The sequence below is a fragment of the Mytilus trossulus genome, chromosome 11 (assembly GCF_036588685.1).
Source record: "Mytilus trossulus isolate FHL-02 chromosome 11, PNRI_Mtr1.1.1.hap1, whole genome shotgun sequence".
Classification (NCBI taxonomy): domain Eukaryota; kingdom Metazoa; phylum Mollusca; class Bivalvia; order Mytilida; family Mytilidae; genus Mytilus; species Mytilus trossulus.
In genome coordinates, this window is record NC_086383.1 from 55,101,361 (window position 1) to 55,245,539 (window position 144,179).

At 32.2% G+C, this 144,179-nt stretch overlaps 6 protein-coding genes across 6 annotated transcripts in view; 4 read left to right on the plus strand and 2 right to left on the minus strand.

The window, feature by feature from the left end:
• Positions 1–16,264: 16,264 nt before the first annotated feature.
• On the plus strand, positions 16,265–31,766 carry LOC134690173 (solute carrier organic anion transporter family member 2A1-like). Its single transcript, XM_063550151.1, has 10 exons — positions 16,265–16,293; positions 19,727–20,441; positions 21,994–22,080; positions 22,935–23,144; positions 23,790–23,954; positions 25,340–25,523; positions 26,602–26,740; positions 27,819–27,973; positions 31,043–31,107; positions 31,447–31,766. Exons 2-10 carry the CDS (start codon positions 19,736–19,738, stop codon positions 31,764–31,766), a joined length of 2,031 nt encoding a protein of 676 aa, XP_063406221.1. The 5' UTR covers positions 16,265–16,293; positions 19,727–19,735.
• A 10,967-nt stretch (positions 31,767–42,733) lies between these two features.
• LOC134691322 (von Willebrand factor A domain-containing protein 5A-like) lies at positions 42,734–82,394 on the plus strand. The gene is made up of 17 exons (XM_063551775.1): positions 42,734–42,833; positions 46,124–46,326; positions 47,814–48,048; positions 51,014–51,216; positions 53,133–53,244; positions 55,085–55,186; positions 56,994–57,120; positions 58,347–58,488; positions 58,955–59,034; positions 59,953–60,067; positions 63,482–63,655; positions 65,762–65,945; positions 67,309–67,424; positions 70,383–70,976; positions 76,852–76,888; positions 77,571–77,698; positions 79,490–82,394. Exons 1-17 carry the CDS (start codon positions 42,773–42,775, stop codon positions 79,667–79,669), a joined length of 2,793 nt encoding a protein of 930 aa, XP_063407845.1. The 5' UTR covers positions 42,734–42,772; the 3' UTR covers positions 79,670–82,394.
• A 3,464-nt stretch (positions 82,395–85,858) lies between these two features.
• On the plus strand, positions 85,859–86,560 carry LOC134690174 (uncharacterized). Its single transcript, XM_063550152.1, has one exon. It carries the CDS (start codon positions 85,859–85,861, stop codon positions 86,558–86,560), a length of 702 nt encoding a protein of 233 aa, XP_063406222.1.
• Positions 86,561–92,361: 5,801 nt separating this feature from the next.
• On the minus strand, positions 92,362–118,636 carry LOC134691323 (von Willebrand factor D and EGF domain-containing protein-like). Its single transcript, XM_063551776.1, has 20 exons — positions 118,339–118,636; positions 116,208–116,405; positions 113,240–113,422; positions 112,307–112,369; positions 107,885–108,141; positions 107,041–107,127; positions 106,238–106,338; positions 105,233–105,533; positions 104,322–104,407; positions 103,370–103,451; positions 103,030–103,233; positions 102,226–102,458; positions 100,127–100,439; positions 99,331–99,486; positions 98,605–98,854; positions 98,017–98,204; positions 95,486–95,749; positions 94,109–94,142; positions 93,295–93,418; positions 92,362–93,120 (listed from the first exon to the last, which is right to left on the minus strand). The coding sequence occupies exons 1-20, from the start codon at positions 118,430–118,432 to the stop codon at positions 93,006–93,008; spliced, it is 3,333 nt and encodes a 1,110-aa protein (XP_063407846.1). The 5' UTR covers positions 118,433–118,636; the 3' UTR covers positions 92,362–93,005.
• A 7,042-nt stretch (positions 118,637–125,678) lies between these two features.
• LOC134690176 (mucin-2-like) lies at positions 125,679–136,013 on the minus strand. The gene is made up of 7 exons (XM_063550153.1): positions 136,001–136,013; positions 134,442–134,564; positions 133,479–133,601; positions 132,314–132,436; positions 131,145–131,264; positions 129,976–130,335; positions 125,679–129,697 (listed from the first exon to the last, which is right to left on the minus strand). The coding sequence occupies exons 1-7, from the start codon at positions 136,011–136,013 to the stop codon at positions 125,679–125,681; spliced, it is 4,881 nt and encodes a 1,626-aa protein (XP_063406223.1).
• Positions 136,014–141,904: 5,891 nt separating this feature from the next.
• The window catches only part of LOC134691324 (uncharacterized), a 6,447-nt gene continuing 4,172 nt past the window's right edge, over positions 141,905–144,179 (plus strand). Inside the window, exon 1 of the mRNA XM_063551777.1 lies at positions 141,905–142,002. The gene's annotated coding sequence lies outside the window, so the exon portion shown is untranslated. The remainder of the gene's footprint in view (positions 142,003–144,179) is intronic.

Consider the following 144,179-nt stretch of genomic DNA (forward strand, 5'->3'; position numbering starts at 1 on the left):
TTTTTGAAAAGTGCAAATTTAACAAAGACTAATAGGGGGAAATCAATGGTGGTATTACACCTTTATTAAAGCTGTGAAAGATGAAAGAAATTTTTGGAATACCAATTGCCTTTGGGAATATATATAGATCAATTGATTTGAATTTTTGATTTTTAATGTTTAACGCCACTTTTAAGCACCGCATTTAGGCTATTTCGTGACGGGCAGTTTTTATTGTAACAGTTGGAGGAAGCCGGAGTGCCCGGAGAAAACCACCGACCTTTGATAAGAAAACTGACAATTCTAGTCAATTAAGATTGGAGTCAATTGATTCAACTCGACAAATAAGTTGTCGATCTAATAGTTCAGTATTTTAAAGATACCATATTCGGTCAATTTGTTGTTAGAATCAACGTGGTTCTCAACGAATTAGAACTTTTCTCGACTAATGAGACGATGAAGTCGATCCCACAATATTAAATCAGAAATTCAAATGGAGCTTATCAAATTTTATACAAGAAGTACACAATTTGGTTTAGACATTAAAGCAGTTATGTTTAATTCTTTAGAATGTAAAGATTTGGGTGTTTTCGAATGACGTGCAAGACTTTAAACATGATATATGTTACTAAAATTTGAGATAACTTCTGGCCTTTTTGTATAAATCATCAATTAGTTATCATGTACCTACTAAGGATTGGAAATGATATTATTACAAATCTTAAACATTTAAACTGTGCTTGACTTAAAGCATGTTCGAGCTTAGCTAAAACATACAAGAGCATGACTGATATCATGTTATCGTTTGACTTGAAGCATGTTTGCATGAGCATAACCTTGATGTGTAGCATGTTAGACCTAGACTGATATCATGTTAGAGCTTTGCTTGTAGCATGTTAGTGCTTTGCTTGTAGCATGTTAGTGCTTTGCTTGTAGCATGTTAGTGCTTTGCTTGTAGCATGTTAGTGCTTTGCTTGTAACATGTTAGTGATTTGCTTGTAGCATGTTAGTGCTTTGCTTGTAGCATGTTAGAGCTTGTCTTATAACAAGTTAGAGCATAAGTTCAAGCATGTATGAGCTTGATATATAGCATGTTAGAACCTGACGTATATCACGTTAGAGCTTGATTTAAAACATATTGAGCTTGACTTAAGGCATATTGAGCTTGACTAAAGCATATTGAGCTTGACTAAAGCATATTGAGCTTCAATTAAAGCATATCGGGCTTGACTTAAAGCCTATTGAGCTTTACGTATAGCATGATAGAGCTGCAATTATAAAATGAAATAAATTGACTTACATCACGTTACATGTATATATTGACTTATGGCATATTAAAGCTTGACTTAAAGCATGTTATAGCATGTTATATCATAACTGATAGCATGTCAAACTCTGACTTAAAGCATGTTATAGCATGTTATATCATAAATGATAGCATGTCAAACTCTGACTTATAGCATGTTAAAGCATGTTATATCATAACTGATAGCATGTCAAACTCTGACAATTAGCATGTAAGAACTTGACTTATAGCATCTTATAACTTGACTGATAGCATCTTATAACTTGACTGATAGCATCTTAGAACTTGACTAATATCATCTTAAAACTTGACTTAAAGCATCTTAGATCTTGACTTAAAGCATATTAGATCATGACTTATAGCATGTTAGATCATGGCTTATAGCATGTTAGAGATTGACCTATATCTTGTTAGAGCTTGACTAATACCATGTTAGAGCTTGACTTATAGTATGTTAAGAATTGACTTTTAGCGTGTTAGAATTTGTTTTCATAGCAAGTTAGAGCTCGACTCGTAATATATTAGGGCTTGACATTCAGTAAATTAGAGCTGGACTAAAAGTATGTTAGAGCTTGAATTGTAGCATATTAAAGGTTGACTAATAGTATGTTCGATTTTTTTTTTCATAGCATGGTAAAACTTGACTTATAACATTTTAAATCATGACTTGTAGCATATTTGAGGTTGACTTATAGCATGTTTCAGCTTGTTTTTGTAGCAAGTTAGAGCTTGACTTGTAGCATTTTAGAGCTTGACTTATTTCATGTGAGGAATCGACTTATAGTAAGTTGAGGATTGACGTATAACTTGTAAGAGCTTGTTTTATAGCATGTTAGAGCTGGACTTGTATAATGTTAGAGCTAGACTTGTAGCATGTTAGAGCTTTATGTATAGCCGTTCGAGCTTGACTTATACCATGTTAGAGCGTGACTTATAGGTTTGTTTAGGACTTTTATCATGGTAGAATTTGTTTTTATAGCATGTTATAGCTCGACTCCTAGCATAGTCAGGCTTGACTTTCAGTAGATTAGAGCTTGAATCGTAACATGTCAAAGCTTGATTCATTTCATGTGAGAGCTTGACTTAAAGCATGTCAGAGCTTGACTTTTAGCATGTCAGAGCTTGACTCGTAAAAAAATGTTAGAGCTTTACTCCTACCATATCAGAGCTTGACTTATAGCATGCCAGAGGTTGATTCGTATCTTATTAGAGCTTGACTTATAGCATGTCAGAGTTTTACTTATAGCCTGTTAGATCGTGATGCATAGCATGTTAAAGCTTGACTTATACCATGTTAGAGCTTGAAGAAGGGTAATACTATGTTAGAGCTTAACTTAAAGCCTGTAAGAGCTTGACATATAGCAAAGTAGACAATGATTGAATGTTATATCTTAACGTATTCTATATCATGATGTTTACTGATTAGCATGTAAGGAGCTTGACTTATAGCATGATATACTAAAGTTTGGCTATTACACATCATGCTAGAGCTTGACTCGTAGCATGTTAATCTTGATCCTAAGTATGTCAGAACTTGGTTCGAATCATGTTCGAGCTTGGAGTATAGCATGTCAGAGCTTGGTTTCGACTATATAAGAACTTGCCTCAAAGCATGTCATAGCTTGATTCGTAGTATATTAGAGCTTGATTTGTAGCATGTCAGGGCTTGATTCCTAGCATGTTAGAGCTTTACTAGTAGCATGTTAGAGCTTGACTCGTAGCATGTAAGAGCTTGACTCGTAGCATGTCAGAGCTTGATTCGTAGTATGTTAGAGCCTGACTTTAACATGACAGAGCTTGACTTATAGCCTGTTAGAACTTGACTTATAGCAAAGAAGACATTGAATTATAGCATGTTAATTAGTACTTGACGATTTTTGTAGCATGACATATACTGATTTATAGCGTATACGCGGAGCTTGACGTACAGCATGCTAGAGGTTCGTTCGTAGCATGCTATAGCTTGACTTGTGGCATGTTAATCTTGACTCATAACATGTCAGAGTTTGATTCATAGCATGTCAGAGTTTGATTCATAGCATGTCAGAGTTCGACTAGTAGCATGTTATATTAAAGCTTGACTTACAACATGTTAGAGCTTGATTTATATCAAGTAAAATGATGATTTGTAGCATGTCAGAGCTTGATTCATAGCATGTTAGAGCTTAACTTTAATATGTCAGAGCTTGACTCGTGTCATGTTAGAGCTTGACTCGTAGCATGTCAGAGCTTAACTTAAATGTTAGAGCTTGATTTGTATAAAGTAAAAGCTTGAATTACAGCATGATAGAACTTGGCCGATGGCATGCATCTAGGCATTTCCTGCAAGGACAGACGTAGCATTTCTATCAAAACTTTATATGATTCTTTTTAATGAGTCACTTTTCACAACTTGTGTGTGGTTTTGCAATAAATGTCACTTTGTTATGTATTATATATATAAGTATTTGTTTAAGTATTTGTTTACATCTATATCCTCGTTCTGAACCAGGAAGTGACAACATAAACGTGTCGTTACTAAATACATACTGGCGACAATGAGATTGTGATTATATTGAATTAATCAACGATGAACTATTTAATAGATATATAAGAAGATGTGGTATGATTGCCAATGAGACAACTCTTCATCCAAGTCATAGTTCGTAAAAGTAAACCATTACTGGTCAAAGTACGGCCTTCAGCACGGAGTCTTAGGATGTTAAAGTTAAAGCAATTAATATTAATATTATATTCTTAGTACTTATGGTATAAGACATTTAAAAAATAAGGTTACGAGCAAGATAAACTTTTAATTTATCATTTATCATTTTCGATTTAAAATTTTTGAAACAGGCGCATTTTCATTAAGCCTTAGGAAAAAAAAGAACTTGCGTATTACTCGTTCTGCTTTTTAAAACTAGTTATTCCGAGGCCTTTCATATATTATTATGCGATATGATATTTGTTTATTGTTTAAGGCCGTACGATATCTAATTTGTTAACTTCTACGTAATTTGGACTCTGGTGGAAGTTGTTTCTTCGGCAATCGATTCATACCGCTTCTTATTTTTATATTAGGGCCAATAAAAGTCATGTCTAATTAATCATTGAACTTATTGTGGATGATGGTTGTCGGTACAACATGTATGACTAATACACTGAGTAAATGGGTGTCGGTCAACACAGTCAGGTATGGCTCCTGTTCTGCCTGCAAAAGAACTATGCATGCTCACTCACAATAGTCGTTTAAACTTTCCTTACCATTCCAAAAACTTCGTCTTTGCCCCCTTTTTTTTTATATGAATCACGATGATATTTAACTTGTGCATTTCCCCCCAGGTTAATTTTCCAAAATCCTTCAATTATTAAATGGGGAGACTATTTGATTTTTGAGGGAAGGGGGTATTTGGAAAATAATATCCTAACCTGGTAGCAATTAAAAAAAACACAACAGAATTTACTCAAGTTTAGAGGGATATGGATATTAATCACATTAAATGCAGGACATTTCTTTGTATAATTAAAACATGAATAAACCGACCAAGCATAGGGTGAAATAAGAAATAAACAATACCCGGCCGCAATTATGCAAGTTTGATTTCAAAACTTGTCAGGTCATCATTTTAAACTGGTTCCCTAGCTGTTCTCTGTTTTGCTCTGGCAAATCAGATACCCATATGTTATAAGGGAGAAATCCAGCTTAGTCACCGTTTATTCGAAACTCATGCAAAATTTTGACATACCAATACGAAGGACAAGTAAAAACAACAAACAAACAAAGAGAGAGAGCATATCACTCAAATGTTAGGAACATTTATGCATTAAACTGAGAATTATGACATTTTTATGATGTGATTAACAATCTTTAAATCATTATTTATTAAGATCCTTCAATGTAAAGTATATGTCTATTTTATAGGGTTCAGTAACTGTACTTATTTTTTCCTTGCATTAACGCAATAATATATATAATTAATAATTCCTGAAGGCGGTCACTTCACTCCTCTCGCGTGATTTATGGTATTTTTTATTTTTTTTTTACTTTTTTCATTACTATAATGGCCTTGATCATTCTATGCTTTATCGGACATTTTAATGGTCATAACATGACCACAACCCACGACTTGCGTCAGTGTAAAATTTTATACAATGACAACGCGATTTTTTAACATGTTATTATTCCGGAACGGGTCATGGACATCTATAGGAATTTCAATTAGCGACTATTGACATTGTGTTTTACTTTCTTTTCGTGCTTTTAAGTTATTTGTTTTCATTTTTTTTACCTTGCGCATACCAAGCTTTTGACTCATGCATGGCTTTTCGGACACTTGTTTTAAGTTAACGACTATTTGATTTATTAGGGTTGGGTTGGGTAGAACTTTGGAAAATGAATATCCTGTACTGATAATAACTTTTAAAAATAGTCTTTAATGAGTATAACACTTTGCATATTTCGGGTGTCCGAAATGCTTTTTTGGATTGTCCAATATTAACTCAAAATTAAATAATTGACAGTCAATTGTGAATGCATAAAAACTTGCGCAGCTATACTGAAAAGCTGAGCTTGACAAAAACATCGTATTAATCTTAAATCATTGTCTAGTATTAGCTCTTTATATGACGTCACTAGAATGAGAGGTTGTTGGGTCGACTTGTAAATTCTGCTCCACAGTTCAAGACGCAGCATTGAGTACTGCGGGCAAATACTGGTCGGCTTGGAGTCAGACACACGTGTTCGGGTAGGGATACATATTTATCTTCTTGTGCATTGTGACCTTGCACGTGAAATGATAGCACGATATTTAATCAATGAGGAGCATTCATAGTCAATCTAATTAAACTATTGATCTCCGAGTATTATAACGTAATCAGTAGTGTTGTCAAATCTTACACTTTTGACTAACCGGTTACTCGGATAATCGTTCGACCGATTAACCGGTAAACCGGTAGTTTAAGTTGGTTTTTGAAAGACGGATCAATAGTACCCTACACATAGATATAAGTTATGGTATGAGTGTCAATTTTACAACCTTTCATCCAAGTCATAAATTTACGCTTTTAGAATGAAAGTTTGTTCTTTGGTATCATTTAAAGCTTGCCTGTTAGGATTCCTTGTCGAAGTTTGACTTTTTATTATCAATTACACCGTATCAACTATTATAGAGTTTGTACCAACTTCAGATTGAAAAATAAAAAAAAACCTTCTTGATCTCGTAGAATTGAATATGTCTGAAACCGATTATTCATTCCTTTTCTCTTGTTGTCTCCGAAAATAATGTGGAGTGTTTCAATTTGAAATGAATGATTATAAAACGAAGATGTGGTATGATTGCCAATGAGACAAATATCCACAAGAGATCAAAATGACACAGACATTAACAACAATAGATCACCGTACGACCTGTTTCTATGCTTTGTTTGCTTATTTCTTTAAGCATGTTACTCGTACTATCACGTATACACTGAGTACATTCACGTTAGTTTGCATTTCACAAGTTTTGAGTTAGTATTTCATTTAAGTTAAGACTAAGTCTTGCACTACGGAGGTTGAACATTTAGATGTAGGTGTACACCATATTAGATCAACAATGAAATAATGAAGTAATTAGTAAAATTTAATCGCATTACTGATTTTAAGTTACTGTTAAAAAAACATGTCTACTAATTATGTTTCTTTAAGATCTTGACCGAGCTCTAATTAATTTATGTTTTTAGGATTAACAATAACAATCAATAAACTGGACAATTCATCTGTCAAATTAATTACCACGATGACAATTTTCAAATGAAACATAACTATTTGATGATTTCAAGATAAATTTATTTCAAATCTACCAAAATTGAAAAAAGTCCGGTTAACCGGTTAGCGTTTTTGGTATTCGGTATTCGGTCGTTCGACCGGTTAACCGGTTAACCGGTTAACCGTTGACAACACTAGTAATCAGAGATTAGTATCTTAATAAGATTGCATTCATAGTCTTAAATATTCGCATCCTGATATACATATATATATATATGAAAGTAATACTTGCCACTGGACAGTCACGATATGACTCTTAGAACTTGTGGGTTGACATGATATATGGTCTGACTCACTTGTTTTCTCAACAATAAATCAGATTTAGACAGCAATGTCATTATGTCACCCTTGGTAAACATTAGAACTTTTTATTATTTTTTAAGTGCAAATATACCTACATATATTTGGGTCAAGGAAAACAAACAATTTAACTTTGACGAGTACAACAAAAAGTCATGATGTTAACAACATAATCATTTACAAAGTACATATTAGAGAGAACACCATACCCCCCCTTTTTTAAGGGGATTGGTTGCTTCTTAAAATCCATGGTTAAGTTATTCGGGACTGGTAGTTAATCGACTTCAGATATATACCTTATACAAACGTGTATTACAGATTTTAGATATCAGGCCACGTGTTTGTACATATGTATATTACAGATTTAAGATCTGAAGCGTTAAGACACGTGTTTTCATATCTGCAATAGATTTTATCAGGTACTGTTGACACAATGAAATCTAAATACACGTGAGTATCAACCGAGATAAAAGGGGGAATTATAGGTGGTTGAGAAACAATTTCACCCCACACTTGCGCCCGAATACAATGATTTTAATCGACTAGAATGCTCTGAGGGAACAATATACTTTAGTACAAAGAATAAACGGGTTACATGTACATTTGTAAATATGAATATACACCAGGAACATACAATATATGAAAAAAAAGCTAAACAAGTCAAGGTAATATCAATAATATATAATTATATATATATATAATTATATACTAGAAGATAATTGACAAATGTGGACCTTGTTTTCGCAATTCCATGGATTGCTTGATTTAACGTACAACACTAGCATGACTAAACAACATATCTTTATTGGGATCTATAAGAGAGTTTGAATTACAACTGGATAGGTATAGAAAATGCACGTAAAAACAAATACACATAAAATTGAGAATGGAAATGGGGATTGTATCAAAGAGACTACAACCCGACCATAGAAAAAACAACAACAGAAGGTCACCAACAGGTCTTCAATGTAACGAGAAATTCCCTCACCCGGAGGCGTCCTTCAGCTGGCCCCTAAATACATGCATGTTAACAACAGACAAACAGATAAAAGAGGTACCAGTGTAAAAATCAAAAGTATGTCAGTCCAGTGCCTGAAAATTGAGGGCGTAAATCAAACCTATCATCTTTTTAACTAATAAAAAAAATATACAAAGATGTGTAGGAGATAAGTTATGGTTTCAAATCAGACATCTATCCGACAGAGACAGAGGTACACGAATATTTTAATACATAAGGCCGTTTTTATTAAATAAGTTGGTTTACGGATCCGCCGACCCGAATTTTCGCTAATTCAAATAAAAATAAACGCACATTTGTCCTTAAAAATTATTTCCGCCGACCTCATATTTATCGATTTACTAAGAAAATTTTAAACGGAATTTTTGTATTTACGTTTCGTATTCTGGTTCCTATTACTGCATTAAAAAAATCGTAAACCAGTGCACAGGAAACGTGACTGGTTAGCTTTCCCTGACACCCAAAAGCGAAAAAAAGTCGCCCTGTTCTTGACGATACCAGTCGCATCCGTCATCGGACATTTTCAATTTTTAACAAGTTGATGAAACATCATTTTTTTATTGATAATTTAAAAAATTAAGACATAAACGGTTCAATATCTTAAGAAAAGAGGCTGAAGCATTGTATTTGCAGTGTGTAGCAGTTTATTTGATAAAAAATACAACTCAGCACCTCGAACATTTTTGCAAGTTCCGGTGCTTGTCACTCGAAAACGTACATCAACCTAAATTTCGACGGCAAAATAAGTTTGTTACTTCATTTAAACGTGATAAAAGTTGCCTCTAGTAAATTTTTAATCCATTTATTGCATTAAAAACGTCATGTTCCTTTCCAAATAACTTGTCAAACATCGTTTATTTTTGTAAATTTTCTTGCATTCGTCCGCCATTTACCGATTTCTAAACTACGGATCTGAACCGGACCAGCTAAGACCGAAATCCGTACTTTTACAATAATTATTATGGACTCACCGGCGAAACAGCTGACAGAAGAATATTGACCACAAAGGGAAAAATTATGTATGTCACATGCATTAAGAGACTTTTAGTTACATCTAATTGATTGGTGTCTATAATTCCCTATATTTTTTATGGATTAAATTTGTTTCAAACTTGATTAAAGTTGCTTAACTCGGAGACTATCACAGTTAGCTGATATCAATATATTATGGACCAGGTTAATAACTTATATATTTTTTGATGAGAAACACTGAATTTTATACTTAAGATAGTTTTGAATTAAATTGTAATTGATATATTATAATTTCTTTACATTTTTCAAAATAAAAAAAAAACCAATTTAGTGCTAGATATAAAATATTTAGTTGGAAGTTTCTCACAAGAACCTAAGTAAACTTTTGATTTGAAATGTTACTTTAATTGTATACTCAGATATGAATTGAACAATATAAAAAGAACATTATTTACATATGACCCTTTATACTATAGTTAAATCCAAACATTGTAGGGCACCACACGAATGAGCACTTCTCTTTCAAATCTCACCACTTCTCCCTATCAGTTTCAAAAAGAGAAGTCGCTTCTCCCTATAATTCTGAAGAAGTGTGAGCCCTGCAGATATCCGTAAACCAAATAAAAATAAAACTGGAAAGATCTAGTTTAAATTTATTTTTTTTCCCTCCTCCTACCCTAAGTTTTTTGGGCTGATGTCCGTAAACCAACTTATTAAATAAAAACGGCCTAATGTTTCACATCTACATATATTATCAATAGTGTGACCTTCAGCAATGTGAAATATGCCATTTTGTAATTGCAGTACCTGATCTATTAAATCTACATTTGTATAATTTGTAAATTTATAAGTAATAACAGTCGCTTTCACTTTAATTAATTAGGTTATGTAAGATTACGTCATCAAAAGTAGGAAAGAATCCTGTTGCCAAAGCAGACATGTCTGATCATTTCTAAACGTGTTGGTAGATAGCCCATATAATGATTAATTGTTCAAATATGTTCTGATAACATTTTTAAAAGTACATACGATATGTAAGACATTAATTGTATACGACGTTCATGAAAACAATAGAAACGCATGCAAGCGAAAAAAAATGACCTTCTTAACTTGAAAGTTTTTAGATGGAATTTAAGTTGCAAACATATTTTATTAATTGTGACTTGGATGGAGAGTTTAAACTCATACCACATCTTCGTATATCTATATAAGCGAATCTTCGTGTGGTAAATGTAAAATCACAAAAATACTAATCTCCGAGGAAAATTAGAAAAAGGAAGTCCTTAATCTATTTGGCCGAGACTGATCTAACATGTCTAAATAGTTTAACTACTCTAAATTGACAAGGTTCTCTCTGGGAAAACCGGCTCTCGGTCCCCACCACAACGACACAGCCAATAGTCCTAAAAGTAGCGCTAAACATCAATCAATCAATCAATCAATCAATCCATTAATCAATTCATAGACAATAACATTTCTAAATTCGATTACAGTTGAAATTTAAACATACCAAAGTCAGATGAACTCTATATTGTTAAATCCATATTATTATTTATTCATTTACTGCAACTTCATCCATATGAATACGATGGATGGAAACGGGAAACATTTGTTATAACAGGACAACAATCTTTCATCTTTTGCTGACGGTGGTATTTTTATTTAAATCGACAAAATATTTTTATTTGCTTTCAACCCATGCAAAAACAAAATGTTTGTCCACTGATAAACATGATACCGGTATGATATTTTAAATCGAGGTTAATTTTAACTTTTGAACCCATATCCGATACAAGCACACTCTTCTTCCCCATTTCTCTTCATAACAAATATTTTTAAGAGATTTTAAACCAAACAATTTAGTTAGACAAAAACATGACCCTAAGGACGATGGACGGAGCTTTCAACTCATGCAAAAACTAACTGTTTTTCCACTGATAAACCTGATACGAATTTAATTCTACATCAAGATTGTTTTTATTTTTAAACTTATATTCAATACAAACACACTATTTTCCCACTTCCCTTCATAACCGTTGAAATTTTTTTTTTTTAAAGATTTCGAATCAAAAAGTTTTGTTTGACAAAATCATTGAATGGTTCTACACATATCATTTGTTAGGCCCTTAAAGTTTATAGCTTGCTGTTTGGTGTGAGCCATGAAGGCTCCGTGTTGAAGACCGTACTTTGACCGATAATGGTTTACTTTTAGAAATTGTGACTTGGATGATTGAGAGAGTTGTCTCATTTAAAAAGTAAAAACACAAAAATACCAAACTCCGAGGAAAATTCAAAAAGGAAAATCCAAAATCAAAAGGCAAAATCAAAAGTCCAAACACATCAAACGAATGGATAACAACTGTCATATTCCTGACTTGGTACAGACATTTTCTAATGTAGAAAATGGTGGATTGAACCTGGTTTTATAGCTAGCTAAACCTCTCACTTGTATGACAGTCGCATCAAATTCCATTACATTGTCAACGATGTATGAACAAAACAAACATACTCAAAGAGTAAAAATGTCAAAAATAGGGGTATAGCAGTCAATACTGTGTTATCATCTTAATATCACTATAAAAACAACAAATGTAACGAAGAATCACAAAAAGGCATACATTAAATTTAACATACTCAAGTGAATTGGCACTTATACCACATCTTTTTATATCTACGACCCCACACAATATGATCGGTCAGTACATCTTGCTCTCAAACAAGGATTTACAATTCAGAATAATGAATTTGATATGTAATGGTCATAGTTGTAAATTAACTTTAAATTTGACTGAAGTGTAAAAATAAAATTAATTAGTCCTGAAAATGCATGAAATATTTACCACTGGAATTTGAAGAATAAAACCATCTAATTTTACCCTCCAAATCAAGGTGTTTATTTTAAATAAATCTTTCTTAGAGTTAATAACTTCAATTGTATGAAAAATACATATTTATATTATGGACATGTTGGCGTACTATTAGAAAACTAGCGAATTAATTTTCATCTTATGAAAGAAAGACAACCGAAAATGTACAGTTGCTAAAACGAAAATAACCTACAAAACATATATCATTATAGAAAATTAGAAAACAAGAATAGTAAATCAATCTAATTTAATTCTCCTCTGTATCGATCAGACGTTTATTCCTTAAATGTATAATAAAAAATAAAACCTCCTTAACCTAAATGGAGATGGTGTGAAGCATACATTTTTACTAGTAATTTCATTTTTTTGGAAACCGCGTATTACGTACGTTTTCTTCTTATGAAAGAAAGATAACCGAAAATGTACAATCGCTTAAACGAAAAATACGCTTCAAAGAAAACAAATAGACATCAAAATGTTTTGGCTGCTGGACCCAATTGTTGTCATGTTAACATTATTTGTTTTTTTTAGGTTGCTCAGTTACTTTGTTAATTTAACGGAACAACAAAACAAATGTCGTTCAGTTGGGTGTAAAGCTAGCTATAAAACCAGGTTTATGAAGTTTTTACACTAATTCAATTGGATGTTAGGTGTGTACTGATTTTAATTGATTTAGACTCAGCACGATTTTTTCAATTAGTTGTTATTGGCTTTGAACTACAAAAAGTAACTGTCTGTAATTGCAAGTACTTTCAGATCTGTAATGTATGTCTTTGTAGTTGGGATGTACAAGTACCCGGCCACATCCACTCTGTGTGTTAATGTTAGATGTATTTCTGTGTGTATCCATCTGAATAGTTAAGCCCTTTTCAACTCACTTTTATATTTCGTTCTTATGTTGTACTACTGTTACACGACTGTTCAAGGTTAGGGGAAGAGTTTTGGTGCTGCTAGCATTTGTAACCCCGTCAGAATCTGTATATATGTGACTGTCCCAACTCAGGAGCCTGTGATTCAGTGGGTTTTTTTTTTATTCTGTGTTGCATATTTTGTTTTTAGTTCACTTTTTTGTAAATTATTTCGCAGTTGGTTTTCTCGCTTGAATTGTTTTAATATATTTGTCATTTCGGGGCCTTTTATAGCTGACTATGCGGTATGGGCTCGGCTCTTTGTTGAAGGCCGTACAGTGACCTGACGTTGTTAATTTCTGTGTCATTTGGTCTCCTGTGAAGTTTTGTCTCATTGACAATCATACCACATCTTCTTTTTCATGTCCCATTTATGGGCATTATGTTTTCTGGTATGTGCGTCCGTTCGTCTGTTCGTTCTTTGGTTCGTCCATTCATTAGTCCGTCAAAATCTGCCTACGAAAGAAAGCATGCAAGTACTTTTTTTCTGTTGAATTAATAAGAGAAATAAAGTTAATAGAAATGAATAAAAAGAACTGAATTACAGAATTCAAATCGCTTATATTTTACAATTTTCAGTTTAAGATTTAAAGTTTTTTTTTGAAGATAGTGATAAACAATAAAGATCACAGATGAGTTGAAAAGGATACTTCAATTTTAATGCCAAAAAATGGCATCGTTTCAACAAAGGGAGATAATTTGGTGCTTTTTTAATGGTACATCCAAATTTGTCCTCTTTTCCGCTCATTCACTACCACATGCTCAATCATAATGTGAACACACGTTTAAATTCCTACAAATTCCTTCTAGACAAGCATGAAACTCATCTCGAATGCTAAAATATTTTTTAAAGTACATTATGATTTTTTTCTCTAGATTACCTTGGATTTTTTAAAATATCAAAGAGTATTAAAAACAGTAAAACAAATCGTTTTGTTTCTCTGATGTAGAAGTGTAGGGGCATGTTAAGGCGAAAGGTAAGTTTATGCAACTGCTCCTTGAGTTTTAAATCCTAGAGGTTATCACCAGCCCAGTAGTCAGCACTTTTGTTCTGACACGAGTTATCATTGCTATGGTCATATTTATAAATCAACTGTTTACAAAATTTTAGAGTTTTTGAAATAGTTCGAACTTCGGCTTTTCTACCTCAGTATTTTTTTGTTCCTCAATGCTCTTCAAATTCGTACTTTATTTTGGCCTATTTAACTTTTTTTGATTCGAAAATCTCTAATGAGTCTTTTGTAGACGAAACGCGAGTCTGGCGCAACTACAAAATTTAATCCCGGTATCTATGACGATTTTATTTTTTTCAATCCCATTCGCTGTATTAAAATACACGATTAATGGTAATATGAATTTTAAAGAGCCGCATTTTGAACATTACAAAAAATCCATTATATTATATTATGAAAAAAATAGACAGGTTGTTTTATCTTCAGATGAATGTAGATTAGGGAAAAAATACCTTCGAACGTTACACACGTTATATGGGTGGTACCTAACATTACACAGAGATAACTCAGCTAAACGTTAAATCATGTTTTGTTAAGGAAATATTAAAAGCTTCTCAATGATCAAAATTAGTGTTTGTCACACTGCTATATAATTTAATAGCAAATTTACCTGACGATATCGGGATATTGGTATTTAGTCGGATCTCAACACGTACTTGTGATTTGTTTAAAACCGGTTTTGATAAAAATAAACGAAAAAATGTCGAAATGTTTGAACAGGACTTAATTAAATCTGTATTTGGGTAAAATGTTGCAAGCATACGGTTTTTATTGCGTCTTACACTTTGAGAAACGAATAATATTTAACTACTTTATTAAAATATTTTGTAAAAACGTTAATTATGAGCTATGAAAGTCAAGTGGCCTGTTCATTTTTCTGAGGAAGTTTTAAAAAATTGCAAAGAAATATTTTTACAGTGGGTAAGTTTTCAATAGTTTCACTATCCTATAGATTAATAACTTTTGGTTATATCTATGATTAAGAATCATCATTGAAGGTGGAGCCCGAATGCAAAGTTAATTATTTATATTGATGTGCCATTTGTATGCAAGAGTGACATTCCTTTGTATTATGTGCCGATTCGAAAAAGTCATGCGAGTATTGTCTCCCTTTAGCAGATTCATTATTTTATAATTAAGTTTAGGTTTCTGATACAATTTTTTAATAATCACAAAATATATCAATTCAATATCTTTCAGTTTTTGTTATTGGTGTATCAAAAACATTGATGTACGAATATACTTTCATAAATTTGAAACGTTTGAAATGATTACATACCAATATAAAGAACCGTTCTCATCATTTTTGAAAACAACTATAAATGATTATCGAATTAGTTAACTCCGCTTCATGATAGATTGAGATTGATTTGGAAATCAACCAGAGTTATCTAGTACTAATCACTGAGAGGGACTATAGACAGCAATTTTTAAATGTAGCTTATTTAACCTTAAGACAATTTTCCAATATAAACGAATGTTACTTTATAAAAATATAAGGACTTTGTTAGCTAAATCTACAAATTTTATTAGAAATTATGAATTTTTATTACAATAGATTAATATGCTTCTATATAACCAACGAAACTTTTATGATAAAGTGGTTAGTTAAAATTTTTTGAATTTTTTATATTTTTGTCAAAGGTTTAAAGTAATAAATAAACTCATAATAGATACCAGGACTAAATTTAATATACGCCACGGCCAGACGCGCGTTTCGTCTACAAAAGACTCATCAGTATTTTGTCAAAACTTGTGTAAAATTGATATTAATCAAGGTGTTAGGTACCACCTTAACAGAATTTCGGGTTTTCATCAACATTTACATGTTCGAGATTCTAAATATAAGATCGTAAAATTTTTTGAATACAGTTTTCTCCATAATCCAGAAAGTAACCTCTGTTCTACCTTTTAAACTTGTCGTAGCATATTACAGATATTTAATACAAGCAAAAATTTCAAATCCACGCTTAAGACCATCAATAGCCATGATGGGGAATAGGTTACTTATATATTAAGACGATAATTAACATAATTAATCTACATATATGTTTGCATAACTGGACATTGTGTCACGTGATGCTGTACTGGCATATAGCTCGTTGGATTATAGAAAGATCTGATTATAAAACGATCACAGTCAAGGTAATAATTACTTTAAGAATTCAAATAACTTCATAATATTTAATTTTTAGATGCAGATCAAAAATGATGTAAATTGTTTAATGAATTTCGAATACTTGGCACAAGTACTATATCCAATGAAACCTTTCATTTTTTTTTTATTTGATCGGTTTTTAGAGTGACCGATTAATACAAAAATGAGAAAGACAAAAAAAATAAAAGCAAATACTATAAAATTTATCCGTTCGGAGTGCTTTTCTAGATTTACCTTCATCAGGAACACTATCAGCTGAATATTTTAAAGCCACTGTATAAGAATCAAAACGGTTGAAGAGCTATATTATAACAAAACTAGAGGCTCTTAAGAGCCTGTGTCGCTCACCTTGTTCTATGCATGTGCATACATGTATTAAACAAAGGACACAGATGGATTCATGACAAAATTGTGTTTTGATGATGGTGATGTGTTTGTAGATCTGACTTTACTGAACATGCTTGCTACTTACAATTCTCTCTATCTATAAAAAAAACTTAGCCCTTTAGTTACACAGAGGAAAATATTTTGTAAAAATTTACAAAAATTTACAAAATTAATGAAAATTGTAAAAAAAATGACTATAAAGGGCAATAACTCCTTAAGGGGTCAACTGACCATTTTGGTTATGTTGACTTATTTGTAGATCTTACTTTGCTGAACATTATTGCTGTTTACAGTTTATAATAGTCAAGATAATAACCCAAAACAGCAAACTTTCTTTAAAAATTACCAATTGGGGGCAGCAACCCAACAACCCATTGTCCAATTCATCTGAAAATTTCAGGGCAGGTAAACATTGACTTGATAAACAATATAACCCGTTGTCAGATTTGCTCTAAATGCTTTGGTTTCAGAGTAATAAGCCATAAATCTACATTTTACCCCTATGTTCTATTTTTAGCCATGGCGGCCATCTTGGTTGGTTGGCCGGGTCACCGGACACATTTTTTAAACTAGATACTCGAATAATGATTGTGGCTAAGTTTGGTAAAAACTTGGCCCAGTAGTTTCAGAGGAGAAGATTTTTTGTAAAAGATTACCAAAATTTACGAAAAATTGGTAAAAAAAGGCTTTAAAGGGCAAAAACTCCTTAAGAGGTCAAATGACAATTTTGGTCATGTTTGACTTATTTGTAGATCTTACTTTGCTGAACATTATTGCTGTTTACAGTTTATTTCTATCTATAATAGTATTCAAGATAACCAAAAACGGCAAATTTTCATTAAAATTACAAATTCATGGGCAGCAACCCAACAACTGGTTGTCCGATTCATCTGAAAATTTGAGGGCAGATAAATGTAGACCTGATGAGCAATTTTAAACAATGTCAGATTTGCTCTAAATGCTTTGGCTTCAGAGTTATAAGCGAAAATCTACATTTTACCCCCATGTTCTATTTTAGCCATGGCAGCCATCTTGGTTGGTTGGCCGGGTCACCGGACACATTTTTTAAACTAGATACCCCAATGATAATTGTGGCCAAGTTTGGTTAAATTTGGCCCAGCAGTTTCAGAGGAGAAGATTTTAGTAAAAGTTAACGACGACGACGACGGACGACGGACGACAAACGCCGGACGACGGACGCTAAGTGATGAGAAAGCTCACTTGGCCCTCTGGGCCAGGTGAGCTAAAAAGGGCATTGAAAAAAATAGCAAAATCCTTCTATGTACAGCTTTGCCCAAAAACTTAGTTTCTATCTATTTCAAAATTTATTTGATGACAACTTCAGTAAGGTTAGTTATAAATTATGTCAATAAAGAAGACCTGACTACTGCGCTGATTATACCATCGGGGACTTACAGTCTACCAGCAGAGGTTTCAACCCAGACTGAGTGCTGTAAAAATGAGGAAAAAAAACGTCTCGAGCGCTTTAATCTTCATGAGGAAAGATTAAAGTCGAATACTCGGAAGGCATGGATGTAAAAGAACCTAAACACTTGAAGAGACATATTAACAAACTGTACGTACAAAAAAGCCGAATCGTTGTAAGGTCAACTTTGCCTAAGGGAGTTGAAAACCTAGTTTTTAAAATTCATTATCGAAAAAGTTGGTTAATCCTTAGGGATAGAAAGTCCTCAAATAGTTATCAAAGGTACCAGGATTATAATTTTAAATTAGTACGCCAGACGTGCGTTTCGTCTACATAAGACTCATCAGTGACGCTCATATCAAAATAGTTATAAAGCCAAACAAGTACAAAGTTGAAGAGCATTGAGAATTCAAAATTCCAAAAAGTTGTGCCAAATACGGCTAAGGTAATCTATGCCTGGGATAAGAAAATCCTGAGTTTTTCGAAAAATTCAAAGTTTTGTAACAGGAAATTTAATAAAATGACCACATTATCAACACAGAAGTGTTGACTACTGGGTTGGTGATACCCTCGGGGACTCAACAGCGGAACCAACCCAGTGTTGTAAAAAACACTTTATAAATGTCGTACATCTGAAACGCTTTGTGGAATTCCCTTCTTCGAGGACCCAGGACACGAGAGAGTTGAAACCTCAGTTTTGTAAATAATTTATTAACGGAAAATTTTAGAAAGGTATGTTATAAATCAAAACAGAAATGATAGGCCGGCAACATTGCATGTAGGGGAACGTATAGTTTCTTGTCATACAATTTGCTAGTGACATATTATATTTGTGGGAATGATATTACTATATAAATTATATTAATTTCATACATATCAACTGCATACGTACATGTAAAAATGAGAATGGAAACGGGGAATGTGTCATAGAAACAACAACCCGATCATGCAGTCTATTTCCTAAAGTAATACTATATCTTTGGCACTAAAACAAATTGTTAATAATATTAAAAGAAAGTCGTTGATTACGTACTGATTTTCGGAGTTTGTTATTTTGTGCAGATCATTTGACTTTTTGTTTTCAATTAATTGCAACTTTTATGTAAAAAAAAAGAGATCTTAACGTCATATATAGATACCAACAATACCGTGTAGAACGCCACATACAAGTTAGGGACTATGTTTTACACTGGGTAGGAGATTCAAAACGACAAAAAAGTATGAAAGGAATACGAATATGTATCTTGGTTAAACTAGTTTCTGTAGATCACAAACTGTTTCTTTAAAAAAAAAACAATAGGTAAAACAATAATATTCAATAATTGCTTACATCCACTTCATTTGAATTTAGGTGGATAGTTGACTCAGTGGCAATTATACCACATCTCCTTTAACTTAAACCAGTACATATAAATAAACAAAGAAGACGTTACTATTTTGCAAAACTTGTGCGCGATCAATTTGTCATTTTGAACAATAAAACAGATTTAAACTAAACTAAACCAATTATAAAGATATATAACAGCATGGAAAACATTTTTTTTCAGGAATTCACAAACACTTTTATTATTCTCAGGAATTCATGCAAACACTTTTTTTTTTTTTAGGAATTCACAATGGATTGGAAACAAAAAGAAGAGAAGAAACCACAACAGATTAACAATGAAATTGTTGATGACATGAATTACCAGTGTAATTTCTTTGGTCTTCGTTTACCATTCCTACAAATGTTTGGGAACGCCGCTGGATTTACGGCAATATATAGCGTCAGCGCCTTGTTCACACAGACATTGTCTTCATACATAAGCTCACAGATCCCAACCCTTGAAAAACAATTTGGACTAAGTAGCTACGAAAGTGGGATAATTATGACATTTAATGACATTGGTTTTCTTGCTTGTATTCTACTTGTGTCAGCTATACCACGATTAGTGCATATTCCAAGATGGCTCTTCGGAACAATGTTTTTGTTTTCAGTTTCGGCACTTCTTTGCAGTTTGCCGCATTTCTTATTTCCAACTGAAGCCCCAAATTTGGATTCAGCTATGTCGTCAAACAATTTGACAGGAAGTTTAACTGGATCCAAATCGAACTTTATACTTTGTTCAGAGAAACTTGAACTAAACAATAGCTTACCAGGCATGGAGAGAAAGAGCGGAAGTAGAATGTTAAACTCTGTGGATTCGTCAATGAAGAACATTTCTATAGCATTGATTGGTTTAGGAATGATTTTGCAAGGTATTGCCAAGGCACCGCGTGGGCCATTCACAACAGTTTATCTTGATGATGGATGCGATAAAAGAAAAACCGGATTCTATTTTGGTATGTGGTGAGGTACTTAGTATTAAATACAACTTTCATTACTTTTTTTAACAATCATTACGTCTGATATCAATGAGAGGCATGTTAATGAAAAAGAAACGAAAACTACTGAAAGGAGATAATTCTTAGCTGGAATATGTTTTATATATTAATTGCAAATATTTTTTACACAACTATTGTTTTTGCAAGAAATAAATCATCATGTATATCAGGATTTGATTTGTTCCAGACGCCCGTTTCGTCTACAAAAAAAAAAAAAAACTCATCAGTGACGCTCGAATCTTAAAAAAAATAATTAAATAACGAAGTTGAAGAACATTGAGGACACAAAAAGTCATTAAAGTTTTGCCACAAACAGCTTATGTAATCTATACCTGAGATAGAAAAGACTTAGCATTTCCAAAACTGAAAGTTTTATAAAGAGTTAAGTTATTATGACCATATCAATGATCATTCATGTCAACATACAAGTGCTGACTACTGAGCTGATGCTAACCTTGGGGAATAAAAACTCACCCATGCAGCAGTGGCATCGACCCAGTGGTTGTAAATGAACTCATCATAGATACCAGGATTAAAATTTTCTATTTGCATCAAAAGCGCGTTTTGTCTACAAATGGCCCATCAGTGACGCTCGAATATAAAAAAAGTTAAAAAGGATAAATAAAGTTGAAGAGCAATTTGTATCACAAAAATCTCAAAGTTTTGCCAAATACAGTTGAGGTAAACTCTTCATGAGGTAGAAAAGCCTCGAAAAGTATTCTACTATTTTTAAGCTAAGCCTATAATAATACCGGGTACTATTGTTTTTGGTTTTAGGTTATATTTCTTAAAAAAATTAAGGAGGTATGGTTTGATTACAAGTGTTAGTCTTACAATTATCTTTGATGACCGAAGGACGTTAAAGCATTTCAAAGGAAATACTGTGGATTCATTAATTTTCGTAGGTTCCAATTTTCGTGGATTATGGAAAACTTGCAAGTTCGTGGATATTTAATTTCGTGGTTTTGCCAATGTCTGCATACAAGCCTATAGAAAATTTGTTTTTCGTTGAACATTTAATTTCGTGGTTTGCCAGTACCCACGAAAGCCACGAAAATTGGTATCCCACGAATAATAATGAACCCACAGTAATACAACTGTCAACACTTCTGAGTTGATCTGCATTATAATGGATATGGTCATAACTATAAATTACTAGTATATGTTGTTTACAAAACTTTTACTTTTTCGAAATACCTAGGATTATGTATTGTTAAATGTTAAGCTGTATTTGTCAAAATCTTTAGGAATGTTGGGGCCTTGATTCTCTTTAATTTTTTGTTTTGAGCGTCGCTAATGAGTCTTTTGAAGACGAAACGCGAATCTGGCTTACGAATTTAAATTTCAATCTTGGTATTTTAATAATAAATTTAACATAAAGCACCTTCATCATTAGAAAGAATTCTACTATCTCCAATAAAACTGTTCTATTACATATTAGAACTTAAATTTATTTATTAGAATATTCTTGATCATGATTAAAATTGATCATGAAAGATTCATCTTTCAGGAATAATTATTGGTTGTTCTATCTTTGGCCCAGCATTGTCTTTTGGCATAGGAGGTGTTTTTAGCAGGATCTACGTTACTTTGGAAGGTATGTAGTTAACACAGTCATATAGACATACGTCTCAGAATCAGAATGATGTTGTTTTAAAACGACACCATTCCAAACAATAAAACACTGTTTTTGTCGTCACCAACCATCGAGTTATTTGTGGCCTTGTTTCAAAAATTATTTTGCAAAGAAATTTTCAGAACTGCGCGTTTAAACCATCATTTTGGCTTATGAATATTTCTATAAAAAATAAGGCTCAAAGAAAAACTTTCATTTTATATATATTAACAATAACAACGTACACACATGTTGGCGTATGAATATATAACGTCAGAGTGGACGTGTCGCCATAAAAATTGACAACATTGAAAATAAAAGTAATACTTTTAACCAAACAAAAGACAGAAAATACACCAAATTTATTTATAACTTTGTATATTTAGTTTCACCAGTGCCTTTAAGCATTTATGATGAAAAATGTTACAAGCTTACTTGAATATGAAAATAAATGGTTGACATTAACATAACGGTGCTTTTTGATATTCCGGAAAGGGGAGATTCTTTTTTCAATGTATTCTTGAAATTTTAGGGCCACTTTTCCTTATCTTTTTTATTCATTCTGTCCATTATTTATTATCTGTATTTTGCCCTATTTTTCTTTTTTAATGGCCTGTATTCTACATGTTGTAACAGTATTCTCTTTTCTGTAAACCCCAGCTATCTTTTAAAAAAATCACATGTAAATAATCAAACAAAACACTAGTTGCTGTTTCAACTGTATTAATTTCATTTTTAACTACAGATGTAGATATGTCACCTTAAGATCCACGTTGAAAAGTTGCATTGTGGTTAGGGTTTGTTGTGTTCGGTGTGAATTTCATTTTTAATTACAGATGTAGATATGTCTCCTAAAGATCCACGTTGGATAGGTGCATGGTGGTTAGGTTTTGTTGTGTTTGGAATTATGACTTTAGTGTCAGCATTGCCTGTGTTGTGTTTACCAAGATATCTTGCAGACAAGAAAAGCAAAAACTACGAAGACAAAATTAAACACACTGAAAAATCAGAAGATTCAAGTATGACAAAAAGAGAAAAATTCAAAGGTAACCGTCTAGTTGTGGTATGCAAATAGTGCTTTAAACAACGTAGATATATCTAACACGCAATGCCTATTCAGATTTTCAAAGGTTTTTTTTATGGCTTTCAATAGCACCAACATCTAGATATATTCGTTATTTTAAACACTGACATTTCTGGTTTTATGACCAAATGAAGTTTTTAATTTACTTTAATTCGTTACATACAAACATGGTCAGGTAATTACAAAAATCGTTAGCTTAAAAAAGTATAACAAAAATATCGAAATCCAAAGATAATTCAAAACGGCAAGTTCTTATAAAGTCTAGGTTTGTGCAAGCACACAAAATATAACTTTACCGGATAAAATAAAATTTGGAGTTTTTATAATATTCTTGAAGTTCGACTATTGACCAAGCTGCATTAAGTTTGATCAAACGTTGCATATACTACAGAAGGCTTCAACACATTTTTTTTTTCAAATTTAAAGGAACCCAAGGATTTAAGACCACGCGTATCTGATATTCAAAAATATAAGCCTGGTGTCTTTGATGATTTTTCTGAGAACCCATGCAATATCCATATATGGGACTCACATCTGATATTTTGAATGTTTGCATTTTTTTTTTAACAAGCATCATTCATATTCTTTTCTTTCTTTTTAATTTCAGAAAGAGCTACGTCGTATATACGTGTTATAAAAAGTCCAGTTTTCATGTGCACATTGTTAGCTTCTCTTTTTAACTTCTCTGCCATTATTGGAAAGATAGTGTTTCTGTCTAAGTATATAGCAGCACAGTTTGGTGTTCCGTTGTGGCAGGCTAATATAACTGTATGTAAGTATGTTAACACGTATAGTTTTTAGAATAAAAGGCGTTACTTTTATAACTTATAAATATTGAACACCAAAAGACGACGCCACCAGTCTAGTCATCAGCACGCCTATGTTGACAAGAGTTGTCAATGTTATGGTCATTATTTTAAGTTAATTGTCTACAAAACATAGAATTTTGGAAAACAATAAGGCTTTCCTACGCAAGGTGCAGATTACCTTAGCTACATTTGGTCCAACCATTTTTAGATTGTTGGTCTTCAGTGCATATCAACTTTGTACTTCTGTGTTGGCCTTTTTAACGTTTTTGATTTGAGCGCCCCAGATGTATCTTTTGTAGACGAAATACACAAATTTTATCTCGTCTCTCTGTGGAGTTCATTTACAGTAATTGGATACAAAACTTATATGACAGTTCAATCATGGCTGTAATCTCATTTCATTGTGTATGTGTATGAATAATGATATTATTCATAAATTTTAATTTACGCGAAATTTCCAAGTTTACATGAACGTAACATCTTAACTTACATTTCCACACTAAAGTGCCTAGATTATGTTTTAGTATAACATTTAATTTCAGTTCTGGTTGATATCAATACAAATAAAGGATTGAAGCCGATTGTCTTTGTTTAATTTGAGAGGTCCCCTGCTTATGAAATTTATCTAACCACCTCCTTACCATACAGTGTCCTCTATCAATTTTTACTGGTTGTTAGAAAATCTCAGCTGAAGATAACCAACAGGGATTGTTTATGTTAAAACGATGCAGAACAGATTAAGTCGACGGTAGCAGCATATATAACGTAACAGGAGTGAATTTTTGGCTGTCGTTGAATAGGGATAATCAAAACAAAAAAGGCTAAATAAATGTAAACCAACGAAAAGACAAACAAGTTCACAAAAACACTTCATTTCAGAAAACGTAAACTCTATCAAAAACTGAGAGTGATCTCAGATGTTCTAGAAGTTTAGTCAGATCCTGCTCCACAAGTTGCACTCGTGTTATTGGTCACAGTTTAAATTCGATGACTAGTCTAGTAATTAGGTGAGGTCAAGATTTGGAATTGAGACGATTGGAACATCCCTCCGGTCATCTGTGACACATTTGTTCCGAAATGGTGTCCGCAAAATGGAATGTCGGAAACAGGCGAACAAAAAAAAGACAGAAAGGAAAATTCAAAATGGTCAAACAGTCTACAACAGACTCCACAGAACATATTAAAAACACGAACCCGACCATAAAAATAGGGGCAAATGTATTTGTACCGTATGGAATATGAACGTCACGCAGACTGTTTTATAAAAAAACTTGCACCTTTCCTTTGAATACTAGTGTAAATATCATACATTAATCTTAACATAATAATTACAAATTTTTCATTTCAGCGGCTGCAAATCTTATAACAGTGTCCATTGGAACAATTCTGGGTGGTATTATAACAAGGAAAGTGGAAATGACTCCACGTCGATGTTTTCAAATCAATACAGTTCTATTTCTAGTACCATTTCTTTTCTTTATAAGTGAATTATTTCTCGGATGCAAGCAGCCAGAAATCTTTGGATTTAATAGGTAAACAAAGTACTGTAAGTTGCGTAAGAGTGATACCCGTGAATCGTTCAGAGGGCTTGTAAGTGGCGCTAGAACCAAAACTGTTGGAAAGTCAAATCAAATACGATTTCAAAGTGAAGAGCATAAAACAAGACAAATTCTTTAGAGTTGTACTAAATACTTTTAAGACTATCTAAATATAAACCTTGCTTTATGATCATGGGTAGACAAATTATCATTGCTATATATGTCATGAACTGTTAGTCATTGACCCTAATTATTATGTTAAAAGACATAATTAAAGGCCGTACGGTGACCTATAGTTGTTAATTTCTGTGTCATTTTGGTCTCTTGTGGACAATTGTCTCATTGGCAATCATACCACATCTTCTTTTTTAATATAATGATATAAGTAATAATTGTAAGAGACGAAATAACCGAAAGGGACATTCAAACTCATAATTCGAAAATACTCTAGCAATGTCATTGATAGAAAGAAAAAGGACAACTAACTGGAAAAACAATAGGACACAAAACATGACATAGAAAACTAAATATAAAAAACAGCATAGCAAATTAAAGACAAAATATGAAAAACAGAAAAACTGTGAAAACCATGAACTTCAAGGTACAACGCACACCAAAACTCTACACTAAAGGACACAACAAAATCGAGAATGATACAAGAGAGCGCGCAGTTATTACCGAAAAAAAGTTCAAAATTCAATTTCAAATCAGAATATATTAAGTATTTATAATGAATGTTGCAAAAGATATCAAGATACATTCAAACAAAACAAAAATAAATTAATTCACTACGACCGAAAATATATTTACATTTTTTTTGTATATAGTTACCGTCGTATTAACAGTGCATATTTGAAAAACAATATATTGCTGATTCATTTTAATTTGTTTCCATGTATTATATGTATACGTCACATCGACAAATCTGATAATTCATCCAGAATTTATTTATACAAATGTATGTTTATGTCAAAAGTATGTTTACATATTCCAGCGCTATTTTGAAATTACATACATGTATTTGATTTTCTTTAAACATATTGTACTTTAATGTTGATTTATAAAATTTTAGTCACGTGGCCAAAGCTGAAAATATATCCAGCGTTTGTAACTGTAATCCTCAAGAATATTTTCCGGTTTGTGGTTCAAACGATGTCACCTATTACTCCCCATGTTATGCTGGGTGTTCAGATACAGTTCGCAATGGACGGGTTAGTAAATTTTTGTAAAATTTTGTATGGAAATATTATATAGCTTTTTCACACTGTGAAACATGTTTTAGATCTTGATATTACTACTTACATGTACATTACGATATCAATAGGTCAATATAAATCAAGATTTGAAGATGATCATGATGATGAAGATTGAAATAACGATTTGCAACCGACAGACATACTAATAAGCTTTTAACTAAACATCTTGTAGAAAACTAAGAACTAAGTTTCACGAGTTCTCCATTAAAACGATCATGATATTGATTTGGTAATATAGAATGTATGTATCATTTTATTCTAACAATTGACAGGTTATCTACGTAGAATTTACGAATAAGCATGACAATGAACAGAAGATTTTGCATACAGATTAGAGAAAATCGCAATTGAGATTGACAATTCAAAGCAGAATACAACTGAATTGTCTCTCGTATTTCAAATAATTATAGTTAATTAATGAGTCAGCACTAACCAAAAAAAAAACAAAAAACAAAAAAACAAAACACAAAAACCGCAAAAATCTATAACCAAGTTGAACTTATTTGATTTTATTATTTATTTAACTTGTATATTTCCCTAAAAGGAAGGACTGGTTTGAAATGTGTGCTATAACATTACTTTTTTTCAAAACCATATATCCATATCTGAATAAAAAGTAAAAACACAAAAATACCGAACTCCGAGGAAAATTCAAAAAGGAAAATCAAAAAACAAAAGGCAAAATCAAAAGTCCAAACACATCAAACGAATGGGTAACAACTGTCATATTCCTGACTTGGTACAGGCATTTTCTAATGTAGAAAATGGTGGATTGAACCTGGTTTTATAGCTAGCTAAACCTCTCACTTATATGACAGTCGCATCAAATTCCATTAAATTGTCAACGATGCATGAACAAAACAAACATCCTCAAAGAGTAAAAATGTCAAAAATATGGGTACAACAGTCAATATTGTGTTATCATCTTAATATCTCTACATAAACAACAAATGTAACAAAGAAGCACAAAAAGGCATACATTAATTTAATTATAGTACTTCACAAATACTGATGTTAATATTTGTCTTTTTAGTTATTCGTGAATTGTACACAGATCACAAGCGGCCAGGCAACTGCTGGATTATGTCCCTTTGATTGTAACACATTTTATCCATTCATTATTGTTAACGTCATTGGATCTTTTATTGGGGCATTGAGTATTATGCCTATGGTGATAGCAAAGATGAGGTGAGTATTGAAAGGTTATGTCTTGTAAAAAGTAATATCACAAAAATACTGAACTCCGAGAAAAATTGGAAAAGGAAAGTCCCCAATCAAATGTCAAAATCAAAAGTTCGAACACATCAAATGAATGGATAACAACTGTCATATTCATAACTTGCTACAGGCATTTTCTTATGTAGAAAACGGTGGATTGAACCTGGTTTTGTAGCTAGCTAAACGTCTCACTTGTATGACAGTCGCATCAAAATTTCATTATATGGTCAACGATGTGTGAACAAAACAAACAGATACAATAGGTAGAAATGTCAAAAATAGGGGTACAGCAGTCAACATTGTATTATCATCTTAATCACTATAAAAACAACAAATATAACGAAGAAGCACAAAAAGTCATACATCAAATTTAACATCCTCATTTTGCTTATATTATACGATTTTATTTATCTATGTAAAATCCACCCATAAAGGACGGAAGGTTTTAAGTACTGGTGTAAAATTGCGCGTTTGAAATTCGCACAGGTAGACATAAAATACTTTTGTCGTTCATGACGGGATACATAAATACAGAGTCACGTAAAATAGATATAACAAAAAACAGACTTAAAAGTAAATTTTTAAAGTAATAATAATAAATAAAATAATTGTGTGGTTCAAAGTATGACGGGTTACATAAGTACAGAGTCACGTCAAATGTATATCACAAAAAACAGACTTAACAATAAAAGTAATAATAATGAATAAAATAATTTTGTCATTCAAAGTATGACGGGATACATAAGTACAGAGTCACGTCAAATGTATATCACAAAAAACAGACTTAACCGTAAAAGTAATATTAATAAATAAAATAATTTTGTCTTTCAAAGTATGATGGGATACATAAGCACAGAGTCACGTCAAATGGATAGCTAAAAAAAACAGACTTAACAGTAAAAGTATTATTAATAAAGACAAAAAAAAAGAATACTATAACACGTTATTAAGATGATCAACAACGTTAGTACGCAAAATATATACTTCAAGACCATCGTGTATCATTTGTGAAGTTGATACGGAGTATTTATCAACAAGTTCTTGGTACCTTCCAATGAACCTTTTTTTTAGAAAAAGGACGAGACGTTCTTTGACATACCCCTGGTTCATCAACTTTCTGCTCAGACACCGGTGACGTTTTACAAAGTCTGAGTAGGAGCTGCAAGCTCCTGAATACCGAATAAGTTGGGAAATGTATATTTCATATGCAGGTGAAGTTGGTATATTGCTACTAAGGTGGGGGAAATTGATAATTTCAAAATTAAAATCGTCGCGTTTGTCATAGATTCTGGTACTGAGATGACTGTGTATGTCAAATTCGAGGTATAAGTATAAAAATGAGACGGAGGAAGCCGTGTCTGTTGTCTCTTGAATTTTTAGTTCTGGTGGATATATATTAATGGAATCCAACCAGAAAAGTTCGGATTGTCAATGGAGAGAACATCATCAATATATCTGAAAGAGAAATTAAATAACCCGGCTCTTTGATCTTCTTGTTTTTGACAAGTGTCTGAAGGAACTCCGATACATATGAAAATAAGAAGAGGTCTCACTAAGATAGCTGAGTCAGTGGAGTAATTGTTAACAGCGAGCAATGCTGTTGTTGAATAAAAAAAAAGAAAATAAGAAGAGGTCGACAAGGAGAGGCGCACAGTTCGTTCCCATATGAATGCCGACAATTTGTTGAAAAAGTCTTCCTCCAAATTCAACAAATATCTTGTCAATAAGAAACACTTGCATACTGATCACTTGTTCCTCTGTGTAGCATGTTTTACCCTTTTGTTCACTATTAACAAAATATGCCTTATGGTATCCAAAAGTATTAAATAAATTTACAGCGTATGCTACCATTTTTATGATGAAAAGCATTGTGGATTAATTTTTTTTAGACGGTTTTTCAATTTCACATGGGGAATAGTGGTATACGAGGTTGAAAAATCAAAAGTTTTGATAGAACTAATTTCAGAAAAAGACCGAGATTTAAAATTATCCAGAAGTTCTTTAGAGTTTTTAAGAATCCATATAGGATTAATACCAGTACGCGCGTAAACAGTTTCACAGTATTTCTAAAGACCCTATTTCATTGCGGACAGAATTTTAGTCAATCTTATGGACAATTTTTAGTGGAACATGCAGATGAGCCGGCAATGTACCGTTGTTTGTACGGAATTTTGTGAAGTTTATGTATCCAATACAAACAAGGTAAGTCCTCCGATTTGTTGTTCAATGCAATGTTCATTATAAAGGATTCGTTGATAAATGTTTTGTTGGTATCGTGAGTTTGTTACGCGGACTATTTCTTTGCTTAATCGAATTATGACTATTGATTAGCGGTAAATACTACTGTTGCCATAATTATTTGATTACTCGATAGAAACTCTGTAATTAAGGCATTATAATAAATAATGACCAGAGTCATCATTAAAATAATTCTATGGTCACTTCCAAACTATATAACCGGGTTTAATCTACCATTTTCTACATGGTGAAATGTCGGTACTAAGTCAGTAATATGACAGCTGTTTCCATTCGTTTGATTTGTTTGAGCTTTTGATGTTGCTATTTGATAGGGGACTTTTCGTTTTGAATTTCCTTAAAGTTCAGTATTTTTTGATAATTTACTTCAACTGGTTTTTTTCACATTTTGATATTTTTTTGCCATGGCTTTTTTTTATTCTATTCCACTGATAATTATTAAATGCCTATATATTGGTATCAGTTCAACTTGTAATATAAAGTCCTACAGTGTACGTTCAGTTCACCATGGTCATGTTGACACAGAATTTAAAGTTCTGACACGTTTGTTAATTTGACACTTATAGAGCTGTAATTATCTGCATGATCGAATGAAAAGAGATGCATTGATAGCAGGCGATACACTTAGGTTAAACCTTGTGGTTTCACGCCGTATTAAAAAAATCATTCTGAGTGCTGAAACAAAACAAAAGTTAAACTTTATCCCAAATGTAATGTCTTAAGACACTAACAACAGTAATAAATGTGACATATAATATACAATCTAAATGTTTATTTATTTAGGAGTGTAGAAGATCGTGATAAAGCTACAGGAATGGGTTTACAATCAACAGTGGTGTCTCTTCTGGGTACGTGAAAGTATATTCCACAGTTTAGTCAAGCTAAAACCTTTATGGCTGCTTTATTTAAAAGTTTAAAGATATATCAAGAATGAATCAGAGTTGTACTTCGATCTTAACAAAAATCATACACATCATAATGTTAGTGTCGAGAAGGTTTATCTTAGCAACCTGAATATACGAGATGTGTAGGCCTTCAAAGAAAAAAAACTGTCAGATGTGTACGAGGCAGTTACAGTTGGGTTTTAGTGATATACTGAGCAATTCAGTTTTATTATTTTAATATTTTGTTAATAGTATGCCTTTACCGTATTACTGACTAAACTGACAAACTTTGATATTTTTCAGCTGCGATACCAATTCCAATCATTTTTGGTAAAATTATTGATACAACTTGTCTGATATGGAGTTCCGGAAGCAACAAGAAAGGCGCTTGCGCGTTATACAACATTGAGGATTTGAGGTTCCGGATGGTTGGGACTGCAATCTTATACAAATTTGTGGCACTTGGTTTTACATTATTAGCTTTAAAGTTAGTATGGAACATAAATGATTGGGGAGATTTATGGAAAGGAAAATCGAGAAGGAAAAATGAAGATGAGGTCAAGCTTGTTGTTTCAACTAATGGCCAAGATGCAAAAAAAAGACGACAAAACGAGGGAAAATAACCATATAAAAGGTTGAGATTTGAAAAATCAGCTTCGCTCTATCCTAATTTGAGTCATATATGTTCACTTTTCATGTTGAAAATTTAAATATTTACAAATTGACATGACTCTTGATGTGTGCCTCTATGAAGGTGCCTCTCTTAAGGTCTGCCTAGATTGGCAGAAGTAATAAAATACAGATATAATGCATTTTTGTAGGACCAATGTTTAGCAAAACACATCGTGCATATTACAGAAAAACAAAGCAAAAAAAACACGTATTAATAATAAATGTATCAATATTGAATTTCAGCGTGCAATATATGCATAATTAAACGAACATGAATTAATGACGGTTGATTGGGACTGAAGTACACGTATTTAATTTTCCAGCATTAAATGTCTTATCCTAAGGAAAAATCTGTTATTTTGTTATCTCATTTTAGTGTATCTCAATCGCGTCATAGAGCAACCAATCAGAATCTTTATGTGAAAAGTAATTAGTTCAAGACGGCGTGTATGTCGATTAAAACTAATAGCTCCGCAACGTGATGCGAAGCAACTATATTTGACAAACATCAAAATTGTTTCGCATAATTTTTTTAATAAAATAAAGTGTATGTGTTATATGTGTCTAAGGAATCTCACCATATTATATATAACGATTAAAATTATGTATGCGTTTAATGGAATGGTATGCTTGGTGTTGACATGAATATCAATAATGTGGTCATTTTTTTTTTTATAAATTCCCTGTTTACAAAACTTTAAATTTTTCGAAAAACTAAGGACTTTCTTATCCCAGGCATAGATTACCTTATCCGTATTTGGCATAACGTAAAATAACATGAATTAATGACGGTTGATTGGAACTGAAGTGCACATATTTAACTTTCCAGCATTAAATGTCTTATCCTAAGGAAAAATCTGTTATTTTGTTATCTCATTTTAGTCAATAGCTGTTGCTGTATCTCAATCGCGTCATAGAGCAACCAATCAGAATCTTTATGTGAAAAGTTATTAGTTCAAGACGGCGTGTATGTCGATTGAAACTAATAGCTCCGCACCGTGATGCGAAGCAACTATATTTGACAAACATCAAAATTGTTTCGCATAATTTTTTTAATAAAATAAAGTGTATGTGTTATATGTGTCTAAGGAATCTCGCCATATTATATATAATGATTAAAATTATGTATGCGTTTAATGGAATGGTATGCTTGGTGTTGACATGAATATCAATAATGTGGTCATTTTTTTTTTATAAATTCCCTGTTTACAAAACTTTAAATTTTTCGAAAAACTAAGGACTTTCTTATCCCAGGCATAGATTACCTTATCCGTATTTGGCATAACTTTTTGGAATTTTGGATCATCAGGGCTCTTCAACTTTGTACTTGTTTGGCTTTATACATATTTTGATATTAGCGTCACTGGTGAGTCTTATGTAGACGAAACGCGCGTCTGCTTAAAAAATTATAATCCTGGTACCTTTGATAACTATGCGACTGTCATGAAAGTAAGAGGTTTAGTAAGCTATAAAACCAGGTTGACTTTACCATTTTCTATATAAAAAATGTCTGTTCCAACCAAAGAATATGACAGATGTTATCCATTCGTTTGGTGTGTTTGAGTTTTAGAGTTTGCCTTTTAATTAGAGATTTTCCGATTTGAATTTCACTGGGAGTTTGATATTTTTGATTTTTACATTTTTCTCTATAAAAAAAAACCCTTATCTGTGATGTTCAAATGAGTAAAATTAAATTACCGCAACAACATGTTGGGCCGCCTGGAAGCGTTCAGAAGTTTTTAATTGAATTGGACATATACCTTTAACCATCATATACGGTTCTCTAGACTAAAGCCTGGATCAGACAATCAATTATAAGAATCTGCGAGACATCAAGCTTCAAATAATTAGAACACTCTAAGACTTTTAGTTGACTAGTGTGTTCATAGAAAAACAAATGAGTGTGTGTTCTAAATACATAGGAAGACGTACTTAATATGTGGTCTCTGGTTGAGAGTTGTCTCATCAACAATCATACCACATATTCTATTATAGATGCTATTACAAAGAGGTCAAATTCTTTGTTAATTAAAACTTTCACAAAATGTGCTCTAGCCTATATGTTTACAACACGGGATGACAGATTTGCGGATATCGTTTTAACTGCTGAATAAACTCATCATAAATATCAGGATTGAAATTTTGTATTTGCGACAGCATGCGTTTCGTCTGCGCTCGAAATTTTTTGAAAAAGGTCCCAAATAAAGTACGGAGGTGACGATATTGAGGACCAAAAATATCCATTACGTTTTGCCAAATACAGCTAAGGTTAACATATTCCTGAGGTAGAAAAGCCTTCGTATTTCAAATATTCCAAGTTTTGTAAACAGTTAATTTATAATTATTACCATATCAATGATAATTCATGTCAACATAGAAGTGATGACTATACTGGGCGGTGATACCCTCGTGGAATAAAAACTCCACCAGTAGTGGCATCGACTCAGTGGTTGTAAATAAACTCATCAGAGATACCAGGATTAAAATTTTGTATATGCACCAGAAATGTTTGTGATTTCCATATTCATATTTTTGATTTAAAGCTAAATTCAGCAACACATGTGAATCTATTACTGTTTCACGATCATACTTAATATGAACAAACTAAAGTGACCATTTCAGTCCAAACTCCCGAAAGATTTCAATTGCATATATATATATACCTTTGTCTTAGATCTTTTGATACAAGAATAATCGTCTAACCTTACTTTGTGATATAAATTAGATGTATATGAAACAATCGACATGTCAAATTGTGTACACCAGTAGTAGGGTTCACATAAAACTAACGACTAAGATTGCTCGTAGGTATACTAAATTCTTTATCCCTTACGTTCAATCTTAGTCTTGAGTGTTTTTGATGAAACAAACTCCAGCATTCAACAAAAGACTCATCAGATTAGTGGTGCTATTATCAAAGAAAGATTTTAATGCCAAATAAATCACAAAGTTGAAACGCGTTCGAGTCCCTAATTCTGAAAAGGTATTCCAATTACAGGTAAGGTAAATCTATTCGTGTTTCATACAAGTGAGAGGTTAAAAGCTTTAAAACCAGGTTCCTGAGATCACCCCTAGTTTTTGGTGGGGTTCGTGTTGTTTATTCTTTGGTTTTCTATGTTGTGTCATGTGTACTATTGTTTTTCTGTTTGTCTTTTTCATTTTTAGCCATGGCGGTGTCAGTTTGTTTTAGATTTATGAGTTTGACTGTCCCTTTGGTATCTTTCGTCCCTCTTTTTTCAATCCACCATTTTCTACATTTGAAAAGGCCTGTACCAAGTCCGGAATATAACATTTGTTGGATGTGTTTTATCAATTGATTTTGCCATTTGATAAGGGACTTTCCGTTTTGAATTTTCTTCGGAGTTCAGTATGTTTGTGATTTTACTTTTTTTTAGGAAGTATGTATAGTAGTTCGAAAAAGGCAACGTTATATACATGTATGATCCTTTTTGTTTTATCAGCCCCTCAACGTTTGTATAAGGTGTTGGCCTTTTTTAATATATTTTTTAGCCACCAGTGACATTAATTGTCTAAGCATTTAGTGCATTAAAATTGGTACCGATGGTATTACACCTATTGTCATCAACTTTGGAACATTTGCCAAAATTATACTGGGAAAATGAAATTGTATAAACCCAACTTTTAATAATGCACAAATGATTTGTTTATATGTATATTTGATTTCAAAGATTCTAAAATGATTTATCTTAGATCTTATATAAATATAAGAAGATGTGGTATGAGTGCCAATGAGACAACTCTCCATTCACAATTTGTAAAAGTAAACCATTAAAGGTAAAAGTAATGTCGTCAACACGTAGCATTGGTTCGCACCTAACAGCAATCTATAAAGGGCCCCACAAATGACAAGTGTAAAACCAATGAAACGGAAAAACCAACAATCTAAGCTGTATATAAAACACGAAACGAGAAACACTTATGGACCACATTAACAAACGACAACTACTGAACATCAGGACATAGGGCAGGTGCAAATGCAGCGGGTTTAAACGTTTTAATAGTGGCCAACCTTCAATCAACTTGAAACAATAGTGTTACATCACAACATAGAAAAACACACTATAAAATATCAATTGAAATGTCTTACCTCTATTAAAATACATATGAACAAAAACATGTAAACATTCACCGAACGAATAATTTGGTGGACGACACATTTATTTATCCTTTCAAGCACTTTGATTCTCATATAACACCACTTTGAATGATGTATACCACAAAATGAAGTCGGTTTCCCTATCATTATTTTTTAATTTATAGTGCAAGCAACAGAATGGCCGGTTAAATATCAGTCGCATTGATGAACAACAAGGGTCGTTTCTACAGGGACTGTGCGCCTCTCCTTGTAGATCTCTTCTTATTTTCATATGAATCGGAGTTTCTGGAGACACTTGTCAAAAACAAGAAGATCAAAGTTGTCAGGTTTTTTAAATTCTCTTTCAGATATATTGATATGTTCTTTCCATTAACAATCCGAACTTTTCTGAATTGGGTTACATTAATGTATCTCCCATAACTAGAAAATAAAGAAACAACAGACACGGCTTCCTCCGCTCCATTTTGGACGTATACCTTGAATTTGAAATACACAGTCATATCAGTAACAGAATCTATGACAAACGAGACGGTTTTAATTTTGAAATTAACAAGTTCCCCCATCTTAGTAGCAATATACTAACTTTGCCAGCGGCATATGGAATATACATTTCCCAACTTAATCATTCGGGTTTCAAGAGCTTGCAGCTCCTACGCAGATTTTGCAAAACGTCACCAGTGTCTGAGCAGAAAGTTGATGAACCAGGGGTGTGTCAAAAAAAATCTCGTCCTTTTTGTAAAAAGGTTCATTGGAAGGTACCAAAACCTGTGTTGATAAATATTCCGTATCAACTTCACAATTAATACACGATGGTCTTAAAGTATAGATTCTGCGTACTGAAAAGTAAAATCACAATAATACTGAACTCAGAGGAAAATCAATTTGGAAAGTCCATAATCACATGGCAAAATCAAAAAACAAAACGCATCAAAAACGAATGGACAAGAACTGTCATATTCCTGACTTGGTACAGGCATTGACGTTGTTTATCATCTTAAATACTTGTTATAGTGATCTTTTATTTATCTTTATTAATATTATTTAATTTCCTGTTTTGTCTGTTTTTGGTTATATCCATTTGACGTGGCTGTGTACTAATAATATACATCCCATCATTGTGTTGTTTGCATTATCTTTTATGTTGCTTTGTTCGTGTGACTTTTTGTGTGTCTTTGATACATATGACATGGCTCTGTACTTAAACTATTGTGTTATTGTTCTATTATAATTTTTGTATCCTGATCTTTCATATTTCTAATGCTTTGCCTATATATGCCCATTTGTGTTTCTTTTATACATAATAAATAACGCCGCTCTTTATTTAAGAAGAAAAACACAATAATCATATAGACAGGCAGAAGGAATAGTAAACGTCTAATTTACATTCTACAAAGGATATATAGACTATATTATTTTCATACTTTGAACGACAAAATTATTGTATATCTCTACCTTTAAGACGTTTACGTTCTGATGTCAACCTCCCGATCAATGTTAATCTGGCCATTTGGCCACAGTGCTTAAGGTCTTTCTGTCGTTTATAGGTGGATTTTGCATGCCTAAATAAAAATTAAAAATAAAACAGTAATGATGCCTTTTTGCGCTTCTTGGTAAAAACTTTTTTTGGTTTTTATTGTGATTAAGATATTTGTGGTACTTGTACATTATTGTTTATGATATTCTCGTATTTTTGTCTTTCATTTTCGCTGGTGTGCTTTGTCTATAGATATGCCTTTTGGTGTTACATCGATACATATAGCGTGGCTCTGTGCTTGTGCATCCCGTTTTGTGCTATTGTAAAACTTGTTTGTTGATTGTTGTTCATTTTTGCTATGTGCTTTGTCTATATGCATTTTGATGTTTCTTTGTAACATATATGACGTGGCTCTATACTTATACATCCTGTCATTGTGTTATTGTACTGTGGTAAATTGGTGTATTCTTAAGCTTGTCTTTCATGTTTGCTAATATGCTCGGTCTATATGCCATTTTGTGCTTTTAGGTTACATATTTGTTTTGTTTTGTCAGTAATTAAGATTAAATACACAATGTTGACTGGTTTATTTTTGACATTTTCAACTATTATGTGTGTTTGTTTTGTTCACGCATCGTTGTCAATATCACAGGCACTTGTCTCAGAAAAAAAATTTACCTCTATACCTTAATATAGGTATAGAGGTAATTTTTTTTCTGAGACAAGTGCCTGTGGTCAATATAATGGGATTTAATGCGACTATCGAGCATACAAGTGAGAGGTTTAGCTAGCAATAAAACTAAGTTCAATCCACCATTTTTTTACATATAAAAAATGCCTGTACCAAGTCAGGAATATGACAGTTGTTATCCATTCGTTAGATGTGTTTGAACTTTTGATTTTGCCATTTGATTGGGGACTTTCCTTTTTGAATTTTCCTCGGAGTTCAGTATTTTTGTGATTTTACTTTTTACAGGACCTAACCTTTCTATACTCACCTCATTTTTGCTATCATCATAGGCATAATACTCAATGCCCCGATAAAAGATCCTATGACGTTAACAATAATGAATGGATAGAGGTGTTTGAGCTTTTGGTTTTACCATTTGATAGGGACTTTCCGGTTTGAATTTCCCTCGGAGTTCATTATTTTTGTGATTTAACTTTTTTCTAAAGGCTTGCTTTCTAACTGTTGGAATTTGTAAGTTTTGACAATTTATACCTACTGGATTTCAAATGTTGCGGCCCGCGTGTTTCGCATATATTACTGCCACCAAATAACAAGAAACATGGAAGGCCAAAAAGGTTTGACTCAAACTTGCATTGGTCTTCGAAAAAAGCATACCAGAAAAAGCACTGATTGTTTACCATTTCTTAAAAGGTTCAAAATATTAGAATGGTTTGTTGAAAGCGATTCAGCAAAAAATGCTGTTAAGGATGTTCGCTGCTCAGTTTCAAAATAAATAACTTTTCATAAAACTAGTAGTATTGATAGGGAATAAATTGAGGAATCAAAAAAGCAAAACAAATTTAGGGGTCAATGTGCTTGTTTTCGAGATATTAGCCACTGAAATTTTGGCGGGAAAATGTTCTCTCTTGACTTTTTATAGCTTTATCATCGACCAGTTAAAGTTCTAAAATACTATTTAGAAATAAATATAATGTTAACGTTATAAGACTTTTATAAATGACTTATAGTTATACATGTAAAAGATTTATAAAAAGAAAAATGGGGGTTCATGGGGAATTTTTTTTTAAGGCATTCAGATGGATAAAACTAAAGGATTCCGAAAATCTGATAAAAAAATCAAAAACATGACAAGCAGACATCCTTAATGACAACATTTTAATTGATAATCGAGAAAAAAGTTGAAACAAGACCTGAACTTTTAACTGCCTCTTGTTTAGACTCAATTGTAAACATTTGATTTAATTAAAAAGTATTGTCAAAAAGATGCATGGGGAGTTATTCAGAGCCTATTTTAAGAGAAGAAAAAGAATCCGATCTACATATGTAACATATGCACACATGACGCAGATTCAAAGGAAGCCAGTGTAATGTGTAGTACGTTTGGAGTTGCAATGTTTACCTTGTGCTAGACTAAAACAACTTACAAAGGCAAGGAATTGGTTAAGCAACAATTGCAAATCTTAAATCATGTGGCCATTTGAAATCGTAGCAAACAACTTTTGATATTGTATGTTTAATGATTTAGTTTTACATAGCACTATTTTTATCGCATGGCAGGATATTTAAACCATGATAGTTTTTACACAGTTTTGAGAATCAACTTTTTATAAATATTTTATAATTTAAATACAAATGTGTTTTCATGCTTTTAATTAGTATTTTAAAGATATAAATTATTTATTTATGATCATCTATAATATATTCATTTTGATCTGCTGTATTTTTATTGCTTAATATTGGGATGAAATGATTTCAAATTTAATTATTTAGCTTTTTTGTTCTCTGCTAATTACATCAATCAACAGTTTTATTCAGTGCCTGCAAAATAGCATTTTTTTCTATTTTGCCGGTGCCGGTTAAATAGCAAATTTGCAATTTTGCCGGTGCTGGTCAAATAGCCTCTCCCAAAAGTTTATTGACACTTTTTCTAAAGAATCCGTAATTTCTTTTGAACACGGAAACAGGAGAGACAAAACATTGTGAAATTTGTACAGTTTACAATAAGGACTGTGATTTTATGTCGATCAATAAAGGTCTCTTTCCATTTCATTTCTCCAATGGTTGAATTAGTAATTTTAAATCAATGTTGAAATTTCAAATTTCCACCGTGACAGTTTTTAATATCTTGATGACCAATAAATAAAAAAAAGAAGGTCCTTGGTATATTTAAAACAAAATCACAAACTTTAATGAATATTTATATATAGCTTTATTTGAAATTATCATTATTTAGATATTTTAACGCTTAATTTATTGGCAGGTGCTATTTGACCGGCACCGGCAAAATAGCAAATATGCTCTTTAGCCGGCTCTGATTAAATAATATTTCACTGGAATTAAAATGAAGAATAATAATAAAATATCAATTTCTTTTATGACTGTTACTTACATGCATATGTAACAGGAGGGTTGTTTAAGTTGTGTATTTCCCTAATCACAAGGCAAAAACAAATGACCAAACACATCAAAAATGAATGTACAACTTTCATATTCCTGACTTGGTACAGGCATTTTCAAATGTAGAAAATGGTGGATTAAACCTGGTTTAATAGCTTTATAATATTGATTAAAAGAATGAACACACATTTGCATATACATTATTAAATATATTTATTCTAAAATATTTATAAAAAAGTTGATTTTTAAATTTGTGTTAACCCAGTACAAATATTTATATATAAGCAATTATTTAAAAAAATATAAGACAAATATAAAACTCTATAACTAAATAATAAGATGCAAATTCAACAAAATCTGAGAATATATTCAATGAATTATAGCACAATAATGTAACTTCATATATTGACATGTTAAACAACCATTTTTATCAATAATTTATATAAACAATTTAGTAAATAAATGTTAATTTTAAAACAGTCAATTTTAATTTAAAGAGACATAATACTGTTTCAAAACATAGGGTCGCCATTACACATATATAAACACTTAAACTTTTAACTATCAAATTAAATATATTCTAAACATTAAACTCTCCTTTAGAAAAAAAAATAACAAGATAATGGTCTAAAGCTATATAATGGAGAAAACGGGGAAAAAGATAGTGTTGAAAGATCTTCACAACATAAAAGCAGAAATGAAAAAAAATAAGTCTACATCTGGGAGGATGGATTTAGAACAAATTAATGTATGACATTCTATCCACGAGCTGTTCTGAATTTTTATCACATGGCAGGATATTTAAACCATAGATTTTACACAGATTTGAAAATCAACTTTTTTATAAATATTTTAGAAAAAAAATATATTAGATAATGTATACAAATGTGTGTTCATGCTTTTAATCAATATTATAAACATGATAAAGTTATAAATCATTTATTCATGAACATTTTCGATATTTTATTTTTGATTGTACTGTATTTTTATCAAGGAATTGTATATTTAAATATACAATTCCTTGATTTTTATTAATGCTTGATATTGTGATAAAATGATTTAAAATTATTATTAGGCTTATGCTCTACTAATCACATCAATGAACAGATTTATTATGTGCCGGCTAAATAGCAAATTTGCTTTTTTGCCGGTGTCTAACTCGAATAATTACAGCGCCCCCTTACGGTCATTGTCCTCCAGATGAGTGATCGAAGTGATCGTAATATAAAGACTGGATTATTCGGGTTAGTCGGTGTCGGTCAAATAGCAAATTTGCTAATTTGCCTGCAGAGGCGGATTTAAGGGGGGGGGGGGGGCCGAGGGGCCCGGGTCCCCCTTTTTGGCAAAAAAATGTGTTGCTTATATAGGGAATCACTGAAGCGTGACTTGAGCGGGCCCCCTCTTAGGTCAGTCAGTGGGCCCCCACTTATGAAAAATCCTGGATCCGCCACTGGCCTGTGCCGGTCAAATAGCTACTGCCTAATTATTATTAGGCTTATTCTCTACTAATCACATCAATGAACAGATTTATTAAGTGCCGGCTAAATAGCAAATTTGCTATTTTGCCGGTGTCTAACCAGAATAATTTCAGCGCCTCCTTACGGTCATTGTCCTGTTTGTCCTCCAGAGGAGTGATCGAAGTGATCGTAATATAACGACTGGATTATTCGGGTTAGCCGGTGTCGGTCAAATAGCAAATTTGTTAATTTGCCTGTGCCGGTCAAATAGCCACTGCCTAATTTATTTTCTTATCGCTAAATTATTATTTTGTCGCTTCCTGGTGCTTTTTGTCGCTGCTTGTTCCTTTAGCCAGTGAGACCCGTGTTAAGACATTCATCATTCGTCACAACTCGGCCGATTCCGTAGACATTCCCAAGAAAGTATTGTCTGTTGCTTGGTCCGTTTCTGTGTGCTGTTGCGTTTCGGTGTTGTGTCGTTGTTCTCCTCTTATATTTAATGCGTTTCCCTCAGTTTTGGTTTGTTGCCCCGATTTTGTTTTTGTCCATGGATTTATGAGTTTTGAACAGCGGTATACTACTGTTGCCTTTATTTATACAATCGTAACTACTCATCCATTCTCGCTATAAGTACAGTTATTTCTTCGTGCAAGCAAAAAGTCCGAGTAGTTCCGACTGGAAAGTTATAAATATAAATAGAACAGGGATTTCCAATATGGAAACATTCGGATGTTGTTATTGAGTCGTAGAGAACTAAAATATTCATGATGTACACAATGACAACTGTCAAAACATTTGGTTGAAGGCAGTTCTATTAGACAATGTTTAACAATATCTGCACAACCTCATGTGGCTTGGTTTGCCAGGAAAGTGGACAGGAAGGTATCCCCTCGTTATGACAATTCGTAAACAAAAGAGCCAAAAATGTCACTTGATTTGTTGTAGGGTGTAATTACTAGTCCATGACGTCTGGCAAGGCTATTTTTTTTCTGGGACGCCTTCGTCGTCATTATTATTTGGACTATGGTGTAACCATTGCTAATCTTTTAAAACTGTAGTTAATGCATATTTTCATGAGGTAATTCTAAAGAATATACACTTTTTATTGAAGTATTACTGTATATTTGTGCAAATTTGGGCTAAAAAAAGGAAAGAACACAAGGCAAACAACAGTACACAAAACAGGAAAAAAACCCTAAAAACTAAGCAACAGAACCCCCAAAAAACAGAGGGTGATCTTATATGTACTCTGGGAGTGTAAGTAGATCCTGCTCCACATGCAGCATATATGTGCAGATGATGTATGAATTCGAAAAATTGTTAGTCCAAATTGAACACCTTCATTAAGTTCCCACTTCACAGGGGGTCTCTTTGGGGGTTCTAATCCAGGATCCTGCTTAATGTTTTGTCAGATTCCCGTACCCCGCTTATACACCATGTACACTACATTGTATGTCATGTATGTAGGTAATTAATAAGTAATTTTCATTTTTTTTGTAATTTCCCGTGTCCTGCTAGACTGCATTTCCCGTTTTCCTGGCACAAAAATTGGATATGTATGTGTCATGCTTACACAAAAAATTGGCAATCCCACGTCACACTTATCATCTTATAGACCCCAATGAGACCCACTTCACATGCACAAAGTTATTCTGCAAAAATCATTTCATGTATATAATTTTTAAAACTGCATGATTATACTAGAGCTAGAACACTATGTTTGTACCCTGAACCCTGCAAAATCATCTCATGAACTTAGACTTTGTTTCAGAATGGTCAGTAGTTTCTGCTTCACTAGTGAGGCCCCTCATGGGGGGGTCCTAGTAATCACATAATCACCATTTGTTTGCCAATATAATCACATAATCATTAAATATTTGCTTATCTTTAGTAATCAAATAATCATAAACTAAAAATACAGTCCTAGGTAATCAAATAATCATGAAATATTTGGCTTAATAGTCAAATAATCATTAAAAAGACGGCCAAGTAATCACATAATCAAAAACCCCATGAGGGCCCTCACTAGTGACACCCCTATTGTTGCTACTGTTATAGATCAAATCTGATGATATGCATTTATACAAAGCCAATTTTTAAAACCTAACCAATTACAAGTTCTTGAAACATTGTTGAATATATTCATTATAAATAAATCTTTACTAATTTGAAAGTTTGATATGAAAACACTTAAAAAACAAATACATTATAAAAATACAATATTTTTTTAAAGGAGATCTATAACTACATAGATATAGGAAAAAGTACCAATGAGACAACTCTCCATCCAAATAACAATTTTAAAAGTAAACCATTATACATGTTATAGGTCAAGGTACAGCCTTCAAAAAGGAGCCTTGACTCACACCGAACATCAAGCTATAAAGGGCCCCAAAAATTAATAGTGTTAAACCATTCAAACTGGAAAACCAACCATCTAAATAGAAAAACTAGAAACATGAAATTAATATAAGGAACTACATAAACAGACAATAACTTGACTGAACATCAGATTCCAGACTTAGGACAATGTAGGATAGTATGATTGCCAATAAGCATGATATAAAGAAATATCAATCGAAAGATATATTTCAATTTACAATGTAAGTTACATATACAATATATTATATTAATGTACTTAGTAGAAACACCTACATGAAAATAAAACAAAAAAAAGCATATATACATGATAATTATGTACAATTATGACATTGACATCACACACTGATTTAGAATTTGACCTTTGTCATGTGATTAGCAATGATTAGGCCAAAAATAAAATATTGTTTGTTTCCCCTCCCACTACCGACCCAGTAAAATCGGCGCGACTTGTTCAAATTTTTTCTTTTTCTTTGTTCGTTTTGGTGATGCCTTTCTGATGCTGCAGAAAACTGGGGTGTACACTGAATACAGGGAATACCCCACTTTTCTTGACTTATCTTACCTGTTGAATTTTGTAAAAATTCAATATAGAAAAATCATATCAAGAAATAAAATAAAATTATTTGCCTACCTACCTACCCATACCCTGATAACCTCAGTTGGGGAGGGGAAACAAAGATATTTTTAATGTTGGCCTTAGGGAAAGGAGGATCTTTGAAAGAATGTTGACTGTCAGTTTTGTGTAAAAAATTTATCTGAAACTGAGTTTAACTGACAAAGTACATGTATATATGTAGGACTCTAAAGTGCAATGGGGACACTAAAGTAGGATGGTCACGCTAAAGTTCGATGGTCTATGCTAAAGGCCGATGCCTCCATACGCTAAAGTGCGATGGTCCGCGAAAGTAACAGTTAACGTTAACAGTAGTTTATACAAACCAAGCATGAACATGCTGGAAGATGAAGTAAAAAATGGAAGAGAAAAGATGCATATTTATGTTAAATTAAGTTTAAGTTAAAATATATTGTCGATTTTATTGATGAGTATAAACGTTGGTAAAATTAAGGTACATGTTTTCTAGCGTAAATCATAAATTTTCCATTAAAATATCAGTGTGTTCATTGTAGTAAAATACATGTTCTAATACTCGCTTCAAAAAAGGGGAAAGCTTGAACAACCACCCAGTTCTCTCGCATTTAAATTAAATTTTATCTATTCTGACAATGACCAAATTTTGTATTTGAAACTGACAAGGGGATGTGTTTACATTAATAGGCTGTGTAAACAGCAAGCTACATCAATTATACAATACGCCCCTCGTCCTGAACATGCATGAAATATTTGTCACTGGACATTAATCAACCAACAGTCAATCCAATACGAACGAATTGTTTAAAATTCATTTAAAGGAAATATATATAGTATTTTGTGACATCTAACTTACCTTACTAGGTCGTCTTCTAAATTTAGAAACAGTCACATAAGACTACCGGTAAAGTAAAAGCCTATCGCATTATATGTTATATCATAGCAAACTAGATTTTGCAAAAATACTTGTTTTTAGAATAAGTGCCCTTGAATCTTTCTCTTTTGTTCCACCACACTTTAGTGTGCCATACCATTGCACTTTAGCAAACAAACAACCATCTTACTTTAGCGTGACACACCATCATACTTAAGTGTACACCATCGCACTTTAGCGTGACCATGGCACTTTAGAGTACAATCACACTTTAGAGTCCTACATATATATTTTTTAGTATAATTTTCTATTGTATTGTTTTTGTAGTTGCACTGAAGAGTATAACAGTAAATGTTACAGTAGGTCACATGATCAGTCATGTGGAATCAGTCCTGTCATACAAAAATGAAAAACCAAATGCCATTGAGGCTCTATTCAAATTTCCATTGGATGAGGGAAGTGCTATCTACAAAATGGAGGCAGAGATTGATGGCAGAAGAATCGTTGCAGAATGTCAAGAAAAAATTCAGGTATTTGATAGTAAATAAAAATAAGGTGTGGTATGATTGCAAATTGGACAACTCTCCACAAGAAACAATTCATGTATTGGCACAGAAATTAAAATTGTAATAGGTAACTACATAGTCAGCCATAAAATTGAAAGGTCACAAAATGACAAATGTTAAACAATTCACACGAGAAATTTAATAATCTAATTTATGTACAAGAGAATGAACAAAAAATAAACATGTAACACAGCAACAAACAACAACCAACATCTTAATTATAACAACTTATAGGGTCTTTGCATCGGAACTAAACACATTTATTCAAAAAACAGTTGTTGGCATGACACGGGTTATGTTCTTCTCATATATGTTATGATGGTATGATACTAAACCCCTAACGGGAAGGATTGTGCCTGATGTACATATGATGAAATCATAATCTTTCAGTCAATTTAATTGAAGTCTGGAGCTGGCATGTCAGTTAATTGCTAGTAATCTGTTGTTAAATATGTATTATTGTCATTTTGTTTATTTTCTTTGGTTACATCTTCTGACATCAGACTCGGACTTCTCTTGAATTGAATTTTAATGTATGTATTGTTATTTGTTTACTTTTCTACATTTGCTAGATGTATAGGGGGAGGGTTGAGATCTCACAAACATGTTTAACCCCGCCGCATTTTTGCGCCTGTCCCAAGTCAGGAGCCTCTGGCCTTTGTTAGTCTTGTATTATTTTAATTTTAGTTTCTTGTGTACAATTTGGAAATTAGTATGGCTTTCATTATCACTGAACTAGTATATATTTGTTTAAGGGGCCAGCTGAAGGACGCCTCCGGGTGCGGGAATTTCTCGCTACATTGAAGACCTGTTGGTGACCCTCTGCTGTTGTTTTTTTCTATGGTTGGGTTGTTGTCTCTTTGACACATTCCCCATTTCCATTCTAAATTTTAATTTTATTAATAACATGCTCCTGACTTGGGACAGGCACATACAGATTGTTTGATTATTCTTTTTGTCAGGTTAATGTTTTATTTGCATATTCCCAATAACTTTTATTAATATATAATGACTTCACATGCACCAATTCCTTCATAAATCAACCAAAATCAACTTACTGTACAGCCTTTTTAAAAAGTTTGTGTCTGAACTTTAATCTTCATTTGTTTAATAGAAAAACAAAGGAAAAAAAAAATGAATGAAGGATATATATAGTATCATGCATCTTTGACACACAATCAGTTCATGTACTATTAGCAACAAAAAAACAATTACACAATGAAGCAAAGGCACAGTGTTATATTGCTGTTCTTCACCTCAAAGTCAAAGTGAGGCCTTCAACACAGAGCAAAATACTCTCACCTTACTGCAAGTTTGAGACAGTCCCTTGCACCAGCTTGATCAGACTTGCACTACATCTTTCAATTTGGTTAGCCAAAACAAAATTATGAAAATAGTATTATTGCAGTTAACATGATAAAGAATGTTTATTTTTATGTTTGTAATTTTAGGCACAACAAACCTATGATGAAGCAAAAGCCAAAGGAATGACAACTTTTCTTCTTAGAGAAGATGAAAACTCTGGTGATATATTTAAGTGTTTCCTTGGAAACCTTCCATCTCAGAAAGAGGCTAAGCTGACTATTGCATATGTCTCAGAACTACAAAGGGAGATAAATCGAGCAGTTAAGCTTACACTACCAACCGTACTGAATCCAAGATATCATCAAGCTTCTTCAATACAAAGTATGATTTAATCCTTAGATGTCAATGATACTGTACCGTAATTAAACCAGCATATTTTTAAGGATATTTTATTTCACATTTTGCTCTTTTTAGCTCACCTGGCCCGAAGGGCCAAGTGAGCTTTTCTCATCACTTGGCGTCCGTCGTCCGTCGTCCGTCGTCGTCCGTCGTCGTCGTCGTCCGTCGTCGTTAACTTTTACAAAAATCTTCTCCTCTGAAACTACTGGGCCAAATCAAACCAAACTTGGCCACAATCATCATTGGGGTATCTAGTTTAAAAAATGTGTGGCGTGACCCGGTCAACCAACCAAGATGGCCGCCACGGCTAAAAATAGAACATAGGGGTAAAATGCAGTTTTTGGCTTATAACTCAAAAACCAAAGCATTTAGAGCAAATCTGACATGGTGTAAAAATGTTTATCAGGTCAAGATCTATCTGCCCTGAAATTTTCAGATGAATCGGTCAATCGGTTGTTGGGTTGCTGCCCCTGAATTGGTAATTTTGAAGAAATTTTGCTGTTTTTGGTTATTATCTTGAATATTATTATAGTTAGAGATAAACTGTAAACAGCAATAATGTTCAGCAAAGTAAGATCTACAAATAAGTCAACATGACCAAAATGGTCAGTTGACCCGTTTAGGAGTTATTGCCCTTTATAGTCAATTTTTAACCATTTTTCGTAAATTAAAGTAATCTTTTACAAAAATCTTCTCCTCTGAAACTACTTGGCCAAATTAATCCAAACTTGGCCACAATCATCTTTGGGGTATCTAGTTTAAAAAATGTGTGGCATGACCTGGTCAACCAACCAAGATGGCCGCCACGGCTAAAAATAGAACAAAGGGGTAAAATGCAGTTTTTGGCTTATAACTCAAAAACCAAAGCATTTGGAGGAAATCTGACATGCGATAAAAATGTTTATCAGGTCAAGATCTATCTGCCCTAAAGTTTTCAGATGAATCGGTCAATCGGTTGTTGGGTTGCTGCCCCTGAATTGGTAATTTTGAGGAAATTTTGCTGTTTTTGTTTATTATCTTGAATATTATTATAGATAGAGATAAACTATAAACAGCAATAATGTTCAGCAAAGTAAGATCTACAAATAAGTCAACATGACCAAAATGGTCAGTTGACCCGTTTAGGAGTTATTGCCCTTTATAGTCAATTTTTAACCAATTTTCGTAAATTAAAGTAATCTTTTACAAAAATCTTCTCCTCTGAAACTACTTGGCCAAATTAATCCAAACTTGGCCACAATCATCTTTGGGGTATCTAGTTTAAAAAATGTGTGGCGTGACCTGGTCAACCAACCAAGATGGCCGCCACCGCTAAAAATAGAACATAGGGGTAAAATGCAGTTTTTGGCTTATAACTCAAAAACCAAAGCATTTTGAGGAAATCTGACATGGGATAAAAATGTTTATCAGGTCAAGAACTATCTGCCCTGAAATTTTCAGATGAATCGGTCAATCGGTTGTTGGGTTGCTGCCCCTGAATTGGTAATTTTGAGGAAATTTTGCTGTTTTTGGTTATTATCTTGAATATTATTATAGATAGAGATAAATTGTAAACAGCAATAATGTTCAGCAAAGTAAGATCTACAAATAAGTCAACATGACCAAGGAGTTATTGCCCTTTATAGTCAATCTTTAACCATTTTTCATAAATCTAAGTAATCTTTTACAAAATCTCCACTGAAACTACTAGGCCACAATCATCTTTGGGGTATCTAGTTTGAAAAATGTGTCCGATGACCTGGCCATTCAACCAAGATGGCCGCCACGGCTAAAAATAGAACATAGGGGTAAAATGCAGTTTTTTGCTTATAACTATGAAACCAAAGCATCTAGAGCAAATCTGACAAGAAGTTAAATTGTTAATCAAGTCAATATCTATCTGCCCTGAATTTTTCAGATGAATTGGACAACTGGTTGTTGGGTTGCTGCCCTCCAATTGGTAATTTTAAAAGAAATTTTGCCGTTTTTGGTTATCTTGAATACTATTATAGATAGCGATAAACTGTAAACAGCAATAATGTTCAGCAAAGTAAGATCTACAAATAAGTCAACATGACCTAAATGGTCAATTGACCCCTTAAGGAGTTATTGCCCTTTATAGTCAATTTTTAACAATTTTCATTAATTTGGTAAATTTATGTAAATTTTTACCAAATATAGTTCTCTGTTACTAATGGGCATAGTTCATGATAGATATAATTGTAAGAAGCAAAATCGTTCAGTAAAGTAAGAACTTCAAACACATCACCATCACCAAAATACAATTTTGTCATGAATCCATTTGTGTCCTTTGTTTAATATGCACATAGACCAAGGTGAGCGACACAGGCTCTTTAGAGCCTCTAGTTTTTTACCCTGGCCACTATAGATTCACATTTTCAAATTTACTTGATTTAATGAAAGATCCAAGTAAAAATTTTCCCTACAATATATATTCATGTTATTTTTCAACTGGCAAAGGTCCTACAGATAAATTCCTTGCGAAAACTAGTTGGTTTACAGTATGTGTGTCTTAATAAGTGCAGACAATTTTGTACACAAGTGTAAATAAATCTATTGTAAAGTTACACATGGGATGTTTATCACTCTTCAAAATTTAAAAGAGAAGTAATTTAAAAACCATTTTTAAATTCAAATTTTTTTTTTATGAATATAAATGAGTATCGTTAGTGAGCAGTGCATGAGCATGCAGTAATATATCACATACAGTCAACATTGACAAATGATCTGCTTATACTTCCGTAGCATCTTAGATCATCTCAATTCTTATTTGTGTTTGTGTTTAATCTGATTTTCCATGTTATATTTTGTCTAGTGTTTTTTGTGTTTTGGCAGTTTTTCATGTTTCTGTCATATTATTGGCATTAATTGTCAGATTGTCATCAAATTATGATATGTTCTGACTTTCCATGAAATAAGAAAGCTTATTATTTTCTATTCATTTCAGATAGAGATACTGGTTTCTCAAGCTTTGGATTTTCTGCAAATCCACTTCAACAACAACCAGAACAATTTACAGAGTCAGGAAAGGGAAGTTACTCATTCAGCCTCACTATCAGTATCCAATCACAATTCAGAATTGACAAAATTGAATCAGAAACTCCAGAAGTAACAGTATCAATAGAAAAACCAGATAAACTCAGTGCACAGGTACTTATATAGTTAGAAATCCCTCTGTTGATATGGGGTACCTTGCTCCTTTGAGCAAGACATATTGTGTATCCAATTTAAACCATTTAATGATTTTTATAGACCACAAAAAATTTGCGTCTTATCATGCTATCATCTGATTTGCGTCGTCAACTGCGCCGTTGTCCAAGATGCATTTAGTTTCTGGACAATAACTTTAGTTAAAGTGAATGGATCTCTATAAATTTTAACAGAAGGTTCAATACCACTAAAGGAAGGTTGGGATTTATTTTGAGGGTTATGGTCCAAATAGTCAGGGAATTAGGGGCCAAAAAGGGGGCCCAAAGTATGCATTTTTGTAGTTCTCAAACAATAACTTAAGTTTAAGTGTATGAATCTCTCTGAAATTATATTAAAAGTTTCAATACCATGAAGGGATGGTTAGTATTAACTTTGGGGGATTATGGGTTAAAATGTTATGGAATTAGGGGCAAAAAAAAGGGGAAAAACTAGGTTTTTCTGGTCAATGGACAATTAAGACAAAAGCAGTGTAAGGGAGGTAATTCAAAAATATTTAACATACAATGCTGGGTATGTTCGGAATTACCTCCCTTACACTACTTGTAAATTATGTATAAAAAAATGTCAGTTTTTGGACTAATTGCAATAAAAAGCTGGGTGGTAGTAGTTTTCATTTTTTTTTCTCCAAATTTCAAATTTATGAAATGTTTGAAGAAGAAATCTTTAATTGCACAATATTTCAAATAGATTTGTAAGATCTTGACATTTGTGTTGTGTCAGAAACCCATATTATGTCAAAAATGTGATCACAATCCAAATTCAGAGCTGTATCAAGCTTGAATGTTGTGTCCATACTTACCCCAACTATTCAAGGTTTGACCTCTGCAGTCGTATAAAGTGGCGCCCTGCAGAGCACCTGGTTTAAGGTTAATTTTAAATTTTCTTCTGATATGGCATTTAAATCACAATGCATTTTGATATTTTTTTATATTATAAAACTAAAGATTATCTCAGTGGAAAAACAGTTCAGAGTGGGTCTCATTGGGATCAAAGCGTGACGTGTGAAAGTCATATTTTTGTGTCGTGAAAAAGGGAAATGAAATCTAGCGGGACACAGGAAATTACAAAAAAATAAGAATTGCTTAATTCAAACATAGTGTAAGCGTGATATGGGAATCTGGCAAAACAGTAAGCAGGATCCCGGATTAGAACCCCTAATGAAACCCCCTTCAGGCTCATTGTGTGATTTGAGGTAATCATAAATTGTTAAACCTTCATGGAAAGTTTTGAAACTTTGGCCCAAGACTAATTTCCATGTCACTAATTTTTTAAAAAGCATTATTTAAGTAAAAATTTATAATTTTATTGATTATTTCATTATGATTTACTGATAAACAAAATTATAAATGGACTTTATTTTGGTCAGTGAACATTACTTCAAACTTCAACATGGTTAGCAGCAACCACGGGGAAATGGGCATGGTTTGCACAAATATTTTAGAATTTTATATTGCAGTAGTAAAAATGAATTATTAAAACTAGATATATGTATTTTTGTATTAACAGCTATGCCATATTGTACTGATGCGCTCTATTAATGTTGAAATTTTATCTTTAGAAGCAAGATGTGGAATGTTTTTGAGAAGGATTGATGAAGATGGGGGTTGCAAGTTCTATAATCATACCGTCCAATTTCTATTTGACAGAAATTACCCTTAGTACCTTTGATGAGCATTACCACCATTTCCAGTTGATTCTGCATGATTCAGCATCTGTAAAACTAACCCTTTCAAAATCTTCAACGTTTACATTTAGAATTTTAGTTTTGCAGAGTTTTTTAAGAACTATGTTGCTGTATATTGTATTTTTGAAGTACTTAAAAAATTAATTAACTCCCATACAAATTTATCAAACAGGCCTCCTATGCTACTGAAGATTGTAAACTATCCACAGATCTGACATTGTACATACAGTACGAAGATGACAGTCAACCAACAGCTATCATCGAAAGAGGATCAGCAGGTCAAGGTAGGATGACAGTCAACCTACAGCTATCATAAAAAGAGGGTCAGCAGGTCAAGGTAAGATGACCGAAACCAACAGCTATCATAAAAAGAGGGTCAGCAGGTCAAGGTAAGATGACAGTTTTCATAGAAAGGGTCAGCAGGTCAAGGTAAGATGACAGTTTTCATAGAAAGAGGGTCAGCAGGTCAAGGTAAGATGACAGTTTTCATAGAAAGAGGGTCAGCAGTTCAAGGTAAGATGACAGTTTTCATAGAAATAGGGTCAGCAGATCAAGGTCAGATGACAGTCATACTAAAGTTATCATAGAAAGAGGGTCAAGGTAAGATGACAGTCAACCTACAGCCAGCATAGAAAGAGGTTCAATAGGTCAAGGTAAGATGACAGTAAATTTAAACCTACAGCTATCATAGAAAGAAGACCAGGAGGCTTTGACAACTAAAAGCTATTACAGAAAGAGGGGCAACAGGTCAAGGTAAGATGAGATTAAACCTACAGCTATTATAGAAAGAGGGTCAACAGGTCGAGACAAGATGACAGTCAACTTAAAGCTATCATAGAGAGAGGGTCAAAAGGTCAAAGTTAGATGTTTATCAACCTACAGTTATCATAGAAAGAGGATCAGGAGGTCAAATTATGATGACAGTGAACCAACAGCTATCATAGAAAGAGGATCAGGAGGTCAAATTATGCTGACAGTGAACCAACAGCTATCATAGAAAGAGGATCAGGAGGTTAAAATTATGCTGACAGTGAACCAACAGCTATCATAGAAAGAGGATCAGGAGGTCAAATTATGCTGACAGTGAACCAACAGCTATCATAGAAAGAGGATCAGAAGGTCAAGATAGGATGACAGTCATCCTACATCTAACACAGAAATAGGGTTAACAGGTCAAGGTAAGATGACAGTCAACCTACAGCTATAATAGAAAGAGGGTCAGGAGGTCAAGGTAAGATGACAGTCAACCTACAGCTATAATAGAAAGAGGATCAGAAGGTCAAGATAGGATGACAGTCATCCTACATCTAACACAGAAATAGGGTTAACAGGTCAAGGTAAGATGACAGTCAACCTACAGCTATAATAGAAAGAGGGTCAGGAGGTCAAGGTAAGATGACTGTCAATGTATGGCTACCATAGAAAGAGGACTAGCAAGTATAGGTAAGATGACAGTCAACCTACACCTATCACAAAAGGGAGGTCAGCAGGTCAAGATTAGATGACTGCAGTTATCATAAAAGGAGGGTCAACAGGTTGCTTAGACTTGTATTATGCTTAAAAGAGTTATGCCCTTAGAAATACTGTGGTTTCATTATTATTTCTGGATTTCATGGGTGCAGGCCTATGTGAACCACGAAATTAAAGGAATAACAAATTTTCTATTTGATTCATTGTATGCAAACTTCAACAAGACCATGAAAATAAATATCCATGAATATGTAAGTTTTTCTTAATCCTTGAAAAATTGGTACCGACAAAAATAAATTAATCCACAGTATTAAATTTATGAAAATTGGCCTCGTTAGCACTTTAACAGGTACAAGTGAGATTTTATAAAGCTTATTCTTTATTTTTATATCAGTAATATCACGGATGAGTTCTAAACTGGTGGATGATCAATATTTTTTCAAAGAGTTATGTCCCTTAGAAATATAATAAATTTATGGAAAATGGACTCATTAGTGCTCACATGGATTTTTCCAAAACTTATTCTATTAGTTACTATAAGTAATATCTCACAAGTTCTATAAAGTTGAAAGATTGTCTCTATTTAAAGCTTTTGTCCTCTAGAAATTTTGAATAAGTGCACTGTTCTTTTATTTGTTTTATTTTTCTTTGCAGATGGTATAATGAAATCTGACATGTTGCTGCTGAATTTTTACCCAGAATTCCAAGAGATCACCAGTAAATGTGGAGAATTTATATTTGTGATTGACAGGTCTGGTAAGATCTAACAAAAACTATAACACTGAGTTTGGAAATACCATTAACAAATACATATTCAATATTTAAAATCTGTTGTGTAAATATTTTGATAATAGATCATTGAGATTTAAAATGTCAATTTAAATTCCAGTAGCAAATGAAATGCATATTTACGACAAGAATAAAAAATGAGATATGCATATGTCAGCTGTACCTTTAAGGTAGAGTGTAGCTAGACCCACATTACTGAGGCAATTGTATTATACACATTGTAGTGCCTCAAGCAAACACGCACTTCTCTTTCAAATCTCACCACCTCTACCTATCAGTTTCAAAAAGATAATTCACTTCTCCCTATTATTTAGAAGTAGTGTGAGCCCTGAATACATGTGAAATATGTATAAATTACTACAGTTTTTAATATGTGTGCCTCATTTGGTATAGTCGACAAGCAAAGTACATTTTTGAACAAAAGAATAGCATGCACTTATTCAGTTCTAGAAAAAAAACCACTAGTATATATAAGGCATGTCACCAAACCTAGAAACATTGTTCTAGCTCAAACTGAAGCATTCAAATGGTATGTATTTACATCAATTTTCTCTTTCCTTTAGAACTTTGGCTTCTAAGGTTAAAATGTTTTACGTAATTTTCACTTAGACTGATTAGCTTGAAGTCAGAATAACATGTCTCACTTTTTCAGCTATATATGTCATACTTATTTGATGGACAATAGAAACTTGTTGTATTAGCATTGTGGGAAGAGATGTTAAGTCATAAACTTTCAATTGTATATTTTTACTGCCATTTATTTGTTTTATGTAGCAAGAGAAAACTCTCTGTTGTGTGTGCGGAACTTTAATTTGTGATACTGTGAATTTATATAATAGTTCTTGAAAAACTGGTCGTTATCGTGATATATGGACTGCCCACGGGACAGTGGTATTGACTAAGATAGTGATAATGACTGAGCCGAAGGCGAGGTCATTATCGCTGTCGCAGTCAATACCACTGTCCTACAGGCAGTCCATGTTTCACGATAATGACCAGTTTTTCAAGAACTATTATGTTTATTTCATTGAGAAACCATGTTTTAGAAAATTCTTATAAATTCAAAATGCCTACAGCGAACTCCAGTAGTTGTACGATTTCTATGGCAAAGATTGAAGACCAGTCGTAGTAATACTGCCATTCATTTTTTGTGAAATTTTTCAGTATATAGATACTTAGTCTTTAATTTTATAATTAACGAAAACATATAATAAACAATTCAACAACTTAGATATAATATTAAAAACAGGAATATGTTTTATAAAAGGTACATCTCTCTAAATAGATAAACCACGCCCTGTCAGTCATTAACAGAGAAATCACGCCTCAACTGTCATTATCAGACGTAAACCACGCCCCAACGGTCAATATCAGACGGGAACCACGCCTCACCGGTCATTATCATGTAAATGTTCGTTAACGACTGGTTTTCTGGTCCATATTTTCTGTTAATGACTGATTGAATTTATTACTGAATGATAATGAATGTCGTGTGACCCCTTTTAATCCAATAAGATAATCATTATTATTCGTTGGATTTCATGGGAACAGACGAACCAATTAAATTAAATGTTCAACGAATACCAAATTTTTTATAGGCTTGTATGCAGATTTCTCAAAAACCACGAAATTAAATATCCACGAACATATAAGTGTTCCTCAATCCACGGATATTGGTATCCACAAAAATAAATAAATCCACAGTAGTGTTTTGTAGAATTTGAGGTAGGTTCCAATGTTGCTTGTATACTATTTTTGTATTGCACTGTTGTAGGTAGTATGGCAGGTTCCAACATATTGAATGCAGTTCAAACTTTGATGTTACTGGTGAAAAGTTTACGAGTTGGTTGTTATTTTAATATTGTTAGTTTTGGCAGTTCATACAGTACATTGTTTCAAAGGTGAATAAGTAATATACTTGCAAAATCTCATCTCATCTCATCTTTTTATTTAAGCTTTGTAAAATTTCATTCAAAATGTATTTGAATAAACCAGTGGTTTACACAGGTGTTAATTGAGTTTCCTTTATAATGCTTTACTTTTCTTATTATAGAAGTGGTGTACTAGATTTTATTTACATCTTAATGGATCATGATAATTATTGTCACATAAACTGCTGAGAAGAGGCTACTCAAATCATGCTCAGAGCTTCCATGTAATACTAAATCTATGATCCTTTAAATTCTTGCCATACAGTAAGAGTACTTCAATCATCCTGCTAATGACTTTATCCATCTATAACTTTTTGTATACTCAGCTTGTACTTAAGAAATCGCTAACGCTCAGTGTAAAATATCGACAAATATAATGCCTACCCATGTTAAAATGAGCATAGAGCATGAAACGAAGGAATTATTTCGATTCTAATAGGACAAATACAGTATTTTTAAAGGTCAAAGCGTACGAAAATACCGTAAAAATGTTTGGCTTTTCCCGTTTCCTCCCCGAGGAGTCTGTGCATTACATGTCATATTTGATAAGTTTAAAAACTATGAGCAGGGTAAATATATGTTGTTTTATAAAAATATATAATAAATGTTTATGTTAGCTGCTTAAATGTATAGATTTAAAAGGATAACAATGGAAATAACATTTATATACACAGTAAGTTCGTGTGCATGTGTCAAACATATTTTTTATACTCATTAGAACACGGCTTTGTTTACAAAGCGTTATAAGGACATCGTATTACAATATACTGTAAATTTTGAAATTAACTATGACATGCATTTATTATTGTTTTTTTTGTATATTTGTAAACAGTTTGAGCCTTAGTTCTGAACTTTTTTCTCTTTATTCTCCAATCCAGTATTTGTCAAACTGCTGGTATATATCCAATACAAAAATTTGTATAAAGGGAGTCAAGACTTAAAAAAGATATTTTATATTTTTGTCAAAGGGTCAAAGTATATATCCTTTCAAAGGAGTAGGTTTTCTCCTGCACTCAATAAAAACTGACTGCCATGAAATAGCCCAAAAGTGGCATTTAAACACCAACAAACACTCAAACAATCAAAGTCAATATTTTGTCAAAGTTTTAAGAAAATTAAAGAGCCAATTTATTTTGTGTCAAGGTGTTGGGTACCATCTTTATTTTTTGTGATATAATTTAAATTTTGTTTTTCAGGAGTGTTATTTACAACAAAGAGAACATGACATTAGCTGTCAATCATATCAGTTCAATAGAGGCTAATATGGGTGGAACTGAACTAAACAATCCATTGCTGAAAGTCTTTAATGAACCATTAGTCCAAGGACATCCAAGACAGGTATATTTATTATTGCAAGTTTGTCATTTAAGGTGGTATCTAACACTACAGGGAGATAACTCTATAAAGTCAGCTTAACGTTTTAATTACGTTGTGTTGTAAAGGGAATATTAAGCTCCTCAATGACCAAAATTGGTGTTGTCAAACTGCGGTATATAACCATGCAGGGTAATTTTTCTGACAAAACAGTTGGTTCAAAATTTTTTGAATTTTTATATTTTTGTTCAAGGCTCAAAGTAAATATTTTGTCAAAATTTTATGAGAATTAAACTAGACGTCACAAATTAATTTTAGTGAAAGTGTTGGATACCACCTTAACTAAAGGTGATTATGTTTTTTGTGATGACCTGCTTCATTCATATAAAAAATCCAAAATGCGATTTTAAAGTTTTGTGATTACAACACGGTCACATTTTTTGTGTTAATAAAAACATCAAAATAATTTTTAAATAAATATTTTTTTCAGTTATTTGTTATCACTGATGGTGCAATCAAAAATGTTAATCAGACTTTAGAACTTGTGAAGAAGAACTCTAAACAGTCCAGGTAAATAATCATTAAAAGATAATGTCTGAAGCAAAACTTTGAAATAAAATTGAGAAAGGAAATGGTGAATATGTCAAAGCGACAACCACCCGACCATAGAGCATATAACAGCCTAAGGCAACCAATGGGTCTTCAATGTAGCGAGAATTCCCGCACCCGTAGGTGTCCTTCAGCTGGCCCCTAAAATATGCATAATAGTACAGTGATAATGGACGTCATACTAAACTCCGAATTAAACACAAGAAACTAAAATTTAAAATCAAGTATATTTATTTTTAGTTTCAGTATTTTATAGTAGATGAACAAGATAACATACTGTAAAACAATTTGTTTATTGCAGATACTTTACAGTGGCAGATCCAGAACTTTGTGTAAGGGGGCCCGCTACAGTCACGCTTCAGTGATTCCCTTTTTAAGCAACCAAATTTTTCCAACCTGGATTAGCCTATGCTTGATTTCATGTTTCGGCCTTACTAGGCTATTAGGTGGCTATTTAATTTGGCTATTTTTAATTTTAATTGTTGTAGTTAAATGAGGAAAGATACATGCGTTACATATTCATGACAATTGACATCCTAGTTATTTTTCTTCTTACTACAGGAGGGAAAATAAATCATTTGCCAAAATACATTGGTTTTCAGTATACTGATTAACAAGTCTTGGATTAGATATTGTGACACATTAAATTTGTATTTATTCAAGGACTGGAATTATAAAGAAATACTAAATGAAAAGATCTTTATTTATTGCGATGATGTGTATTATAAATTTTAAGACTTTTATATCAACAATGCACAGAAATTTGGTTGAAAAGTTTGAAAACTTGAAGCATAATAATTTTCCTAACTTATCAAAACCTATTCTAAAATAAATTTTGGAAAAACATTACAAGTTAATCTGAATTATACATCTTTGTAGAGTGTTTGCGGTAGGAATAGGACAAGGGGCGTCAACAGCACTAGTGAAAGGTTTAGCTAGAGCAGGACATGGGAGGTATGAGTTTGTGCAGGGGCAAGATAGACTACAGCAAAAGGTATTACAGTATATTATTCTGACTCAAACATTTGTATATTATAAATATAGTGTTCCAAAAATTAAATGTAAAGGGGGTTGAAAGCTTTTTATTTGACCCAACCAAAATTTGATATATTTCTAACTGAACATTTCCTTAACCCTTTCATCCATAATGACGCCTTTTGACGCCACCCCCTTTACCCCATAATGACACCTTTCAACGCATGTGTAGTACCTCAGTTAAAACGCAATGACAACGATTTGTCTGCATCAGACTTAATTAAATTTGTATCCAATATGAAAAGGATATTCACAAGAATATCTGACTCAAATTTATTTGATGAGAAATTTATTTTTCACAATGCATTTTTATACTTTAAAGCATATTTTCAGCATTTTATTGAAAAATCCAATGCGAATCAAGTATTAATTTTTTTATTGCCATTGAGGAAAGGGTTAAAATGAGCTTTTTATACGACCGCAAATTTTGAAAAAAATTTCGTCGTATATTGCTATCACATTGGCGTCGTCGTCTGCGTCGTCGTCTGCGTCGTTGTCGTCATCGTTGTCGTCGGCGTCGTCGTCGTTGTCGTCGTCGTCGTCGTCGTCGTCGTCGTCGTCGTCGTCGTCGTCGTCCAAATACTTTTAGTTTTCGCACTCTAACTTTAGTAAAAGTGAATAGAAATCTATGAAATTTTAACACAAGGTTTATGACCTTAAAAGGAAGGTTGGTATTGATTTTGGGAGTTTTGGTCCTAACATTTTAGGAATTAGGGGCCAAAAAGGGCCCAAATAAGCATTTTCTTGGTTTTCCCACTATAACTTTAGTTTAAGTAAATAGAAATCTATGAAATTTTGACACAAGGTTTATGACCACAAAAGGAAGATTGGGATTGATTTTTGGAGTGTAGGTCCCAACAGTTTAGGAATTAGGGGCCAAAAAGGGACCCAAATAAGCATTTTTTTTGGTTTTTGCACCATAACGTTAGTATAAGTAAATAGAAATCTATGAAATTTAAACACAAGGTTTATGACCATAAAAGGAAGGTTGGTATTGATTTTGGGAGTTTTGGTCCCAACAGTTTAGGAAAAAGGGGCCCAAAGGGTCCAAAATTAAACTTTGTTTGATTTCATCAAAATTGAATAATTGGGGTTCTTTGATATGCCGAATCTAACTGTGTATGTAGATTCTTAACTTTTGGTCCCGTTTTCAAATTGGTCTACATTAAGGTCCAAAGGGTCCAAAATTAAACTTAGTTTGATTTTGACAAAAAATGAATCGGTTGGGTTTTTTGATATGTTGAATCTAAAAATGTACTTAGATTCTTGATTATTGGCCCAGTTTTCAAGTTGGTCCAAATCTGGGTCCAAAATTAAATTTCATCAAAAATTGAATAAATGGGGTTCTTTAATATGCCAAATCTAACTGTGTATGTAGATTCTTCATTTTTGGTCCCGTTTTCAAATTGGCCTACATTAAGGTCCAAAGGGTCCAAAATTAAACTAAGTTTGATTTTAACAAAAATTAAATTCTTGGGCCTCTTTGATATGCTGAATCTAAACATGTACTTAGATTTTTGATTATGGGCCCAGTTTTCAAGTTGGTCCAAATCAGGATCTAAAATTATTATATTAAGTATTGTGCAATAGCAAGTCTTTTCAATTGCACAGTATTGTGCAATGGCAAGAAATATCTAATTTCACAATATTGTGAAATAGCAAATTTTGTTTTAATTAGAGTTATCTTTCTTTGTCCAGAATATTAAGCAAGAAATATCTTATTGCACATTATTGTGCAATAGCAAGATTTTTTTTTAATTGGAGTTATCTTTCTTTGTCCAGAATCAACTTAAATCTTTGTTATATACAATATACAATGTATATTCACTTTTTACTACCAACTGATAAATTTAAATAATCTTTACCATTCAGTGATAACACGCAGTTTTTTTTACATCTTAATATTTTATGATGCATTTAATTGAGTATTTATTGTTGCAAACTCCAATAGAATATTTTAATTGAGATTAGTTTTGGAATAAGGGATAGGGGGATGTGATTAAAGAATTGGGTTCAATTTTTCTCATTTGAAATTTCATAAATAAAAAGAAAATTTCTTCAAACTTTTTTGAGAGGATTAATATTCAACAGCATAGTGAATTGCTCTAAGAGAAAACAAAAAAATTAAGTTCATTAAAACACATTCATTCTGTGTCAGAAACCTATGCTGTGTCAACTTTTTAATCACAATCCAAATTTAGAGCTGAATCCAGCTTGAATGTTGTGTCCATACCTGCCCCAACCGTTCAGGGTTCAACCTCTGCGGTCGTATAAAGCTACGCCCTGCGGAGCATCTGGTTTAATTAACCACCACCATCAAAGTTTAACAAAAGTGCCTTCTGCACCGCCCCTAATACCATTAATTTTGGAAAAGCTCTTATATGGTTCATGGCAATTTCGTATAATTAATTTATTGCACACAGGACAGCCGCAAAGTTTTTACCGGTAATAAAGATAAACACTGTGGAATACTATAACAATAATAATGGACCATACAACTTATGATATACCATGTGACAGCATTAAACCAATAACATGGTAACTTACTTATGCATAAATTATATACACAGATATGAAGTAACTATGGCCAACTTGTGTGAGGGCTGTATATAAAGCCAGTCAAGGTTGTTGAAAACTTCAATCATCAAGGAACTATAGCTAACAGTTAACATTAGAACAACACTTCATTTCATGTCCCAATTTTAAATGAAATTGTATGATTTTGTGTACAAAAAAAAGTTGAAAAAAAACTTAGAAAGATGGTGATGACTGATGGCAATTTAATATCCAGTGGATTTTTTAAACATGAAAATTGAGAATGGAAATGGGAATGTGTCAACAAGACAACAACCTGACCAAAGAGCAGACAACAGCTGAAGTCCACCAATGGGTCTGAAATGAAGTGAGAAAATCAAAACCTGGAGGTGTTCATCATCTGACCCCTAAATAAAATTGTGTACTGCGTGGTTCAGTAAAAATGGACATCACACTAAACTCCAAAACATATAAATGAACAACAGTTAAGACAAATACAAAACTAACAAAGGTCAGAGGATTCTGACTTGGGACAGGTGCAAAAAGGCTACTAAAACTATATTTATGAATTCTACAAAAGGACCGATTGACATGTACAATGTTTTAAATGAAAAAATAACAAATATCACATCTAAGGAAAAGTGGTCCTTTATCCTAAATAGACAAATTATTATTTGGAATAAAATATACAGACTGCCATTTTACATTTCTAAAAATTCAAAATAACAATGGCTCCAATACAGGATTTATCAAAGAATTTTTGGAAGTAATAAATTACTCTAAAAAACAGTTACATACTTTAAAAAAGCTATTCACCAATTTAATTTTAATTTTATAGGTCATGGGGCTGATGAAGTTTTCACTACAACCAGAGTTGACAGATTTGACATTAGGCTGGAATTTCTCACCAAATGAACATGTGTCAGCTGTTACGATACCTGAGAAACTACCTACCGTGTTCGTTGGAGAAATGGTAACTTTGTATGCTATTATTACAGGAGCAGAAAGACAGGTTTGTATTTTAGAATTGAATGCCTCTTTTTTAACTTCATTGGGGTGTAAAAGCATTGACTAAAGTACGTTTTGTATGAAGCTTGGAAGCTCTTTATTCTAAACATGAATTTCATAATTTTTTTTTATTTAATTCACCTGTGCACTTTATTGTGGGACTACGTGTTATCATGAATGATACTTTTTATTGAGTAATGCAATTGCTTAAGGAGTAACATGTGATGTACAGTTAGCCAATCAAAATAAAGTATTATAATGAAACATACATCTAAATTAAATGTAATTATATTGTGTTAATATTTATTTGCCCAGGGATCAATTTTTTGTGGATCAAGGAAAAATTATATAGTCGTGGATATTTGATTTTGTGGTTTTGCTGATGTTTTACAAGCCTTTCGAAAATTTGTCATTCATTAATTAAATTTCATGGTTCACCACTGCCTAGAAAATACAGAAAAAATAGTATTAAACGATTAATAATGAGTCTAAATGTGCAGTAGTTAAAAAATATTACTTTCAGGTATATATATGTTTGAGAGTCGGAATACCCAAACAACGAAAAATAATAATGTAGACCTCTATCTTGAGGATCAACCCAAAGGCTTAAATAATAGACAAAACCTTCCAAAACCATAAAATTTGAAAATTAATTTAACAGAAACAATCAAATATCTGTGATTGATGTTCACAATTTCTTTTCAAATAAAAAAAAAGGAAAAATTTGAAGGTTTTTACAACTTTTTACAAATTAATAAAATTAAGAATGGAAATGGGGAAGGTGTCAAAGAGACAACAACCCAACCATATAAAAAACAACAGCAGAAGGTTCCATGCTTGGAACACTTGTACAGCTAGAGGTGTGCAATTATTGTGTTATCAAGAAGAACAACTTTGGTGTAATAATCCATGTTCTTCATCTTAATATCATTGTGAATCATTCAAAATAAAGCAAAAACCAAGATATCACTATATACATGATATATACATGATATAGCTATAAGATCAAAGGACCCATAGGAACAGTTAAGAGCAGAATCTTTTCCTTTTTGAATATCTCTTTTATTTCCTTGTTTGAGTTAATGGTCATTTTGCAGGTATTTTTTTATTCTAAAGTTGTATGCCCCATTTATTGGCATTATCATATGTTTTCTGGTCTGTGCGTCCGTTTGTTTGTCTGTTAGTCATTCATCCATTCGTTCTTCCATTCGTTATTCCATCTGTCTGTCCCGCTTCAGGTTAAAAATTTTGTTCGAGGTAGTTTTTGATGAAGTTAAAGTCCAAACTACTTGAAACTTAGTACACATGTTTCCTATGATATGATCTTTCAAATTTTAATGCCAAATTAGAGATTTTTCCACATTTTCACGGTCCATTGAACATAAAAAATGATAATGAGGATGGCGCATCTGTGTACTGTGGACATATTTGTTTACATATATTCTAGGTTGTCAAATGGAAAAGTGCAGAGGAAACAGGTTTAATCCCACCACATTTATATATATACTAAAGCAGGTCATCATGTGGTTCATTGATTTTTTTCTTTTGTTTGTATTACTTTTTTTGAAAGAAGTGGGTTTTCAGTGCATTAAGGTTTACCTTTCTCCATTAGTCTGTAAGTTTGTTCCCAAATTGGTTTCCTTATCTTACTTAAATTAATTAAATGATACTGTCATTAAAGTGAGAGGTTTAGCGCTTTAAAACCAGGTTTAATTCACCATTTTCTATATTTGAAAATGCCGGTACCAAGTCAGGAATATGAGAGTTCTTGTCCATTCTTTTTGATGTGTTTTGTCATTTGATTTTGCCATGTGATTATGGACTTTCCCATTAGATTTTCCTCTGAGTTCAGTATTTTTGTGATTTTACTTTTTTGCACAACCAAATGTTATGAAACTTGTACACAATGCTTTATACCACAAAGTACAGATCAATTTGGATTAATGTGGTGTCACTTTTACCTTTCTCTAATTAATCTTCTTTATAACAGTATATCTTATTTGCAAGTGTGGGCATCATTATTTATCAAATATTTAATTAAGAAAAGGTATACACATCTTGACATTAAAATTGATATCATATAAAGGTACATGTATATTTGAATTTCTAGGAAATAGTTGGAGGGACAGTTAAAATGACAGGGAATTTAGGAGAATTACCATTTGAATACATATTAGAATTTGAAGGTCAAGGTCAAGTTAATGAAACAACAGTAGCAGCACCTATACACAGATTAGCAGCAAAGGCTTTTGTTAAAGATCTCGAAATTGAAGAAATGGCAAATGATAGCATAGGTATTAAAAATAATATAAAAGTGAAAGTACAGGTACATGTATAATTGAGGAATAACAGTACTGTAGTTGAAGAGTTGCCACTGTCAATTGGTGAATTGATGGTCGCTAATGCAGTTTTACCAATGTGACAAGGGGAGACATTAAAAGGGACAATTGCATTAGAATAAAGCATTAGAATTGAGACCTAAAGGGAGACAACAGCTAAAATATTTTCCATCATGTATTAATTTTAGATAAAGTTGATTTTTTTTTAAGAACCCCTATTTTTATAGGCTGAAAAGAATTGCTTTTAAATTAAGGAACTTAATTTTGTGGCTTTTACTAAGTCAACCTACAAATTAGGAGGCAATTGGTTAAATAGTTCAAATTTCATCAATCCAATCAGAAGAATCATCAACAATTGGAATCCAATGCTTTGACTTGGGCAGGATTTACAGATGGGCACCCCCTTGAGCTTACAAATATAAAAAAGAAGATGTGGTATAATTACCAATGAGACAACTCTCAGAATGAAACCAAATGACTCAGAAATCAACAGTGATGGGTCTGTGACTGTACTACCTTTGACAATGACCAAAGTTCATAACACAAAGTACGCTATTAAAGGCCTTGTAATCACAAATGTAAAACAATTCAAATGAGAAAACTAGCAGCCTAAGTAATGTACAAAAAAAATGAATGAAAAATGAATATAATTATGTCACACAGTAACAAAAAACAAAGCATAAATAGTAAGTATTAAAGGTGTCAGATCACCAATTAAAAATACTTATCTGGTCAACTAATTTAACTTTGCAATTTTCACAGCTTTCTAAATATTTTACCTCAAGTTTAACTTCAAGGAAACCAGGTATATCCTGAATTGTATATGTATCACCTTTCTACATGCCAATTTTAAACCAATGTTTAAAGTCTTACAATTCAAGAAATTTCTGATCTTGAAAACACAGGTATTACTAAAATAACTCCCGGTTTTCTGGAAATCTTAAATTAGTGTACTATGTAGCGCATTAATCCTGAATTGGTAATATAATGGAAAGTCATAGACAAGTGACTTTTGGCTCAGAATGGTCTAAATATATATCTTTCACCAAAAGTTTCATTTCTGCAAATTTGTTTGTTAGTTTAAGTGAACAATGACATCAAATGCACTATTTTTTGTCCAAGTAGGCCTTAATACAGTAACTTTCACATACTTTCTAAATTTTTAGGGAGTAATTGGTGGTCTGACACCTAAAAAAGACTAGAATTAAAGGAAATGCAGCTGAAGTGTCAGGAGCTTCTTCATGAATGAAGTAGATGAAAATATTTAATCAGAAACAGATTAATATTCAAATTATAGACAAATTCTATGTTCTTTCAGATAAGAAGTCTGACATAGTTTTAGTGAGTGTAGCAGCTAACATTATTAGTAAATACACATCATTTGTGGGAGTGGATAAAGAGTCTAAAGTACCAGTTATTCAGCCAGTACAAATAGTAAGTAAATGATCATATATGAAGGAGGGAGGGGGGGGCATGACCATTTCAGGAGGTTGGGATCAGGTGTTTTTAAACTTAAAATTTCAGGATTTACCCTTTTGGGATCCTGAATTCCTATTTTAGAATTTTGGAATGGCTGGATTTTTTTTTTTTTTAAATTCAGGACCTTGGGATTTCATTTTTTTAAGCCCCAGATTTCGGAATCAGGACCTCTCTGACCCCCCCCCTATATATATATATATGTACAGCAACATTAGTGTATGTAAGGTGGATTTCATTTATTTTTGTGTTTTTTTGGGTAAGGTTGAACCACAAATTGAAATGTATCCCGCTTACACTATGTACGTAAGCAATTCTCATTTTTTCGTCATTTCCCAGGTCCCGCTAGACCTCATTTTCTGTTTTCAGGACACAATAATTTGCCTTTCACGTGTCACGCTTACAAAAAATCGGCGATTGCGCGTCACACTTAGACCCCAATGAGACCCACTCAATATAGAATTATAGACAAAAATTCAAATGAATAGAAAATAATGGATGTTTAGATGTAATGAGTATAAATAATGGGCAAAATAATTAAAGAATATCTAGACCGTCCAGAATAACTCCAACTATCATATTTTGTCAGCCTTAACAGTGATATTTTTGATCAGCTGGTAAAATGAATGCTTTCTTTCGAGAATTCAGTCAATACACAATAAGGATGCAGATAATGCTAGTTGTTAATTTAAAAAAGACCAGCTTAAATTTTGTTTTTGACATAAGACTGCTCAAAGGCATAATAATGCTCCCAAAATCCTATGTTACAAATAAAGGATCATGAAATTTTGTTTTGAAAAAATATTTAATTTGACCCGTTGACAAAAATATAAAAATTTCTAAATATTTGAACCAACCAATTTATCAGAAAATTACACTGGTTATATAGCAGTTTGACAAACACTAATTTTGATCATTGAAAAGCTTGATACTCCATAAACAACACAATATAATTAAAATGTTTAGCTGATTTTAGGGAACATATATTTATTCTAGTGAGCTTCCTCCAGGCATGCTTGGAGGATGCTCCGAGCATTTTAGAGAAGCTAATATTGTTAATACACCATTACACTCCCATTAATGTCAATCAAATAGAAAAGTTAATAGTTAAGGGCTTGTATGAGCTTTTTGTGAGCTTTTGTACGCCTGTATAATAACGTTTTACTATGTTGCCCTAGAAAATTGGTTAATTGACACAAAAGTAGATACATCAAAACTTGAGGTTAAACAGTTTAGGGACATTTCATCAACATGAGAATGAAAAGCTCTAATATAACTAAAACATATTTATCTAAAGCTGATCAAAACAATTGAGAAAGGAAATTGGGAATGTCAAAACGACAACAACCCGACCATAGAGTTTCCTTGTCTATCTGTACATACGTCCATACATACGTACGTTTATACGTTCCAGTTCTCTACCTTTAGTATGCTTCAATTAAATGTTATTACACTTATAATGATAATTACCTCAAAACACAGATCAAGTTTGAATTTTAGTGGAATTACAATAACCTTTCTTGACTAACGCCCCTTTATAAACATAAAAAAATGCTGATTTTTTGTCGAGCCTGCAACTTTTGTTGCAGAAAGCTCCACATAGGGATAGTGATCCGGCGGCTACGGCGGTGGCGGCATTAGCTGACTTCTTAAAAGGTTTATATTTTAAAAGGTGAAATACCTGGATGCCTCATACCTTGTTTATAGATGCCTCATGTTACGAAGTTCCCGTCAGTCACATGTCAAATGTCCTTGACCTTATTTTCATGGTTCAGTGACCACTTGAATAAAAAGTTCAGAATTTTTGTTATGTTGAATTCTCTCTTATTATAGGTAATAGGATAACTATATTTGGTATGTGCGTACCTTGCAAGGTCCTCATGCCTGTCAGACAGTTTTCACTTGACCTCGACCTCATTTCATGGATCAGTGAACAAGGTTAAGTTTTGGTGGTCAAGTCCATACCTCAGATACTATAAGCAATAGGGCTAGTATATTTAGTGTATGGAAGGACTGTAAGGTGTACATGTCTTGCGGGCAGATGTCATCTGACCTTGACCTCATTTTCATGGTTCAGTAGTCAAAGTTAATTTTTTAAGTCTTGGTCTTTTTATCTTATATTATATGCCAAAGGTCAACTGTATTTGGTGTATGGAAATATATTATGATCCATATGTCAGTCCCGCAGGTCTTATTTGACCATGACCTTAATTTCACGGTTCATTGCACAGTGTTAAGTTTTGTGTTTTGGTCTATTTTTCTTAAACTATAAGTAATAGGTCAGCTATATTTGTTGTATGGAAGCATTGTTAGCTGTACATGTCTGCCTGGCATGGTTCATCTGACCTTGACCTCATTGTCATGGTTCATTGGTCTTTATTTAGCTATTTTGATTAATGTTAAGTTTATGTGACAGTTGTAATAAAGCTTTATACTTAGGACTATCAACATAATATCAATGATTAGTAAAGAAGGCAAGACATTTCAGTGTGTGCACTCTTGTTTCATTTCAGTACTCTTATTTTTAGTTTGCCTCAACCAAATGACACAGAAACTTAACATCTAAAGGTTAATTTCAACAATGAGCAAAGCCCATACTGCATAGTCAGCTATAAAAGACCTTGAAATGACAATGTAAAACAATTCAAACCAGAAAACTAACAGCATAATTTATGTAATAAAAATGAGCAAAAAACAAATATGTAACACATCTGTCCCCAACAAACAACAACCACTGAATTCAAGTTCCTGACTTGGGACAGGCACATACATGAATAATGTGGTGGGGTTAAACATGTTAGCGGGATCCTAACCCTCCTCCTAACCTGGGATAGTGGTATAAAAGTACAACATAACAACGAACTATAAGTACTGCTTAAATGTTTATTGCTTCTTATAATTTTTTTTTTAAATTAGGAACCACCAGTTCAAGGTTTTTCTTTTGGAGCAAGTCCATGGCCAGGAACAGCTTGTTTTGGATCTGGTAATTTCAACTCTCAACAAAGAGCACTATTTGGAAGTTCTCAGCCTACTTTTGGAGCAGCACCAGCTTCTACGGGAGGTCTATTTGGAACTGCTGGAGTAGGTTCAACTGGAAGTAATCAATTAATTTATGGAGGTGCACCTCCTGGATTTGGTGGAGGAGGTTTATTTGGAAGTGCTCAATCAGCACCCCCTCCTGGAAGTGCCATACCAATGTTTGGAGGTTCAGCAAATAACAATTTTTTTGGAAACAGTCAACCCCAAGGATCCAGTTTTGGAGTACAAGGGAACTACACTTCTAAATCAGCACCATCTTCTAAAAGTGCTGTACCAACTTTTGGAGGTTCCGCAAATAACAATTTATTTGGAAACAGCCAACACAAAGGATTCAGTTTTGGAGCACAGCATCAGAACATAAACATGATGGCTGGGAGTACCCAAGGCAGTTCTTTGTTTGGTTGTAAACAGGCATCTGCAGGGTTTGGAGGAATTGCACCATCAAGTGGATTGTTTGGAAGTAGTTCTTCAGTAAGTCAAGATAAACAAGAATGCGTCCATAGTACACGGATGCCCCATCAGCACTATTATTTCTATGTTCAGGGGACCATGAAAATGGGGTAAAGGCTCTAATTTGGCATTAAAATTAGAAAGATCATATCATAAGGAATATGTTTACTAAGTTTCAAGTTGATTTGACTTCAATTGCATCAAAAACTACCTCAATCAAAATCTTTAACCTGAAATGGGACAGATGACCAAACCAACAGACAAACATAAGGTCCATAAATGGTGCATAAAACACATTTATGATGAGAGATAAATACTTTTCAGTACCCTAACAATGAAGTGGAAGGGGACTTAAGGTTTGACCTCTGTCTATCTGTCTGTCCAGAAAATCAGTTTTCCATAATTTTTATACGACCGCAAAAATTAAAAAAAATTTGGTTGTATATTGGTATCACGTTGTCGTTGTCAGTGTTGTTGTCAGCAGCGTTGTTCGAAGACTGATGGTTTCCAGATAATAAATTTAGTATGATTTAATGAAATCAATAAAATTTATCATAAGGTTTATAACCACTAAAAGAAGGTTGGGATTGATTTTTAAAGGCAGTGCTTTAAGGCCTGACTTTTAAGTCATGAGGTTCATCTTTTCATACGCAATCTTTGCAGGGGGTCTTTTGGCCAGAAATAGATCCGGAAATGTTCGAATTTCTCCTCTTCTTTTTATGGTATGATATGGTTTTTATTTCTTTCATTTACATTGGGGACTAAAGAAACGATCAGTGTGTTTTGTTTGTTTTATAGAACTTGTTATGAGTGTGTATTTTGCATTATAAGCAGTCAACCTGACTACAAACTATCATTATGTGTATTCCGTGCGGAAAGAGGTCGGGTCAATTTCGAGTGTTATCTGACATCTAAAGATTCTTTAATTAGTTCAGATGTTGATATAACAATGAAAAGTCGACTGAACATGATTAATATTGCATCTTCTATAATTCAAAGCGGAATTCGGTTTATGAACGAGAAACTGTAAAGCGTTTTCAATTTCGGTATTAGTTATGTATGTTGTCTACGTATTATCCTGGTTTCCGGTACTACGTTCCGGGTATTAGCTTTTTGTGTATGTGATGTGTAACATTACGATCGGGTACCAGCCAATCTACGTGTGTATGTGTACATGATTTCCCGCCAAAATGACCGTTTTACAGCTATGGAAAAAATAGTCCATAAACGTTCCGTATAATGATATGCAAATTCATAATTAATCGTAACTTTTTTTATCTTTGTATAATAAATATAACCAAATGGATTCCACAAAATTGAAAATAGCATTATTTTACGAGGATTTCTCATATTTTTCTCACTACCGGGCGCAGTAATACGTATGTTTTGAAGAAGCTCGAAGAATTTGACAAAGTGAATTGAGAAGGAAACGGATAGATATACGTGCTTGCTATCAGGTAAAACAATTTAAATGTACAGAACAAACACATTTACTTCACACAAATAGTACAGGCTTAAGCTTTTTATTGTCTTATACACGACTGTAGTCTAGTCGACGGCGGTGACCCACAAGGTACGGGTCATACTGGGTCAAGTCTAAATATGTAAACATATCCACGTGCTATTAGGTAGAAAGCATCGTAATGCAATATCTACAATTTTTCCTCCTTTATACATCGTTTAACCAGATATATTTCTCCTTTATAAATCGTTTAACCCGATATATTTCTCTCAAATACACTTAAACACAGGTTGTATGTACGTATCTTTTCTAGTGTTTTCTTGTCCTCATTAAAGTTCATTTGTTGATGTTTAAATATTTTTGAACGACTGAACACAGGAGTGAATGAATGCAACAATTATATATACTGAAGACTTGGGCTGTACAGTGATAGTGTACGTATATCATACTGATAATTATTCTAGCAGTAATTATGTTAATTTAGGATGTAATGACAGGAATTCATGAGCTATGCCTCAGGCTTTCTGAAAAAAATATCAATGACAATGTAAACAGGAACAAAACATTGACACGAATGCTGCTCTCTTCTATGTTATAGTTATTTAGGTATGTGTGTTGCACAAGTTTCAAAAAAATTAAGTTATAAAACTTTTTTTCAGGGCACAAACCCACTTTAAAGAGACTTGTCTACTGCCATACCCATCCTAATTTCGTGCACCATTTGCAAGCAAGAGACTGAATGGTTTGCAAAATTAAAAATCAGGACGGTGTCCAATTAAAACAAAAGAACTAAACTGGATGAATATTGTAGGAGAAATCTAGAGGAAAGTTTTGATTTGTGAAATTGGTTTTCCTGAAAAGTCATTCATCCTAGCCTGCAGAAAGGAACTATAACTGTCCATCACCAACTGACGAGCTTATGTTGAGCTTCACATATGGAATTACTCAAATACCATCAATGTCTGTGTTTTCAGCACAGATTTCACAAGTTATGACACAGCCGTGTTTTTTTATACCTGTTTATAGAGTTGTATACTAAATTTTTTTTTTTTTTTATCAATAAATATATATTGTGTCATTTAAGAACTTGTATTTTGCCAAAAGATGCATACTAGTGAATGAAAGTGGTGCAGTTCATTTTGCTTTGGTATATAGAATTGAATTACAATTGTTCATGTTATTGGAATGCTTATAAAAATAAGGAGATGTGGTACAATGCATATGATATTTAGTGAGTTAATCAAGCAAAAGTGAATAAGAAATTGGTATAAGCAGTTACAGGTACATGTACTACTGTACAATCTCAAACAATGAGAAAAACTCATACCGTAAAGAGAATTTCATATTTACAAGTAAGTTTTGTTTTTGCGTTGAATAATTTTCTTCTATTGTTTTAATTGCAAATATTGGAAGTGGTTAAAATGCTAATGAGACAGCTGTTATGGCCACAGAGCCTTAATTGAAAACTTCTTTTTCATTCATACCAGTAGATTTTGCCTGGAGTTAGAAACATATCTGCCAAAATGCACATGGGGGTTTTACATGAAAGATGGTTCATATAGTCATACAAAACCTTCAAGGGGGCCTTCAAATGAAGCAGGACAAGTCGCCCCACTGGCTAATAGCCCCACTTTTTAAAAAAACGCCACAAACTGATTTATCGCCCCACATGTGAAATTGGTTAAATCATGTTTAATATTACTCCTGCCAACTCGCCCTACTTATAAAAAAACGGTAATATTTAGATTAATAATATATATATAATTAAAAATAAAAACTTGCACCACTTTAATGAAAACTAATGTACACAGAATACAAACAAACCGAAAATTAATTTACTTACTATTATTGATATACTGAAATTATAATTCTAAAAAAACCCTGATTGTTGAAGAATAACTAAGTTTTGAAGCTTAGTTATTTGCATAACAATTGAAAAGAAACCTGTTAAATGTATCATAATGCAATATATGGAATTGAACTTATATTCGATGGGATAACATCTTTTTCCATAAGTGGGGTGAGTTGGCATTACTAAATTCATCCTGGTTAATAATATATTTATCTAGATATCACCGATTTCCATTAGGTGGGACCAGTTGGCAGGAGTAATATTAACGGGATTTAACACGGTTCACAAGTGGGGGCGATTTGGTAATCCAGGTTGGGGCAGTTTTTTTGTCGAGCCTGCAACTTTTGTCGCAGAAAGCTCGACATAGGGATAGTGATCCGGGGGCGGCAGCGATGTTAGCTCAGTTCTTAAAAGCTTTATATTTTAGAAGGTGGGAGACCTGGATGCTTCATACTTTGTATATGGTTGCCTCATGTTACGAAGTTTCCGTCAGTCACATGTCCAATGTCCTTGACCTCATTATCATGGTTCAGTGACTACTTGGAAAAAAAGTTAAAATTTTTGTAATGTTAAATTCTCTCTTATTATAAGTTATAGGATAACTATATTTGGTATGTGCGTACCTTGCAAGGTCCTCTTGCCCGTCAGACAGTTTTCACTTGACCTCAACCTCATTTCATGGATCAGCGAACAAGGTTAAGTTTTGGTGGTCAAGTCCATATCTGAGATACTATAAGCAATAGGTCTAGTAAATTCGGTGAATGGAAGCATTGTAAGGTGTACATGTCCAACTGGCAGGTGTCATCTGACCTTGACCTCATTTTCATGGTTTAGTGGTTATAGTTAAGTTTTGTGTTTTGGTCTGTTTTTCTTATACTGTTTGCAATAGGTCTTCTATATTTTGTGTATAGAATGGTTGTAAGGTGTACAGGTCTACCTGGCAGGTGTCATATGACCTTGACCTCATTTTCATGGTTCAGTGGTCAAAGTTAAGTTTTGAGTTTTGGCCTTTTTTTCTAATACTATATGCAATAGGTCAACTATATTTGGTGTATGGAAATATTTCATGATCTACATGTCAGTTGCGCAGGTTTTATTTGACCTTGATCTCATTTTTTACAATTCATTGCTCAGTGTTAAGCTTTTGTGTTTTGGTCTGTTTTTCTTAAACTATAAGCAATAAGTCAATTTTATTTGTTGTATGGAAGAATTGTTAGCTATACATGCCTACCTGGCATGGTTTATCTGACCTTGACCTCATTTTCATGGTTCAATTGTCAATGTTTAGTTTTCTTGGTTTATGTTAAGATTATGTGACAGTTGTAATAAAGCTTTATTATTAGGATTATCAACATAATATCAATGATTAGTAAAGAAGGCGAGACATTTCAGTGTGTGCACTCTTGTTTTTAAAGTGGGACGATTTGTCATGGATTCCCTTCAAATATATTCTAATGTGGTTTTTGGCTTCTTTGTGCATTAACAAGCTCATAGCCATTGTTGAATTAATTGTTTTCTTTAAAATAGTAGACAAAATTGCTCTTACAAAATTTCCATTTGGGAGCCTTGAGCTCGATGTGGGAAATACTCTGCAAATACTGACAGTTGCCAGGTATGGTCATCAAAAAAGTTGACATGTTACTATGTACATTTACCATTATGTTACTTGGTGTTCTTGCTATAAACACAGTACAGAGACTAGTCAATCTTTGTGAACTATTTTTTATGGGAGTCATAGAATATGTGTATACAATCAATAATTAAAAATAGTCTATTTATATTGAAAAGGAAAAGTTCTTATATGTCTAAAGAAGAGGGACGAAAGACACCAAAGGGACAGTCAAACTCATAAATTTAAAGCAAACTGACAAGACCATGGCTAAAAATGCATTTCATGGGAGGCACAGAAAATATACTGTAAACATAGACTATAGATATAGGTGAACTAGGTACAAAAGAACTCTGAATCTTAAATTCTACAAACCACCTCTGTTCTATGGAAGATAATGGTATAACTGGACTAGAAATACCCACAACCTGTAATTAACTGCCTTTACAGCGCTTTCGCGCTTTGATTGGGTTTTTGGTCCCAACAGTTTTTTCAGAAATCACTAAAAATGCATTTCAAACATGGCAAAAGAAGACTTAAAACAAAAAAAATGTGTTAGTGGTTGGTTAGACTGACGTGCTGTCCAATTGTGAGGTCTTGATGGAGTTAAAAGAATAGAAAATAATGGGCAGAATATATGGCAAAAGAATAAAGAATAGAAAATAATGGGCAGAATATATGGCAAAAGAATAAAGAATAGAAAACAATGGGCTGAAAATATGGCAAAAGAATAAAGATAATTATAGAGGATAATAAGACAAAAGAACAAATAATAGAAAATAATAGGCAAAAGTATAAAAGAGAAAAATAAGCTAAAAAACTGAAGACTACAAAAATAAAGGAGCCTCATTTGTATAAAAATGGTTGTTATCTGTGTTATCATGTTTATGTATGTAACATTATTTCTGAATTAATATTTAAGCATTTGAAGCGCCTTACTCGAATAGCAATTGGTTTTATTATTTATTTTTAGGGTGGATTCGGAGTACAGAATCAGTCCAAAATGTCAGGTAAAATATTTTAAAAAGATTTTCTAATTTTCTAAATAAATTTTTGCTTTTTAATTTTTTTTTTAATGTGTTTTAATTTTAGTTACTTGAATGATTATTTTTATTTTCTACTTTTTTTAGATAAAGATGCATAAAATGAAATCAAAAGCCTTAGGTTCTGACAAGGTATCTAAATCACTACCTTTGAGATGCACAAAATACAAAAATGTATAGAGCATTGATGATAACATTCTTAAATTTACACAATATTTATGAACATTTCCAGGAATTAATCAATGACATTCATACTCAGACATTCAGGTCAGAAATTTAAAAAAGGCAAAATAAGAAGTTTTGAGTTAAATTAATACAAAAAAACTGAATAAACAAAAAAGCAGAATGAGCTAATCGGCAAAAAAATTAGGCAAGAGTACAACTTTTGTAAAAATAAAAGTCAGAATGAACTAATAAAAGAAAGTAGGATCTAATAGAGTGAAAAACATAAATGTGCAGGAACGAGATTACTTATAAAGTATAAGCAGAACAGAGATTACAAATAAAAACAAATGCACCCACAATTTTTAGTCCTAGCTCCCCTCGTTTACCCTGCCAAAAGAATCAAATGGTAGCTCCCATATTAATGTTTTAATGTTTAAACACTTATTTAGAGTCAATCAGTACATTGTTCCTGTTGTTATTTCAGCCATGTTTCAAGATGAAATGATTGCTGTTATAAGTCTTCAAGACTTTGAGGGTTCATGGACGTCATCAGACCAGCTTATAGAACTAATTAAGATTCCTCAGGCGTTAACTCAACCACCCGAAGGAATTGTAAGTTGTTTACATCCTCAAAACACCAGTCTCACCAACATTTACCCCAAAAAATCTAAATAGGGGACTTTTTGAGAATTCATCAATAGAAATTTAAAGATGAAAAAGTCTTAAGGTGATACCCAACACTTTCACTAAAATTAATTTGGCTTGTTTAATTTTCATAAAATTTTGACTAAGTATTTACTTTGACCCTTTAACAAAAATATAAAAATTTCAAAAATTTTGAACCAACCGTTTTGTCAGAAAAATTACATTAATTAAATAGCAGTTTGACAAAAAAAACAATTTTGATCATTGAGAAGCTTAATGTTCCCTCTACAACACAACGTTATTTAAACGTTGAATTTACAGAGTTATCTCCCTGTAGTGTTAGGTACCACCTTAAGTTCATACCATTACTGAGCTTCTCTTGTTAGTTAACTGATGTGCAAACTTTTAGCAGGTATACAAAACAATGTACATGTGAATTCCATTTCAATTGACCATTTATTAGCCCCTCTTTAAATAGGGGTATTATGACTTTTGGTTTGTGCTTTCGTTAATTTGTTAGTCTGTCTGATACATTTGTTAGCCTGTCCATCTGTCCTGAGTCATGTTTAAGTTATTGTTTAAAGTTTTTGGTCAAGGTAGTTTTAGATGAAGTTGAAGTCCAATCAACTTGAAACTTAGTACACATTTTACCTATGATATGTTTTTTGTAATATAATGCCAAATTCAAGTTCTGATCTCAAGGTCACAGTCCACTGAACTGAGCATATGTGTACTATGGACAATTCTTGTAAAATTTTATTCTTATAGAATTCTCTATACACTAAGTAGTAAATACGACGTAAGGAGTAAATCATTCTCCTTGAACTTTATAACATTGCCATTTCACTGTGAAAGCAAGAAAAAAAAATGAATCTGACAAAAGAAATAAAATTTCATATTTAATGCAATCAATGACAATAAATCTGTATCAGCCAATCAATATCCTTATAAACTACATCAACCCTAAACCAGTAGAGCTGTCTTTGTTATATATATATTCTACCACTGCATCAAGTGTAATACAATATTTAGTGGATAAATATCGTATTACACCAGATTTGGTGGTGGAATCTGTTTCTCTAATGATTTTCTAACATTATGCAGGCAAACTTATTCCTTCTTTTCAAATGATTTGCAAAAAGATGTGTTCTTTCTGTGTGACTTCATCAGGCATGGTCACCTTTTTTCATGCCGCCACAATAGGAAATTCAGAGGAAAGCAAGAAAATTCGACGTCACAATCGGATTTTAACCAATGAAGTACTGAGATCAAACAAACCACACATTGATTAATTTTTTTTATACAATGGGTACAGAAAGGGATAAATTGACGAAGAATTAGTGAAAGTGGTATATAAGGTTGATGACAAGTGTGATATTGAAAAGCCATATGATATTATAATTTTTATTGTTGTGCATAAGATTTAATTTTGTTCAAATTATTATTTGTACAGGGTTTTTGTACAAGTTATAAGTTTGTTGACACATACCTTTTTGCATCGATATCAGTTGATAAAAGTTTATCTTCTAAAACATATCAGTTTTATGTCTAAAATTCAAATTTAAGTACTTCAACCTAACATTTAGTTATAGTTTCCTTGTCCTCAAACTGGAAATAAGGACACCTAAATGGTTTTAATTCTAATTGTATTTTTTCTCCTTATAACAATTAATGTGAATCATTCTATATCATCAATCCTTTGAGCAGGTATAATATTGAAAAAAAGTCTATTAATTTTCTATGTCTATTTCATTTCAGGATGGAATTTGCTGGATGACATGCCTCGTCTTAGCATGGTTGGAATATAAACAAAGCAACAGGAAAGATGAATGGGAGTTGTTATATAACAAAGCTGCTGATTGGTTAATCTCTGAAATAGGAGCAGAGCCATTGGCTACCCTGAAAACATTAGCATTGGAAGAGATGAAACAATTATAAATATTTACTAAAGCCTAAATATCCATATTGATAGGAGGGGCTACAATAGGGTGTAATGGCAGGTTTAAAGTTTTCTACAGCACTTGGCTAAGCAAAATATATATTAGGTAGTTGTAAATTGATCTGATTCTCAGTTTTAAACATTTATAAAAGTTAAGGTCTTTTTGAATGAGATGTCAAGTCACTAGATGGCAGGCCAAACCTTCAATGTCTCTGGTCAGTTTTGAAATGTAAGATCCACATATTAGATATATTGTAAACGTTGAAAGTTTTGAGAAAGATATCCCGTTGTGTAAATTTTATCTTCAAAAAAGTAGATTGAAATCGGGGATTAGAGGGAATGTCAAACAAAAATCCTAGATAACAGATTTCGTCCAGAAACAGTGAAACAAAAACAGTGTCATGACACTAATTTAGAAATTTGATATTTTACCTCTTTTTCTGATATCAAGGGGAACTAATTTAAGAAAGAGGATTCATAAAAGTAAAAATATATGAAAATTAAAAAAAAAAAGGGATTGTCTTAGAATAATGTTCAAATAAAAATTTGTTATATTGTGGTAATCAAAGAACATTGTTTAATTTTATATTGACAGTTTGATAATCCTTCTTATTCATATATTCAAGGTAAATAGAACATTTTCTCTGAAAATTGACATAAAAACATTTTAAGTAAAATCAAACTTTTAGACATTGTTATACACTGACTTGCCTTGCACACGAAATTCACTTCTTTTGGATTCCTTCATTTCAACTTTTTGATCGAAAATTTATATTTAAATTATCTGCAACGTATACATGTAGTGCATCTAAATTGATAAATAGTTTTAAAAAAATTGCCAAAAAATGTAAATAAATTTGTTTCCTGAATCAGTGTACATAGTTATAGAATTAATATATAATATATTATATGGAGCTTCGTTTTCATTGGTTGTATTCAATTGAATGTATGATTTTTTTGTCGATTTATTTTAAGGAAAATTGACGTTTATAGCATATCAATCTGCAATTATCTCTCAAAAGTATATATGCTTTATATTTTTTTTCTCACTCTGCTCTATTCTTTTTAGATTGGAACGCCATTATTCTCTTTCCTTTATTTACTTTCGCCTATTTCCCTCTTCTTTCTTTCTTTTTTTTTGCTCATTTTATGCTGTAGAGGCTCATTATAATCAATGCTGGAAATTCCATTCAGACCATCTTAAAAGACTATTTTGAAGCATGTATGTTCAATTTTACTTCTTACTTACACATGTACAGTGGGTGATAACATTTGCCTCATACTTTATAATAATCTGTTTTTCTTTTTTATACGACTGTTATTTTTAATTTAACCTAATACTTATATAACACATGTTCCATATGATAAGGCACATCTATATTTGTTTTCAATAATAATTATTTAAACAATTAATTGTTGTAGTTGGATTTTTAATTTATAAGATATGGTGTATAACCTAATTAATCAAGGGAAGTAACCATGGTTCTGTTATGTACATTAATTTGATAATTTTTATTGTTAAGTTAAGAGTTTATATTATATTTTTTTTATTATTTAATTAATTTTAATTAGTGCATGTACAATATATGTCTATCTAATTATAAGTTTTGTTATAACTATTTAGTATATTGTTATGTTGTTATGTTCAAAGGATGTACTTGTGAGGTTTCGAAATAAGTGTTAAATATATGGACTCTTCAGTTTCTTTCCTTACGATACAAGGTAAAATATTTTACCCCATAAAACCTATTTATCTTTTGACATAAGATTTGATAGCTCATAAAAGGGGGGGAGGGGGTTCGTAGTGGTCCTGATCCAGAAATCCTGGGCTTAAAAACATGAAATCATGAGGTCCCTTTTAAAAGGTCATTTAACAAAATGTAAGCAGATTCTTGATTTTTTTTTGTTGATATGAGACCCAAATACTGGTATTACCAATGCAAATATAAGATAAAAGTCTATGCAAGTCAGTCTTTTCCCGCCATATTTTATAAATCAAATATCTCAAAAAGGAGCTCCATGACCTATCAATATTTTAAGCTTACTTTGAACCTTAACTAACATTCTTCCATCTTAAAGTATCAATTTTGAATTCCTGATTTATTTAATTTTACCTTAGATCACCTAAGTACATCCTTAAGTCAAAGGTTGTTTGCACCCTGTTTTTTATGCCCCACCTACGATAGTAGAGGGGCATTATGTTGTCTGGTCTGTGCCTCCGTTCGTTCGTTCGTCCGTTCGTTCGTCCCGCTTCAGGTTAAAGTTTTTGGTTGAGGTAGTTTTTGATGAAGTTGAAGTCCAATCAACTTGAAACTTAGTATACATGTTAACTATGATATGATCTTTCTAGTTTTAATGTCAAATTAAAGTATTGACCCCAATTTCATGGTCCACTGAACAAAGATAGTGTGAAGCTCAGGTTAAAGTTTTTGGTCAAGGTAGTTTTTGATGAAGTTGAAGTCCAATCAACTTGAAACTTAATATACATGTTAACTATGATATGATCTTTCTAATTTTAATGCCAAATTAAAGTATTGACCCCAATTTCACGGTTCAGTGAACATGTAAAATGATAGTGTGAGTGGGGCATCCGTGTACTATGGACACATTCTTGTTTAAACATAAAATGTACATTACATGTCTTATTGTTTAGTTTTGTTATAATTATAAATGTTATTTTATAAGCAAAATAAACCTGAAAAAGATATTGTGTTTGAAGTTTCAGGTCAAAGGTTGTTTGCAGTTAAAACATATAAAATAACCATATATATTTATATATTCATGTATAAAAAAGTATTTTTTAAACAGAAAATGAATATTACATATATGATATGAGGTGCAAAATCAGCCTTATGCATGTACATATATGATTTTGTGACGTTGAAATTCTAAACAAAAGAAGAATTTTTGTCTATTTTGTAAGGTTCTTATATAACAAGTCAACTCTAAACAGACTTTCCATATAGATTTTATAAATAAAAAATCGGTCAACAAATGTATTGATGTTTATTTGCATAAGGTCGATTTCTATCTGAAGCAACTCATATATTATGGAAAATAGAAAAAGGTCTGATCAATAAATATAGAGATAACTGAAGTACATTGGTCAGTACTACATATAAAAAAGAAGATGTGGTATGATTGTCAATGAGACAACTATCCGCAAAAGACCAAAATGACACAGATATTAACAACTATAGGTCACCATATGGCCTTCAACAATGAGCAAAGCCCATACTGCATAGTCAGCTATTAAGGGCCCGATAAGACAATGTAAAACAATTCAAACGTGAAAACTAACGGCCTTATTTATGTAAAAAAATGAACGAAAAACAAATATGTAACACATAAACAAATGACAACCACTGAATTAACAGGCTCCTGACTTGGGACAGGCACATACATAAATAATGTGGCGGGGTTAAACATGTTAGCGGGATCCCCACCCTCCCCTAACCTGGGACAGTGGTATAACAGTACAACATAAGAACGAACTATAAAAATCAGTTGAAAAAGGCTTAACTCATCAGATGGACAAAAATACAAGTGGACCTGGCTGGGTAGTTTAGTTTTACTCTAACTACAGACATCCAACCCCTTGTACAAACAAGGAACAACAAGATATAACTACACATGGTTCAAATGTCATGATTTGGTACAGGTACAAAGTATGCTAGGGTCAAATCAGTTTAACATGTAGGCAAAACTATCTTAGACTTTAGTTTAACCGCTGACAGTTTTTATTAATGAAAAATTACAAGAATAAAATGTTAAAATGTAACAATGTTACATGAAGTTCAAATGTAGGCAACACTAGCTTAGACCTTAGTTTAACCAGTATTTATTAATGAAAAATTACAAGAATAAAATGTAACAATGTTACATGAAGTTCAAATGTAGGCAAAACTAGCTATGACCTTAGTTTAACCAGTATTTATTAATGAAAAATTACAAGAATAAAATTTAACAATGTTACATGAACTTCAAATATACCTAGACCTTATGTCACTTAGTCTATTGTAGATTCATTTATTTTCGTGGGTACCAATTTTCGTGGATTACGGAAAACTTGCATGTTCGTGAATATTTAATTTCGTGGTTTTGACAGTCTGCATATAAGCCTATAGAAATTGTGTTATTCGATGAACATTTAATTTCGTGGTTCACCTGTAACCACGAAAGCCACGAAAATTGGTATCCAATAAATGATAATGAATCCACAGTATCTGCCAACATCATGACAATTTACTTGAACAACGAATGAGAGAAAAGTGTTCACCTTGAAATATCTTACTGCATATTATATTTCTCTTTTCTCAAATGAACTGTTTTACATTTGTTATTTAGGGCCTTTTTATAGCTGATTATGTGGTAGCATGGCCTTTGTCCAGTGTTGAAAGCTATAAGGTGACCTATAGTGGCTAATTTCTGTGACACTTTTTTGTTGTTGGAAGAGTTGTCTCATTAGCAATCATACCACATCTTCTTATTGTATACTAAAATGAAGAGCAACATTGTAATAGATCCGAGCTTTTTCTGTGTTTCTAATTTGGCGCATGCATATAAATATTTTTGCAACATATTTATATAATACACAATATCCGTTCTTTTCTATGAAGTATTAATAACTTTTAGAATTCTATCGGATCAGTTTTAGATTTAATACCGTGTATATATTTTATTTAAACGAAAATCAATAAAATGTATATTAAAATATGAAATAAATCTACAAATAAATAATGAAACACCTATGGACAATTTCAATTATAAAGTCAAGGCACATAACCCGACCAAAACACTGAAAGATAAAAACCTCAATATTAAGCTGGTTTTCTCTATTTTTGAGTATGACTGTTCGCCTCCGCCTTCCCCCTATTTTCGTTGTACTTAAGATTGATATAAATTGTATTATTTCAACATAGACTCCAATCGTTTTAATCTATCAATACGTCAATGAAGTTAAAGTTGACCTTAAAATTTGATATGCTTAACCTTAGTCATATTGCATTTAATTTCTTTAATAATTGAATTATATTATTGCATATGCGTGTATGAGTTTAATTTGAAATTTAAATAACATAATACTTAAACTGCCAAGGAACATTTGATATACGAAAGAAAATATAATCAATACCATTAATTACAATAATATCTTATAAGGCCATAGTTATTATATTTTTAGTTTTTTGACAAAACCAATGGATAGGAGGACGAAAAAAAAAAAAACCTGCTGCTGCTGATTTTTTTTTAATACCAACCGTCAATATCAAAATATTTTTTTTTATTTCACCAGGAGATTTTCTACTAGTGTAACAACTATTTTTTTTTTCTTGACAGGTTTGAATTGAAAATCAATGTGCAACAACTTACTTAATCACCAAGAGCATAAATTTAGATTCTTTCATGCAGTTATGAACTAATTTTTTTTTTTGCATGAAAAACATTGGGTCGGAGGAGAAAAAATAAATAAAAATCAACATTTTTAATTTTTTTCCCCCCTATTTGGCAAAAATTAGGGTAGGAGGGTTCGAAAAACTAAAAATAAAAAAACTACGGCCTAACAATAACAAGAGGAATATATGAGGTCGCATCTTAAATTATATATACTTAAATCAAAACAAATCAATAACATCTACGATTTTAAATATCTGAGCTTGCTCAAAAGAATTCTTCAATATAAAATTACAAATATACCAACTAAATCAACAATTAAAAAAACGTTTAGAAAAATGCGTACACCTCAGAGTTGTCCAACTAAATCTTTTTAATGTGGGCTGAAAAAATCAATTTCATTGTTGTTTAAAATTTCTAATTAGTGAGACCGTTATTTCATCTACTATATGAAATTGAAAATTACGTAGTACTTTTATAGTATCGTTTAAATGTATCTATCATAATCCGTCTGACAGATTTAAGTGGAATTAGATATATCGAGCTGTGAGGGATTTTAATAAGAAACACCAAATCATAAAACGAATTGAATGTTTTAATAATATTAAGGATTAATAACATATGAATCCAAACGTTGTATTCCAAATCGGATAATCTTTGTAAATAGAAACAGTAAAACTATAGTGTGTATTGTTACTAGTGCATCAGAACATTTTTTTTAGTAGATAGGAAAAACCATTGTAAAAACAGTGGCATTTGTTGTGTATCAAGTGACAGTTATCGTTCAATAAAGAAAGATGTCGTGTGCACCAATAGGATGGTCCATCGGGAAGATGAATCTACATTTTAAGCCAGTTCTTCCTACGGATTCAGGGATGTTTTCTATCATGCATAAATCCGCTAAGCGATATAGTCCCAAGGAACTCAGGGAAGACATTAGAAATATCGACATCGCTAGACGGATTTTGCATCGTCAGCGCATGTCTGTGAAACTGTTTGCAGGACACAGACGACCTGCTAAAGACGAGATACTCGACGTTTCTCGGAGACTTTATAAGGACAGTCGTGAATGTCTACTAAGAAAAAGTCTCAACCATCTTCCTCCCGTGACACAAGCACATTATGCAACTGATGACGTCAGGGATGTTGTGGACAGGCTATCTACATACGACCCGGAAAAGATTCCCGAATCGAAAGGTCAAGTTGTTAGGCTTCCAACGCCAATTGTCTATAAGAAGAAATATACAGAAGAAGAAGTCAGAGACATTGTGAAACGACTTGCCCAATATGATCCTAAGAAGTGGCCCGCAGAGTCAAAGGGCGGCGCTCCAAATGTAGTGACACAACTTCCGCGCCAAACCATGGCTCGTGTCAAAAAGTGTTCTGCTGATGAAGTTCAGGAAATAGTGGATAGATTGTATACGTTTGATGATTCGAAAACTGAATGTCGCGGAAAAACTGCTATTTCTCTTCCAGCACGTGGTAACACTTGGATCTAAATTTGTTAATTTGTAATGTTAATGTTTAAATTATTTACAACAAAATGTCTTGTTATTAGCTTAACGTTTATGGTGTTTGCTAAATAGAAGATTTTCTGAAGAATTTCTGTTTTAAACAAAAATCCGAATAACGTTCTTGTATCTTTGATATTCTTTGAAAAAGGGAAACATACAAACTTAATTTATATCGGAGTATTTTCTCAAAATGCCGTAAGTACTATTGGTCAATCAGTTAATCGATATTATGTCTTGTAAGTTTGGAGCCATCGATTAGACAAGTTGGGGAAATTGATTATAAGTAATTTCTATCGAGAATATTTCAGTGAAATTGGGCAAATTGAACAACCATATAAAATAAAATCTACATGTGTAAACAACGATATATACTATAGCATTAAAAAGCCCCCTAAATGTTCAAACATGCTGTTCAATATCCCAGCCATAAGTCTCAGGAAAAAAAGAAGACTAATAATAACTGGGAAAATTTAGAGGCTACCATAAAGTCGAAACGATATAACTCTTAAAGTATATTTGTGTATCCTTATTCATAAGTTAAAACATTAATAGATAGTATGTGAGAATACGTTAGCTAGGCGGTAATTCCAATGAAAAAAGCATAAAGATATCTAAACATATTTTGCCGGAATAAACGGACAACTTTTTTTTAACATTTTAAAATTGTATTTCTTTTGACCACAGACCATCAAAACAAACCAAGAAGGTTTATCAAAGCAAAGAAAACAATTACTTTTAACCGATCAATTAAACACAATAATGTTATTCATACTATTGACGGGTGTTTAGATCTGTTGATCTTATTATTGTATACTTTCAACATCACTATTAAACAAGGCTCAAAAAAATATAATCGGCTTTGATATTTAATGCCAAGTATAAGACGTATACATATTAATACAATTTATGTATATATATCAAAGAAAATCTACTGTATTGTTAGTTAATATACTAGACCACAGTTCGTGTAATTTTAAAAAAGTTTATATTTCGATTGATCCTTTTGATAATGGCTATTGTTACAATTTTAAATGTATTTTCAGGTCATATGATTATAGGGTGGATTGGCGATAACTGTCAAACGTCTGGCTTTAAAGTTATATAACATTTTATTCAAAATATTATTGATATATATTACGATGTGAACTGGATTGGAGAAAAGTGGGGAGATCTTTTTGTATCGTTGATAATAGATTATGTCAGTTTTCTCTGTTTTATTGCTCTTTATTCTCTTTTATTTATTCTTCATTTAAAATTAAGGAACCCATTCTTTACATCTTTTTATTTCATTGCCTTATTTTTCTAATTCTTTATATTTGGGAATTTATTCTACATTCTTTGCTAATTTTTTTCCAAGGTTCCATTCTGGTGCTAAAGCATACTTTAAAATCAATAAAAGCGAGCTTGTAAATTGAGATTGGCGACGGTACCATTCGGAGTGAGTCAAGGCCCCATGTTGGAGGCCGTACCTTGACATATAATTGTCTACTTTTACAAATTGTGACTCGGATTTACAGTTTCCTACTAAGCAATTATGTCACATCGTATTATATCCATCTGACATCACAGATAACAGGTTTGAAATTGTGCACGACATACGCACGTTTCGTATAGAAAAGATTCAACAGGGACGCTCAAATAACAAAAGGTTTCAAGACAAAATAAAGTACGGAAATGAAGAGCATTAATTCGCGTAAGACCCACAATTCGCGAGAGTTTTTATCAATACAGTTGAGATAATGTATTCCTGTGGTAGAATTAAAGATATTCCAAAATATCAAAGTTTGTAATCCGTTAATTCACAAATGCTTAGATGGGGGCGATCTAGAACTTGCAGACTATGCTTAACCCCGCCACATTCTGTATTTATGTGTCTGTCCCAAGTCAGGAAACTGTAATGCAGTGGTTGTCGTTTTTTTCATGTGTTAAATAAAGGCAACAGTAGTATACCGCTGTTCGAAATTCATAAATCGGTTGAGGAAAAAACATATCCGGGTTACAATTTAAAACTGAGGAAAACACCTCAAATATACGAGGAGTACTACGACACAACAGAAACACAACACAAATAGAAACGAACTATAATATAATGGCCGTTTTCCGGACTTGTTACAGGACATTTTAATAAAACAAATGTTGGGTTGGGTTGAACCTAGTTTTGTGGTATTCCGAACCTACCGATTTAATGACAATATTTAATATAACATTAAAATGACAACATTACAATGATAGGACTACAATACAAATAAATGGGAGAACATATAGGACAGAGAAACACACGAATAATAGCTAACAAAAGGTACAAGGTTTAAAATTGTATACGCTAGACACGTGTTTTGTCCACACATGACTAACCAGTGACGCTCTGATAAAAATCAACCAATAAACAATATCTTTTTGAGACATGCTAGGATATTAACATCAACCACAGGTTAGGTCTTTTGACATAAATAAAGCAACATATGTTGAAGACAGGTAATGTGTACTAACCATATTCATTCAAAAATAGGACAGTAATTTGTATTAAAATTGACAAATAAACAGTGTTATTGTAAAACATGTTAGGCGTTTTACTGTCAACCAATTAGCATTGTATTTGAAAGACATGTTAGTTGTATTGACATCAACCAATCACCGTTGTCTCTGTTCGAAAAGTTACTTGTGATGAAATCAACCAATTGACAATGCTGTGTAAACATGTTAGGTGTATTACCATCGACTTACAACATTGTATTTGTTAGACAGGTTAGGTGTATATTGACACCAAACAGAAAACATTGACTTTATAAAGTACCAGGTTAGTTGTATTGACGATTACTAATCAAATTGATTTTTGTAAGACAGCATATGTATTTCCGAAAATGGGGAATACTAGGTAGAGGTATAGAGGAAGCTGGATGAAAAGAGAAAGGAATGAATGGGTCTAATCTAAAACACTCATTTAGCTGTTTAATATTACTTTTATAAATTTATATTGGGATATTGGACAAAAACGTCAATGAGAGACACGAGAAACTCGAAAACAATACGTTTCCCAGGTTGAATGGTTAATAAATGTCAAATATCCAACAAACTTACTACACATCAAGAAAAGATTTTAACCATCGTGCAGATAACAAATGATACATGGGACATTCGTACGCTCAATTAACATACTGGATAAACAGTGAATTAAATCCCAAAAGCAATATCTTCAATCGAACAAAGAGATGTTTTCCGTCTAATTGCTGCTAGATAAATTACAGTGTATAGCCTCAAGTCAAAAACGGAAATTGGATAATAAGGAAAATGAGATGTTTTGTATCTACAAAATAAATATTTAATGTTTCGCCAATGGAATCAATACTTTGCCATGTAGTATCGTTGAAACAGATAATGACCAATCAATTTTTTCAAAGAATTTTACTTTTGATCATATTTGTTTGGTCTATTTACGTCTGCTTTATGGAAATCAAAACTATTAGTAAATGAAATATTCATTAACGTTATTTAAACTTTAAAAATAAAAAGAACTGCTCTGATCAGAAGTCTAATGTAAATTGTGTGTTGTTTTCTAACCAGTCTCGTTATTTTTTTCTACGTGCGTACATATACAAAAGAGACCGACAATTGGGTACAGGCGTCCACTTACAATATATATACGTATACAAACTATATTGTGTTTTTCTATGTTGTGATATTATACTATTGTTTCAGAAAAAGGGAGAAGGTTCTGTACCATTAAAACATTTAATCCCGCTGCAAATGTTTGCACCTGTCCTAAGTCAGGAATCTGATGTACAGTAGTTGCGGTTTGAATGGTTTTACACTAGTAATTTTTGGGCCCTTTATAGCTTGTTGTTCGGTGTGAGCCTAGGCTCCGTGTTGAAGGCCGTACATTGACCTATAATGGTTTAAATTTATAAATTGTTATTTGGATGAAGAGTTGTCTCATTGGCACTCACACCAAATCGTTCTATATCTATATAAAAGAGGGACGAAAGATACCAAAGGGACAGTCAAACTCATAAATCAAAAACAAACTGACAACGCCATGGCTAAAAATGAAAAAGACAAACAGACAAACAATAGTACACATGACACAACATAGAAAACTAAAAGAATAAACAACACGAACTCCATCAAAAACTAGGGGTGATCGCAGGTGCTCCGGAAAGGTAAGCCGATCCTGCTCTACATGTGGCACCCGTCGTGTTGCTTATTTGATAACAAATCCTGTAAATAGTATAATTCGGTTATTCATTCATGAAAGGGAAGGGAATTGTAGTTACGACGTAAGGAACATATCCGTTATCATTTGTGAAACGGTTATTCCATAACGGTCAATCAACTCGTGATGGCATCCGTAAAATTTAAGATGGGATGATTTCAACTTTACCATTTGGAACTCTTGGTTTAATAGCTTCCTTGTGAGCAGCAACCCTCTATCAGGAAAATCATGATAAGAAATGCAAGCACGGGAATATCGTATCAATTGGGATATATATACCCCGTATGCAGGTGCTGCTGGAATGTTGCTACTTAGAAATGGAAAGTTCACAATTGGAAAGCTGAAATCATCTCTTTTGTCGTAAATTTTTGTTTTCAACCGACCCTCATTGTTAATTTCTAGATGTAAGCTGCCCGTGTATATTAACTTTGAAGACTTCTATTAGTTACCCGCGTTCGTTTATTATTTAGACGGACTATTAACTTTCCGCGTAAATTTATAACACTGATCAACTATTAGCAATACAATATACCCGTATGCATGGACAATAGAGATAACTTTTATCTTCAAAACCTACCCGCGTCCACTTTACAAGGAAGCGAACTATTGGCTACTACATTTACAGTGTGATTAATTACAAACAATAAAAGACCAGTGGATATTTACAATCGGAACTGACTATTAGCTATTTTCCTATATTTATGAAGGAGACCGTCTATTTACTTCCCGAGTACATTTACAGTCAAAACTAACTGTTAGCAATGAAAAGCCACAAACCCACGTACATATTCGGCGAACACTAACTATCAAATATAAAATTTACTCAAGTGCATTTGCAAAGAACACCGACTCTACTATTTATTATAGCTTCTTTTTTAGCTTTTCCGGATGAATTTAACTTTCAATTGTGCTGATGCACCATACTTTCTCTTATCATGCTTATGTCGATACACGTACATTGCTCTTTTACTTACACACATAACTCATCTTTTACCTCAACACATAACTTTCTTTAACTTACACACATAACTTCTCTTTTACTTGAACATATAACTTCTCTTTTACTTAAACACTTAACTTCCGTTTTGCTTAAAAACATAACTTCTCTTTAACTTAAACACATAACTTCTCTTTTACTCAAACACTTAACTTCTCTTTTACTCAAACACTTAACTTCTCTTTAACTTACACACATAACTTTTCTTTTACTTAAACACATAACTTCTCTTGAACTCAAACACATAACTTCTCTTTTACCTAAACACATAACTTATCTTTTTTGCAGATACAAATCAATATCGGTTCTACGGATACGCATCACTTTCCGTTTGCCGATGCACCACGTTTTCACTCTTGCCGTTGCACCACGTTATCACATTTGCCGACCGACATCAATTCCTTTTTGCAGAAGCAACTCACATTCTCCTCTGCTATATGTAGATGACTCCACATAATAGTATATAATACTATTCACAATGCTAACACGTGAAAAGTAAAATCAGAAAAATACTGAACTCAGAGGTAAATGTAATCGAAAAGTCCATAATCACATGGCAAAATCAAATGACAAGACACATACACAACGAATAGACAAGAACTGTCATATTCCTGTGAAACCATTTTATCTAAAAAAAAAATCCACAACGATTTAATTGATGTCAAACCAATAAACGAAAAACAAATAGGAAATACAGTAACAAAAAGCATCGACTATGTCGATATGTGTTAAAACATATGCACATTGAGAAACCGTCACTCTTAAACAACTACAAGCAAATGATCGTGTGACGAAAACTGAAGTATTTGTACAATGCAGGATCTAAAAATCTTGTTCAAACCATCCAGCTGTTATTCTGAGAGTTAAGTATATGAATCAAAATGATTAATAGTGTACAATCAATCAAGTTGATAACAATAACATACTTGACTTAGGCAGTACAGACAACTACAATACAGTTATGGGTTGCTTATAACAAAATCTGTAAACTACATGCACAAAACTTAATTTGAAAAACAATTAGAAATACATTGATTTAAAAAAAATGTGTATGCTGGATCCTGGCAACTGTATCAATGTATATGCGCTATGTACAGCAAAGCGTAATCCTAGGCTTTTAACAACAGTTCGTCCCCTTGATTTATCTTAATCTGTCTTTTTATTTATTTCGCTATCAATGACAATAAGGAACGCCTTCTATTTCAATAGTAACATAGTTCATGTCAAGATGTTTGTGATTTTCGAAGTAATGTGATTTCTTCTTCTTCATGTTCTTGTAATTGTTGGTCCTCGTGTGTCTCTGTCATAGGTATGCGTTCCTGTGTGAAATCATACCCTCTGTAAAGAGAAAAATATATGTGTGTCATGATTATATCCAAATTATATAGCAAAATTATATCCAGTAAAGTATGTAGCTTCTATACAACTGCAACATCGAAACACGAATGCATAACAATTGAAAACTGATCTAAGCGTTTTACGTAAACTAAAAAAAATAAAAATATATAATACCTATGGGTTCCTTTAGTTCCTTTTCTGCAGTAAATGAAGATTCCAAGTGCGGCGAGAATGACAATTACTATTCCGACTCCAATACCAACTCCTATGTAAACTGTGTTATCTTCAACCTCCTCAACTGCAATGGATTAACATTGAAAAGTTAAGTAAATTTGCATCAAACAAAACAGAAAAGATCATGGTGGGATGTACTATGATATTCTTTATGTCATACTTGTTTTGAAAATACGAAATAAAAACAATTTTGATACTTATAGTCATATTCTTATCAAAAGTCTTAGTAATGTTCAAACAAGAAAGATGTAAACCAATTTAGTGTTTTTCCCTTTGCATTTTTATTCCACCCAAAGTTCTAAAGTCATTTGTCTGATGCAATCCCAACACTATCGGATCACAACGTGTATGAGTCTGTGTAAAGTATTTTGTTTGAATGAACAATAATAACTGATCATAGTTGATGTACACGTTTAAGCAATATACAAGATTATAAAACTTAAAAAAAAAGATTATAAAACCTTAAGGTTTTAAATAACACTACATGCAGAGAACTCTGAAAAAATCAGTTGAACATTTTAATCAAAATTTATTGTTAAGGAAACATAAGTATCTTAATATCCAATGAAGTTTTTCCAATAAAATGTGTGGTTTAAGTTTTTTGAAATAATTGTATTTCTTTGTCAAAGTGTGAGGTAAAAAATATATAATAAAACGAACCAAATTTATTTTAGTTAATGTGTTCACTACCACCTAAAATGTTTTTTTTATATCTAATTGTAGCCTTTTGGTATATAATTGACTTTGTGTTTACCTTTGATCTTCAGAAAAGGACAGTCAAGTTGATACTGAAACAAAATGTAAAAATTTACAAAAAAACTAGGAATAGAAGAATAACATCATTAGTTATGTACGAAGCCATGTGCAGGTCTGCATTGAAAGAATATATAGAAACTTGAAAAAAAAACACAAAACGTTGTAATTAGTTTTGTCTACAAAAAAGATCATTAGCGGGCATCCAAATCAAATCATTTTTAATGCCACGGCTATCAATACCTTGCGGTAGAATTACACAGAGAGTTTCGAATATGTTTTAAGTTTAACAGTCAAATTAGAAACACAACGCACAAAAATAGAACCAATTTCTTGACAAAGATGAGCTGATACGGCCCCGACGAACACACATCAACCAGCACATTCGACACAGGTGTTGTCAGATCTTAAGAAATATAATCTAGTTTCGGTTATATTTCAAAATATTCGTAACTTGCACTCGAATTATAACAAATGGTAAAATCCTTAAAGGCAAAAGAATACAAAGACGATCAATACATTTTTGATGGCTTACATCACATTCCATTCAGTACTGATTCGTGGTGACCATGTTTTTTTAGAGGTTAAAGCCAACATGGCTGGAGAGAATAGTCAACCTTTTTCAAGAAAAATCGTCAATCATTGTTAAGATGTTCGCTCCTCTGGTTTCTGTATTTTTGCCAGATATTCGGAATTCTCTGAATTAATCCATATAGTGCCATTAAAAATCTTTAACACTTACCCCTTCTTTTCTTTCCAAAATTTTATTACACAAAGTTTAAAAATCTATATTTGTAAGTTCTGTAAAATTCTGGTTATTTTTGTTGGCAGTTATTAGGTGTCGGAAAGTCGATCTAGAGATTATTATAATTTCCCGCCAAATTTTCAATGGCTTATATCTTGATAACAAGCACACGTATTAATATTTTTTTCTGATTCTTTATCATGTTTAGTTCCTTTATCTATATACTACCAATTTATAACAGCAATTCAACAAGCTCGTTATTTTGATACAGAAAAGTGAACATCCTGAATTAAGATAAACAAGTAAAGTACGTGAGCAGATCGAACTTATAATAACATTGTATTGACAAGCTAGTGATACAGAAGATAAACGACTTAAACCACCCGGCCATCGAAGTCTATCAAAAAGGGGAATTGACGTTAATTAAAAAAATACTACATTTCAACAACATTTAAATTCAATGACTTATCTTTTACTTTTACCTCTGGTTCCTTTTCATCTTATCGTACCTGACTGTGTTGTAACCTATTTACATTTTATTAAAATCAAAAAGTATAATGTGTGATAACTGAATGAACCTTTGTATACTTAAATACATTTGTAGACACTAAACAAAAAATAAATTGATATTACCTCTTTGGCGCACCAAAAGTCTGTAACATTACAATTGTAGCACCGTGTGTCGAAAGAAATTACTACCAGTTCTTCAGTAAAATTCAGGCCATCATTTGATATACTGATGAAATAATCATTTGCTATTGTGCTTACATCAGCTGAACGTCGTCTTCGAGATTCAGGAATTTCACAGAACATTAAAAATAAACTTTTATAGATTCCTCGATGTATGAATGATTCTTCGCTCTCTTGAAAGTCAATATGCGTCTCAGTTTCTATGAACTGTAAAAAGAATGAAATGTAGATGGTATTGCAGATGAAAATTATGTATTCGAATATCTTAAACAAAACTACAGTTGTCTAGATGATAAAAAATGTAAGCTAATACAAACAGTATTTCGGCAGATGACTAACCACATCTTATGATGAATTATTTGAACAGCGGTATACTACTGTTGTCTTTATATGGTATGTTAAAACATTGTAAATCTGATGTTCAGTGCCTGTCGATTGTTGATGCGGTTCATAAGTGTTAGTTCTCGTTTTTTATATAGATTAGACCGTTGGTTTTCCCGTTGGAATGGTTTTACACCAGTTATTTGTGAGGATTTGAAAGCTTGTTGTTCGGTGTGACCTATAATGGTTTACTTTTACAAATTGTAACTTGGATGGAGAGTTGTCTCATTGGCACTCATACCACATCTTCTTATATCTATACCGCAGAACATATGATATATTTTACCTCTACCCAATTGTATGATGTGTACGTATCCCTATTGGCATACGTTATGCGAGCACATTTCTTCACTATAGGGATTTTTTAAAAGTGATGTGTCTAAAGTCGGTTGCAGTTATGGAAAACAAACAATGAAATTGACATTAGACAGGTCTAAAGGAAACTATAAGAAATTGGTTGAAAGATACGATTGGTCTGTATTACAACTCATAAAGACATTTTTGGTATCTTACATTTTATTCGTCAAATTGATGCAATTAAACAATCCATTAGTCTGTTCCCAAATTAATAGAAATACTGTTTCTTACAATGTCTTATTCGGAATTGTGAAATACCGACCGATGATAGTATCCTATGGCGGGTATATACAAAGCAGGATACCCTCTTCAGGTGCATGACCTTACTTTGTTTGTGACCAATGCTTTTTATCATTTTTCATTGTGATGTTTTAATGTGCAGAGGTTTAAAGATCGATATATTTACCTTTTTGTGATTCCATCAACTCGAAACAATATGTGTGATTGAATTTTTTAGGATATATTGTCTGCGCACATATTAGATGCATACTTTTCGTATGCCAATTTGGGTCAAAAGATTAAACCTACACACTTGATTAGATAAGTTGAATGCAACGTTATATAGTTTTTTTCTGTATATATTGAAATTTACATCAAATTGTATGTTAATTTCTTGCATTTTAACAGTTTGATTAATACAAGAAACATAAATGATAAATGTTGACAAATGGTCATTCAATCGAAACTTATAACCGATAACACAATCCAGTAGACGTATTTAGCTGTAATTTTAAAATCTTAAACATTTTGTTGAGCTAGATATCAATTATTAGTTTAGAACATTTACAACAAATAAATAATATGATGTTGGTATTTTGCAAAAGTTACTTTTAACATTTTACCCTTGTAAGACGTAAGAGGGAAAAGGTTAAAGTTTTCAGATCTTCATATAATCTAGGTCAACTTTCAACAAAACAGGTCAAACGACTCCTTATTTGGGTTACTTTCCTTGCATTACGATTTTTACAAACCCATATAGATTTTGACTTTCTTTTCACAATTGTGATAGAAAGATAATACTTTCAACACGAATATTATTCGCACACATGATATACAAATAAGTCGATTTGTCAAAATAGATAGAAGTCAAAAGAGACTGTAGTCGTGATGAATACTCTGTTATATGCTGTTAGATAGTGGCCAATCATGAAGATATGTATTTATCAATGTTATAAAGAACACGTGTATTTGTTGTGACATTTGTCACATGACTAGATATACCGGTTTAAGGTATACTCTTGAGTAATAAGTATTTCACGAGCTAACATAAGCGGTAAATATGTGTGTAATTATGTTTCATTCGACGCTTGCATTTCGGACAGTCCAGTCTGGTCATTTGACCCCACCCACCCACCCACTTTAATTTTGTCAATATTGTAAATTGATGTATTCATGCTTATGATTGTTGATGTTTTTTAAGATTATAAATGCTTAAAAAGATTGTTAACAAAGATATTTCTTTTGTCATGTTTGTAGATTGTGTATAATTGGAAAATGATATGTTGCGCAGCGGCTATGGGCTTTCAGACAGATATTCATATTGTAAATAAAAGTAATAAACATGCTTAACTGTACTGTCCAGGCAAGCTGATATCCCAAATAGTGTTTGTTTTTTTATTTATAAATATTTTATGTTCGTTTGAGTTGACGAACTAGAACATAAGGACAATTATCTACTTTAGCGAGACTTGTTCATAGTCATTGGCCCCATCATTGATTCGCTAGATAAAAATTACCTTAAATGGCCTGAATTTACAGGTGAGATTTTTTGGATAAAAGTCGAGCCCTGGAATAATGAACTTTTTACATGGTCTTTCAGAATTATCACATATGCTTTCGAAAGCTGATTTTTCTATCAGAGGTGCCTTGGTTTTTTCAAGAGAACAGTCAACCCCAAAAAAATCAATGTTGCATCTACAAACTCCTGCAATGATATACAATATAAATATATAGAAAATACCATATTATTGTAATGAAATAATAGGTTTGGAAAAAAATATAAGACGTCCAGTACATGTTTGTTGTCAGTTTTTCTTTATTTACACGTCATTTAATGCGAATGGGGAAATACTTCATTACTTTTTTTTTTTAGAGTGTTTAATATTTTATGCATTTTTGTGGCTGTTGCAATGTAGTAGGAGACTTTAATGACAAATTACAGATGCAGAACTTGTGTATCTTTTTATAAAACCAATTGAGTATCTAATACTCTTCCCTATCGATAATTAATTTCTTTCTGAATGCAAAATTTGTTCAACAGTTCTAACCTTTCCAATGACTGGGATCCAGCATATTGACTTGCAAGATCTTTAACTTTTACCTACCGTTTTGACAAACACCATGTCCTGAACAATTATCAGGACACGTGGCCTGTTCTATTTCTTCTAATATCGACATCAATAAAGGTGGCCTAAGATCTGATTCTAGAGCCTCGGTATCGTTTGCAAATTCAGTTCTGTTTGAGGTTTCAGTTCTGTTTGTAACTGTTAGATTTTCCATTTTCTTTGCGTTTCCTAAGCATGAAGATGCAAAGTTTTCAAGTGTTACTTTTAGAAATCTGTCGTCCCCAATGATCTGAAATGATACAATTGTGTAAAACTAATATATCATCAAAAACTATTTTCAATATTTCCATATTAGTCTACATTCTCCGTTTCGTTTATTGAAAAAAAACTAGCATTCGTTATTTGTAAGTGATTTTAATTTTATTTACTGACAGACGTCACTTATTGTCAATTATCTTCTAATTGTACTGTATTTTTATAACGTAAAACATTTGTAAAATGTGTATATTTCTAATTTTAATTTTGAATAATAAAATTCCATTTTCTATTTGGGAACTATCTCTGTGGACATTAAGTGAGCTCGATTAAGACAAGGATTTCATTAACAATGGGCTATTCAACTTTTTGAAAATTATTAATAATTATTTTTTAGGAAAGGTTGGGGTTTTAGAGGGATAGGAGTGTTTAAGGGTTGTGTTTCGGAATAAGTATACAAATGTGTATATGTCTGAAAAGAAAACTTGTGTTATACATAACTTTATATACCTTCATATCCTCAATACACTCTTTAACATAATCTTTTGCATTTACTGAAGGAACATATTTTGTGCAAGCGGAATACGCAAGAGTTTTTGCGAATGCTTCTTGGCATTTATTTCTTGCAATTTCGTCTGTGAATCCATTCTTCCATCCAAAGACAATCTGAAATATAGAAAGAGTTAACACATTCGATGTATTTATAATTTTGATATCTTATATGCTCAAGAACCGAATCGATAGCAGGCGGTAACCTGAATAGTCTGTCTTTTGACTTGATGAGCACAGCTGAAAATAGCAGCTACGTTGTTCTTTCAGTAATAAAACTGCAGATTAAAGACTGTCACATGTCCCTGAAACAAATACACTAAATGAAACCTGAAGACCGGTATACAATACGAAATGAAATATATATATTTATATGTAGAAAAAGCATTGATTAAGGATACAATTATCATCATGATGTAATAAAATTCAATAAATATAACAGACTTTCTGCTAATTCGAGATTAAAAAAATTAAAATTATCATTGATTGCAAAAAGTATTTATCCCTTTGATTACTGTACATTCAGAAATTATAAGTCAGTTTAAGTAAATATGAAAACATGCAAAAGTTCATCTACGCAAATGAAAAATATAAGAATACATTATTTGTTATAGTGTTTTTCCTTCATTGAAGTCGTATATTGACCATACGGACATAGGTTATGCAGGATATTCTGAATTGGGATTCTTTTCTTGTGTCTGTCAATGATAATTTTGAAATTGAGCATTAAAGCTATAACAAATAAATAGTATTGTACCTCACTAGCAACATGATTTTCGTCTGGTTCTATATACATAGGAAACATTGGAGGTTTCTCATCTATATCTTCAATATCTGAAACATCTCGTTTACTACGATAGCTGGACGTTAAACATGAGGCATGATAAACAGATTGATCAGTCTGGGTTTGTCTACAAGTGTTCATTTCACTACTTGATAGACATGTATAGATAGGTGGATTATCCCCTCCATTTTGTGGCGTGTTGCAAGTACAATATTCTTGCAGGAAATATTTTAATGGTGGAAGCTTCCCATTAAGACTAAACAATGACTCATCAGTTCCATCAACCCTAAAGAAAAACATATACTGAAAATCATATGCATTTATTGTTTAAAGATTGGCGGATATATTTAAAAAGATAGAATTTAAAGGTTAGTACATTTCTATTTCATTAATCCAGGCACAAGACACAAAGCGGAAAAGAAACAATTTGACCCAAAAATAGCAGTTCTACATCTAGACATATGTTTGTTCTAATAGTTTAACTTGAATGTTTACATATTCCTTTGTCCTAATACTGATATTGGTTCCCTGATTTTAATATGTTTAAACAATCATTGAGTAAAAAAATCAATTGTAGGTCATTTGGTATGTGGTTGAGAGTTGTCTCATTGGCAATTGTTTTTTATTATTTCTATATAAGTTCTTTTTTTGCATTGAATATTATTGTATTAAACTATTTTTACATGATAAATTTGTAAACATCCATGAATTGTAATACAACTTGTATAGGAGTTATTCTTCAAGATCAAGATAAAGCAGTGTTCCTTTGAATAAATAACGAACTTATTATAATACTGCTTCCATTTGAGAACTAAGGAAAAACCGGCAAGTAGTTTTTGAATATCCCCATATATCCGAATTACTAAGTTTTACTATCTTTTTCTTAATTTTGTCTGTCGTTCCCCTTTTTCATATCAAATAACTATGAACAACAACTTGAACTTTAATTTGAATTTGACTTAATGAACAGCGGTACTCACCCAAAGCGCATTACACAAACGACATATGGAGATCGGTCTAAATATAGAACATATTTTTTTTTCAAAATGGTCACGGGGTTTCACCTCGTAGTGGAAATGGGTTACCACACCAAAGAATAACATGTTCACATCAAATAATGAAACAAACACATCATGTAGTGTAAAATCGTCAAATTTTGATTCATCATAACGTTAAAGCCATTCAAAGAATTGACAAATCATAATTACGGAAAACCAAAACCACTTCATGCAATGAACAACTTTATGACGTTATTTCACATACACATAAAGTAATGTTAAAACTACATTGCCTAATGACATAACCACATAAAATAATGGTGAAACCACATCGAGTAATGACAGAACCATATTAAGTTATGACAAAAGTATATCAAGTCAATACGAAACCATATCATGTGATATCAAAATATCATTATGTAATGACTATTCCATATTGAGTTATATCACGACATCATGACGTAATGTCAAGACCATATTATGTAAAGACAAACTATCATTAAGTAATAATAGAACAACATAACATAATATCAGAATTCTACATGAGACAGCTGTAGACAACCTTATGATATCTTAAGATTTGCATGTCAGCTAAATTGACTCATTTTTCTCGACCGTTGTTAAGTATCTCAATTTAGATTTTTTAATGGCGTCTGATTTATTCTAAATATTAATAATAATAAAAAAACTTATGTTTAGAAAAGTAATATACACATCATTATCCAACAAGAAGCGCCATAAAAATATGCATTTTACATATTTTAATTAAAAGATACGTATACTAGTTTTTACATTTTCACCTACTACGTCTGTTTGTTTTGTTCACACATCGTTGTCAATAGTAATAAAATTTGATGCGACTGTCACACAAGTGAGATGTTAGCTTGATATACAACCAGTTTGATTCTACTATTGTTTACTTAAGAAAATATCTATACCTAGTCAGGGATATGATAGTTGTTGTTCATTCTTTTGAAGTGTTTGAGCGTTTGATTTTGCCATTCGATTAGGGACTTTCCGTTTTAAATTTTCCTCGGAGTTCGGTATTTTCATCTATTTGTACATTTTACTTACTTCCATGACTTTGCGAATCTCCAAATGTCATCTCGAACACCTATATTTATCACGTCTAAGGGTCTGGTCCTGTCGATAAAATCGTCTGCGTTATTATTGTTATATCGTCCACACAATCCGGATGTGAGTTTGAAATCTAACATTGACGGAGTTATTTGAATACTATGCACACCATAAAAATCATATACGGCTCCATGGGAAAATTGAATTTGAGTTCCACTAGGAAGCTGTACCTGGATAGAAATAAAGGATATTTGGTTATGATTGATATTTATATTATAAATTTTATCAGCGTATTCATTAGAGCGTTGAATTGACATAACTGATAAGAAACCTAAATTCTCTGTTGATAAATTCATAAATCATTCAGAAAATAAGCGCCAAACTCTCTCAGGCAAAATTCACCATAAACAAATCTTCCAATTTGAAGGTTGTACGGGTTATGTTATGTTACTGGTATCAAAGGAAAAGGAAAGATATGTTTGGTATAAATAATTAGCATTAACATGCTTATCTTGACTATCAAAACATTTAATAAAAACATAATATTTTCTTCAATTTTGAAATTACCTGGAGTTTCTGTATGTTTTTTTCCCAAATAATATTTCTTTTACTTTTTTCGACCTTTTATAAATAGTAATGGTTGTTATAGATCTTATAGGAATAATAAATATTTAACGATAATCAACATTTGCATCTCAAATTCCGGAAAAAAACCAGGAATTGGCATTCAGTAAAATTGAAAAAGCTGGTCTCGAAACAAGTCGTCGCCATCAATGTCAAGTAAATATGCACAATATATACCTTGTATTGGTTTCCATTTTCTTCTACAATCAAATTTTGGTCATCACATAACCACGATGCAACGTATCGATTAACTCTTCTTTGTCCCTTGTAAAGTGTCTCACAAAAATTGGCAACAAATAAACTATCTGCGCTTCTAATTGCTACACCACAATTACAGAGTGCTTTTAGTCCAGAGTTACACTTTCTAAAGAATGCATTGATCTGAAAAATGTATTAGGAAATTATATACAACTATTTAATGTATGACTTTTACGACAAAAAAAGGACAAAGGAAAACAATGCCTTTTATAGTCATTACTTAAAAAAATTAATACGCTAATAAATATGTAAATATTACCTGTTGAGGAAGTCTGTCGTGTTTATACATAATATACTCCCCGGATGAGGGTGCAACAAAATTATTTTGCAGTTCCCAGTATCTAAAAATGAGCAGTGATATATTATGTTGCATTTTGTGTCATCATCTTATGATACATAATAAAGCTATACATACAAGTATTTGCCAATATATGGATAATCGACCAGTTCAGATGTAGACAGTAACTCGATTGATATTGCACTTTTCCACATAAAAATTTGAATTGCATATATATCTTCAATAGAAATACAGAGTAGAATACAAATGTATACCACGTACAAGCAGCTGGTGATCATTTTGAAAAATATTTTTTTTTATAAATCTCAAAATAACCGATTCATCCCCAGTTTTTGTAGGAATTATTATTGTTCAATATTTGTTTGTTTTTTAAAACGCGTTGATGAGTATAGTTGTATATTTATCTTGTTACAGTGATATTCATTTAAAACGGACTTTCCTTTTTGAATTTTCCTCGGAGTTCAGTATTTTTGTGTTTTTGCTTTTTACGTATTTATATGGTGTGACATCAAGAAAACATTAAACAAAATTGTATACGGATATTGATGACACATGATACAAGTTTATACGATAATATAAAATATATTTAAGCTGAATGAAAGGGCTGCATGAACAATGGAAAACGATTTCTTTTCGTTTTACATTTATCATGAAAATAGTAAAATTCTGTTTAATAAATTGAACATACCGCCATTTTTGGCAACTACCAATTCAAATTTTCCAATTTTTAAACATTTAATCGGTATGCTGATACTACAGCAATACAACAGTATTCTATCGTTAGTTGTAATTTTAGATGTTACATTATGAATGAAAATATTTAAATTGGCATATTTATTTAAGTACTAAAAGAAATGACTACCACTTCATTTTCATGTTGTTATATTATATCTTTTTTTTGAAAGCTACTTACACTCCTTCAAAGTTCCGCATATGGGGATCATTATGAGAGTAGCATGCTTTTCCAAGGGTCAGCTGATCGGTATCAATTATGAGTACCTGCATAATTATAAAAACACATATTTTAGAAATATATAGTGACAAAAGCAATAATAAGCATTGCTAACGCTGTTTTTTTTATGTCGATAAAAAGTGAAATAACAACATTACCGAATTCAAAGTAAAATTCAACAGGCACATTTCTTTATCATATGGCAAAATCAAATGCTCAAACACAACAAACAAATGGGTATCAACTGTCAAATTCTGACTTGCTACAGACAGTTCCTGACATATAATATGGTGAATAACACCGGGTTTCAACGATAGCTATCACTTGTATTACAGTCGCATTAATATCCAATTTATTGACATCAATTTCAGAGCACAAAAGACAGACATAAATGTAACATGTGTAATAGGTACAAATATCAAGAAATATGGGCACAGTCATCCAAACTGTATTAGAATTAGTATAACTATAAAAAAACAAAACAAAGATGTCAACAAAGAAAATCAAAAAGGTATGTAGACAAGAGGATACATATGCATAAGACGGAGGTGAAAGATCCCAGATATTGGAACTAATAAGTCGAAAGCGAACTGACAATGCCATGGCTAAAAAACCAAAACGACCAAAGACAATCAAGCAACACAAAAAAAAACTAATAGCAAAACAAACTCTTGTCTGCAGATGATCTAAGGAGTCCGTGCATCCTAACCAAACGATTTGATAAAAAAAAATCAACCGTTTGATAGCTGCTTGTTATCCTCTTATTTGATTTTTCAACATCGAAGGAGGATAACAAGTCTAATGATTCAACATTTTCCTTATGTATTTATATTAATGAGGATTCTACTCCTGATTTTATAAATAAAGAGTACCTTTATGTCTGGTAGATGGACACTTTGCCATATACGTAGATGTTTTATATTGGAACCATGTTTTGGATCACTCCACAATCTAAGAAATGTTAATCGATTCCTCACATTTATCACATTGTCAATCTGTCCTCTTATTTCGATGAAATGCTGTTTATCCCAGTTACTATTGCTTATTTTAATACCACATTGTTCTGTAAGGAATTGCAAGTCTTCGTTGTCACAGTTCCCTCTTTGGTATTTCGGTATAGCATTGTACAACTCAACAAAACAAGAATGTTTTCTAATAAACTGTTCTCGGGGACTGAAACACATTACAGTCTTGATTAGTCATGTCTTTCAGTCTAAACGTAGGTTAAATGACACTGTTTCGCAATTGTGAAATATTATCTTTTAGAATAAAAAAAAATGTATCGTTTGTTTATACATGCTGTAGATCGAAGGTTCCAATCGTTTTGAAAAACGTCTCAAAGTAATTATACAAAGTTTCACATTGTGGATATTCCAAAACAGTTGTGAGCATAGAAAACTGGTAACACTTGTTTCACCCTATATCAGGACAGATGATATTTCAAAATCTATTTTTCAAATCATCTTTTTGAATCAAATTTAGAGTAAGACAGCTGGAATCATTCCAATATTCACATTTATAATTTCAAAATTCACATAATTATATAATTTTACTGTACAAAAATGTATATGTAAGACTCTCAACCGCTATGGTACACCGAACCGCAGTAGTCACGCTGAAATGCAAAAGTTTGACGCTGAAGTGTGTTTTCAAGCACACTGAGGTACGAAGACAGCTATCTCGTTGAAAGCTTTGTCAAAGAGTGATGGTTATTATGCCGAAATGCGATGAAAACATACACACGTACAATTTATTTTAAATGTATACAATGGAATTTATAACAATTCTTGACGAAAGTACTTTTAAGTAAATTTTCTTTGTTATGTAATCTCTCTTTTGGATTAATGGCTCTACTGCAAAGAGTTTTATTGTGTTACCTATTAACAGGATAGATACATCCAACAGGAAGAGTTAATTCAAGTGGGATTTTCAGAACCTTCCCTTCTTTTACTGCAAAACCTCTGGCATTACTTGAAACCTGTTAGAGTAAATTAAGATATGTCATATGGTTTAGTTATTAAGTAGTTCAAATTAGTTATAGATTAAAACTGTTGTAAGTGAATGCTTTAAACATGTAAACGGAAAATGATAAAACATTTCCGGGTTTTTGCATCTTGTCCCTAGACCAGTCTGTTAGCTTTGTGTAAAAAACCATTGTGTACCTATTAATTACAAGTCTGGTCTGCAAGATGATTTTTAACGACAAATGTTATCTTCGGATATTGATTATTCGTTTTATTTTTTATCACTCCTTGTCATTAATGTATGTACATACCTAAGACAGCTGTACACCATTGTGAGTCGTAAATATATCATAATCCTGAACCTATACCTAAAAGGTTTCTAATTGAAAAAAAACTGTTCTCCTGTGCACCAAGCAATAACTTAAAAGGTACATAAATATAATGATTATCTATTTACCCGATACTTAGACGAAGAAGAAATGTGTTGACACTTTTCTGGTAATTTGTTCAAAAAGAGCCTAACTGTAAATGAAAGCAACATTATACACTCTACGCTACTAATCATCAAATTACGTATACACAGGTCGTCTGTCTAACATTAAGCCGCTGTACACATATAACCGTGTAGAGTATTGTCACTCTAGACATACATAATATGATACATTTATTGACTTTAATTTGCTATACAGGTATGAATATTATAGATAAAATTATACCTTGATACCTGCAAAGAACATATCAGAAAATGTCCTATTTCCCGGTGATGTGAATCCGTCAACTCTTACTTGCATGGAACATTTTACCTAATGTGTATAAAGAATGATTTAATGTTATGCATGTCAAGCTATCAGTTTCAACGAAATAAATTTATAACACCTTTATATCATATGTCAAAGCAAAGCATATTATATCATGATCATGATTAGATCATTTGTATAAAATGTTCAGGATTACAGTATATTGGTTTGAAAAGTTAAATCAATAAACACAAAATGACAGTAGTGAAAATGTTAGTAAATGAAAGAACTATTATACCATGGCCCTAACAAATGCAAAGAAAAGAGCATAATCGCTTTAAGATGTCAGATTGAGCTAAACAAAATTCTCTCTGCAATAAACACTTGTGGACAGGTAGGATAGGCAAATGTTGCTCATTTAGGTACATTCGTCGTCACACATTTTTGATCGTGTTTAGTACACCTCCGATCCGTTGATAAATCGTCTATGAGATAGTGCTACATGAGGACAGAATGTTGGCTGCGTTATGTATTAATTTTGCATGTGTTCTTGCAAAACTATTTCGAAGTTTGAGAAATATGCTTGATTATAAGATTTGACCAATTGAAAATGAGCAGTTTTTAAGTTTCTTTTATAAAATACACTGCTAAACTAAAACTACATTTATTTTTCGAACCATTAACACATGCACATGACTGTTGTTTGGTTATCATAAAAACTGTTTTGTAAGCCTTAACTAGTATTTCATGAATATTGTCAAGTACTCTATGAGAATGACACCTTTTATCAATCGTATGTAAAAAAAAAAATAAGTATACATACAAACATGTTAGGCTTGAAAACATCGTTCCAGTGTGATTGTAACATAGCAGCTTTTCCAAGATCTTCATATGATATGTTGAGCGTTGTTGCATCGTCAATCTGAACGTTATTAATGTAATACTTTACGTCATATCTGTACTCTTCTGTTGCATCATCAGCCGTACACTCAAATTTTGGGGTTAAATGCACTTTATTCTCAACTATTTCTTCGTGCATTTTTACCGAAATTTTTGGACTAACAGTTTCATTCGGAAAAGCTTTGAAAATACAAAAAAAAACACCATTTAATAAACACAGAATATATTAAAATATTTTGAATTATGATTATTGTATCAAATCAAATCAAACATATTTTAATGTCAATTAAAGACGCCCTTTACAGGCAGAATATTCACAAGTTAAATTTGGTACAAATGATTAAAAAATGAATACAATTATTAGAAAACAATTAAATCAATGATTACAACGAACAGAAAAGAAAGACACAATAATGTATATATTTTAAACAATGTACCATGTTACAACTTTGACAAATACAGTGATACTAATATAGAAAATATAGGAAACTGAATTTAAAGATTCTGGTTTTTCACCTGGTGCTTTTATGATTCTACAAAAAGAAGCTTTAAAAATATCTAAATTATGCCTCTGTCTTTTAACAATAGAATATATAAATTCACTAAGTTTCAAATAGTTGTTTTGAAACAACATTTAAATTATTGATTAAATTGCTAACTTGATTAAAAATGTGACTATCTGCATTGGACAGTAGCCAAATAAAATGTGATTGAAAATCTAAATTGTGAAACGTTTTACTATGTTGGAATTAATTTAAACTCTCTTACATTCCAACGATGAACATTTAAGTAAAAACATGGAGTTCATCTTCCACTGCTGTTTTACAAAAATTGCAAATTATATTCATTGCCTGAAGTCCCTGTATCGACTTTGCTTTATTTCTAGATCATCTAGATTTGAATTTTGTCATCGGAATTCTTATAGCCAAAAAGGGTTCAAAATATACATTTCTCTTTAAAAGTCTGTATGCTCTAAGTGTATTTCCAAATGACATATTTTTTCTGTTATCGTTTAAAGATGAATACCACAACTAATTAGGTCTTTCCACTTTTCTGTGGAAAGCCTATTGTATTTGTTCTGATTATTTTTTTTTTTTTTTTTTTCTTCCGCCTAATTTTGTTCTTGCGATAAACATTTGTTTCGCAATATGTCGCTTAGATATTTGGTATATGATATCGAACAGTTTATGCGCTTTTGAAATTTACCCTGCGTAAACGAATACTTTTCTTTGTAGGAGTTATCTCCCCAAACACTGTTTTCCTTGTTAGCGCAACTCCTTCGCAACCGTTAAATATTATGACAAATTTTAATTTACAAATTGTTCGTAACATCCTCAGGAAATTTTGGCTAATTTGGATCGAAGCGATTCGATGAAATTTTATAGGAGTTATCTCTCTTTACGGAATAAATTTGTCGGTATTTTTTTTAACTCATAAACCGTTAACCGCATAACCCTGGAAGGTTTTTATTTGAGTCCCCTGATTCCTAACTTAGAAAATAGGGTCAAGGTCAAAGGTCAAGGTCATATTTTAGATTTTCATATGTCTTTGATTTCCCTATAATTCTTGAATGGTTATAGATACAGAAAATTTAAGCAGTGAAAAATGTTGAGTACTTCAAGGGGCAACTTTGTTACATTATGACTATATTGGTTTTACCATTGTGTAAGGGACATAATCCCCATTGATGGTTTATATAAAGCCATTATTAGACAAAACTCTTAAACAAAATGACCTTGACCCATAGGGTCTTTTGCAATGACATTGTGAAGCAATGACCTTGACAAAGGTTACAAGGTCAAATGTCAAGGTCATGTACATATGTGATTCGGGGCACTACTTGAAGAGTTTTATGTGTGTTTGCCTGCCAACCAACCAACCAACCAAGCAATCAATCAATCAATCAACCAATCATGATCATGATCAATCAACCAATCATTATCATGATCAATCAATCAATCAATCGATCATGATCATGTTTAATCAATCATGTTTCCGCCTCATGTGTTTAATATAGGGTCCAAGATCTTTGTTTCTTTTTCGCTGTTTCAATTGACCCTATCCAACGTGTTTAACCAACCAACCAACCAACCAACCAACCAACCAACCAACCAACTAATCAATCAATCAATCAATCAATCAATTAATCAATCAATCAATCATGATCATGATCAATCAATCATGTATCCGTCTCATGTGTTTAATATACGGTCCAAGATCTTCTTTGTTTCTTTTTTGCTGTTTCAATTGACCCTATCCAACGTGTTTAACCAACCAACCAACCAACCAACTAATCAATCAATCAATCAATCAATCAATCAATCAATCAATCAATCAATCAATCAATCAATCAATCAATCAATCAATCAATCAATCAATCAATCAATCACAATCAATCAATCAATCAATCAATCAATCAATCAATCAATCATGATCAATCAGTCATGTATCCGTCTCATGTGTTTAGTATACGGTCCAAGATCTTCTTTGTTTCTTTTTCGCTGTTTCAATTGACCCTATCCAATGTGTTTAACCAACCAACCAACCAACCAACCAACCAACCAACCAACCAACCAACTAATCAATCAATCAATCAATCAATCAATCAATCATGCAAGCAAGCAAGCAATCAATCAATCAATCATGATCATGATCAATCAATCATCTTTCATGAAAAATTGAAATTTAATATTGTTCTTGCGTCTCTTCTGAAAAAAAAATCCACATGTTCTCTGAAACTACAAGTCCAATCGACCTGAAAATTTGCAGTCAGCAGGGCATACATGTACTGAAGGTTCATAAAAAAACTTTTTGCAGATATCTCTCAAGACTTTTCCTAGAAAAAAGAAACGGCAATGCCGTAAAAATCGCTTGCTTGGTCCGTAAATCTCAGTGAAAACCTACAATAAAATGTCCGCTCCTAGATTGAAATACTTATCTGTGTTACAAACAGGTGCTGAAAAATGTACATTATCAGAAAGTAATCAATAAATGTGTTTCAAAGTTACACCGGATCAATTAAATCCAAAACATGCACTGCCCGTGGACTGTCATCAAGATGTCAATTTCCTACAATGACAAAAGAAATTACATTGTGTACATTCCATCTCTATAGATGTTGTCTGTTTAACGTCCCCACCTAAAAAGGAATAAAAAGACTATCTTTTCGTTATTATAAACCCGTGTCGCGCGCTGTACCTAAAATAAAAGAAAAACTTTACAAACTAAACATGAAACTTCTCCGGTAACAATAATATAGACCCCATACAGAAACAAACAAACAAACAAACAAACAAATAAACAACCCCCCCCCCCCCAATTCAATTTATTTTAAAGGGGGAAAGACCCCCTACAATTGCTTTTTTAAAGCAATTGATTTATATTTATACTTTAATTTTAGTTTGTTTAAAATAACACTTTTCAAGTTTGATTTCATATTTAAAACTTGCGATATACCTATGTCTAAGTATTTTGTTAATGAACTTATAGAACTAAACCAACTTTTCTTACTATGGTTTGCTGAGGATTTTGATACAAGGAGAGCTTCAGACAATAATTTGTCCTCTGTACTTGTTAAAGGTGATAAGTATGAAAACTTATTAACTTTAACTTTAATAAACAAAGGAGATCCCCCTAGCTTACCTATTTCTGCCATATTTGTGCTTCTCTTTCCTACTCCCAGTGAAAATTTACAGATTTCTTAATGATCTGATTCAGTTTGCAGTTCTTTATATAATTTTTCAAAAAAAAAATCTCCGTTTTCAGTTAACTTCTTTGAATCTAAAGCACCCCAAATTTCACTTCCATAAGTTAAAATTGGTTTTACTGTTGGGTCAAATATATGAAGTAAAGTTTTAATTTTGGGTTTATGACCTCAAAATATTTTATAAATTCTAAAACGAGCTTTTAGTCTTCTTTTAAATAGATCATGTTTAGCCTCTGTAAAGCTTTCAGAGGTACTGAAGTTTATTTCTAAGTATATATACTGTCTTGCTTTGTCAATAGGACAATTATTTAATTTAAAAGATGCATGATTTATTTTTCTTGTACAATTAAAAACCAAACTTTTTTTTTTCTTAAAGTTAATCTCTTATCCATATTTATTTCAGTACAATCAGAACTTATCTTCACTATTGTAAGCCTTCTGCAGTTTTAGATAGCAAAACTACATCATCAGCATATGATAAGCAATTCAACTGAGTGTGTATACATAGAATGACAAGTAGCAAAGTAGCAACATCTGATCAATAAATTTGTCATAGATACCAGGATTAAAACTTTGTATATGCCCCGGACGCGCGTTTCGTTTACAAGTTAAAAAGGCAAAATAAACCAATTTACTTACATCCACAGCCAGGGGTAAATCCAGTTTCCGAAGACAGTCCCGAAGGGCATGGCAGTTCAGAACCTACAAAATCAAAATATTGTTGATGATATAATCTAGATGAACTTTGTAACTTATTTTCCAAAAAAATATATAAATTCAAAACTTGTTAATTTTATTGGGTTTTTTGTTCTGTAATTTGACATCATGATTTAGCACAGAATTGAGTTTTCATTAAAAATTGAAATTTGAGTCACAAAATCTTTGGTTGAATGAAATAAGAACAGCACTCTTGACGGATTTTTTTCCATCAGTCTTTCAATTTTCAGATAAGGAATTTTAACATAATAATATAAACATTGAGATGAATTTAGTCTGACAGGTTTTACTTAATCGACGAACAAATACGTCTTCTTTTCATTACTTTAAATAAGAATCAATGAAAAAAGATATTAACACAAATATCGGACTACAAGATAAATAAAAAGGTAGGGCTGATTAAAAATAAAAAAAAACAAGAATGTGTTCTAGGTACACGGATGCCCCATCAGCACTATCATTTTCCATGTTCAGCGGAGCACGAAAAAAGGGTAAAGAGTCTCTAATTTGGCATAAAATTAGTAAGAGCATATCATAATGAACATGTATACCAAGTTTCAAGTTGATTGGACTTCAATTTCATCAAAAACTTCGTCGACCAAAAACTTTAACCTGAAGCGGGACGAACGAACGTACGGACGCACAGACCGGAAACATCATGCCCATCAATGAGGCATCTCATGAATATAAATAAACGGAACGAGTTGAAGGAAAATGTGATATATCTGACTTGGAACTAAGAAATGTGATAAAAGATGTGTTAAAACTGGTTTAATATCTAGTGTCACCTTGAACTTGTATGGCAGTTGTCTTTAGCTCCATGGTTAACTAGAATACTACTAAAACAAAACATACCAAAACAGTATGCAGATAGGCATCCTCGCACTGGTTTAAGATAGTAAACGTAGTACTGGCTACAATTCTTTATTTCGATTGGATACTTTTTTGAGATGCAATTATTATCTGACACTGAATATCCCATTCTAGATACAGTTTTACCAACATCAGGATAGATGTCTTCGCCGTCTGGAACGCCATCTAATCAAGAAAGACAAAAAACAAAAATCTCTTAAATTCATTTAACGTTCACAATATCTTATCAAAGTCATCGTTTTATTTTTATTATATGACTTCATGTTCATGATCAGTTACATACAAATGAGATACATATTTATATAAAATTAAGAATGAAAATGAGGAATTTGTCAAAGCGACAACAACCCGACCATAGAACAGACAATAGCATATTTGCGTAACGATGTTGTATTGTAGGATTTAATAATGTCCCCAATGAAAAAAACGTCCACTGGACTCATTTTCATAGAACATTCTGTCCATGGACAATCATTACTTTTTTTAAATGTGTCCTGGACACAATTTCCTATGGTAGTATGTCCTCAGGTATGAAAAAGTGTCCATGAACATAGACATTTTTCACTACCATAATATTGTCCAGGTGGACATTTTTTTCACAGTACATTGTGGCCGCCAGAGATTTTTTTGATATGATTAAAGTATTTTAAATGATATCCATTGCTTTATTATTACTAGACACATTTAACTTTAATTGCGAACTTTAATTAATTGTTACTTTGACATAGATCGAGTTGTCTCATTGGCACTTATACCATCCTTATATCTTCATATCTTTTGATATCATTATGTACATGTATAATCCAAACTCAAATCAGTAACAGATGCTGTTCAGTATTATTTTCCCCCAAGCACCCAATTCAATAACGTTTACTACTAAAATATGTTCTGTAGATGGACCATTTTTCATAACTGTTGCTGCAAAATGCTGTCCACTTAGTAGACAATGTTTCATTGCAATGGACATACTTTAGTTTCTTTTGCCTTACTTCTTCCCTGACATAATAAATATAAGTATAGTACATTATTTCATATCTTTAAGAGTTAAAATCTGTCCATTTGAGGGACACTATTTCATGGCAATAGAAATTATTAAATACCAAAATTCAATGAAAAACTGTCCACATGGACACCTTTTCACAGGACACTATTATGTCTTACAGTATCACGTGAACGGTAAGTCAAATTACCTGTTTATATATTATCCCTACCCGTACGCTTACCTCACGGCTACACTTACCCTTGCTTTTTTAAATGTTCACTTGATATCCTCATTTTTTATGCACCCGTCAACATTTTGACGGGACGATTTATGGTATACACATGTTCGGCGTCCGTCTGTCCGTTTGTCCGTCGTAAACATGTCGCACCGTAACTTGAGAACAATGTATCCAAGTTTCATGAAACAGTACACAGTTATTTCTTATGATGGTCAAGCGATCTGTACAAACATTTTGGTGACAATCAAATTAAAACTATTTCAGTAATGGGACTTTTTAACTAACACAAGGGTGTGTTTTTTTCATATGAGCCGGAATATACTTAGAATAACTTTCTATACATCCCCATTGTTAATCCAAAAACATTTATCGTGTTTTTTCGTAAGCAAGACGAAGTGCGTATCATGCACCCGTAGCGTAGCTGTTTATTATTATTATTTGTATTCTGATGTGGAAATTTATGAACAATTGTTACTTCTTATTTTGATATATGCTAACAATGGTTAACTTATTCATGCATAACAGATCTTTCTGTCAATTAACGGTATATATGAGGTCTAAGTTGGACAAATAGCTAATACTTTTTGATATATCCTGCAAATAAAATATGTTAAAGTAAACAAGCCTGAATGAATTGTTTTTTTCTTTTTTCTTCTTGAAATTTTTTAGGTAGATACATGTTCGTTCAACGAGCTATTCCGTCCGCTTTTATAACCACAATTGGTAAAAATTATTAAGCGCCAAACACCGGATGTTTTAAATAATTTTCCTCTCACTTTATTATTTGAATAATTTTATTATCAATAACATCTAAATGTCGGAGTAATTTGAAAGTTTAACATAAATTATATGCAAGTAACCCATTAATGAGATGATACCGTGAGACACTATTGTCTCACTCTGAGATTCAAATATAAAACCCTCTATATCGAACTCTAAGATGAATTACTGTAATTAATTAGAGAGTAACATTGAGTAAGGGTTAGAATAAAAGAACGGAATTTTATTTAGTATACTTTGGAATGTCTTAGAACTGTTTTGTTTGTTAGTGGCTTGTGATACCAAGATAAGAAAAGGAAACACATGTTGTTTTGTTAAAATCGCTGATAGGTATTTACCTTTTCCAGTATTAAAATAAATGTAACATTTGCACAGATCTGAACATTTCTTCTAGCGTCGGTTTTAAGATGTTGTACTGTTTTCTGCATTTGGAAATATCTATGTAAGATCGGGACTACGGCAGTGGTTACCATTTATTGATGTGTTTGAGGTTTTTGATTTTGTATTTTTGTAAAGGATGATAGTATGAGTTTTCTTTGTATTTAATCAACTTTTTGAAATCGATCGTACCATCATTTTCCGACATTTTGAAGGAGGTTTAAAAAAACTGCAGGACAGTATTAGATTACAAAGTATTGAATAAAAAACCGCGTTAAGTTGTAAGAGTTGTTTGTTATAAATTCCAATTATCGTTCTTTACATGGTTAAATATGAATATAATAAATTGGAAACATTTACACCATACGTTGATTTCAGCAAGCAAAATATCCATGGTTCGCCATTTTCCTTCTTATTAATACTTATCACTTAATCAAACTTTTCATATATCATTTGATTAGTTCGATTCTATGTCAGCCTGAAAGAACAATATCTTTGGTCTTTGGCTTGTGATGCATAAAAGACAAAGACAAATAGTGTTAGATGTGCATTAACAATGTTGTCAAACGAACCTTTAGATAACCAGATAGGATTAGTGGTTCCACATCTCCAACCTCCTATCGGACATTCCGTTGGCATTAATTCTCCTGCACCACTTACTACTCTATACCAATCCTCCAACAAGAATGAGTCGCAAAGATTTGGATTATCAGGTTCATACGCAACTGATCTTTTCCAATTATCTATAAAGTTGTTTGTCTCACATGGTTCTAAATGATCAAAAAATCAAAATCTTTACTAATTAACAATATGAGCGAACGTTTATTTTTGTGTTAGCTATCTGTGAACGTCATCGAAACTGTTCAAATTCAGGAATCATAGCATGAAGTATTTATCAGATGGTCCCTTTTTTATTATGTATATCAACTTTTTCGATTCAATCAATGTAACAATATATTTGATTTTAACGAAATAAATCTCTATGTTACTGCAAAATGAAACAAACAGTGTTTTTAATACCACAAACTGGTCAAAACATTTTTTAAATTTTATCATCGGTACAAGAATGTCATTCGTTATTATGAATAAACAGGCAGACATCTAATACATTCAATTATTTCACATCCAATATTTAATGGTAATATTCTTTACAAAGCACAAACATGTCGAAATTCACCTAAAAAACTCACCAAACTTTTATACGGAGTTTTTTAGAAATGATATAGTTTCGATACTGTTTTTAGGTCCATTAAGGGTGGCATATTTTGGTTTCATTATTGATTCACTCATAGGGTATTTGAATCGAAAAGAAACAACCCATATGTGTAGTAAAACCAGGTTTTGGCTACTACTTGTCATGATATACTCGTAAAGTTAATGATGGTATGATACTTAACCCCTAACGGGAGGTATTGTTCTTGATATTAATTTGATGAAGGCATAATTTTGCAATCGGTTAAATTGAGGTCTGGCCCTAGTATGTCTATAACCGCCTGTAGCTCTTTCTTAATCTATGTAACATTGTCAATTTATTTATTTTCTTTTGTTACCTATTCTAATATCGGACAATGAACTTTAACTATGCGAATTGCTGTTTGTTTCTTTATTTTACACTGGCTAGTAGCATAGGGGAGAGTAAAGATTTTGCGCCTGTCCCAGCTTAGGAGCCTCTCGGTCTCGCTGCTCTGACGACTATTTCGTGGCCTTCTACTGTTATCTGCTCCTTAGACAGGTTGTTGTCTATATAACAATCACCCTTTTACATTCTAAATTGTATCATTTTTGTTGAAAGGCTGCATATTAAAAATACAGGACTAATAATTACCCTTGTTACAGGTCATTTAAACAGTATTATTCTGTTAACGTTTTATTTTGTTTCCAAACAGTCATGTACACAACAGAACGCGAAAGTAGCGAATAAAAGATGTATTTCTTTTGCAAATCAAAATCAAAATTAAATTTCTATGATTTCCTGTGTGATTAGATAATTAGTGTGAATTAACTCAATTAACAAGTTAAACACAATAAAACTTCACGGATCAATTGAACCAACAGAAAACAGTTACCTATTTAATTATGTAACGTTTTAGCAGTCATTTGATAAGGTTCAAATACTGTAAGATTACCTGAACACGTACATGATCATTTAACTTTTATAGTATGACAATATATAATTTGCAGTGGATGGTAAATAATAATTTACAAAATCTGCTCTGTTTTATAATAAATACTGACATGTTTCAGATATTTTGAAAGAAAGACCTTGATCAATAAATATCAACGCATTAATTCAAACGTAACATCGATGACATAGATTAGATTGTTATTGACTCATACTAATATAGTTCAGAATTAAGATATTTTGTTAATTTTGTGCATATAGCTTTAACTTCACATTTTACAATTTAAGTAAGCATATGAATTTCGAAAACGGAAAGAAAACAGAAATAGCGCCATGTCGATAGTAAAGACGCTTTGCAAAACTGCATAATGTGGTACATATATAATATTTACCTTCAGTTACATACATGTCATTATTACTATATATACATATTGTGCACTAACAAGTACTAACTAATCAATACAATGCTATATACTAACCTAAACGAGGCCGGGATAAGGTACCGGTACTTCATGTATTTCTAACAAATGTAAAATTCAAATAAAATATTATAACACTTAAAAAACATAAATAATATTTACCTTGATTCCCACAGTCGACAATCCAAAATAAAATTGATGACACACACAATTCTACCAACATAGTATACGAATATCTGGTTAAACGCAGACGCATGAGTCCTCTTTCACCTTCATTGAGAGTTCTAATTACGTAATCAGTTTGAACAACTAACTTCCGTGTTTGCAAAGAATACAGATTATCGGTCGATAATGATGGATAAGATTTCTTTTCAAATTAAAGAAATTTAAGATAAATGTTATCCTGTAAATACCCGATATGTTAACATGGTTTTGTGTGTCACTGATATTTGTGATAGGTACGTGCATTATGTAATAATAGTGTTTGAAATTATAATAATGTTTCCGACATTTAAAAGATTTGTCATACATTTATGTTCAGCAGGTCATGGTCACTTAATGTAAGACGACATTATCCATTTGCATACTATTATACACCTGAAAATGTACACATTCATTTAAGGTATAAAATGATCTAATAAATGAAGTGCAAAGCATTATGGGACAACAAGCTAAGATATAATCTAATATAACGATAGCCTTAGATAAATATAGAAAATTGAATTATTAAACTATATAAAGTCGAATCAATATAACTGCATTTACTTATGCCAAAACAAGTTAGTAGATAGATTGACAAAGGGACATTAAGAATTTTCTTTTAAAATTATTGCAAATATGAATTTAAAATGTGATAACTATTACGATAATTACCCTTAATTCATGTTCAGCTACTTGTGCCATTTGAAGAAGATATAAGAAGATGTGGTATTAGTGCCAATGAGACAACTCTCTCATCCAAGACACTATTTGTAAAAGTAAATTGTATTAGAAAGTACGGTCAAGTCTACTTTGGTTCTGAATTGCTAACATTATTTGTTTGTTTTGGTTTATCAAATAGTTTAATGCATTGAAATTCCAATAAATATCATTTCAAATGCATAGCAGATATTTAATTAGATATCGAAAATTATCTGCAGTGTAAATCAACATACATTGTATGTTTATCAAGACCTGTTCTAGGATAGATTAATTTCAACTGTACAATTAAACTATTTCAAAAGCAAAAGAATATATATTATTGAAGACAAAACATGCTATTTTGCTAAACCAGGAACTTCCTGTCGACATGCAAAAGGGAACTGTTAAAAGGTTCTTTTAAAGTAGTTATAAGAGGTACCAGGTATATAATTTAGTACGCCAGACGCGCGTTTCGTCTACATAAGAGTCACCAGTGACGTTCATATCAAAACAGTTAAAAAGCCAAACAAGTACAAAGTTGAAGAGGATTGAGGACCAAATATTCCAAAAAAATGTGTCAAGTATTACCAATGTTATTTAAACTGATCGGGCGGAGCTTAAGTTTTTATTTGCATAAGGACAATCTATGTGAAGATGTGTGTGATAAGGATGATAACCGTTATAATTATTACTGATTTCTAATCACCTATCAGTGTCATCAAAGGAATTTACAAAACAATGACTGGACACTTCATTTTTGAGTTTATCCTTAAACCCCTAACTATAAATGGACTGGTTTATTATGAGCGAACCGGTTAAACTCCGCCCAGTCAAGTGAAATAAATTGAGTAATACGGCTCAGGTAATCTTCTCCTTGGATAAGAAAATCCATAGTTGTTCGAAAAAATTTTCTACACAGGAAATTAATCAAATTGAGCATATAACTGATATTCATGTCAACACCGAAGTGATGACTACTGGGGTGATGATACCCTCGGGGACGAAGTGCCCACCAGCAGTGGACACGAATAAACATAACTGATCAAACATAATAACTTTGTAACAATGTCAATATGGTTTTTGATACTCGTATTCAACTGTGCTGGGAACGTATCATCAATACATTTGATCACAGTAGCCTATTCACATCTTAAATGTTTATTTACATGATTGATAATGATATAATGACACAATGAAATTGGAACTAAAATATTAAAAGTGGAGTACCTCCGGGATATTGCTTATACGATAAAGGCAGCAGTAGTATACCGCTGTTAAAAACTCATAAATCCATGAACAAAATTCAAAATCGGGGTTACAAACTAAAATCGAGGGAAACGCATTAAATATAAGAGGAGAACAACGACAAAATACTAAAATGTAACACATGTAGAAACAGACCGAGCCACCTCTGTCGCATTTTTCGCAATAATAAAAACCTTGCACTAGTTTCTGAATTTACAGTAATTTATTTCAGTTAGTTTATTCCGTATGAAATAAAAGTGGAAACACAATGCAAAACTGACCTGCCGCTCCCAAAAAATGGCAAAAAAACTCATCATAGGTACCAAGAATTAAATTCTGTACTTGTGCCAAACGTATGTTTCGTCTACAGAACACTGATCAGTGACGCTCGAATAAAAAGAACTTGGCAAACTCATAAGTCGAACATAACCTGACAATGCAATTGGTAGGACAGAAAAAAACCATCAACAGACAATACATAAAACACTTTCGGAAACGAAATCCTTGACTAAGTATCAAATCAAATGAGTTACACTTTACAGTCGTATTAAAACAACTTGATGTTACTAAGTAATGGTCTGTTTGTGATTAAATTTTCGATATTTGTGCTTTCGAATTTCAAGTGTAGCCTTAAAATTGTTTAAGAATTTGAACACCTTTCACCTGCAGTGAACTATGACAAATTGCACTGTAAAAAGGTTTTAGAGTGGTTTTGAAGAGTAAAACAGCAATTGGTGCAGTGTTTCACTGAAGTGCTTTGTCACGTGCTTGTAGTGATTAGTTTCTCAGTGAATATTCCATTTTTCATTGTTTTTTTAAATTGATTTATTTTGTAAATATGAGTAATATCTATGAATTTTTTACCTGAAATATTTATTTTAGTAAAAAATGAAAGGTGGTGATTGTCAACACATCATGACCAAAACTTGACAAAAACGGCGTAAAACACCGTTGATATTACTTCTGAAACTTACCCTGATACTTTAAAACTAGTACAAAGTGTCATAGTAAAAGGTAACTTCCAGGATTTGTAACTTTTTCTTCGAAATCACCCATGGAGAATTTATCAACCAAATACAGACAATATAATTATGGTCGTTACTCTAACACATACTGTATTTATTTGCCACACAATCGCAGACGTCATATGCATTTATTTGGGCAACAGCAGGAATCATAAAGATAATTTTTATTTTCAATTCCGATAACTTAGACGCAAAAAACAACAGAATATATGTTATTTGAAAAGACAACAAATCATTTCGATAATAAGTAAACACAACACGAACTGGTATATATTTTCCTAATGCAGTTTATTTTAATATATCTTCAATAAGCCAGTTACCTTGCATGACTTTTACTTATACTTATATTTATTATAATTACAATATGACGAATTGTGACTATTTTTTAACTTTATTAATCATTGCATGTAGGTATGAAATAAAAATCTACACCGCTTGAATGTCGATATTTATGAAAAGAAATGAAATACAACGTATCAAATTGAAAATTCTAAATGATTTTTACAAACAAATTAAATTGCGTCATATGTTTGTTTCTATCATTGCTTATAATGATCTCTAGAGGTAAATCCTATTTTCTTTCAATAGTGGTATTTCGAATGAAAAACCCAGCAGCAAAAATAAAACAATAAAAAACAAAACAAAATTGCAATCATTATGTTGATATTTACTTACCCTAAATGTTACTTTTGAGACATTTTAATACATGACAATGTAGAAATATATAGATATGAAATGAAATAAAATATAAAACGCATTATTTCAAACATAATAGAAAACTAAGAATGTCTTCTAGACATTAATTTGTTAATTGTATATATAGATAACAAAGCTTTCATTATGAATTAATATATATGCGGTTTGAAATTTTAGTCTCTAGTGCTGCGAATTACAATTTTGTATTTATTTTACTCATTTTGCTATGCTAAGAGCAAACACATGTTCTTTTCCTGAAATTCAAGTATTTTATTCGTTAAGTGTTCTCCTTATATATACGTGGAGGTCTGTAACTGATATTACATTACACATTTTGTACATTGCAACTGATGACTACAATTACGATTATTAAACAGCTTTTCCTGTGAAGATACATATTTGTTTCTCCTCATATAGGCTGCATGATAAGCAAAGAAGCAGCAAATCCACGTTTCATATAACATTTTAAATTTGATCAATTTATAATGTGTGTACATGTAATATTAAATCATCTCAATCTGTCAAACAAAAAAGTTAAAGCTTATACTAACAATGACCACTGCTCTTCCCTCGATCAGGATATATATATCATAAACGGGAAGCTTAATACAAAAATTTATGATAAAAGAGATGATTTTTCATTTCCTATTGTTAATCATCCATTTTTAGATGGTGACGTTCCCTTGTCACCATCTTATGGTGTTTATTTATCTCAACTTGTACGATTCGCTCGTGTATGTAGCAACGTATTAGATTTTAGCGAGAGAAATGTATGTATTACTGAAAAATTATTACGCCAGGGTTTTCGATATCACAAACTGGTCAAAACATTAACTAAATTTTATCACCGGTATAAGGAAATAATTCGTTAATTTAACTCAACATGCAGACATCTTATACGTTCAGGTATTTCACATCCAGTTTTTTTATGGACATATTCTTTATAAAGCACAAAAATGTCAGTATTCACCTCCGAAACTAACAAAACCTTTATATAGACTTATTAAAAGTGGATATAGTTACGATACTGATGTCAGGTCATTCAAGATTGCATATTTTGGCTTTTATATTGATTGACTTATAAAGTTTTTGCATAAAAAAAACCACATTTATTTCTAAAAATCAGTTGTTGGTATGACACGGGTTATGTTTTTCTCATATATTTTATGATAGTATGCTACTAATTCCCTAACGGGAGGGATTGTGCCTGATATTTATATGATGAAATATAATCTTTCAATCAGTTTAATTGAGGTCTGGAGCTGGCATGTCAGTTAACTGCTAGTAGTCTGTTGATATTTATGTATTATTGTCATTTTATTTATTTTCTTATGTTACATCTTTTGAAATCGGACTCGAACTTCTCTTGAACTGAATTTAAATGTGCGTATTATTATGCGTTTACTTTTCTATATTTGCTAGAGGTATAAGGGATGGTTGAGATCTCATAAACATGTTTAACCCCGCCGCAATTTTGCGCCTGTACTAAGTCAGGAGGCTCTGGCCTTTGTAAGTCTTGTATGATTTTTAATTTAAGTTTCTTGTGTATAATTCGGAGTTTAGTATGACGTCCATTATCACTCTACTAGTATACATATTTGTAAGGGCCAGCTGAGGGACACTTACGGGTGTGGGAATTCTCGCTTCATTGAAGACCCATTGGTGGCCTTCGGCTGTTGTCTGCTCTATGGTCGGGTTGTTGTCGCTTTCACACATTCAACATTTCCTTTCTCAATTTTAAGTAAAAAATGTGGTAAAAGTTCCTAAAATTGTATGAAAAATATAAATCTTAGATTAATGTCCATGCTAAGCTGTACACTCTTTATACACAACGTGTCATGACTATATGTCTATGTTCAACTAGGGTACTACATGTAATAATGTAGAAGACTTGCTCCAAATAATGTTTTTTTTTAAAATAGGTGTGTTTTGATTTTTTTATTGACATATCTTCTATATGTATGACTTCATCTATTTTAATCTCAAAATCCATGTTAGTTAACAAAGCAATTTCAGCAGAGACTGTGGATTCATTGTTATTTGTTGGATACCAATTTTGCGTGGGTTTCGTTGGTACAAGAGAACCACGAATTCAAATGTTTAATGGATAGCATATTTTCAATATGCGTTGTATACAGAGATCGACAACACCACGAAATCAAATATCCTCGAATAAAGAAATGAACTAAATTGTCTCTAATGAGTCAAATCTTTAGTGTATATGCTGAATTGGCAGAATTGTTCTCCTGTAATAAGAATAAAAAAAGATTTTTCTTTGTATGAGGATACCAAACTCGTTTGTTGGATGTCTATTTAAAGGTAAATGTACATCTTTTAACTGCTTTTGTCTAACTTTAGGCGCAAACCTTTTAATTCAAAGCGTTCTTGAAAACAATAACTATTTTTTTTTAATTTCAAAATAGCATCTTTTTTTTCATTCAACCCTGATTAAAAGCAAAAACATTAAGTCTTATTTATATTGTCAGTTGAAATAAGTCTGTAATAAAACGAACATTACTATAAACGAAACATACTTATAAAATGCATAATTAATTGGTTGCTAAAAAGTTACCATAAAGGTGAATGATATCTTCATTAAAAAACGTATGTGCTGCGCTTCCTTTTTTAAAACCTTTAACATGCATTGATCAAGAGTAAATGCTTATTGTCCTCATATTTCAATATATAAGACGCAAGAGATAATCATAATCATAAATATACATATTTAAGTTATCTGTTTAATTACTCACGTTCGTTGCTTGTGGTGTTGATATTTTACATAAACCACTATGACCATCAACACACCAAGACTTATGATTACAACAATGGTTGATCCACCAACTATGCCGGATATATTTCTTTTAGAATCTTCTACTTGCCCTTAACAAAAAGTTGTTCAAAGATAATGCCTAACAATGTTGAAATGAGCATAGAGCATGACATGAAGGAATTATTTCGATTCTAAAGAGACAAACACAGCATTTCAGTATTTTTTCTATATTTGAAAATGCCTGTATAAAGTCAGGAATATGACAGTTATTGTTCATTCGTCTAATTTGTTATATCATTTGATTTTGCTATTTGATTAGGGATTTTCCGTTTTGCATTTTCCTTTGAATTCAGAATATTTGTGATATTACCTTTTAATAGGACGAAGCGTACGAAAGTAAATCTTAGAACTGTTCGATTATTCCCGTTATCTCCACATTGAATATGTACATTGGATTCTCATATTTAAAGTATAAAAAATAATAGCAGGGTAAACATACATGTATATGATGTTTGATAAAAAAATACATAATTCAAGTTTATGTAAATGGTTAAAATATAAAAAAGAAGATGCGGCATGACTGCTAATGAGCCAACTCTCCACAAGCGACCAAAACGACACAGAAACGTATACTTCAATAAGTCATCTGTTTTGTGTATATTTGTATATTGAGTGATACAGAATACATACAGATTTTACTGTCATAGTTGTTAATTTTTTTCTTATAGAATTCAAGTGGCTCATGGTTTTTATAATCTGTCACGAACACGTGTAATCGCCGTGTAAACAATATATCAAATAAAGACATATTCATGGACCAATCGGAGTGAAAGCTTTATGTTATTGATGCCTTTTTTTGTTGGAGTTCATACAAGAACGAGAAACGACACAAATAATGTATAGCAATTACCATGCTGTGCTTCTTTGATTCCTTGAAAAGATGAGACATCACCAATTGTTGTTATTTGTTGTCCGACATCAATCTTGGTTGTTGTGTGATCTGTTGTTTGTAATACGCCAAAACTATTGTTAGTTGTGTGATATACTGTTTGTTGTACATAATTAATGCTTGTAGTTGCTTGGTATGTTGTTGGTTCTATTGTATCAATGATAGTAGTTGTCTGGTCTGTTGTTGGTTCTTTTGTATCAATGATAGTAGTTGTGTGGTCTGTTGTTGGTTCTATTGTATCAATGATAGTAGTTGTCTGGTCTGTTGTTGGTTCTATTGTATCAATGATAGTAGTTGTCTGGTCTGTTGTTGGTTCTATTGTATCAATGATAGTAGTTGCTTGGTATGTTGTTGGTTCTATTGTATCAATGATAGTAGTTGTGTGGTCTGTTGTTGGTTCTATTGTATCAATGATAATAGTTGTCTGGTCTGTTGTTGGTTCTATTGTATCAATGATAGTAGTTGTCTGGTCTGTTGTTGGTTCTATTGTATCAATGATAATAGTTGTCTGGTCTGTTGTTGGTTCTATTGTATCAATGATAGTAGTTGTCTGGTATGTTGTTGGTTCTATTGTATCAATGATAGTAGTTGTCTGGTCTGTTGTTGGTTCTATTGTATCAATGATAATAGTTGTCTGGTCTGTTGTTGGTTCTATTGTATCAATGATAGTAGTTGTCTGGTATGTTGTTGGTTCTTTTGTATAAATGATAGTAGTTGCTTGGTATGTTGTTGGCTCTATTGTATCAGTTATAGTGTTTGTGTGGTCTGTTGTTGGTTCTATTGTATCAATGATAATAGTTGTCTGGTCTGTTGTTGGTTCTATTGTATAAATGATAGTAGTTGTCTGGTATGTTGTTGGTTCTTTTGTATAAATGATAGTAGTTGCTTGGTATGTTGTTGGCTCTATTGTATCAGTTATAGTGTTTGTGTGGTCTGTTGTTGGTTCTATTGTATCAATGATAGTAGTTGTCTGGTCTGTTGTTGGTTCTTTTGTATCAATTATAGTAGTTGTGTGGTCTGTTGTTGGTTCTATTGTATCAATGATAGTAGTTGTCTGGTCTGTTGTTGGTTCTATTGTATCAATGATAGTAGTTGTCTGGTCTGTTGTTGGTTCTATTGTATCAATGATAGTAGTTGCTTGGTATGTTGTTGGTTCTATTGTATCAATGATAGTAGTTGTGTGGTCTGTTGTTGGTTCTTTTGTATCAATGATAGTAGTTGTCTTGTATGTTGTTGGTTCTTTTGTATAAATGATAGTAGTTGCTTGGTATGTTGTTGGCTCTATTGTATCAGTTATAGTGTTTGTGTGGTCTGTTGTTGGTTCTATTGTATCAATGATAGTAGTTGTCTGGTATGTTGTTGGTTCTATTGTATCAATGATAGTAGTTGTCTGGTCTGTTGTTGGTTCTATTGTATCAATGATAATAGTTGTCTGGTCTGTTGTTGGTTCTATTGTATCAATGATAGTAGTTGTCTGGTATGTTGTTGGTTCTTTTGTATAAATGATAGTAGTTGCTTGGTATGTTGTTGGCTCTATTGTATCAGTTATAGTGTTTGTGTGGTCTGTTGTTGGTTCTATTGTATCAATGATAATAGTTGTCTGGTCTGTTGTTGGTTCTATTGTATAAATGATAGTAGTTGTCTGGTATGTTGTTGGTTCTTTTGTATAAATGATAGTAGTTGCTTGGTATGTTGTTGGCTCTATTGTATCAGTTATAGTGTTTGTGTGGTCTGTTGTTGGTTCTATTGTATCAATGATAGTAGTTGTCTGGTCTGTTGTTGGTTCTTTTGTATCAATTATAGTAGTTGTGTGGTCTGTTGTTGGTTCTATTGTATCAATGATAGTAGTTGTCTGGTCTGTTGTTGGTTCTATTGTATCAATGATAGTAGTTGTCTGGTCTGTTGTTGGTTCTATTGTATCAATGATAGTAGTTGCTTGGTATGTTGTTGGTTCTATTGTATCAATGATAGTAGTTGTGTGGTCTGTTGTTGGTTCTTTTGTATCAATGATAGTAGTTGTCTTGTATGTTGTTGGTTCTTTTGTATAAATGATAGTAGTTGCTTGGTATGTTGTTGGCTCTATTGTATCAGTTATAGTGTTTGTGTGGTCTGTTGTTGGTTCTATTGTATCAATGATAGTAGTTGTCTGGTCTGTTGTTGGTTCTTTTGTATCAATTATAGTAGTTGTCTGGTATGTTGTTGGTTCTTTTGTATAAATGATAGTAGTTGCTTGGTATGTTGTTGGCTCTATTGTATCAGTTATAGTGTTTGTGTGGTCTGTTGTTGGTTCTATTGTATCAATGATAGTAGTTGTCTGGTCTGTTGTTGGTTCTTTTGTATCAATTATAGTAGTTGTGTGGTCTGTTGTTGGTTCTATTGTATCAATGATAATAGTTGTCTGGTCTGTTGTTGGTTCTATTGTATCAATGATAGTAGTTGTCTGGTATGTTGTTGGTTCTATTGTATCAATGATAGTAGTTGTCTGGTCTGTTGTTGGTTCTATTGTATCAATGATAATAGTTGTCTGGTCTGTTGTTGGTTCTATTGTATCAATGATAGTAGTTGTCTGGTCTGTTGTTGGTTCTTTTGTATCAATGATAGTAGTTGTCTGGTCTGTTGTTGGTTCTATTGTATCAATGATAGTAGTTGTCTGGTATGTTGTTGGTTCTATTGTATCAATGATAGTAGTTGTCTGGTCTGTTGTTGGTTCTTTTGTACCAGTTATATTGTTTGTGTGGTCTGTTGTCTGGTGTTTGACACCAACATGACTAATGCTAGCAACTGTATGGGATGTTGTTTGTTGTTTCATATCTTTTATTGTTTTTGTGATATCTGTAGTGTCCTGTGCAATATTAATGCTAGCTATTACAATGTCTGCTGTTGTTTGTACCATGTCAGTGATGACATCTGTGTTGTCTGTAGTTTGTGGTGCGATATCCATGCTAGCAATTGTAATGTCTGCTGTTGTTTGTACCATGTCAGTGATGACATCTGTGTTGTCTGTAGTTTGTGGTGCGATATCCATGCTAGCTATTGTAATGTCTGCTGTTGTTTGTACCATGTCAGTGATGACATCTGTGTTGTCTGTAGTTTGTGGTGCGATATCCATGCTAGCTATTGTAATGTCTGCTGTTGTTTGTTTAATATCTGTGATGATATTTGTGTGGTCTGTTGTTTGTTGTGCGACACGAATACTGTTGGTAGTATGTTCTTTTTTCGGTTCTACAATATCAATGATGGTAGTAGTATGTTCTTTTGTCGGTTCTACAATATCAACGATGGTAGTTGTATGTTCTTTTGTCGGTTCTACAATATCAACGATAGTAGTTGAATGTTCCTTTGTCGGTTCTATAATATCAACGATGGTAGTTGTATGTTCTTTTGTCAGTTCTACAATATCAACGATGGTAGTTGTATGTTCTTTTGTCGGTTCTACAATATCAATGATGGTAGTTGTATGTTCTTTTGTCGGTTCTACACTATCAACGATGGTAGTTGTATGTTCTTTTGTCGGTTCTACAATATCAATGATGGTAGTTGTATGTTCTTTTGTCGGTTCTACAACTTCAATGATGGTAGTTGTATGGTCTTTTGTCGGTTCTACAATATCAATGATGGTAGTTGTATGGTCTGTTGTCGGTTGTACAATATCAATGATGGTAGCTGTATGTTCTTTTGTCGGTTCTACAACTTCAATGATGGTAGCTGCATGTTCTTTTGTCGGTTCTACAATATCAATGTTGGTAGCTGTATGGTCTGTTGTCGGTTCTACAATATCAATGATGGTAGTTGTATGGTCTGTTGTCGGTTGTACAATATCTATGATGGTAGTTGTATGTTCTTTTGTCGGTTCTACAATATCAATGATGGAAGTTGTATGTTCTTTTGTCGGTTCTACAATATCAATGATGGTAGTTGTATGTTCTTTTGTCGGATCTACAATATCAATGATGTGGTTGTATGGTCTGGTGTCGGTTGTTCAAAATCAACGATGTTGGTTGTGGAGTGTGTTGTCTGTTGTGCGACACCAATGCTGTTAGTAGTATGGTTTGTTATCAGTTGTACTATATCAATGTTGGTGGTTGTATGATCTGTTTTATGTTGTTCGAAACTTATGCTTGCGGTTGCATGGTCTGTTGTTTGTTGTACGATATCAGTGATGTTGGTTGTGTGATCTGTTATTTGTGGTGCAAAACCAATGCTTGAGGTTGTACGGTCTGCTGTTGGTTGTTCTATATCAATGATGGTAGTCGATTGGTCTGTTGTTTGTTGTACTATATCAATGATGGAAGTTGAGTGGTCTTTTGTATGTTGTACTAAATCAATGAGTGTAGTTGAGTGTTCTGTTGTTGGTTGTTCTTTATCAATAATGGTGGTGGATTGGTCTGTTGTTGTCAATGAAAGACTTGTTGTAGTCTGGAAATCCTTAATAATCAGATGGTCATTCGTTGTTCTCATTGATTTTGTCGTTTCTGTCACCTCATTTGTTGTTTTTATGACAGGCTTGGTCGTTTTGCCGAGACTAGTGTAATTATAACCGATTGTTGTTAGTTTATTCTGTGTTGTTTCAGTTTCTGGAATTTTAAGATACTTATTTTCAAATATAATAGAATTACTATACATGTAACTCTGAAAAATTAAAAACCAAATCAACATCTCACCTTTTTGTGTACATTCTCGATGATGTATGTTTATTGTTTATAAAAAATGTCACAATCTAGTACTCTTTAGAATATAACTCGAAGATTGATTAGATGCAAACTAACAGTCTGTTAAACTTTTTTTCGATTAAATATTATGAGTTTGTAATAAATATCAATAAGTGCTTAGAGATCTTAGTGTAGTAAATATACGTGCATTAGTTCAATAATTCTATTGAATAGTTATCAAAGGTACCAGGATTTTAATTTAGTACGCCAGACGTGAAAAGTGAAATCACGAAAATACTGAACTTTGAGGAAAATCAATTCGGAAAAAAGTCAATAATCACATGGCTATTAATCACATGGGAAATGATAACTTCGAAAAATTCGTTTTTTAGAACTTTAAAATTGTATAGTTAAAGTCTATTTAAATCTACTAACAAATCGGATATAGTGCATTTTTATAAGTTTTGGTATCAATTTGCCATTTCAGAATCTAATGCATTCTGGGTAATATTTTTAAAAGTGTTCAAAACTTCGTAATTGGTTAAAATGTCATAAACAATGGAAGTTTATCCAATGACGTGACGTTATTCCCATTTGGGGATACGAACAACGAAATTGCCTATGGTTCCTCAGATTCTAAAACGGCCAATTACAATTTGTGATTGACGATGTATTTTTTTTTTAGAAAATGATAACTTCAAGTGTCATTTATGAAAACATTACGCATAGAATACCTTGACAATTTATTTCATCCTCATTTTGCGAACAATCAGGAAAGTTATCACAGATCCAGTTTTTATGAATACATATCCCGTCATCACACTTGAATGCGTCTTTGTCTCCTATAAAACATCCTGAAAATGAAAGACCAAGTAGTTAACATTGTTTATTTTGCAAATTTATCTTTTAGTTATTTATTACAACTATACCAAAGATTTCTAATACGAACTTCAATAAGTAATTTTCAAATTTTGACTCCAAAGGATTTATAAGACCTATTCAATCTTTTCATCAACAGCAAAATAAGGCATATTTTTTTTTTAAATCTGAAAACGTATTTTGAATATGAAAATATGAAATAAATGGCCAATGCATATGTTTATTTCTTTAATGAAATATAATACATGTATATTACACTTCTTTGAAAGGGATGTGCACGTGATACCAATGTGACACGTCACAGTCAAATCTAGTAGTCGATAACAAACTGAAAATAACATGGCGATCGAAAAATGACCTGATTCAAAACACAGTATTTATATGTTGTCCTCGTCCTAACTGTCATTTCTTACAGGGAAATGAAGAAAAAGGCGCACAAAATACGTGGGATGCCTTCAAACTCATGAATTAAAAATAAATTGACACCGCCATGGCTCAAAAAGAAAAGAAATACACAAAACCAATGTAGCTAGGTACGTGTATCCCTAAACACGCGGGGTACGACGTAGACAAACAAAGATTAAGCGAGACGAACCCAACTAAAATATAAGGTGATCTCAGGTGCTTTGGAATGATAAACATCCTTTGTGTTGCTCATATTATAACTGCAAGATAATTCCAGGTTAAATGCGAAGAGACACAGGTTAATTTTCAATTTAGTGTTAAAGTATAAGAAAATAAACTTATTATAAATACCAGAATTTAAATTTTAATTTTTGCCAGATGATGAGTTTATTTGAAGACCCATTTGTGGCAATCGGCTGCTGTATACTTTTTGGTCGGGTGGTTATCTTTTTGACACATTTGCCATTTCCATTCTCAATTATATATATAAATATATATTTACAAGTCTAAATTGAAAACAACGTTTAAACCTATGATTGCGAATCTTAAATTTTAGGAGTCCACATATGATGAACGGATTATATAAACCGGAGGGAAAATATATATACAATGATTCTACCTTGACAAATAGTTTCAAGTTCGTCACCGCCATCTTCACAGTCATCATTACCGTTACAAACCCAGTGTGCATGTATGCAAGTACCATCGCTGCACTTAAACTCATTCTGAGATTTTCCACATGCTAAAGTATGACATAAATTATTACTATAATATTAGTCGGTAAAATAAACCCCAAATATTAAAAAATATGCATTCTTAATAAATTCATCATGCTGACATGGAGAATTTCAAATATTCAGATAAAAAATGATTCATTGTTACAACCAAATCCCAAATATTTCTTGGAAAATACTTTTTGATAAACTAAGGATTTTTTTTATCCCAGAAAAGGATTACCTAAACCTTTTTCGGCACAACGTTTTGGAATTATGGGTCCTCAATGCTCTTCAACTGTGTATTTGCATGGCTTTATTACTTTTTGATCTGAGGGATGAGTCTTATGTAGACGGAACGTGCGTCTGGTGTATTATATTGTTATAATGGTACCTTTGGCATTTATATGCGAATTTTCTTTGCCTTACATGTATAGCTGCATTCCGTTTTTTTTTAAATAGTATACATGTGTTAAGCTGTCTACAAAAGGGTTGAATCCAACACACTTTTCATAAGGAATAGCCTATTCTACTTTAGGTGTATGCCAGTTGTTTTCCATTCGTTTGATGTGTTTGAGCATTTGATTTTACAATTTAAGGGATTTGCATATTGAATTAACCTCTCATTTCGTTTTTTATAGTTAATTTTAAAACCGCCGCAATTTATTATTAAAATCAAGATAATGTCTATGATTTTCTGTATCTTGATAGTTCTGCTATTCATTTATTAAGAAAAAGCGTATTACCTCAGATACATACAATTTATTTTTCGATAATCTTAATATGTTCTAACCCAGATATATACTCTCTCAATTGTATTTAGCCAACACTTTCTGAATTCTTTTGTTCCCTCAATGTTCTAAAACTTTGTATTAATTTGGCTTTTTTGGAAATTTGATTCGCGTATCAGTGATAAGTCTGTTGTAGACGGAACGCACGTCTTGCGAACACCTTTCAAATCCTGGTATCTATGTTGCTTACATTCACGTAATTTGGACTTTGGCTAATATTGTGGCATTAACAATCATACCAGATCTTTAATTTTGACATAATAAAATCTAATGATTCTACCTTTGCAAATAGCCTCTGGCTCATCACCACCATCTTGACAGTCATCATTACCGTCACAAAACCAGTCTGCAGGTATGCAAGTACCATCGTTACACTCATACTCATTCTGTGATATGTCACACACTGAAGTACACAATATAATATAGTATAATATTATCAGTAAAAAAGCACCAACAACAAATTGCATCGTGCATATTTGATCATGCTGAAATTCACAATATTAAATATTCAGATAAAAATATTTCCATTGTAACAATCATTATCCCAAATCTTGCGTGGAAAAAACGCTAATAATAGTGCAGCAACATATTTGCAATATTATTTATGACTATTGTGTGATTGCTTTTCTACATTGGCTAGAGGTATAGGGGAGGATTGCGATCTACAAGAAAATCATGCTTAACCCCAGCGCATGTGTGCGCAAATCCCAAGTGAGGTGCCTCTGGCCTTTGTTGGTTGATATAATTTTAAATTTTAGTGTTTATTGTATATTTCAGAATTTTGTTTGACATCCATTATCACTGAACTAGAACACATGTTTGTAAAGGATCCAGCTGAATCAAGCCTCCGGTTGTGGGAGTTCCTCGTTCAATTGAAGACACATTAGTGTCTTCGGCTGTTGTTTGCTCTTTTGTCGGGTTGTTGTCTCTTTGACTCCATCCCCAATTCAATTCTCTATTTTATAAATAATTATATAGATAATAGGTTTGAACGTAGTTTTCAATTTAGACTCGAATATATAGATAATATATATAGTGTCTAAACTAGCAACAATTACCGGTCAGTCTATTTAGGCGTGGATCATGATCAGTTATTAAATGAATATACTATATATATATATGTATATATACAATAATCCGACCTTATCCAATAGCTTCCAGTTTATTCAAATTAAATCTTATATAAGTTAAAACTCTAATAAATATAACTTAAAACAAAATTATTAAAATCTAATGATCCTACCTTTGCAAATAGTTTCTAGCTCATCACCACCATCTTCACAGTCTTCATAACCGTCACAAAACCAGTCTTCAGATATACAAGTACCATCGCTACACTCAAACTCATTCTGTGATATGTCACACACTGAAGTACACAATAGGATATTAATATAATATAACAGTAAAACAGCCAAAAAATGCATCGTGCATATTTTGATCATGCTAAAATGCACAATATCAAACATTCAGATAAAAATAGTTCCATTGTAGCAATCATCAGGCCAAATTCTGGTTGGACAATAGCGACACTCGAACAGAAAACTGTAAAAACGGCAAAATAAAGTACGAAGTTGAATGTTTTGCCAAATACAGCATGTACAGCAAAGGTAATCTATTCCTAAGGTAGAAAAGCCTTTGCAATTCAAAAGTTCAAAGTTTTGTAAACAGTTAATTTTATCATAATCAATTTGAGTGATACATTTTCATGTATAATTGATGTCATATGAATTTTATAACTAATTACTTCCCCGATGAATTAGTGAAATGTAATAGGGAATATCAGGAGAAGCTTGGAATCCAAAAATATATTGTAATAAGCCAACAATTGAAATACCTATTTATTTATGATGTTAAAAAATAAAATATACAATTATGCTGTTCCGACAATAAAATAAATCGACAGTTTTAAGTTATTCCTTTGAGTACCAATTGTGCTCCTTTAGTAGTAGACGTGTTTCCTGTTTGTTATTAGTCATAATGTATAGAAAACGATGATAAATTTATCACACAAGTTAAATAATTGATTAATCCTACATTCTGTTGGGATAAGTGCCAATAAAACAACTGTCCACCAAGTCACATCTAGTCATCATTTGTAAAAAGTAAACCACTATAGGTTAATGACAGTCTTCGATACGACGACATGGGTAACCATGTACAAGAACTGGTAAAAAACAAATGCACCGGGTTCAAACGTTTTAACAGGCGCCAACCATCACTCTTACCTAAATTAGTGCTATAGAATAACAACAAAGGAAAACACGCTATGAATACCACTTGAAGTGGCTTAACATAATAAAAAATATTCACAAAAACAAGTAAACATACACGAACGAATCAAATTGATCAAAGACGCAATACAAAATCAAAAAATAGAAACAATATCGTGCGTGTATGGCGACCAACATAAACTAGGCTCATCTTTTGATGTTTGATATATATATATATATATATATTGATTACAAAAACAAATTCTTTAAAAATTACAAGCTGAACTGTTTCATAGTGCTGTAGAAAAGACTTTTTATGAAATAATTTGGATATTCCATAATCAATGTTGGCAGCATTCTGTAGCAACTTTGTCTGGTTGATTCTTAATTCAAATCCAGTTAACAAGAAATGTTCCTTTCTATCCAATTTGATATACTCATAATATGTTTGGACACAAAAGAAATGTATAAATAGATTACAAAGTAACAAAGGAACTCCTTGGAAAATCCAAAACGGAAATTCCCTAGCCATATGGCAAAATAAAAGCCCGAATACATCAAACAAACGGATAAGAACTGTCGTATTTCTTACTTGGTACTGGCATTTTCAAATATAGAATATGGTGGAATAAACCTTGTTATACAGCTAGCTAGACCACTTTGTTGTATGACAGTCGCATAACAATTTCTTTAGATTGATGTAGAATACAAATATTTTTTTTTTACATCACTGGGGGATACCTCTGCTGCTGGAATATCAGTCTCCGAGGATATCATCAGCTCAGTAGCCAGTATGTAGGTACTGACTTGATTTAACAAACTTTACTAAAATTGTCCGTTTATAAATTTGGAAATTATTAAGAAACTAAGGTTTCAACTCCCTTAGGCAGAGTTGGCTGTAGGTGCATTTTGGCTATATCTTTAAGGTATTTTTTACATATAGCTCTTCAACGGTTTCGGTTCTTATACATCTTCGGATTTCAAATGTTTGGCTTTAAGCGTTCCTGATGACGGAAAATCCAGAAAAGCGCGTCGGACGCTAGAAATTATTAAACGTGTTGTATTAAATTTTTTACCTGATTGGGAACAATACATGTTGTACCTTAGAGGCAAGACAAATTAAAAGTGAAGTCTCCGTATCAGTATCTAAAGGACTTTGGGTAATATCATTTTATAACAACAAAATGAAAATAACGTTACGTCATTGGTCGAATTTCTATTGTTTAGAACGTTTTTGACCAATCACGACGTTTTGGTGTACACTTTTTCTTATCCAGGATGCATAAGATTCTGAAATAGCCAATTTCTACTACATATCAATACTTACACATTACCAGAGTACATACTGTGAACGCTATATATAATACTTTTAAAACAACAGTTTTGATTTCAAATATTTCCATTTCACTATATATATCTTTTTCAACAATATAATATAACACTAATGAAAATCATATACCCAATATTTCTATGCTTTCTAATTTCGACATAGCATTATCTCATGTGTATAATGTGGATATTACCTTAAAGGCGAAATCAAATGATATACATTGAAATTAATTTTTTTTGTTATCTTTAGGGACTTTGTTGTAATAATTATGTACGGGAAAACTAACTTTCAACGTATTGCACAATATACCTCAAACCAGCAAGTCCCTCTGAATCATCTGTGAATACTTATATAGTATCTATGCTCAGGATGATCAAAAAGTCCGTAAAAATTGTATCTATCTTCAATCGATATTTTAATTTAAATTTGTTTTTATTCTTAGTCAACTGTAAATTGCCACAAGAAAAAAAACCGTTATGCTTGAAGTTTTTTGTGATGAGACAGATCGATAGTTCTTACAGACATTTAAAATCCATCAAAACATGTTAAGCCAAACAAGATTGTATTTTCAGCGTTAGAAAACATTTAAAAGTAATCAGACAAAGTCAGACAAAATCAGACTTTATTCAGTCGAAATAACGTTTAACAAATTGGCTGCATTATCACAATACATTATGATGTAGACAGCTTCACATGTTCTCTTTCTCTGCTTAGATTATAGTAACAGAAGGTAGCAGAATTAAAATTATGTACGACACACGCGCGCTTCATCTATACAAGACTCGGTTCATCTCACATACAAACAAAAGTCAATAAGCAACCATATTAAACGTCTATTAGATGTACAAATATTTATTTCAAAATATCTGATAACACTTCAATTAACTTTCTGGATTCGTTCTATGTATACATCCTTAAAGTTTGTAGGACTACTCAGGTAGAAGTAAAAACATTAAACGTAAGCAAAAGTAGTGTCTGATGCATAATTTAACCAATTTAAAAGTAATACATTTATGTACTTATATAGATACTTCAATGATATTACTTGACTTAGTTCACTTGACTGGGCGGGGCTTAACCCGTTCACTTATCATAGACCAGTTGGAACATTGTAAACAATAGATTTTTATGTGAGTTTTGTACACAAGAAGAAGATTATGATCACTCCTTTATACTGCGTCCGTTTTTTTTTTTTTTTGAATAAAATAAATGAAGTTTTAAAGAATAGTACACTAAGTTGTTTTCAATTTACAAAACCTATTACATATCTGACCAAAAGACAAAAATGTCAATGTTTTCTTAATTTTTCTTAATGAGTTCAATAGAAGAATATGTTTTACAATTAAAAGTATGTTTTATCAGCTATTAAAAATTAAATGGATAGTTATATTGAGTGATATTATACAATACATACATGATAAACAAATGTACGTATAATATGGATATTGCTGATTAGTTGAATGTAACTGAGAACATCAGGAAGAGCTTGGACACCTGAAGAATATTGTAACAAGCTAATATTTGAAATAAATATTTAATTAAGTTAAAAAAGAAAGAATAAGAGGATTTCAATATAAAAGTTTTTATATTTATTTTCAAATCACGTTTGAAATCGCACAATAAGAAAGGTTTGAAACAGAATAATACAATACTTTAAAATACCATCTGCCTTAGAATAAACACACGGTATCAATCTTAAAGGGTTTTTTTTTGGGGAGGGGGGCGGTTACATCGCTCACTCAGTTATTTGCATATCTGTGTAGTGACTATGATTGGTGAGAACAAATAATTAATAATAAATAAAACATAAATCATCCTTATCACACACATCTTCAAATAGTCTGTCTGTATGCAAATGAAAACGTAAGCTCCGCCAGATCAATTAAAACCATATTGGTGATAAACTACATGAAAATTGGTAGATGTGATTTGCTTGTCAATGCTAAAAATACACACAAATGACCCAATGACCTATATAATGCATTTATAGATATTAACGATCATCAACAACGAAAACAACATTTACTGCAAAGTCACCTCCACCAACAGGTCTTCAATGCAGCGAGAAATTTCTGCACCCGGAGCTGGCCCTAAACACACACATATATATATATACTATCTCAGTGATAATGAACGCAATACTTAACTCCAAAATGTACACAAGAAACTAAAATTTAAATTAATACAAGACTAGCAAAGGCCAGATGATCCTGACTTGATCAGTATTCTATATAACTATTTAAAGCTAAAACATGGCTAACAATTTATCAAGTGAAGCATTCTTAAATGAATGTTTTGTTAGTGTTTTTGTAAATTGAAAATATATAGTCTATGATATTACGCTTTTATTTCAGGTAAGGGTGACGGTTTGTACCTGATAAACGTTTTAACCCGCTGAATTTGTTTGCACCTATCATTCATCAGGAACTTAATATTCTCTTTTGTTCAAGTAATTTGTAAGTGTTTCTGGTTAATCATTTTCATATACAAGACTGTTGGTTTCCCTTTTGAATGGTTTTACACTGATCATTTTTTGAGCCCTTTGTAGCTTAATGTTTGCTTTGACCTAAGGCTCCGCGTACTTTATCTAAAATGATTTTCTTTTACAAATAGTTATTTGGATGGAGAGTTGTCACATTGCCACTCATACCATATTTATTATATATATATATATATACATGTGTAATACTCCCAAACGTGTCCATCCCCCAACCTGTCCGATTCTCCGAAACGCGTATATTTTCCCAACAAATGTCCATTATATTAAAAATTGCACAAATGTGTCCGATTTCATAACCCAAAACGTGCCCGATGATTGTTATTCACCCAAATGTCCCACTTATAAACGCCAGAATGTCTTACGTCTTTTAAATCTTATACGTGTATGTCCATTACGACATTCAAAACGTTCACGGCAGTGTAATGATAGGGGACACAGTTGATGAAGTGGTAATTTATTAGCATTAGTTTGTCCAATACCGGTTCTTAGTGATTATCCTAACCTAAACCTAAACTGTAACATATTAACTGATGACTACAAATGCTTATTATCCAGTAACAAGTATTGCATGCTTATTACGAGTGTACATATGTTTTTAGAACAGTTGAATCAATCGTGTACTATGTAATCAATCGTTAACTCTGTACATTATTGTGTAACCACAAATTATTGTATACTAATACACTCTTAGAATATTTAGTAGACTTGACCTCCTTTTTTCAACAGTTCTGGTATTTTAAATTATTTTCAGGATCTAAAGTAACAAGAATAAGAGACATAACGTCCAGTGCCAAATGTTATATTCGTACATGTAATTTGAACGACATAATGTAAAACGATAAATACATTAGATAGGTTCCATTATCATATCGGGAATTTAAGAGTGGAATTTATTTTTTTACTGTTTGTTGGGAATAACACTAGTTGGGATGTTTATCTAAAAACATAATTGCAAGTAACATGAGTAAAGACTGATTTGTTTATGACTCAAGTAGGACACTACTTCAATTTCTGTTATGTAATAGAGGCTTTTTGAAATAAAAGTTTTGAAATGTAAAACAAATATTGCCTTTCAAAATATAACTGATTGCACATTATAAGAAGTGAAATGCTACAACGATGTTAATGTGCAGAGAAAAAGACCTAAAGTATTTGATTTTTACTTTTAATAAAATAATAAAAGATCGTAAATTGAGTATACAATAATAAAAGACCAATAACAAAATAACCTACATATTTATAATATGGAAACGAATGAAAATATCTGTAAAAGAAAACAAACTTGAAACGGACACATTTGGGATAATTGATATGTTTGGGCGTTTATACAGATGACACGCTTTGGCAACCTTTTACAACTAGACTTGATTTGCAGTTCATTGACGTCGAGGTGAACACATTTTGGGGACTCGGACAGGTTTGATGGGAAGGACACGACTGGGGGAGAACACGTTTCTGAGTGTTACATATATATAAATTTATCGTCGCTGGACTTCAAAAATGTGTTGATCATGTTTATGACAAATTAAAAATTAAAAAATAAATTGAATATTTTATATAGAGAAAAAAAACTTATTTGTATAATTTCGGAACATTTTAATGAAAAAGAAAAACAAGTTGAATGAGTTAACCATACCATGGATCATTTAAATGCTATTTAAAAAAAATTAAAAGAAAATAAACATCGATCAATCTTATCTATTTCTAGATATAGCTTATTTTTAAAGGGGCACTAGCTACGAGATGCATACAAATTTTAAGTATGATTTGATGGTTTGATCAATAATAAAAGTGAAATAGTGAAATAATAATCCGCTGTAAGCAGCCAAAATGGTCCAAATAAATAATATTGATAATGACTTATTCACTTGCAAATGAATAAGTCGACCTCATTATTAAATCCGTATCCATGTGATCTTCAATCTAACCCCTTAACTAGAAATACAACGCATGCTCTGTACGTGTCATGTTTATTTAAAGGAAAGGAATGTCAAAATTGAAAGTGAAACAACGGTAAATCATTAGATGACTGATTCGGTCCATTAAAAATCTTTCTTCTTTTATGTAAAACCAACGAGAAACATATATTTTTAATTTATAAAATAAAATTAAACAGATCTGTAAAAACTCAAATGCTCATGTTGGCTTAATCTATTTATATCTAATCACTAGTATATTTATGTGTACATCGCTTATATGGTCATGTGAGGTCAAATCGATATTTTATTAGATGAAGTCTTGACTATAATACACACAACATCTTATTAACCTTTTTCTCTGTAAACTGTTTATTTCACACTTTTGATAGTTTGGATAAATATTTTACATTGTTATCAATAGAATATGAAAATTTGTGTCAAATCGATGACCATGAATTTGAAAGCTAGTGCTCCTTTAAGAACAAAGAATATATGCATTGTTTTTTTTGTTCAACATGTTTAACATGTTTAACATGTTTTATAACGACACATCCTAGATGAATAACATTGATCCGAATTTACGGCCAATCGTAGATTTTAGCAACATGTTGCCATTCATTTCACAGACAAGTCAATGTTATCTTTTTTGCACTCTACATACGATCGATACAGTTAGCAATGTAGTTGTAAATTATCCTGTACAAATCAAGGTTAAACTTCTGACGTCATGTCTTATAATCTAGTTGTGTATAAATGAAAGTTCGTATATTAGACTGATTGAGATTTGAGATATGCATACGAATGCACATTCGAATATCTGTAAGACTTAAAATATTCAATTTTAGGTAAGATGTTTTATTTATCTTTTACGAAAACAAACCAAAACGCGCATAAACTATTTTATTTAACAAATTTTAACTTTAAACTTTCGATGTTTATTAGTTTGAAATGTAAATAAAAAAAAATGATCACTTTTTGTGCTGACATAAATTGTCATTGATATGGTTATATTCATAAATTTACTGTTTACGCATTTTTGAATTTTTTGGTATACTAAGGCTCTTTCACCTTAGATTGACTTAGCTGTATTTGGCAAAACTTTTAGTAATTTTTATTCTCAATGCTCTTTAACTTCGTACGAGCGTCACTGATGAGTCTTATTTAGACGAAACGCGCGTCTGGCGTATATACTAAATTAAGTCCTGGTATCTATGATGAGTTTATCTGTGTGTTTTGCCATATTAGAAAAAAAGTATTCAATGTAGTATTTAATCCTAATAATCGTAGAGAGATTGAAAGATAGTTTGTTAACGTCTCGTCATTAATATGTTGTACTGTTATACCACTGTCCAAGTTAGGCGAAAATCGGGATCCCGCTTAATGTTTTGACCCCAACACATTATGTATGTATGTGCCTGTCCCAAGTCAGTATCCTGTAATTCAATGGTCTTCGTTAGTGTATGTGTTACATTTTGTTTTTCGTTCATTTTTTTAAATGAATATTGTCGTTAGTTTTCTCGTTTGAATTTTTTACATTGTAATTTCGCGACCCTTTATACTGACTATGCGGTATGGGCTTTGCTCATTGTTGAAGGTCGTACAGTGATATCAAGTTGTTTATTTTGTGTCATGTTATTCTCTTATGGTCAGTGTTTTCATTGGCGATCATACCCCATCTTCTGTTTTATACATCATAATATATACATTGTTTTACTACACATTTTGTATGTATATATGCTGTACTCCCTGTAGAAAGGTATAAACAACAACTTATAAATCAACATACCATTCATTTCAAAAGTTTTTGTAAAAGGTATCCCACGAGGACACGGTGTGTCGATGTCAGATCACCTTGATGACCAGAGACCAGATGGTGATCTGACACTGACACACCAATTACTTGTTTACCGACTCGTCCCACTTTAGAAAAAGTGTTATATCAAATTGAACAATCACTTATTGACAAAAAGGGTTTAAACCCCACTGAGTTAAGGTCTACCAACCCTCCCAACTTTTGAGAACATATTGCTTCCTTTAAGTATGTTACATTATAGATAGTTGGTATCCAATCGTCTTAGTGCAATGGGATGTGTCGTTGGTTGATATGCTAAAGGCCTGTAGTTCGAATCCCAGCATAGACACTGGATTTTTTCTACATAAATCGTTTCCGTATGATTAATCATACGTTTTATAGTGGAATCGACATTCCTGCCAAAATGTCACAGAACAAAGGAAGGCATGCAAAACAAAGAAAATAAGAGTGTGGTGATCTGAAAGGGGTGATTCAGCTGAGAGCACCCCTGCTAGAACAAAGGAACTGGGATGTAACGATCAATGAATCGACATCACAAGGAAGCTACCTGTATACAAAACCTCCTTTAAATGAATGTTAATTTTGCATAATGAACGTTTTGCACTTATCCATATAACAGAAATATATGGTTTTGAAAAGAAGCAATTATTGTACAATTTCGATAGCAGTCTCATTTATATAATTACATGAACAGAAAATAAGAAGATGTGGTATGAAAGGCACTACAAAAACTGTTAACAATATTTTACTTTTATTACACACCTGGCGTGTCAGGATTGCCCAAAGCAAGATCTCATTACGGTATAATGCAAACTACTATACGCTGCCTTCTTGATTAAATTATTCAGTGTTGGTTTTAATTGCCATTGATTAAGTGTCACCCGATCAATTATTGATTGGCCTATATTATGCAAAAAACAACTCTATTTATCACAATATATAATTTCTTTGAAAGTCCAAACTACATACAAATGGAAGATCGAAAATAGAAGTTCTGTTCAGTTAAAATAAGCTTATACAAATAATTTGCAATGTATGTTAAATAAAGTGGTTGTACAAAATATAGAATAAAAAATATTGAATCAGTTTATTATGCGAGGTTTGAATTTCAAACTTACTATATTTTCGGAAAACGTTATATAGGTCAGGTCAATCAATACACTCTACATATAGTACATGTACGTGTAAACACACAGGTGAAAGTAAACA

Coding starts and splice junctions, on each gene's coding strand:
- LOC134691322 (XM_063551775.1), top strand. CDS start 42,773: ATGTTTAACAATATCTGCACAACCTCATGTGGCTTGGTTTGCCAGGAA. Junction 58,489..58,954: donor TCCAAGGACATCCAAGACAG/GTATATTTATTA, acceptor TATTTTTTTCAG/TTATTTGTTATCACTGATGG. Junction 70,977..76,851: donor TGTTTGGAAGTAGTTCTTCA/GTAAGTCAAGAT, acceptor ATTTATTTTTAG/GGTGGATTCGGAGTACAGAA.
- LOC134690176 (XM_063550153.1), bottom strand. Junction 133,602..134,441: donor GCTAGAAACTATTTGCAAAG/GTAGGATCATTA, acceptor TGTGTACTTCAG/TGTGTGACATATCACAGAAT. Junction 132,437..133,478: donor GCCAGAGGCTATTTGCAAAG/GTAGAATCATTA, acceptor GTCATACTTTAG/CATGTGGAAAATCTCAGAAT.
- LOC134690173 (XM_063550151.1), top strand. CDS start 19,736: ATGGATTGGAAACAAAAAGAAGAGAAGAAACCACAACAGATTAACAAT. Junction 20,442..21,993: donor AAAAACCGGATTCTATTTTG/GTATGTGGTGAG, acceptor TTCATCTTTCAG/GAATAATTATTGGTTGTTCT. Junction 27,974..31,042: donor ATGGTGATAGCAAAGATGAG/GTGAGTATTGAA, acceptor TTATTTATTTAG/GAGTGTAGAAGATCGTGATA.
- LOC134690174 (XM_063550152.1), top strand. CDS start 85,859: ATGTCGTGTGCACCAATAGGATGGTCCATCGGGAAGATGAATCTACAT.
- LOC134691323 (XM_063551776.1), bottom strand. CDS start 118,432: ATGCGTCTGCGTTTAACCAGATATTCGTATACTATGTTGGTAGAATTG. Junction 112,370..113,239: donor CCTATCTGCATACTGTTTTG/GTATGTTTTGTT, acceptor TTGATTTTGTAG/GTTCTGAACTGCCATGCCCT. Junction 98,855..99,330: donor AGTGTATTGAGGATATGAAG/GTATATAAAGTT, acceptor GTATCATTTCAG/ATCATTGGGGACGACAGATT.